We start from the raw sequence: 144179 nt of genomic DNA, 5'->3' as shown, positions 1-144179 counted from the left end.
TTATGTGTGAATAAGTATACAACAAACACTGTGTAGTTCCACAAAGTGGTATTTGGGAGGACGAAATGTGTACGTTATACCCGCTATTTTTGTGGGGTAAAATTGTGTAATTTAATTATTAGTGTAATTTAATTCGTATATAGCAAGTTCTAACTCTATTTTCCAATTGTACCGTAGTAGCGTAAAGTAAAATTTATACTATCAATATATGTAACACGAACCAATTTGATACATATGATAATATAAAAAATTACACTGAAAACTCTGATATACTTATAGATGAGAAATTTGACAGGAGATGCTAAAATTTAGGCACACGGTATCTCTAACCATGCGTCACTGCTTCGAAGAGCTTCTAGCAAGTGGCTCATTTTATTGCATACTACTTGCAGCTAGCACTAATTATGGACCACAAATATGGTATAATATACATAGTGCAGCAGATAGCTAATTACAAAGAAGACAAATCTAAAATGCTCAAATTAATATGTGTAGACCTTTGTATGGCATATTGCCGTACCTAAGTGACTTCTCTTGAGAGTGAGGAAGTTTTAGGTCTTTGTTTTCCCAAAAGTGAATACTCCAATTTGACAAACAAACACACACTCTTCCAAGTAAAGTTCGGTTAATCAGCTCCCTGTCTCCTTCAGTTCCATGCCTTGAATACCCATTATTTACTCTAAGATAAGATGCATATGCCCCTTATTTTGTCTTTATGTTCTCTCAGTGCTTCTATCCTAATTTATGTCCTTTATCGGACTGAGATGGAATTAAATTTAACTTTAAATATTATTTATTCTAAAATAACGATCTTAGATATTAATAACTAAGCTTTTTAACTTAATTATTTTACATATTTGAAAAAAGATTTAAAATTATTGAATTTTGCAGAACCCATATATTTAAGGCTAAGTCCGCCGCGAGCCTTAAGCACGCTTCCACTAGGGGAGGGGGCATTCATGAATTAATTGGTATTAGAATTGGATAAGCTAATTTTGATGTAGACAACCTCAGACATAATTATATTAACGTATTTACAAGGTTAAAAAGTTTTCCCTTCTCCTTTTATTTAATTGTGGTAATCTTTCTTCTTCAATAATGATACAAAGTTATTAATTAATTGTACATACTATTCAAAGAAAGATCACTTTTACCTCAAATCAAATTAAGATCTATCAAGTGTGACTTGTTGCTCACAAGTGAAATGAGTCTTGATATAACTCAAATCCTCAGCTGAATAAGGTGATATGACAAAACAAAAGGAAAGTCCCATGAAATAACTGAATTTATGCCGTGGGACCTGCGGACCGTTTCATTTGAGAATTTTTCACTTTTCGCTGGTTTTTTTGTCTTCATTTGAAAAATGAATATTCAATATACAACTTCAATTGTATTTAGAACGAAAGGGCTAAAATTACCTGAACTTTGAAAAATAGTTCATTAAATACTGCCCGTTATCTTTAGGCCAATTATAATCTTATGGGATCAATTATCATTGCACTATGGCATCATCCCTCATCTTCAAAATCATTTTACCCTCAAATAATTTTTTTACCCACTAAAATAACTCAATCCGACCCAAAAAAAAAAAAATTCAGCAAAAATAATATGGATAATTTTTCCAGCAAAAAATAAATAATGATTTCGTATTAGTTTGAAATTTGAAAAAAAATAATTTCGTATTAGTGGGTAAAAAATTATTTGAGGGTAAAATAATTTTAATGATGCCACGTGCGTGCTTACATAGTTATGGTATAATTGACCCCATAGTAGAATCGTGGTGGTATAATTTATCTCAAGAAAGTATAACGAAGGGTATGGATGAACTATTTTTCAAAGTTCAGGGGTAATTTTGGCCCTTTTCCGTATTTAGAATTTGAAAAACACCTAAAATCATATTTTCACTTTCAGTACATCCAAACAACCTAATATTCTTTGTAAAAACTATAACCAAACACAATTCTATCTTCAACTCCAACTTCAAAATTCTAAATAAAAGTTAAAAAAAAATTGATTTACATGGCCAAATGCCTACCACGTCTTTTGGATGATTCATGCATGTAATATTTGAAGAGTTGGTTGGGGTTAAGCACTCTGCCACTACTAAGAGCCGTTTGGATGAAATTATGGCTTTTGATTTATGTGCCATGTTAGGAATTCTAACTTATGGTATGACTTTTGCGAATTGCCCTCTTCTTTTCAGGGTTTTTAAATTTTGCCCTCATATTTAAATCTTTAAAATTTGTGGCTTAACACCCATAGGTTCCGTGTTCGAACCCACACTTAAATTTTTAAAATTTTAAAAAAAAATCGCAAGGCAAGTTTAAATTTCGCTATACGGATCTAAGATACTTTTGTTAAGGAATTACCAAAGTTATAACAACAAGATACTTATGCCTTGGGCGACTTTCATACATAAGTATGCGGTGTTCGATAACTTGATATTCCTTTAACAAAGCTACGGTCCGTATAAAAGTTTGTTTATTAAAAGTATGTTTCACCGCGCTTTGCGAGGAACATCGTTATGGAATTATCAGATACTTTTGGGCGCATTCTGGCATAAGTATGTGGTCCGCAAGATAACTTTGATAATTCCTTCACAAAGTTATGCCGGTCCAAGAGATAAAAGTTTGCCCATTAAAAGTATGCCCCCACCGGCATAATTCGCGGAAGGAATTTTATCAAAGTTATACGGGACCTGTGATTACGAGTACCGCATAAAATTTGTAATATATATGCCGGTCCAGATACACGCGTTCATTTTTTTTAAAAGCGGGGGTTCGAACTACCGCGAAAGCTCAAAGTTGCAATGCGAAGGGCAAAAATTAAATACCAAAGAATATGGGGGCATAATTTGCGCAAAATTTAAAGACCCGAAAAAGGCACTCGTTAAAAAAAAATGGACTTTTGATTAGCGGCGATTGCCCTTATTTCGGTGGTCTTTAATTTTTGCCCTTCAAATTAGGATCTTTAATTTGAAACCCATGCAAAAAAAAAAAAAAAATCGCAAGGCAGAATTTGGCAAATCTACCCATGCAAATTCTGCCTTTAAGGCCCAAATTCTGCTTGAAGGGCAAAAGTTAATGACCACCATTTTGAGGAGCAAAATTAAAGATCACTCCCAGCTAAGGGCAATCCTGCAAATTGCCCCTTTTGATTTATAAGTCAAAAGCCATAAGTTAGAAATTCTAATTTATGATTTTTGGCTTATTTTTGTTATTTTGGCTTAAAAGCACTTGTTTTATCTTATTCAAACACTACAAAAATGCTTAAAAACTATTTTGGCTTAAAACCATCCAAAATAAACTCAAACACTACAAAAATGCTTAAAAACTATTTCAGCTTAAAACCACCCAAAATAAGTCAATCCAAACAGGCTCTAAGTAGATTATGGAACCCTTTTCTCTTTATATCTAACAGACGTGTGTGTGCTAGGACCAAATATTATTTTTTATTTTGTATGACATGTTAATAGCTTTTTCATGTGTATGCAATGACCTCTTTCTCCTTCTAGTATTAGTTTAATTGATCACGAGATTCTACTATTATTTGGCTTATAATGGAAGTGAGTCAGAGAGTAAGTTTTCTAATCAACAGCAATGTAATTACATAGCAATATTTACCCATAAACTTACTCAAAATTTCATTAGGCAAGTTTAATTTTTCACGGTGATTAATTAGCGACCTGCCTTGATAATTAGCTAGTGAAGCAATTCTAATTAGTGATTGAGTCAAGTGCGACAAGGACATATAGCACCTTAGATCTGTGTAACAAAAATAGGCCACCCTCTTTTAGCCTTTTATTTTATGTCCTTGAATTTGGTGGATAATTAGTTGCAGCCGTTTATTCTATATTCCTGACAGGCCACAGCAGTTAAATTTTAGGGAAAGCACCTGCCAAGTGACTTGCTAAATAAATGAGAATAATTCTTGTTTATGGAGCCACCTGTTAAATGATTGGAGCATAGAATAAAAAATACCGGACGGGAGGCTTTGGTTCTGATTCTCTGGGTGAATGACTTGCAATTTTGCAAATCGTTGGCCTACGGCACAAATTGTCAAGTCAACGAAAAAGATCACACAGAATGGATCAGGAGAGAATATTATAACAAGGGGGACTGACTCTCAGTAAATGTCCTGGAATATATTGGACCACGGAAGAAGTGATAGCAATTTTTAAACCATATCCCAGTAAGACAATATATTAGTAGTTACTATAGTTTATACAGCAATTCTGATTCTCTCTTCATCATTAATTAAGAGAATCTCTCTCTCACACACGCATAAATGTGAACAATTACTCAACTTGGTTCACACTTACAGAAACAAATTTATGATTGTCTATGGTTATACAAAAGAATAATCAACATTTGGCACATATCACAATTTGAAAGATTTCTTTTTCCATTTCTTGAAATATGGCTCAACTCGGCCATAGTTATACTTTACATATAAATCAATCCTAAGTCCTATCTCAAAACAGCTTCCTACAGACAGCCGAAAGCAAGGTCGAAAATCTCAAATTTCTGATGTTACAATAGGAAACAATGGCAATTAAACAGTTTGATTAAAGCCACCAAAATCAGCTAATGTAACACCCCTGTGCATAATCATTTCTTACATGCTTTCTCCTTCCACCATTAACAATATACAAGTAAAAATGGACTCTACTATCCGCAAGAAGCATTCCAAGGATTATCCAACTGCAAAAAACCCGGTATCATATGCAACAGGTGGGTGAATATGTCAACGCTTGCTTAAACTATGACCATCTCTGTTCTTGGAACTCCAGGCTCCATCTCCAAACACTTCCTCAATCACAGTGCAGGTTGGTAACAAGTCAACTTCATTTTTAGCACAGCTTAAGTAACCAATGTCCCATTCCTTACCATTAGATGGCTCCATCACAAAATCACGCCCACTGCCACTGCCAACACCAGCAAAATGACTTGCCCATTGTTTACAATTTTCAGTGTTCCCCTGTGGTGGTTGTGAAGCGACCCCAGCTGCACCAGTGGTACAAGAGTTATCTTGTACCTCATGGTCACCCACTTCATTTGAGTGGTGTCTGTCTAAAGGCCAAATATTGTGTCCAGAACTGCTGTTATTATCAATCAATTTATCAGGACATGCTTCTGACACATCACTCGAGACCTTCCTCCTGCAAAAGTCTGTATTCCGATAATCCTTCAAGGTTTCACCACCAGCCTCCTCATCATATACTTGTTTTTCATCCGTGTATATCTCATTACAACCAGGATAATTTTGATATACTGGTGACTCAACCACAGAATCCTCATCTTCATCCGTCATTTTAGCTTCGGCAGCTACAACATCATCATCAATCTCTTGCCATTCATCATTATCACTGTCTATATTTAAAGGGTCAAACCTGTTCTGCTTGGCACGTTTCCTCAACATAAAGACATTAAAATAATAGCTAACGAGTTCTCTCATGCTCCGTGAAGGAAATTCAACAGCAAGGTAGTTCCAGAAATTCCTGCCTAGTGCTGCAGGATTGGAAAATACAACCTCATGAAATAATTCCTCTTCCTCTTCACTCCATTTCTCTGCCACTACCTCTCCGACATCACAAAAACCCAACCTAACGAATGTTTCCTCTCCCAGGGCTTCCTTAAGTTTCTCCCTTGCTTCCAAGATGTGCCCTAGAACACATCCGAAGGAACCAGCTTCTTCACAGGAGCACCCACTTTTTCCTGCTCCACCATTCTCCTCATGGTCTGCAGGTAGCTCCAATTTAGGCATTGGAATGATACATGTCCCAGTAAGTTTATTTTCTTCATCAGGATGATCCGCACAATCTGATTCTAGAGCTTGAGATGGAAGATTCAAGCTTTCATGAGTGCTCTCCTTGATGGATTTATTTTTACTATCCCATGCACCCCATTCTGGTAATTCAGCTTGGAAATCTGGTCCAATGGGGACCAACTTTCGAGGAGGATTGCTCAAAAGAGAAGCATAAACCTCCCTTGGATTAATAACAACTCTGAATGGAGGAGGATCACTATTGTAATATTCAGAAGCCGTCAATATGTGAAAAGGTGCCTCGGACCTGATGTCTTCTTCGCTGGTGCTACTCGTCGCCCAGGACGAGTTCGAAGCAGAGCCATGAATGCTCGGCTCAACTGCTTTCTCAGAAGAAACAGGAACTTCGGCCGCATTGCCACTATCAGGTCTCTTGTCAGTGGCAGCTTTGACTTTTGAAAAATTCTCCTCATCTCCACCTATCACAGACCATAGATTAAGATCATCCAAAGGGTTAAGGAACCCAAAAATTCACATCCAAGCGTGTTGCTAAAAGAGAAACCTTATAATGACAAGCCAGAGAAGCTGCTCGCATAGAGTATCTAAACTTTGTGTAAATAAAAGCATTCTAACCATTATTCACAAAGCAGCTAAAACAATGCAAAGCATTCAGGAACTTGATAGAATAATCTCTTCCTAACCTGAGGTGTAAGACTTTGGAGCCACCGATTCACACGGAAACTCCAAAGAGGAAACTAGCTGACTACTTGGTTCTACATGTCTCGGTTGCTTAGAGGAAACCTCATACAACTCTTCTTCACCATATGGTCTTTTTTGCTCCATATTTAACTGCAAAATGAAGTCGAAAAAACGGTGTTAAAAAAGATTCAGAAAGGGGAAGTGAAGGAGAATTAAGTTCCACACGTTCTAAAACACATAATATGCACACAATTCCATAAACACAAAAGATATCAAGACCATTCTTCACAAAAAGAAGATGGGCTTCAGATAATTTTCTAACAGTATATTTATGAACAATAAAAATGAGATCTTTCAAGTCATAGCTAAACACAGCATTGAGAATTTCAAGTTAAAGATAATAACTGCAATACTACCAAATCAAAAAAAGAATGACACTAACAATACACTGAATTGCACAGTAAAAATTAACTTCACAACAACAAATATTAAACTATCAATCACATAGTAGTAAAGAACAAGAGAAAAATAAAGAGAGAATGTTGGAGGAAGTAGCAAACTCATAATAAGAACAAATAAAAAAAGAAGACATTAATGTCTTAAAACAGTTAAGAATCTACTATAGTAGTTGAAAAGGTTGTCACCCAAAGGTAAAGGACGCAGTAATCATTTGTCTATGTTTCTAATTGTGACACGTGCCACATGTACAGTGAAAAATGGAGTGGTACAGAAAGTTTTAGTATTATTATTATATTATATATTATAGTTTGACAACAATAAAAATCTAAATATTTAAAAAAAAAAAAATTCCTACTTACATGTGCTGAATTAAAAATTAATTAATAAAGCCACAATTATCGGAAAAAATGATGTTCCTGTACCTCGAAAAAATCTTCGTAAAATCGAGCAACAAAATCTTTTGATTTGAGCTAATTACAATCAAATTCGAAACTCGGATGAACTATTTTTGCTTTTAATTACAATTTAATTTTACAAACCCTAACCCTAGATCCCCAATTTAAATTACACGCTATAGAATTTCTCAAAAGATCAAATCGACCAAAAATTGATGCGAATTGAGAAATTTTAAAAGAACTATAAGGGTATAAAAATAATTGCAAATTTTAATCTTGAATTTCTGAAGTGATAATTATTTCTGGATAATTTTTTTTTTTAATCTAAAATGACAGTTAATTTGAGACGGGTGGAATATTGATTAAAGGATAATTTGACTAAATTACCTTATATATTCTTTGCTCTCAATTATTTTTTATTCTTCTCTTTTTGCCTTTCTGTATTTTTTCCCTTTCTCTTTTTCCCAATTTCCAACTTTAGAGGGAAAAAAAAAATTACTTTTTCTTTCACCACATTAATCTCTCTGTATCTATCAAAAAAAATGTAAAAGTGAAAAAAAAATTAATTCTATCATGATTTTTTAAAATAACAAGCATCTTAGATCAATTATTTTTAACAACCATTAACAAGTAAAATAGACCAAAATAATTTTTAAATAGGAACCTAGGATATTCATTCATTATGTGTGAATAAGTATACAACAACACTCAGTGTAGTTCCACAAGTGGTATTTGGGGAGGACAGGATGTGTACGTTACCCTCGTACCCCCTATTTTTGTGGGGTAAAATTGTGTAATTTAATTATTAGTGTAATTTAATTTATATATAGCAAGTTATAACTCTATTTTCCAATTGTACCATAGTAGCGTAAAGTAAAATTTATACTATCAATATATGTAACACGAACCAATTTGATACATATGATAATATAAAAAATATAAAAAATTACACTGAAAACTCTGATATACTTATAGATGAGAAATTTGACAGGAGATGCTAAAATTTAGGCACACGGTATCCCTAACCATGCGTCACTGCTTCGAAGAGCTTCTAGCAAGTGGCTCATTTTATTGCATACTACTTGCAGCTAGCACTAACTAAGGACCACAAATATGGTATAATATACATAGTGCAGCAAGATAGCTAATTACAAAGAAGACAAATCTAAAATGCTCAAATTAATACGTGTAGACCTTTGTATGGCATATTGCCGTACCTAAGTGACTTCTCTTGAGAGTGAGGTAGTTTTAGGTCTTTGTTTTCCCAAAAGTGAATACTCCAATTTGACAAACAAACACACACTCTTCCAAGTAAAGTTCGGTTAATCAGCTCCCTGTCTCCTTCAGTTCCATGCCTTGAATACCCATTATTTACTCTAAGATAAGATGCATATGCCCCCTATTTTGTCTTTATGTTCTCTCAGTGCTTCTATCCTAATTTATGTCCTTTATCGGATTGAGATGGAATTAGAATTTGAACTTTAAATATTATTTATTCTAAAATAACGATCTTAGATATTAATAACTAAGCTTTTAACTTAATTATTTTACATATTTGAAAAAAGATTTAAAATTATTGAATTTTGCAGAACCCATATATTTAAGGCTAAGTCCGCCGCGAGCCTTAAGCACGCTGGCATTCATGAATTAATTGGTATTAGAATTGCATAAGCTAATTTTGATGTAGACAACCTCAGACATAATTATATTAACGTATTTACAAGGTTAAAAAGTTTTCCCTTCTCCTTTTATTTAATTGTGGTAATCTTTCTTCTTCAATAATGATGTAAAGTTATTAATTAATTGTACATACTATTCAAAGAAAGATCACTTTTACCTCAAATCAAATTAAGATCTATCAAGTGTGACTTGTTGCTCACAAGTGAAATGAGTCTTGATATAACTCAAATCCTCAGCTGACTAAGGGGATATGACAAAACAAAAAGGAAAATCCCATGAAATAACTGAATTTATGCTGTGGGACCTGCGGACCCGTTTGGCCATGAGAATTTTTCAAATTTTCCTCATTTTTTTTTGTACTTTATTTAAAAATTGGCATTTGGCTATGAATATTCAATATACAACTTCAAGTTGTATTTAGAATTTGAAAACACTTAAAATCATATTTTCACTTTCAGTGCATCCAAACAACCAAACATTCTTTGTAAAAACTATAACCAAACACAATTCTATCTTCAACTCCAACTTCAAAATTCCAAATAAAAGTTAAAAAAAAAAAATGGTTTTCATGGCCAAATGCCCACCACGTCTTTTGGATGATTCATGCATGTAATATTTGAAGAGTTAGTTGGGGTTAAGCACTCTGCCACTACTAAGAGCCGTTTGGATGAAATTATAGCTTTTGATTTATAAGTCAAAAGCCATAAGTTAGGAATTCTAACTTATGGTATGGCTTTTGACTCTCTTTTTTTTTTTTTTTTTTTGCGCGGATTGCCCTGCATTTGGGGTGGTGTTTAATTTTTGCCATTCAAATTGGTGGTGTTTTAAGTTTTGTCCTTCGCTTAATCTGCCCGAGGTTGTGGGTCCTAAACCAAATTCGCTTAAAAAAAAAAAAAAAAAAATCGTAATTTTGGCAAATCTACCCGCGTTGTTCTGCCTTAAAGACAAATTACAAATTCTGTCCATGTGCAAAGTAAGCCTTGGGGCTCAAATTTAACGAGAAGCGTTAAAAGTTAATGACCACCATTTTGAGGAGCAAAATTAAAGATCACTCCCAGCTAAGGGCAATCCTGCAAATTGCCCCTTTTGATTTATAAGTCAAAAGCCATAAGTTAGGAATTCTAATTTATGATTTTTAGCTTATTTTTGTTATTTTAGCTTAAAAGCACTTGTTTTATCTTACTCAAATACTATAAAAATGCTTTAAAACTATTTTTGCTTAAAACCACCCAAAATAAACTCAAACACTACAAAAATGCTTAAAAACTATTTCAGCTTAAAACCACCCAAAATAAGTCAATCCAAACAGGCTCTAAGTAGATTATATGTAACACTTTTCTCTTTATATCTAACAGACGTGTGTGTGCTAGGACCAAATATTATTTTTTATTTTGTATGACATGTTAATAGCTTTTTCATGTCTATGCAATGACCTCTTTCTCCTTCTAGTATTAGTTTAATTGATCACGAGATTCTACTATTATTTGGCTTATAATGGAAGTGAGTCAGAGAGTAAGTTTTCTAATCAACAGCAATGTAATTACATAGCAATATTTACCCATAAACTTACTCAAAATTTCATTAGGCAAGTTTAATTTTTCACGGTGATTAATTAGTGACCTGCCTTGAGAATTAGCTAGTGAAACAATTCTAATTAGTGATTGAGTCAAGTGCGACAAGGACATATAGCACCTTAGATCTGTGTAATAAAAATGGGCCACCCTCTTTTAGCCTTTTATTTTATGTCCTTGAATTTGGTGGATAATTAGTTGCAGCCGTTTATTCTATATTCCTGACTGGCCACAGCAGTTAAATTTTAGGGAAAGCACCTGCCAAATGACTTGCTAAATAAATGAGAAGACTCCTTGTTTATGGAGCCACCTGTTAAATGATTGGAGCATAGAATAAAAAATACCGGACGGGAGGCTTTGGCTCTGATTCTCTGGGTGAATGACTTGCAATTTTGCAAATCGTTGGCCTACGGCACAAATTGTCAAGTCAACGAAAAAGATCACACAGAATGGATCAGGATAGAATATTATAACAAGGGGGACTGACTCTCAGTAAATGTCCTGGAACATATTGGACAACGGAAGAAGTGATTGCAATTTTTAAACCATATCCCAGTAAGACAATATATTAGTAGTTACTATAGTTTATACAGCAATTCTGATTCTCTCTTCATCCTTAATTAAGAGAATCTCTCTCACACACAAGCATAAATGTGAACAATTACTCAACTTGGTTCACACTTACAGAAACAAATTTATGATTGTCTCTGGTTATACAAAAGAATAATCAACATTTGGCACATATCACAATTTGAAAGATTTCTTTTTCCATTTCTTGAAATATGGCTCGACTCGGCCATAGTTATACTTTACATATAAATCAATCCTAAGTCCTATCTCAAAACAGCTTCCTACAGACAGCCGAAAGCAAGGTCGAAAATCTCAAATTTCTGATGTTACAATAGGAAACAATGGCAATTAAACAGTTTGATTAAAGCCACCAAAATCAGCTAATGTAACACCCCTATGCATAATCATTTCTTACATGCTTTCTCCTTCCACCATTAACAATATACAAGTAAAAATGGACTCTACTATCCGCAAGAAGCATTCCAAGGATTATCCAACTGCAAAAAAACCGGTATCATATGCAACAGGTGGGTGAATATGTCAACGCTTGCTTAAACTATGACCATCTCTGTTCTTGGAACTCCAGGCTCCATCTCCAAACACTTCCTCAATCACAGTGCAGGTTGGTAACAAGTCAACTTCATTTTTAGCACAGCTTAAGTAACCAATGTCCCATTCCTTACCATTAGATGGCTCCATCACAAAATCACGCCCACTGCCACTGCCAACACCAGCAAAATGACTTGCCCATTGTTTACAATTTTCAGTGTTCCCCTGTGGTGGTTGTGAAGCGACCTTCAGTTGCACCAGTGGTACAAGAGTCATCTTGTACCTCATGGTCACCCACTTCATTTGAGTGGTGTCTGTCTAAAGGCCAAATATTGTGTCCAGAACTGCTGTTATTATCAATCAATTTATCAGGACATGCTTCTGACACATCACTGAGACCTTCCTCCTGCAAAAGTCTGTATTCCGATAATCCTTCAAGGTTTCACCACCAGCCTCCTCATCATATACTTGTTTTTCATCCGTGTATATCTCATTACAACCAGGATAATTTTGATATACTGGTGACTCAACCACAGAATCCTCATCTTCATCCGTCATTTTAGCTTCGGCAGCTACAACATCATCATCAATCTCTTGCCATTCATCATTATCACTGTCTATATTTAAAGGGTCAAACCTGTTCTGCTTGGCACGTTTCCTCAACATAAAGACATTAAAATAATAGCTAACGAGTTCTCTCATGCTCCGTGAAGGAAATTCAACAGCGAGGTAGTTCCAGAAATTCCTGCCTAGTGCTGCAGGATTGGAAAATACAACCTCATGAAATAATTCCTCTTCCTCTTCACTCCATTTCTCTGCCACTCCCTCTCCGACATCATAAAAACCCAACCTAACGAATGTTTCCTCTCCCAGGGCTTCCTTAAGTTTCTCCCTTGCTTCCAAGATGTGCACTCGAACACATCCGAAGGAACCAGCTTCTTCACAGGAGCACCCACTTTTTCCTGCTCCACCATTCTCCTCATGGTCTGCAGGTAGCTCCAATTTAGGCATTGGAATGATACATGTCCCAGTAAGTTTATTTTCTTCATCAGGATGATCCGCACAATCTGATTCTAGAGCTTGAGATGGAAGATTCAAGCTTTCATTAGTGCTCTCCTTGATGGATTTATTTTTACTATCCCATGCACCCCATTCTGGTAATTCAGCTTGGAAATCTGGTCCGATGGGGACCAACTTTCGAGGAGGATTGCTCAAAAGAGAAGCATAAACCTCCCTTGGATTAATAACAACTCTGAATGGAGGAGGATCACTATTGTAATATTCAGAAGCCGTCAATATGTGAAAAGGTGCCTCGGACCTGATGTCTTCTTCACTGGTGCTACTCGTCGCCCAGGACGAGTTCGAAGCAGAGCCATGAATGCTCGGCTCAACTGCTTTCTCAGAAGAAACAGGAACTTCGGCCGCATTGCCACTATCAGGTCTCTTGTCAGTGGCAGCTTTGACTTTTGAAAAATTCTCCTCATCTCCACCTATCACAGACCATAGATTAAGATCATCCAAAGGGTTAAGGAACCCAAAAATTCACATCCAAACGTATTGCTAAAAGAGAAACCTTATAATGACAAGCCAGAGAAGCTGCTCGCATAGAGTATCTAAACTTTGTGTAAATAAAAGCACTCTAACCATTATTCACAAAGCAGCTAAAACAATGCAAAGCATTTAGGAACTTGATAGAATAATCTCTTCCTAACCTGAGGTGTAAGACTTTGGAGCCACCGATTCACACAGAAACTCCAAAGAGGAAACTAGCTGACTACTTGGTTCTACATGTCTCGGTTGCTTAGAGGAAACCTCATACAACTCTTCTTCACCATATGGTCTTTTTTGCACCATATTTAACTGCAAAATGAAGTCGAAAAAACGGTGTTAAAAAAGATTCAGAAAGGGGAAGTGAAGGAGAATTAAGTTCCACACATTCTAAAACACATAATATGCACACAATTCCATAAACACAAAAGATATCAAGACCATTCTTCACAAAAAGAAGATGGGCTCCAGATAATTTTCTAATAGTATATTTATGAACAATAAAAATGAGATCTTTCAAGTCATAGCTAAACACAGCATTGAGAATTTCAAGTTAAAGATAATAACTTCCATACTACCAAATCAAAAAAAAAAAGAATGACACTAACAATACACTGAATTGCACAGTAAAAATTAACTTCACAACAACAAATATTAAACTATCAATCACATAGTAGTAAAGAACAAGAGAAAAATAAAGAGAGAATGTTGGAGGAAGTATCAAACTCATAACAAGAACAAATAAAAAAGAAGACATTAATGTCTTAAAACAGTTAAGAATCTACTATATTAGTTGAAAAGGTTGTCACCCAAAGGTAAAGGACGCAGTAATCATTTGTCTATGTTTCTAATTGTGACACGTGTCACATGTACAGTGAAAATGGAGTGGTACAGAAAGTTTTAGTATTATTATTATATTATATATTATAGTTTGACAACAATAAAAATCTAAATATTAAAAAAATTAATTTTTTTTCCTACTTACATGTGCTGAATTAAAAATTAATTAATAAAGCCACAATTATCGGAAAAAATGATGTTCCTGTACCTCGAAAAAATCTTCGTAAAATCGAGCAAAAAAATCTTTTGATTTGAGCTAATTACAATCAAATTAGAAACTCGGATGAATTATTTTTGGTTTTAATTACAATTTAATTTTACAGACCATAACCCTAGATCCCCAATTTAAATTACATGCTATAGAATTTCTCAAAAAATCAAATCGACCAAAAATTGATGCGAATTGAGCACGAAGAACGACTGATTTTAATTTAAAAAAATAAAAAATCCCAAAACCACAAATTATTTATATAAAAAATAAAAATCGATCCTTTTTCCTTTACAAAAACAATAAAATCAAGGGGAAATAACGAAAATAAAACTATAAAAGGGATTAATTTCATGAAACAATAGCAAAATCAAACAGATCTGATGAAAAAAACTACAGATCTGAAACCCTAACCTCGGAATTCAATTTCCTTACGGCTAGAGACAAAAGAGGTATCAATCGATAGAGAATGAAACGAATTTGAAGAATTTAAGGTTGATTTGATTGTTGAGAAGAGAAATTGAGGTTGATTTGAGGAGAAATTAGAAATTTGGGGGAAAATTTTGTTGACGAAAAAATAGAGGGGTAAAGGTGGGTCAAGGGGAATCTGTTATTGGGGCGGGGTGCCCAAAATAGTAATGTTGGTTAGTCAAAAAAGGGCTCCGTAATTAGAGGTAATTACGACAAATGCCATTAGGATTGGGAATAATGGGTGCATTTTCATATACTAGGTGACTTTATGTGGCCAATCTGTGGGCTAAAAGCTGGAAACTGATCACTTGGTCCATGGTGAGGTGATGTGACACGTGACCATGTGCTTAAAAATTGTCAACAAACGTGTTTTTATCATTTCTTTTTAAGTTTAAAAATTTCATGTATTAATTGATACAACAATAACATATCTAGCGTAATTTCACGGAGTAGAATCTGAGGGTAGGTGCGGCAGATTTTACAGACCTTGGAACATGCGGCAGATTTTACAGACCTTGGAACATGTACTAATTGATTATAATTATAAATATTTCTCCCTCAGTCTCATATTAGTTGTCCACATTACTATAAATATTCGTCCCAAAATATTTATCCATTTATAAAAGTAAGATAAAATTAATTAAGTTTTCTCCACTTTGCCCTTAACATTAATTGTTTTTAAAGTAGTCAATATCGATTAGAGTGCAATTAATTGGAGAGAGATAAGAATAATGCTTCAAATATATTTACTATAATTGACTTATGTAATTGTAAACTCTTTTCTTTTTATATGTCCAAAAAGAATATTACTATATTTTTATATTTAGTACTAATTATTAACTTTAAACTTATTATTTTACTCTTAATTAGATTATTTATAACCACACAAATATCTACGATCAATTTGTTTTAGATCACGAGTTTTTAAGGTTCTTCTTTCAGTTTTAAACTCTGTGGTCAGTTAAACACCACCACATGAAATGGGACAAAGAAAGTAACATAGTATTAGTAATTATCTACTATACTAAGTACTCCCTCCGTTCACTTTTGACTTTACACGCTATTTAAGATTAATAAATGAAATATATATTTTACTATAATACCCATATTAATTGGTGTATAATTGTATTGGAGTTGGGAAAATGACTTGGGATGAGTAATAAATGCTAAGGGTAAAATAGAAAAAATAAATTATTTTTCTCTTGATATGCGAAAGTAGACAAGTAAAAAAGAAAATCTGTTTTTGAAATAGTGGACAAGGAAAAGTAAACGGAGAGAGTATTTGTTTTCATGAAGTCAATGTATCTGTTTTCATGAAGTCAACGTAATTAATTATACGTGGTACAAAGTCAATGTATTTAAGATATGGCAGATACTAAGATATGTTTAAATACATGTCATCCTTTTGTTTTATAAACTCACTAGCTTGAGCGACATTATTATTTAGTAAATAAACTCATAATACAAGATGAGTATGGAAATTGAAGTCGATATACAGTTTAACTAGATTGCTCAAAACATGAATATAACGTTTTAAACTTTAGTTTTTCTTTCCTAAATAAACTTTGTTCATGCTAGGATCTAGGTTATATTGGTTCCAAACATATATAAAACGGTTGCAACAACCTCATTTCTTGTAGTATATTTTAAAAGACCTCACATGAATAAAATCTTGTTTACTATCACAAAGTAGAAGGACAAATAATGTGAAGATATCACTCAGTCGCTTCCATCGTGTTGTTTCGAATGTTTGTTTATACTCTTTTCAGAAGAATTTTTTTAAATATTGTTAAAATGAAAATTCCTTAATTAGCTCGGTGCACTTTTATGATACTTACTGTTGTTGTTTAAACACTTTCAGATTTTCATAAACCATAAAGTAATTGATCAACGCAAATAGAAAGTGAAATTCTTAAGCGCTCGTTCCTTTTAAATGGACATATTTCCTAAGCTATAAATTATTCCGGCCAACAAATAATTGCATTAGAAATTCATATATGTTTATATTTTTGGTCGAATAGACAACTGACTCTTGTTATGAAAAATATAAGGAAAATATATACCAAGGTAATCGCATGTCATGTAAGATAAAGAATAGTACTATCATGGAAGAGTTAGAGAATATAGGGAATAGCACTATAGTATTCTCATGAAAATATTTTGTAAGATTTTTCATATTTAGGCCAGAATTCTTCATGTTGTCATGAGGAGGAGAGTAATTTTTTTTAGGATAAAATGTTAAATTTTCATTATTATTATCTTTATTGGAACTAGTAGTATTTTATTAGACAAACGTACTCATTATTTGGTAGTTCTTCCCACACCGCAAGCTGAGAGTTAAAGTGAGCAAATGCAGTGATATACAAGATGGGCTGGGCACGCATGAAAACATACTTACCTGGACGGGGTCAATGGGCGATCATGAAGGCCCATGGCCTAGGCTGGTGACCTCCGTTGCACTTTGGAGGGGTGCCCACCTAAGGTCGGTCCAAGTGGTCGAGCCTACGTCATAATTTGTGGCAGCGGGGGCCTGCGTTCGCGCAGCCCCTACCCTAATTTAAGTCTAACATTTGCTATCTTTCTGGCACAGTTGCTTCACTAGCCTAAATCATTGCTGGTGTTAGGGTCTCTCCATCCCAATACTTTACCATTCTGGGTCCTGTTTTGTAAGTTTGCTCAATTGTTTCTTTAAGTTTTGCATTTCGAAAATTGAAAACTTGTGGCACAGCAAAATATAGTTATTTTTGGTGTTTGAAGGATATATTGTTGTAAAACTAATGTAAATGTAATTGGGGGAAAGTACATTAAAAAGTTTGTGAAAAATCAGCAGCATTTTTGCTTTGTTTACAGCATGTTTCAGAACTTGTCCTAAGTCCTAACAAATAGAAGTTTGGGATGTGACACAAATTTGGAACTAGTGAAGGGTGGAAGTGCAACAAAAACGTCATGTCTAATGTCTAAATGTGTGTGTATTTTATGTGTGGGACGAACATAGTTAGGCACTTTAGCCAAAACTTGTCTAAGATGTTCGAGTCATGTAGCCAAAACTTGCCTCACAATGTACCCAAATAAAAAAGGACATGCCTAACTTAATTCAGTTCAACCTTTCTGAAAGGTGAAGTTAGAGAGGGCCCAAGTATTGATCGTGTTGGTACTATTGGGACTAAGTGTACAACAGATCTAAAAGAAAAAAAGGTCTACCATTTCCACTGGAGGTTGGTTTGGCTATTGACGTTCTGATACCATATAATATAGCCACCTCAAAAGTCATAATTGACATGATGCATCTATCTCTATGGATCTAAATTGACTTTAAGAAGTTGGAATTGTTTGCTTTTGTTCCAAAGTAAAAAAGCTACTATCTTAGTTCTTACAACAATTCTTGAAAAGGGCAATAGTAAAGATTTCGGAGTTTTGAAACATATGGAGTATAACAACAACTACTACGACTCGGTCCTAAACAGTGTTGGTCGACTATATGAATTATCACTGAACATATTTTTTTATCAGGGAAAAATATGGAGTATCAAGAAGAAAATGGTCAACCTGATCAAAACAAGCCAGATTTAATTATTATGATATAAAGTGATCATAATACCATTAAATGGGTCATTGAAGTTTATACTGACAAAACAAGATATAAAGAGATGCATTTTTAACCATGGTACTAGGAAACAGCAGCTCTAAGTCTGAAGAGAAAAGATAAAGAATTGAATAAAAACTGGATTTTGCTCTCATGTTTAGTGCTAATTCCAGGTGAAGGGAACATTAACTTCCTTTTATGCCACAGCAGGCATATCCTTGAGCCATCCATCTAAAGGTTTCCCAATGGAGTAGACGATGAACCCGATTTCTCTGAGCTTCTGCACATCAGCAATGTTTCTTCCATCAAACAGAAATGCAGGTTTTTGCATGTTATCATAAATCTTCTTGAAATCAAGAGTTTTGAACTCGTCCCACTCGGTCAGAAGACACAGCCCGTGGGCGCTTTTTGTGGCCTCATAAGCATCCCAAACTACATTTAGTTGCTTCATCACACCAGGGCTCATTGGCTGGAGGCAAATTGGATGATCCCAATCAAATTTATTCATTGACAAATCCTTTTGGATTTGATCCTCAGTGACCTGTGGATCATATATGCTTAAGTGAGCATTGTCTCCCAATAGGCCTCTGCACACATCAATTGCCGGTGTCTCCCTAGTGTCACCTGTGTCTTTCTTGAAAGCAAATCCAAGTATAGCAATCTTCTTGCCTGAAACTGTGTTGAACATAGAGGAAACAACTCGGTTAACAAACCGACTCTTCTGGTAGTCGTTCACCTTAATCACTTGTTTCCAGTAGTCAGCAACTTCTTTGAGACCATTGCACTCACAGATATAAACCAAGTTCAGAATATCCTTCTGGAAACAAGAACCACCAAAACCAACACTGGCATTTAGGAATTTTCGTCCTATTCTTGTGTCCTTACCAACAGCATGGGACACTTGTGTAACATCAGCACCAGTGGCTTCACAGAGAGCTGACATCGCGTTAACGGACGATATCCTCTGAGCCAAGAAGGCGTTGGCAGCGAGCTTCGACAGCTCAGCTGACCAAAGATTGGTGCAGATGATATTGTCTTCAGGCACCCAATGAGCGTAAACTTCCTTCAGAGCCTGAATTGCCTTTTGCCCCTCGGGGATATCTCGTCCTCCAATTAGTACGCGATCAGGATTAAAAAGGTCCTGAATTGCAGTCCCCTCAGCAAGAAATTCAGGATTTGAGAGAATTTGATACTTGATTCCTTTGCTGTTATGTGTGAGTATTTTCTCAATTGCCTCAGCTGTTTTCACCGGAACAGTTGACTTCTCAACGACAATCTTGTCGTTCTTGGACACATCAGCTATCATTCGGGCAGCACTTTCCCAGTATGTAAGATCTGCTGCTTTCCCAGCTCCAAGTCCTCGAGTTTTTGTTGGGGTGTTAACAGAAACAAAAATGATGTCTGCTTCAGATACATGTTTCTCAACCTCAGTGCTGAAGAAAAGGTTCTTTCCTCGGCATTGTTTCACAACATCGTCAAGTCCTGGCTCATAAATAGGCAGCTGATCACTGTTCCAGGCCGCGATACGAGCAACAGATATATCAACAACAGCCACTTCAATTGCAGGACACTTTAGGGCTATGACTGCCATAGTTGGTCCACCAACATATCCAGCTCCAATGCAACAAATCTTCACCATTTTTTCTGCAACATGAAACCAGATCAAAGCAACAGTTAAAGTTCCAACATAACAATAAGACTAATCAAAGAAGTGGTATTTTAAGCCTCTGCATTGAATCTGATTAAAATGTTTAAAGAACTTATAAATTTTCGGGGAACGCTGTCTAGAGGTATGGATGAGCCTAAGTAAAGTCGATCCCGATTTGTATGGAATTAAGGTGTAGTTGATAGTGTTACTATTGTAAAAATGAGAACCAATATATATTCCAGAGAATATTTCTTTTCTATTTGTCTGATTAGAAAACACCACCTTCTCCAATTGTCCTAATCAATCTCTTTAAGTGAATTTTCTGACTACACTGACATATAGACTTTGGTCAAAACTTTATTAGATATTTTCTTCCCTTTCTAATCCAGACCAGAGGGTTACATCTTAAATATAAATACACAGAGAATTTATTCAACATCAATTGACAAGGGTAATTTCAACCAGGCATATGTCGCAGACAGGAATTTCACAACAAAATAATGGGAAAAAAAATATAAAACGAAATAAAACAATCCAAATGACAGCACCAACTCATTATCAATGTACTTGACACAACAGTTAACAATAGAAAATGAGGAAAAAGAGAACAAGACTAAGAACTTTTTAGCCAACTTTCATAAAAGTTACCTCAAGGATTTCTCTTCTTGAAAAGGAAAGAAAAGATGGTTTTGATTCTCTGATGGAATGTTGTTATATAAAGGAGCCAAAAGATCTTGTGTAAGGTTGCAAAGACTTCCACATACCAACTAAGCCAATGGACTCTCCAAAACTAAGTAAAGTGCCAAAAAGTCAGATTTAAAGTCTGGTGTGGAACCTTCAACACGTTTACAAGTACCTTTCTGTAACAAACAAGGGAAAGGAATTCAACTACATGTATCCTCCTTTTCCCTCTACAGTATACCAATTTCTAGTTCCATTTTGGTAGAATGATTAAAATAAAACTTTCCATTACCACTTCTCTTTGAAACTTTAATTAAATCAGAGAAAATTAGAAAGGGGATAAACAATAGTTTCATAAGGGAAAAAGGTCTACGTTTGCCTAGAACTATGCGAAACGATCCAAATTCGTCCACTTTAATAGTTGGTGTCATATTACATCTATGTTGTTACAAGATCTGTCCAAATATACCTTTATTCACTAACGGCGGACGTTTTTCAACACTGAGCCTTTTTTTCAAGGATAGAAGACCAATTTTGCCCCTTGAACTATGCAAAAAGTTCCACATTTACCACTACACTTTGCGACATTTGAATCATAATAAGAGCAAATTTGGATCTTTTCACTTTTCATAATTTGTTTTCTAAAAGACATGATTACTCTATGTTGGGTTAAGCCAACCCAAAATTCTGACCATTTTGGGCTAGGTCACAAGGTTTTTACAAAAAGTCTCACATAATTAAAAGTTACTGCTAATCATCTCTTTAGCTTCTTTTTATTATCAATTTCTAATCTAGGACTTCATTTGCACCCAATTTTCAAGATTGAGTTTTCTTCAAACCTCAAGTGTAAAAGGGTATCAAATATATTTTTTTAGTGTTTTTTCTAACAGATGAACCAATTTAATTAACCAGAGGAAAATAAAAAAGTGAAAAGGTAGAGGGTGCAGTTTCATGTGAAACTAAATCAAGAAAATTGTTTTTGACTGATACAGTTATGGAATGAAAAAGGAAGCTTGAAGCTTCAGAAAGAACGTGATCATATGGTTGGTCTGAACATGCATTGAGTAAGATCAAAGAAAAAGTTTAATTATAGCTAGCACCACGTATTAAGTATGGTTGAGACAAAATAATAAACAAAATTATTGTTAGAGAGCTTGATTTAAAGGAAACACACACTTGAGGTTAACGTGTTGTTACCTGATTAAATGGCCTTCTTTTAGCAACAATTGTGGTGGTGCACTACAAGAGTGAATTTCACTATATTTATTTTTGTATCTCCTTTCATATGGGGGTGAATTGAAAATGAAGAATACTTTAATTTATAGATGTGATTGAGAAGAAGGTCTTATGGTAGAAAAATAAAGTACTTTCTATAATCTTAAAGGTCGTAGAAGTACTAACCAAAAATACTTTCAACATTCAATAAGATTTTAACAATCAAATTATTCCAATTGAAGTAACTGATTAATGATGATGTATAAAAGATTCTGCTATAAGACAAACTTCTAAGGTAACTAGTTAATTGCGCATATTTTCAACTTTCCCGAAGCATTTAGCCAATTATGTACTACGTCCTTCCTCGTTTCAGGGTGCTTAGGTATCTCCCCGTCTAAATCTCACCCTTTACTTTTAAGGCTATGCCATCCGAAGGTTGCTGAATGGATGGATTTTATCAACGCCATGAATGATAAGTCATAAATCGAGTCACACAGTACATTATGTTGTAAGCTATATTTGGGCGAGAGTTATTGTCTATCATTGTCCTATGGTGGAATCAGTCGGGGGACCTGAGATGTGATGGTTTACCGTGCGACAAATGTCAACAGTTAATTTGACTATTCATGATGACAATATCTCATAGACGAATTTTAAGGACTTTAATCGACATGAATGACTATACGGTCCTTTTAATCCGTTTCAATTAAGATGATTACGAGATACAAAAATTGTTATGTGAAGATTAAATAATAGGTAGACTATTATACAAATAAATAAATAATATATAGAAAGTTCTAACACTACCAAAAAACTAGAGTTATACTTTATTGTAAAGCAAATAATGAAATTTAGACGAAATTTCATAGTTTGGTGAGATTTGAATTTAGACTTTTTGCCACTTTGTACTTAGCTATATGAGGCTTAAGCCTCGTGGCATAGGGCAGTGGTTCTTGAAATCCGAAAAAATTACACTTGCAACTGTTTCTACATTCTTTTTGCTTAACTACAGAAAAGATAAAAAATAAAAATTTAAAAAAAAAAAAAAAAAAATCTATTATACTAGGTATATTAGACTATTATATTAATTGGTATTAGGTAGTGATGCCGACTCAGTGAGTTCTTCCTTCGGTGATGAATTGTTGGCACCAGCTCTACATTTTGTTTCGGTAGAGTCTTTCAGTGGCATGTTTCAGTCCTCTTTCCATTACTTTGAAAAAATGAGTCACTGGTTCAGGTACAAGATACTATCATTACCGCCTAGACAATTAACCCGTAATCACAACGACCCAATTGCAAGTATGGAGCTCTACCAACTGAGTTATACCTCCCTGAGTCAAGTGGAGCATGCATGAAGTAGTCAGATGTTTCCTCTATTCTTTTCCTTGGCACAGCTGGGCCATCCTGGACTTGAACCATAGACCTCGCCTGTGAAGTAAATCGCACCTATGGTCCAACCAATTGAGAGAGAATCAATAGATTCCTTTTCGGGAGCAATTCATTCTTCCTAAACGCAGCATACAATTCTCCGTTATACTGTGAATCACCAAGTGTGCGTGTTTCCTCCTTCTTACACGCCCTGGAAAATCTTTGTCAAATAACACCAATGAAAAGAAGAAAAAAAGGGGCGTTAAGAGACCCTCCTGTCCAACCTTAGACACTCTAAGATCCTTTTTCAAACCTGCTCCCATTTTGAGTCAAGAAAAAACAAATTGACCATTTGGGGCAAAAGAAAAATTACCCACATTGAACATATATACACCGAGTTTACCACTCTTGATATTTTGCACGACCTTATAACACAAGAATGGGTGTATTGGGTAATGCCTGATTTTTGCCTCAGTGATGACTAAGGTTACTTTATTTGTTTCTTAAGACTAATTAGCAAACTAACAGTAAAGTACACAATATTTTTACTTGGAAAGCACCTAGCTCACAAGGGTGAAAAATCACTACCTACACCTCTACAGGATTTGCCCAAAACTTCACTAAAACTGTGAGCCTTAACAAAATTCAGATTACAAGAGATGCAACTCAGGAACTACCTCCAATCCCTCGTACAATAATTTACACAGATTGCTGAGTGCCCTCCGAGCTGCCCTCAACTTAGAGCTGAATTTAACTAAGGGTTTACCTTAAATAACGCTTCTAAGAAAGCTGAAATTAGGTATAACTCAATCGAAATCCTAATAAAAGTTATCTGGAATTGAAGATTGTAAAACATTTGACTATGAAACAAGTTCTTTAATATGGTCCTTTGCATCAGGTAGCACTTCAATAGCTAGTGACAACTCTCCCAAATATGCTCTTGCTTATTTTCTTGACTTCTGCTTTTACTCTCAATGGAAGTGCGTGAGTCTCTCCAATGAAAGACCCGCATATATATAACACTATTGGATAAGGACTTTAAGAGTGATAGTGTTTGAGATGGCGGCAACTCTTTTGCTGTCACACAACTATGGATATTTTTTAAGAGACTTCAAAGCTTATCCAAGATAAGCACACCCTAGACTCCAAGATCTTGTACACGATATCAATATCACGTGAGACTCCTTCATTCCAAGAGTCCTATCATAACTGAATTCTGGAATGAAACTTGAAATTAAACTACTTAATTGGTACATTTAGCATAGCCTACTTGTTTCATGTTTATGCATTTGATCCAACCCACTTATTTGGCTCAAATCATTTTGTCAATCATCAAAACGTACCAAGTCCGACAACTTCAAGATGCGCATATCAGTTATAGTTTGAGATTAGTAATGTTTGTATTTTATTCTTTCCTCGTTTATGAATCTCTGCTATGAATTTTAAAGTGTTCTATTAATATTTGGTATTGTTTGTCATAATTTACCAATCTGACGTGATATTACGATACTTACATGAAGTATAAAAAATTATTACTAGTAAATAAGCATGCAAATATTGTTTTTTCATCTAACTTTTTTTTTTTTAATATACTTCCAATCATATATTTAGGGGGATATCTTATCTTTTAGATTTTCATTTTAGAAAGTGAGTTATGTATCCAATCGCATCACCTACTGAAAGGCAACGAAAAAAAAAAAACAGTGACGAAGAAGGAAAATAACAAAATGATCACATTCTGTGTTTAGCAGTGTATATGGTCCACTGATTAAGAGTACATTAACAAAATGAAGATCATAACACCGTCTTCGTTCGGGTAGTAACAAAAAATATTTCAATATCATCATATTCTTTTCGGAAAAGGGCCAAAATTACCCCTGAACTTTGGGAAATAGTTCATCCATACCCTTCGTTATACTTTAGGGCCAATTATACCCTACTGCTATATCTTATGGGGTCAATTATACCCTTATGTCTAACAAATACGGCATCATATCATCTGACCCCTTCAAAATTATTTTTCCCTCAAATAATTTTTTATCCACTAAAATAACCCAACCCGACCCGAATTTTTTTTTTTTTCCAGCCAAAGTGATACGGACCCAACCCATTACCCCTTGGTTGGAAAAAAAAAATATATCGGGTCGGGTTGGGTTATTTTAGTGGATAAAAAATTATTTGAGGGAAAAATAATTTTGAAGGGTCAGAGATGGATCGGCATAATGTTAGACATAAGTATAATTGACCCCATCAAGATAATTAAGTAAGGGTATTATTGGCCTTAAAGTATATGAAAATTATGGATACTTTAACTATTTCCCAAAAGTAGTAATTTTGGCCCTTTTCCGTATTCTTTTTAAAATTACAAACGTTTAGAGCTTCATTTTTTTTTCTTTTTTGTGCTATACTACACTACCGTACATGTTTGGGGTACCTAGGGTACGCCACATAGGCCATGTCTGCGAGAAGTAGTTGGTGCAAGGAATGTGGCGGACGATGTAGAGCCTGTTTGGATGGGCTTAAAAAAAGCAGCTTATAAGCTAAGTTGGGGTAGTCCAACTTATTTTTTTTTTAACTTATAAAATTTTTTAAACTTATAAGGCTTTTAGATAAAAAATTTAAGCCAAACGGGACTAATTAATTTTTGGGCTTATTTTAAGCACAAAATGGCTTTAAGGTTTGCCCAAACACTCAAAAAAAGCCGAAAACGAACTTTATAGGCAACTTATAAGTCAATCCAAACGGGCTCGTAGTATTACCAAGTCTTCTTGCTGCAGTCTTCCCATTTTCGATAGGTGATCTGCACAATTATTTCCTTGCCTCAGAGTATGCATTATGGAGATCCCAAGATCGGATAGGAGACGTCGACACTCCTCTATCACGGCGCAATCGAGGTGATTGTCGACAACATCTCCCACACTCAGTAGCATCAAAGCATCACTTGAGTCAGTCTCGATGATGACCTTTTTCAGGCCGTACTTTTTCGCTAGGGTCAAACCACGATGTATGGCCCATAGTTCGGCCGTAAAACTCGACGTTGCTACCATACCGAGTCGCCCGAAGAATTCGCCTACCCACCTACCCTTATCATCCCGTGCAACACCCCCGAATCCCACCAACCCCGAGTTCGGCATGAAACTCCCGTCCGTGTTGATTTTGATGAACCCCAACGGAGGGAACGACCAACTTATATAGATAGGGACATCACGATGTCGGGATGCTGATCGAACCAGACTAATTTCAGGGTCATTTTCGATAATGGAGAAATGATTAATCCTCTGCCAGTTAGTAAATGGAACGAAAATCAATGCCATTGTCTCGGCTACCAAAATGAGACGTGGAATGAAAATATATAATATGTAAGCAAACGAGATGGAATGAAGTTCTTTTAAGAAGTGAAGGTAGTAGTTAGTACGTAGCTTATTTATAAGTAGCTCGTAAGCCTAGACCACCCTGATTTAGGATTTCATTTTTCTTTAGTATAAACCTTTGTGATTTAGGATTGTATCTCTCCTAAGTGAAGTATTGTTGTATTGGTCCAGTAATAATTCCATTTCCCATACAGATTCGGACTATTACTATTAACTATCAACAATTTTTTTAGCATCCAACATTTGAGTTTCTAATTTCATTTAACTCTGTAGTCAAGTAAATTTTATATATTAATTTTAACCTATGTCATGTGTTCCTAATCCAAATTAGAACTAGGGAAATATGGAGAGAAGAAAATATATATATATATATATATATATATATATATATATAGACACACACACTATATATTAAGCGAAGCCCTTAAACCGAAATGTTGAATTACCTAAAAGCCCTTCTTTCTAACCTAAATACCCTATCAAAAAAAAAAAAAAAATAACCAACGCTTACAAAGAAAGAGACGTAACGCTTCATGGCCTGTTCGAAGTCCGAACAAACGGAAAAGCTAACGCCCATCCTTCAATTAAGTTATTGTCAACAGTAGGAAGATCAAAATTAATTTTTATAATAGCAAATCTTACAAGTTTTGATTTATCCCCGACAGGTATGTCTAGGGGTGTCAAATGGGCGGGTTGGGCTGAAATTGACCCAATCAAAATGGGCTGAGATAATAAATGGGTTGGGCTAACATTGGCTCAAAAGTTACTTGGGCTGAAATGGATTGGGCTGAAATGGGCTAAAAATGGGTTGGGTCATGACCCGCCCAACTTGACCCAGTTTTTTTGAAGGGTCACTTTTCTAGGTGAAAAATATTTTCTAGAAATATGTTTTTCGCGAAAAGATATTTTTCCTAAAAAATATTTTAGCGGATTTTTCGTGGAAAATATTTTTGAGGAAAACATTTTTCGTGGAAAATATTTTTGAAAAAAACTTTTTTCATGAAAAATATTTTCCTTCATGTCAAACACACTACAAATTTATAAACTATATGATACAAGAAAAGAAAATACATAGAAAAAAATAAATTAAATCTCAAGCAATAAACTCAAATTTAAGTAAATCTTAATAACTACTTTCAGTAGACTAAAGCCTGGAGATCATGGAGATTCAAGCTTACAATCAAGCAAAATAAAATTTCAATGCACAATTATCTTGAGCCCAACCCATAAAATTTTGAGCGGGCCATTATCTTTTGGGCTATATTTGACACCCCTAGGTACATCGTATATCTTTGTTTTCCAACAGGTAAATAGAGTTTGATTGAGCAACTTATTTGTTCTTCGTTTCGTTCCAACGGATACATTTTTCACTTAAATATTTGGTTGGTTATCTTGGGTCTTTAACAAATGCTCTTAAAGTGTTGTTTTCACCCAATGATCACTGCAGAATTCCTTTTTGGTCAACCAGACTACCCGATTTAGATTGAATTTTTTCATGCCTTCAAGGTACCATATTGGTTTAAACATTCTTTTATGTATTTTATTAATTCCATTGTCAAGTGCTTGGTGTCTCAGGCTATTTCGTGCAAATCACTATTTCCCCCTCCCTACTTCAAATATGTTTTGTTTTTCCATTTTAGTCTTGTGTATTTGATTGTTACAATTTCACTAGCGACTATTCTCTGTTTTTTTTGTCAGACAAAATTAACTTATAATACACTTTAATATGATTCTTCAATCTATGTTTATCCTTTTCTGATTCATTGATGATGTTTTTAAAAATTACTATCATAATAAAATGTCGCTCAGCGTAGCCTTAAGATAGTTTTGTAAACAACACAGCCTTTGTTAAAGGCTTAAATTTCTGGATAGGGTTAAAATTTTGAGGGAAAAAACATGATTTTCATATCTATCACTTAATGTTCGTCTTATGAGGATACATATTTTTAATTTTCTAATTGCCGCGAAAACTAATGTCTTTGCAATTTAATACGGTTATCTCATCAATTGTATACCTTGAGAGTTTCTCTGCTTGTAGTTGGTCAAAATTTCTAAAATAAATTAGTTTCATAATGTCATTAGCTTGTGATTTTCATGTCAAGTTTTTATCTAAAACCAATTTCATATGTTTGTCGTAACTTAGAAGGAATGGTCTAACTCTATTGATCTACTTATCATTCAAAAGATTATTGGGTACTCTCAACACTTTGACTTCGTTAAATGTTTTTGGCGTGTATGATATTGCTTAGTAATTCTGATTATTATATAGGGACAAGGACACTGTGTGTCCAATGGACCAAAGTAATGCCACATTTGGCCAATGTTTGAGCCTAATACCCTCAGGAGTCTGGTCGACCCAAAAATAATGCCAAAAAATAGTCGGTCGGCCCAAAATAATGCTAAGTCAAGCCGTGATAATGAAAGTCACACATAAAGAAATATACATATATTGGAATTATATATACACTTTATATACAAAAATGATACGCCTTTATATACATATGCTGGAATTAATCATTCATTTATTATACGTTAATTGTACCTTTATTATACGCATATTATGCAGTAATGATATGATATTTTTTTTTTTTACATATAAAATAGTGATACATATTATATACCACAATAATACGGTTTCTATAATACATTTTTTATACGTATGATACACTTTCTATACAAGACTGATACAGTTTATATACACATGTTGGAATTATATATACACTTTCTATACAAGAATGATACAGTTTATATATGTATGATACATTTTATATACATATACAACAGGGGTACATATTATATACACATATGATACAGTTTCTATACATATATATGATATACACATATACAGCAGGGACACATATTATATACAAATATGATACAGTTTCTATACACCAAACACTAGTTTAAAAAAACTATTACAGTTGAGAAATGATAATTTTTGTACTCATAAAAGCCTGAACTAAAGAAACATCAACACAAACGAACAACAAGGCCACTCCATGAAAAGGATAATTCATGGCTCTATAAGACCCAATGGCTGCTGCAAGCACAGAAAGAAGGGAAGAATTAAGTGCAAAGCTGATGTAACCCATACCACCTAAGAAATCACTAGAAAAGATGCGCGAGACAAGATTCAAAAACCCCCTTTTATCGAAGCAAGACAATATCCAAATTGTAGTGCAATCACCAATCTTTGAAATCTCCATTTCCAAATCTAATCCCTTTTAACTGTCACCACACACCCATTCAACAAACAAAATCAAGCTTGCGTGATACACACCATTTTCGTAACCTGCAACTCACAAATAAAATTGGAGAAGAAGGTGGAAGAGGAAAGAGGAGGAGAAGATGGAGAAGAAGGTGGAAGAGGAAGAAGAAAAATGGAGAAGGCAGAAAAAGAAGGGAAAGTGGAATTAGTTTAGTGGTTATAATTTGGGTTTAAAAGAATTGTGACCATCGGGTGGGATAATTTTTGACCGACCTGCCATTTATGTCCTTTCCCCTATTATATATTAGTTCTTGGCCCATTCATATCAAAGTAGAATTTTCTCAATTTGGAAGTGTCAAACTTGCTAATTTGGGTGATCAATTTCATACAGTGAAAGTTTTGATGCAGATTTTGTAAGAAATAGCCGTTGATAAAAGTGTTGGTCAGAAACAAGGTATAATATTCAGATGCTCACTAATATCACATTTTAATCTGGTCTCTAAATTTCTTTATTTTATGAAACGTTGCACTTCCATTGATTTACATTGAAAAAGAGATAATGTGAAGTTATTGAGGATATCCATTAGAGATGATTCAACCATGTATTAAAATAAACTAAATAATAATGAAATAGATAAATGATAATAATATCGAAAAAATTACAATTGGGTGTAATATTTATCGTTTAGTGTGAGTGTAATTATGATGGATCATTTTATCATGAGATATTCTTCATTGTTTCATTTAAGGAAATTCAACTCCTTTCGTCCACATCATGTATATGGGGAGGTTTTCAGTTTTAAGAAAATGGTTTGCTTATAAAGTTTGTTGTTTGCTTAGAACGAATTTTCAAGGTTTTGTATTTGTTTTAAACAAACATTTATTTGATTTTCTTTTGTACAGATTTAATATTACATCGGGTGTAAATTATTGTGAACAGATGTGCCAGTCCGCATCTTCAGAAAAGTAAAATCGATAACTTAATTATTATCCCTCTACACTAATTTTCTGTACATTCCTTTTGTTTCCTGCAACCTATCGTACCCGTGCAAAAATGCTTTATGTTACCTCCAAAGACACGTTTAAAACAGAGTTTGAAGCGCAAATATGATTTTCATTATGTAATTTAGAGTGCTGATCATTCCATAGAAATTGATGCTAAAGTGCTGAATGACCGTGCTCATTAAGCTTATATAAATTAAGAGAATTAGTGAGCCTTATCATCATACTGATTAGTGCCTATAGGTCAGCTTTAACCCAATTCTCACACAATAAAATTATTGGAAGGTTAATTAATCTACAGTTATGCATTTACGTTGGTGTAGATATGTTAGTTTGTTTTGCTTTATCTCAGATGTTTAAACATTTAAGAAGTGCATATTGATATAAGTGTTTCTCAAGCAAACGATGCCCATTTTTCATTTTTGATGCATTAATGGAATATTTAGCTCTTTGCATCATTTTACATTTTGTACTAGGCCTTATAAGTATTATTTTTATTCAAAGCTTTATTTTAATAATCTTAATGTTATTTTACAAAATTATGCACACTACGTAACTTGGCGAACACGTGCAACGCACGTGCCGAAAAACTAGTATGTATATATATATAATGCTGATCATTATGTGGTTTGATGATGATGATACTGTTATATATGAACTACTTATTTTAAAAGAACACTTTTTTGTCTTTAAATATCTTAATCTCTACTTTACTAATATACTTATTTTTATTTCAAATTTTATCTTACATAAAATATTATATAGATTGTCACATATTTAGAGTCGATATTATTTAATATTATCAATCAAACATTGTATTAGTTATGTTATACAAAATTTTATTCTGAAGCTACTTATTTCTACACCATTAATCAAATGACCCCTAATTAACTCCAATAGGTGCATTCGAGACTCATATTCTTAACTTGAAAAGTGTGTAAAAGGAACTCCTTTGTGTTTGGTATGGAGGAAAATATTTTTCATTTTTTTTTCCATATTTAGTTGGTCAAAATATTTTTCGTTTACTTACCGAACACTAAAAAAATAAATCACTTAAACACACCCTAAATGTCAAAAGGAAGATAAACAATGAAAATCCACTACAAATGAAAAATACACTATTTTCTTTATGAAATTAGCAGAACTTAGAGACAAAGCGGGGATAGCTCAGTTGGGAGAGCGTCAGACTGAAGATCTGAAGGTCACGTGTTCGATCCACGTTCACCGCAATTACATTATTATCCATTTTTTGTAGGTCGCATTACCTTGTGATTTGTGAGTTAGATGCAGTCACTAATTCGAACCTTGGTGCAATGAATCCCTTAAATACTGCAAGTTCGTAATGGTAGGAATTTTCTTTTCTTTTCTTGTCATCCTTGACAAAAAATTATTTCCCAATTGATTCTGAAAAGACAAATTAAATTATTTCCCAATTGATTCTGGAAACTATGTGAAATACTATTTCTAGTAGAATACTACATAGAACATTTCAAAATGTTATCAATGGACCCAAAAAAACTCTGCCTAAATTACTTAAGTAAGTAGTATCAGTTTTGCAAACATTAACGCGTCTCAAGAACAAGCAGATCTAGTTGTTGTAGGTGACAACCTAAAATAGTCTGATTAATGAATCTATAGTGTCATTTCCGGCAGCTCCACGAAAAAATTAGGTGCGTTATTCTATATATACGTAAATAATAGTACTATTCTTTTTCAAAAAATGTCGTGTGTATACAATAAGCTATTTGTGTGAAAAACAATGCAAAGTAAAAATCACTTTTGATAGAAAGTAAAATTTTAAAATCCCCGTCTTAAACCTAAACCTAAGTCAAACTGACACAACTAGTTAGTGAGGAAGCCAAAAATTTTAAGAGGAGTCAAATATAAAGAGAATAGGATTTAACATTTGCTATACATACATAAATTTATTTCAACTTTGTATGTACAATATAATTTTATGTTGAAAATTGGCCTAGTTCCACCCCTAAGACTCGTACTAAATCATGTACATCACAAACTAAGATGAATTCATATAGTAGACCCAATTACTAATTCGTTGAGATTAACGTTTGGTTGATAATGTATTATCCCAATTCCCAAAGGCTAGATTATTAGCAACTAATGGAAGTGTCAAAATAAAGCGTGAAAATCAATGAAGTATTTCTTTGTGAAGTCCGTTATTTATTACTCCCTATATATAAAAATCCCTATAGTTGGTGAAGATCATGTCAACAAAGAAACAAATGAAATATGGCAACGGCTACTCCGGCATGTATTCTTAGCCCACTGTTCAGATTTAGCCATCAACACAATGGCAGTGATCTCTACGATTCCTTTGAGCTTCAAGCTGTTGCCAAACAACTAAATCGCGCCCTCGTCGAAGCATCGGCTGAGTCATCTTCTCCCACTACTTCAGCTATTCTGAATTCTCCTTTTTATAGTAAGTGCTTGGGAGGTGTGTACAAACAAAATGCTAGAGCTTCTAGGAAAATTTCTTGCTCACAAATTAGGAATGGAGAAGTTGAGAACGGAGTAGATTGTGGAAGCACAAGGATTAATGTATTTCAACGATTTTGGAACATGATAAAACAGGGAGGCAGACAAAATTCCTGCAGAATTATTTGACTAGTTGAATCCAAAGGCGAATTGCGATTTTAAATTTTTATGTGGAATATCATTGCGATCGCTGCTATTTTCTACTAGCATGTACAAACTAATTAGTATAATTATATATGTAGTTCAAGCCTAGGGTGTGGTGCACCCGCACCTGCTAGCTACCCCAATACTACATCCCGACGTCCATTGCTGGTTTAATGTATGAACATGTGCTTTAATAAAACGGAAAGGGGTTAAATATGCAACTTAATTGTGGGAAATAAAATAAATTTGTCACGGTTTGAAGTTGGTCTCAGATATATCCTTATGTTGATTGATTGGATCACATTTGAACTTCAATTTTGAGAAATAGAACAAATTTGGTATCAAATATGCCCTTAGCGTTAATTGACTGGCTTAACTTTGCCCATCTAAACTAAACGATGTCACTTTTTCTCAATCGCTCTTTTTTATTTTATATACTGCCAATTTTATTTTATTTTTGCAAAATGGAATTGGTGATCCAGATCCATCATACGTCCAAGCAGAAATCATATGCACAATTCTTCTAGCAACTTGATGATCCTGATCCAGCTTGCAATTGGATATGATTCTGTTTCCACTAGGTAAAAGGAAAAAACAAGAACGTGCTACACAAAGTGATCTCGTGGAGGAAGTTGACAATGAAGGCTTTTAGAAACAATTCATTTTTATTTTTTTTTGCGCGGATTTTCCTTCTTTTGGGGTGGTCTTTAATTTTTTCCCCCTCAATTGCTGGTCTTTAATTTATGTCCTTCGCTTAAAAGTGGCCGAAAATACCCCGAGATTCTGGGTTCGAACCCCCGCTCAGTTAATTAAAAAAAAAAATCGCAAGGCAAGGCTTTGGGAAAAGTCTGCCTTATGCGACATAACTTTGCGTTAAGGCATGACTAAAAATCTGCCTTATAAAACAACTTATGCCGGATCCGGCATAATTTTAGTTATACCTTAAGACAACCTATGTCGTCTTCGGCAGAGGTTGCCTTGGCATAACTAAAAGTCTGCCTTATAAGACAACCTCTGCCGGATCCGGCAGAACTTTAGTTATGCCTTAAGACAACCTATGCCGCATAAGGCAGACTTTTTCAAAAGCCTTGCCTTGTGAATTTTTTTTTTTTTTTTTATGCGGCGAAGTTCGAGCAAAACTCAGGGTATTCTAGGCGAAGGACAAAAAAAGCCCGGATTTGAGGGCCAAAAATTAAAGACCACCCCGAATAAGGGCCATTCCTGCGAATTGCACGAAAGAATTTAAGACAGAAAGTTGTTGGACATTGGGCTGTATTTGTTTGTTTCTCATCAGCCTGTTACAAGGAATTTGGGCTTAGCTAAAGTTCTTGAGATTACCCGGGAAAGTTACATAAATACAAGTAAATAAGTAAAATATTTTATAATTTACAATTATTAATTAAATTACATAATCTACAATATATACTCTATATTTAGGGTATATGTACAATTTTATACCATAGATAAAAAAATGTTGCTATGAATAAAAGGCTAATAATAAGGAGTTTCCTATATTAGTGATAACCAAATTAAATACATATCAAAACACATTAATTACTTTTCTAAACATCCCAATATACTCAGCTAGCATTAATCCATAAAATAGTATAATACTGTTTATATGATATATATTATACAATTCTTTGAACAAGTATATATATATTTGTACTTATATATACGTATATTTCACTATTATATAAAATATATAATATTATTTTTTATGTATATTAACTAATATATACTATATATAAAATATTTTCTTATGTATATTAAACAAAAAGTATATATATATATATATCTTTGACCACATACATTATTGTATATGTTAGGCATATATTGTTTATTATATTAAATATATACAAATATAAATTTAATTGAGTTAATTTTCCTATTTGATGGAAGAGAGAGAAAAAAATTGAATAGTAAATATGTGATGGCAGAAAGGAAGCCTTGTTTAATGGGATGGGGTGTCAATTATTAATTAAGATCCTATTTTAGTGATAATCCATAAGTAATTATATTATTTTATCTATATATTGTATATTGTATACTTTATATGTTATTGTAGAGTACAATTAATTGGCACATAAAGTAATATATTCATATATTAGGTATATCGTAATATTATATACTATATACACAAATAATATTATTATATTATTTACTATATATAATATACAAACTTAAATATACTAAACTATTATATTCACAAATATTTTGTTACCATCTTTTGAGTTTAATATACCAATTTGAATATACCATATATTTTCTAAGGTATATTTTCATGTACATTTCTTATACCATATTTCCATATATCATATCTTTTCATGTACTTTTCTTAATATTAATATATTCAAATAATTTCTTTTAGTCACAAAAAAATAATTGACTCATCATCAAGTGAAATTAAAAAAGAAGAATAAAAAGGAGGAAACAAAAGAAAAAAAAAAGTCTTTTTAAAAGGGTAGATAGAATATGGTATTTGAAGTTGATTTTGTTATGTTTATTTGAAAAATTACATTCTAATGATTTTGAAAGAAAGAGAAAGTAAAAGGTGGATATGCATTAATGGTAGTAACTCCTAAAGTTAAGTATTATTGATATTTTAGGAATGTAAAAAGTTGTATTTTTGTAATTAAGAAGTTAAAATTTTGAATAAATTGTATTTATGTGATTTTTTGAAAGTAGTTATAATCTTTTTAATTACCATTTGAAAATGTTGTATTTGTGTGACTTTTCCTTTTTACCCTTTAGATCAGTTAATAAAAAGGGAAGTTACATAAATACAAGTAAATAAGTAAAAAAATTCATAATCTACAACTATTAACTAAACTACATAATCTACAATATATACTCTATATTTAGGGTATATGTATAATTTTATACCATAAATAAAATAAAAAATTGCGATGAATAAAAGGCTAATAATAAGGAGTTTCCTATATTAGCGATAACCAAATTAAATACATATCAAAACACATTAATTACTTTTCTAAACATCCCAATATACTCTGCTATCATTAATCCATAAAATAGTATACTACTGTTTATATGATATATATTATACAATTCCTTGAACAAGTATATATATTCTTGTACTTATATATACGTATATTTCACTATTATATACTATATATAATATTATTTTTTTATGTATATTAACTAGTATATACTATATATAAAATAATTTTTTATGTATATTAAACTAAAAGTATTATATATATATATATATATATATATATCTTTGACCACATACATTATTGTATATATTAGGCATATATTTTTTATTATATTAATAATATATACAAGTATAAATTTAATTGATTTAATTTTCCTATTTCATGGAAGAGAGAGAAAAAGATTGAATAGTAAATATGTGATGGCAGAAAGGAAGCCTTTAATGGGATGGGGTGTCAATTATTAATTAAGATCCTATTTTAGTGGTAATCCATAAGTAATTATATTATTCTATCTATATATTGTATATTGTATACTTTATATATTATTGTAGAGTACAATTGGTTGGCACATAGAGTAATATATTCATATATTAGATATATAGTAATATTATATACTATATACACAAATAATATTATTATATTATGTACTATATATAATATACAAACTTAAATATACTAATTTCTACTATTATATTCACAAACATTTTATTATCATCTTTTCAGTTTAATATACCAATTTGAATATACCATATACTTTCTAAGGTATATTTTCAAGTACATTTCTATCATATCTTTTCATGTACTTTTCTTAATATTAATATATTCAAATAATTTCTTTTAGTCACAAAAAAATAATTGAATCATCATCAAGTGAAATTAAAAAAAAAAGAAGAAGGAGGAAACGAAGAAAAAAAGGTCTTTTTAAAACGGTAGATAGAATTTGGTATTTAAAGTTGATTTTGTTATGTTTATTTGAAAAATTACATTCTAATGATTTTGAAAGAAAGAGAAAATAAAAAGTGGATATGCATTAATGGTAGTAACTCCTAAAATTAAGTATTATTGATATTTAAAAAGTTGTATTTTTGTAATTAAGAAGTTAAAATTTTGAATAAGTTGTATTTATGTAATTTTTTAAAAGTAGTTGTAATCTTTTTAATTACCATTTGAAAAAGTTGTATTTGTGTGACTTTCCCTCAATAAAAGTTATATACAAAAATAACATATCTTTTTAAATGTAACAATGGTGTAGATTTTATAACAAATATATCATTTTGAATGGGAAAAAAAAAAAAGTACCATAGTAAACCCAATTTAAACGTTTAGTAAACCTCATTCATTTCCATCAATACACCTTTTAATGCGTTTCCTATTTTGTCTTTCTTCCATAAATAAGCAGTTATTCAAATTTCTCAAAAATTATGAAAAGAAAATATCTCAAAGATTTTCCTCCTCTTTAATGAGGTCCACCGAGGGAATTTTTTGATAATTAATTTTCTTCATATTTCATTTTTATGCTGGACAATTTTTTTTATACATTTACCTTTATATTTCAAGTATATTATTATCGTGACAGTTTTATATAATGTAAATATTCTACATTATATATATATACACACACACACACAATACAAGACATGTAAATAAACAAAATATATTATAATATATGTGCAGTATATTTGTATACCGCAAATATATGATATCCCATATACCATTTAAATAGAAAAAAGATAAGCACCAAAAATTAAATTTGTAAAATGTCAAAATAATATGTGCAATATCCAAATTTAACTCCAAAAAAGGAAACAATTTTTTTGTCTATAAATAAAAAAATAAAAATAAAAACTAGAAAAAGGTAAGGACAAAAATAATTTCGTTGAGATAAATAGAAAATTAAAGAGGAATAATCTGGAAATAAAAAGGAACTTTTCTTAGACAATGATTTCAAGCGTTTTTTGAGTAATTGATTTGAGAAAAAAGAGAAATCTATTTATCTTATATTGTGGAGGATCTTTTTATGTCTTTAATACGAATTATGTTAATATGATAAGTATTATTTGGCTATAATTGATACAATCAATCGTATGCTAAAAATTAGCAATATATATTTTAAGATTGCTTACTTACATAACTTCCTCAAACTTCTTCCATTCAAATGGGTCCGAGAAGTATCTTTTGCCTAGTAAAATATATCACATTAAAATATATTAATTTTATAGTTTTTTAAAAACTGATTTAACAAAACAAATTAAACATAGATGTCCAATGTCAACTGCTATGATCCTCACTGGTTGGTTTAAATAGTTGACATCTAATACTCAAACCTTTATCCAAAGTTTTCTTAGCATCTAATACTTAGATGTTTGATCCTACTTTTTCTAACAACCACGAATATTAAAAGGTTAGTATCCTTCAAATTAAGTCTAACTATTTGGAAAAAAAGATGTGTAGTGAAATGTGAGATTTACATTTCTTCTAATTACCTCACCAATAATTATCGTATTTTTAGAGTATCACTACATTTTTACTTGTAGGGAACAAATCAAACCAGAGATCAAACGATATACAAGCACTCAAGAATACCAATAAATACCAATGATCCACTTTTGTTTCTATTCCAGATTACAGATAGACTGAAATGTTACAATGTCAAACATACACTTATAGCATACCACAGTTAAAACTAAAATTAGGCGACAAAAAGTACCAGAATAATGAACAAATCTGCAATGAGTTCTGAGGCTTTCTCAATTGCCTTGGATTCACTTATGATCTCTATTTTGAGATTAGGTTGTTGCCTCTTCACCGAAACGACTACTTGATTATACATGTGTGTTGCATAACTAATGGAGGATTTGAAAGTAGGATTAGATGCGGCCCGCTTTTTGATTGCTTTAGCAAACTATTGTGTCGATGATTCATAAAGGTGCTTTGAGATCTGAGCTAACACCATAGTGAAGATGAATGATGAAGAAGAGAGAGAAGGGTTTGGGGTTTATAATTGCAGGGCGGGAAAGAGAGAGCGAACGAGGTGAGAAAATTTTTTGGATGGGGTTTAATCTTTGGTAAAAAGGTTAAAAATACCCCTCTACCTTCATAAATTAGCTACTTTTACTCTCCGTTACAAGTTGAGGCCAAATCTACCCTTCGTGTTACAAGTTCGAGCCAAATATACCCCTACGTTAGCAAAGTATTCAAAAATACCCCTCATTTCTAACATATTCCCACATAAGTAAGACTAGTCATTGGAGTTGGCTGACATGGACGCCACATAACATTTAACTTATTATATATGGTGCCTAAGTGGCAATTTTTTTAAAAACAATCTGAAAAATTATTTTTTCTAAAATCAAATCTGGAAAAAATTGCTTTTATTAAAAATCTGATTTTTTTTTTTAATAAAACATGTTTCTTAAAAAAAAATTTGGAAAATTGGATTTTTTTATTAGAAACCTGGAAAACTTTTTTTTTTAAAATCAGTTTTTTCAGATTTTTTATAAAATTAATTCAGCTTAAAAAAAAAAAATCCAGAACACTTTTTTTCAAAAAAAAAAAGAAGCACTTTACAGTTTTCCAGATTAAAAAAAATCATTTTCCAGATTTTTAAATTAAAAAATCAGGAAAAGGGTCAAATATACTCCTCTACTTTAGTTTATTAGTAAACTTTGCCCTCCGTTAGCGAAAGTGGTCAAATATACCCTCCCGTTAATAAAGTGTACACTTGTAACCTTATGTGGACGGAAATCCCCAATTCAACTTAAATTAACCATCTATCTATATATTATTTTAAAAGCATGAATATAAATATTGGTTGACCAAAATATCCTTCAAATATTAAACGACTTTTATACCCTTTTAAATTAAAATATGTCATCACAAAAAGAATAGAATATTGGATAAAGTTGTAATATTCAGTGCTTACAATAAAGGAGTTTGAAACCAACCAAAAAAATGATGAGATGTTGGATAATAAAATTCTAAAACGTTACTGCCTAAAAAAAGAATTTGATGTCAACTCAAATAAATAATAGAATTCCTATAAAATTATGCCTAAAATAAAAAAAAATTAAAATTGTTTTTATTACATAGGGAGTAGGGGAAGAGGAAATGGGAGAGAGGCATGGGCGGAGCCACCTTCGGCGAAGGGTGGTCAGGTGCACACCCTTCGTCGGAAAATTACGCGGTGTACATAGGCTAAATGTTAGCTACAATGCGTATATATTTAATTTTGCACACCCTTAACACAAGTAAGAAGAAAATTTGCACACACCCTTCACTAAATTCTAGAAACGCCCTTTGGAGAGGATTACAAGATGGGGATTCGAACCCTCACCAATAAGGTGAAAGTTCAGGTAGCCAACCAACAGAGCTACTAAGTCCCTACATTACTACCACTCTAAGGGCACTTTTGGTCCTTCTATCTTTCTTTGTTTTTGTTGTTTATCAAGGTTTACATGATGGGAATTTTAAAAAAAATAAAAAAATAAATAAAGTTACCCTATTGGAAACCTTTAGTAAGTATTAATTGCTACTCTGTAAAAATGAAATACAAGTGTACACCATTATATTGAACTCGGAATACTAGTACGTGCGTATTCTGCATGCATAGCCTCTTATAAATAGTCATTGGGTGAATCTTATTTTTTTAATCTCCTAACGAAAAAAAAATTCATTCCCACCCAAAGCAAAACTTGAGCGATTCCAGTGAAAGCGTAAATAGTAGCATCCTTGCGAACTCTGATGGCGGGTAGGCGTAAGACCATATTGGAAACTAGTAGCTTGTCGCAGATGACCTCGACTAAAATTAGAGGTGTAAGAGGAATATTTGATTGAATTGTTGTTGATACCTAGTGTATTGAGCCTCATATTATGTATTACGATTCCCATAAGAATTAGCATCTTGATAGGGTGCATAAATGAAATCCTACAATTCGCGTCTAGAACCATGGATGCAAAGCTCATGGTTCATCATAATAGTTGTACAGGGAGAAGAACCGATCCATCTCCATTGTAATAAAGGTCAGAGAATCGATGCTTTAATACCACTGATACAAAATAAGAATTTTATCAAGAAGAAGAAAGGAAATGAAGCTAAGGAAAACTACAACTAGTGTAAACTACATTGATAGCCTTAAAATGACTACAAAATAAGGTGGCAAAGAATCCTATTCCGCAACACTGATGTGGTTGCCCAAGAAACTGATGAGTACGGATTGACTGACAAAGAAATTGATTATCATGATATTGACATGGATGGAGCCAGGTGGTGCCAAGGGGATTCGTTCGTATCTCGCTTCTACGATAAATTATTTCGCTTATCGTAGTTGGTGGGAAAATTAAATGACCCAATGATTGTGAAATTAATTGGGTAGCGTTGTGTGGGATGTTGGTGAACGAGGTGACCATTTCACATTCTCTTCTTTTATTTGCAAACAAATACTTCATCCGTACCAAAATAAGTGTTTTATTACCAAAAAAGAAAATTGTCTGAAAATAAATATCGAATTCAAAATATAAATTGATAAGTGTTTTCAATTACACTCTTAATATTAAAAAAGTGGTCCTCTTTGATATTTCAATCTTCAAAAAACATCTAATTAACAGGGGTATTTTAGTGAACTTCATATTGTATTTATTGATTTTTTAATAAACATGATATTTGCTAAGATGCCACTTATTTTGGGACATAAGGAGTAACTCCAATAATTTGATGCACATTTTATAGGTGTCTATTTACTTTATTCACTTCCGCAAGTAATGGGCTTTATTCTTTTCTCTCCCCTTCATACCTCATGCATATCTGACTGGTCTGATAAGTCAGCAAATTAACAGCTTCCTCGGTCCCACTAACCGAAACTGACACGTAGATAAGTTATGCCAGAGTTGTGACGTAGATCGATTACTAATATAATTATTGGCAAAATACATCAAAACACCCCTGAACTATACCCGAAAAGTCAATATCACACCTAAACTATACGAGCAACCTATTACACACCTAATATATTTAAAAGTGATATTTTTGCTCGCGATACATTATGACCCAGTTGCATTAGGGAAGTGTACACACTCTCTCCCGTCGATCCGCAATCGATCTAACGATCGGTCCACGTCAATGCCACGTCAAAAAATCCTCTAATTTTTATTTATTTTATTTATTCTTTCACAATTTTACTTTTTTTTACTTTATTAACAAAATTAAAAATTTTAAAAACTAATTTTCCCTCTTTCATTTCACCACCCCCGCCCTTCCCTTCCACCTTCCACCCCCACCCCCAAATCCTTCGCACCACCAATACCACCGTCACGCCGCCCCCAAATTCTTCCACTCTTCACTTCGAAGTACCCAACCCATCTCTAAAACATATCTCGAAACCCGACATTGTGGTTTATTGCTCCTAAAATCAAAGAAAACGTTATTATTTTCTTTTCTCTCGTTTACCTACAACCCAATTGCGGAAGAACTCATTTTGCTTAGCCACTAGAATCGGTCCAAGACCATCAATTCTTTCTCATAATAATGTCAAAACACTAAATTGAAACCAATATCTAAAAATTGAATTCAACAATTTTTTTAAGAAAAAAGACCTTTGATTGTGCGGGAAGACGCCTAAGTTGCTATGAAGAAGAAGAAGGCATGTTGTGTTATGACAAGTTTTTAGAAGTAAATTTAAGGTAAAACTACGCCTCTTTGCAAAACCCGAGCATTGAATTCCTCAATCCAACGGATCCAACATTTGGTTCTATTGAACCCGCCCCTTTTGGCTACCGTTTGTGCTCACAAATTTGTACCCATTGTCACAGAAAAAATTTAATATATGAACCAGAAGTGGAAGAAAAAAACAAGAGGAATTAGAGGAGGAAACAAGAGGAAGACAGAGTGGAAAAGGGACGGGTGGCAGTGGATTTAGAGGAGGAAACAGTAATCCCTTCATCCCATATATTTCGTTACTATTTAGGTGGCAGTGGATTTAGAGGAGTAAACAAGAGGAAGACGGAGTGGAAAAGAGACGGGTGGGGGTTGGAAGGAAGGGATGCGTGGGGAAATGAAGAAGAAAGGTATGGGTGGGGGTGGGATTAAAAAAAATATAAATTAAGTATTAAAAAAAAAGAAAAAATGAATTAATTTTAAATAAAACGCGCCTATTTTTTAATTATTTTTATATTTTATGCCACATCAGCTCTCAGGGAGTAAAAAATATCACTTTTGAATATATTAGGTGTGTAATAGGTCGCTCGTATAGTTTAGGTGTGATATCGACTTTTCGAGTATAGTTCAGGGGTATTTTGATGTAATAAACCAATTATTTTTTATGTATATATAATATATGTTGAACTCCTTTTAGCTTCTTCGTGTGTTACTTCTTTATATTTTAAAATGACTTAACGATCAGAACATATATGGATAGAACAACTTATAATGGGTTCTTGAAGTAATTTTTATTTGGCCTTTATCCTTTTTTTTTTTTAGGTTCATTAGGCTTCTTATTAGTTGGAACTTTCAGTTATCTTGGTATACTAAAAAAAAAAAGGGTAATTTGCGGAGCTTGAAAGTTGCAATTCGCGGTGGTTTTAGTCTCCGCGAATTGCTTGAGGAGGCTAAAACCCCCACAAATTGTAACTTTCATCTCCGCAAATTACCCTTTTTTTTTGTAGTTAGAAATTTGATATTTTTTCCTGCCTCAACAAATCATTTTTTTTTTCCACAAGAAATCGTGATGTTTTTCTATGGAATTGCAGGTCTCTTTAATAGCTCTTATTTGTGGTGCACAATTTTCTGAAATGTAGGTAGTGGTTACGATCGATTCGATAGAAAGGAGATTCATAGTTGCATTACTTTTAGTTTTCTTGTTCGTAGACAAAGCGGATTCAAAATTGTCTTTCATGCCAATGCATAACTTGTATCGATGCGCTTCATATTCGTCCGAAGTGGATGCTCCTAATAACCAACAAATGGCAAGTGCTTGTCTTTGTGTGGACCCTATTTCAATGGAAACTTGATGAGTCGATCCATCTACACGTCTTGCTTTTACTGTTATTCGAGAGTTACTCCTCTTCACATGCCCGAACCATCTCAGTCGACCAAATTTATTGTTTACTTTTCTTAGCCGGCATACAAAGATTATAAATTAGGGAAAAGGGTCAAATATAACCCTCTACTTTGTTTTATTAGTTAAATATACCCTTTGTTAGTGAAAGTTAACAAAAATACCCCTGCCGTCTTCAAACTTCATACTTATTTGAAAATCCCCAAATCCTCTCAAATTACCCAATTTCAAAAAAATTACCCACTTCTTTGTTGACCCGCCCTGCCCGACCCGCCTATCATCATCATTAAGCTCTAGCTTCATCTTCTTTCATGGAGAAAAAAAAAAAAAAGCAAGAACACACCCAAATAAGAAAATTCCAAAACTCGCCCTCAAATTTAATCTTTAAATCCAACTCTAAATGTTGGTGTAGCCAGTACTTGGGGGCGGTGCATGCAGTCGCTTGTTGTTATGATATTGTTGTGAAGTGACAAACAAAAATGTTGGTGACATCATTAGAACATCAATCATATATCGGTAGATTGAGTAAAATATTTCATTGTGTTCATATTATCAGGATAATTTCTGCATATCGGGTAAAGTATGCATTATCCAGATCTATTTGGTACCATTTGTATTGTAGCTTCACGAATCCTAGGTTAAGAAGTCTCTTGGGTGTGTCTGTGTAGCTATATTTCTTGATTTATGCTTCATTTGTGATGATACAACATCTTATGGCCTTCCTGTCATGGATTTTCAATAATGTTTTCAACTTGTTGTTTACTTTCCTATGTGTCCTAGACATCAGCAGGAAAATTGAAGCTTCTACATAGCAGAATTTGTGTCTACAGGATTTTGTAAACCTTTTTACCTTATCTATTAAGAAAGAAAAAGAAAAATACTTGAACTGGATTTTTAAAGATCTGAATCTTTAAAGAACACAATTCAGTTTCAACTTGTCCTTGATAGACTCCAAGTATTGGCTGCACCAAGATTTAGAGTTGGATTTAAAGATGAAATTGGAGGTGAGTTTTGGGATTTTATCGGCAGGTGTTTCGCTTTTTTCTTTTTTCTCCATTGAAAGAAACGAGTTCATTGATGATGATGATAGGCGGGTCGGGTCAACAAAAAATTGAATATTTTTTTGAAATTGGGTAATTTGAGAGGACTTAGGGATTTTGCATCCAAATACGGGCATAAGTGTGAAGTTTGAAGATGTCAGGGATATTTTTATTAACTTTCACTAACGAAGGACATATTTAACTAATAAAATAAAGTAGAAGGGTATATTTGACCCTTTTCCCTATAAATTATATATATACATACATTATATTATCGAATACTTTAATTTTAACGGTTGGATAGATGACTATTTAGGTAAACTATTCTTGATTGTTGTTGATTGTGATTTGATTTGATCCAATCATCGGCCCAAAAGTTCCCAATAAAATAGGGAAACAAGTCTAAACAACGAAACCAAAATTTTCACATAATTAAGTAAATGGGACCTACTATTTCTGTTCCATATATTTAGTCTTTAAATTCTTAACCCCTTTCTCCACTCATCCCATCTGCCACTGCCAGCTTAAAACGCATCGTCCTCTTTTCCCTCGTATGTATCGCCTCCCTTTTTCTCCAAATTTCGGATTTTCCACAGCTTAAATCTCATCAATTTCACCGTCAAATTCATTTCTACAAAAACCCCATTTCCCCATTCTCCAATAATCACAAACTTTCTTGAAAAACTTTTCAAAAAAAAAAAAAAAAAACAATCTTTCTTGAAAATCTCTCCTATTTTCCTGATTTGGCAATGGCTTCTTTCAGTGTCCCTTGTCCCAAGATTTCTGTCCTTTCTGTTGGTTCTTCATCTCATTCCAACCCGACCCATCAACCCCATGTCTCTGTTTCATTCAGATCCGGTCCTGCATTGGTCCCTCGTCTTCAGGTTTGTTTTCCCTTTGCGATGTAAATTGTAAAGGTTGAAACTTTACCATGATTGAGCTTAGTGTGTTTTGTTTTGTCCTTCAGGGTTCCAGTAGGCTCCAATCTCAGGTGTTTAAGGTGAATGCCCAGCTCAATGAGGTAATTTTCTGTCTGTTTTTTGGTATTCCAGGTTGTTTGTTGAAATTTTGAGCTCAGGAAAGAGAAGTTCTGTGTTAATTTTATTAGTCTAATGTGTAAATTAATAGAGGAGGTTGTCGTAGGATAGAACAAGGTGATCACCACAAGGAATTAATGAATAACTCAGAAAGATAGATATTACTGCTATGGATGGAAGATTCATCTACTGGAATCTGATTTTATTTCCATTATGCTTATTTCCATATTATTTAGTTAGCAGAATTTCTCACTATATGTTACTCTTATACAAATCAGTGGCGGAGCGTGATTTTCACTAAGGAGGTTAAAAATATAAAGGAGCAAACACACAAAGAAGCCAAGGGGATTCAACATCTATTTTATATACATAAAAACTACTGTAATTTTAACCTTATACATACAATGTAATTTTTCGCCAAAGGGGGTTCAGGTAAACCTCCTTGCCACCACCTGGCTCCACCCCTGATACAAAGTCTCTTGTTTCTCTATAGCTGCTAATTAAAAATAGGTAAGCTATCATGAATCATTATATGTTCTGATTTCTCAGTAGGAAAAGAAAAGAGACAGAAGATTCATATAGTGGACCCCAATTGATTTGGGACAGAAGCTTACTTGATTGATCAAATTTTGTAAATTTTTAAGGTTGCTATTGACAAGTCGGCCAATTCAAAGCCAGTTTCTGAGAAAAGCTCTGAGGAAGTCTCAAAGACTGAATACACAATTCCAGATGCTTCATCCATTCAAGCATTCATGTCTCAAGCAGCCGATCTTGTTGAGTGCGTTAAGCTCTCATCACCTATTTTGTTCGTTTTCTGGTAAAGTTCAGTTTTTAAAAGTTTGTGGCTTTTTTTGCTTAGGCTTGTGGACTCGAGAGACATTGTGGAGCTGCAGCTAAAGCAGAACGATTGTGAAATTCTTATAAGGAAGAAGGCGGCATTGCCCCAGCCACCTGTTGTTATGGCCCCACCATCTGCTCCACAGGCCTATGTTCAACAACAGTTCCAGCAGCCTCCTGCAAGTGCCCCTGCTCCTGCAGCTCCAGCGGCCCCTGCGCTTCCACCACCTGCACCTTCAAAGCCTAAGTCTTCACATCCTCCAATGAAATGTCCCATGGCTGGAACATTCTACCGATCGCCTGCCCCAGGGGCACCGCCTTTTATAAAGGTAAATACACATTGCTTTCACCTGTGTTTTTGTAGCGATTGGACCAAGAGGGCGGTATTGTGATATTTTTGCAACATTTATGAAGTGGGGTAAGGAGTATCTTGTGTTTAATCACTCCATATATTTAGTAAATCAGCAATTAAAGAAAACGGGGAAAAGAAGAATGGAGCAATTATTGACAATTGTTAAGCAATTAAACTTGCATCATTTAAACTTATAACTTGGAGATGGAGTAAAACTGTCAGAGCACAACTTCCCACTTTGTGTCGGTAAATTGCACATTTTGGCAGTCAGATATTGTGATGTATCGTTAAAGTTGTTCGTTATTTCTTGTTTTGCTGTTGGTGTTGACTGTTATTTCTTGTTTTTCCCCCTTTTACCTTTCTTTCCTTTATTCAACTTTTGGGAGGGAAGAGACTGGAGTGAGCTGTTCGTTTTTGGTCTATATGTAGAGTTCTATAGGCAAAACGTACATCGTTAAAGTTTTCTAAAAAGAGAACAAGAGAAGGAAACTAAAAGCGGATTAATTTTCATGTCACACTATATCGTGTCTAAATTCCTTAATTTTATGCGAAATTTGGAATTAAATGTTTGGATTAGTCCGGAAACCAGAGAAATATTTAATTAAGGGCAAATTCACTATTACACATTTCACGTATTCTAGCGACCAAAAGTGAGAACGTTTTCCACTATGTGCTTGCTTGCCGCTTCTCTTTAACCTTTACCTCCATATATTGTCTTGTTGTTTTCTCGTGACCCTGACTAAACTGGTGAATTTCCAGGTAGGAGACAAGGTCCAGAAAGGGCAAGTAGTTTGCATCATTGAGGCTATGAAATTGATGAATGAAATTGAGGTAAGCGATGTATTAAATATTTCAGTTCCTTAATTACAAACTCAGTTCTATAGTTGCTGCAATATAGATATTCCTAAAAAGATGAATAGGATAGGTAGAAACATATATAATCAGATAATTCCTAATGCGGAACATGCTTATGTGTTGCATTTTCAGTTTTCCTTTTCTTTTGCATCCATTCAAATGGTAATTAGAGGCCTATAGGAACGGCGTAAATAGGCAAGTGATTTGTCATAAAGAGGAGCTCCTCTCAACATTTCCCATTTTGGTGAAGTTGGTTGCAAAATTACCTGAAATCATTATGTTGTTGAATGTTTAGAATTGAATGGCATCATCAGTTCTGACTTGTGAAAGCTGTTGAGTTAACCCCACCTGAATTGCTCGGGCCACTCTGTCTGCTCTATGGCGACTCTTAAGTTCCTTTTTTACCTACTGCGTTCATCTTTTGGATCTTTATCAGGCTGATTCAGCTGGAACCATAGTTGACATAATTGCAGATGATGGTAAGCCCGTTAGTGTGGACACGGTACGTCGCTCTCTTCTCTGCTATATATCTTTAGACAATGTTGGGTCTACTTGTGCTTTATGTGATTTCCAATCTCTTCTTGCAGCCTCTATTTGTCATTGAACCATGATAGAAAGAAGTTATCTTGGTGTGCAACATAGGTGGATGAAGCAGAGTGAGAGTCAATAGGTATAGAGAGAAAATCTGTCTTTAGCTCAAGGCAGATCTGCTCAGAAGATTGGTTCACCATATTGGTCTTGTTCAAATCTATGATCATATTTATAGCTTGTATTCGTCATTTTCCTTATGCTGCTCATAAATTTTGGAACAATGTTTTCTTTATAAAGTTGTGACTTATTGATATCTCTAGTCTATTGTCACCCTCCTATCTCTCGTTGCTAGTCTTTTTAAGTACTTAAATGCTTTGAACCTCCCGATGCTTTGGTTCACTCCCACTGCAAAGTGATGTGTGTAGTTAGGCGCACGTTATGAGTTAGAACATGCAATGACAAAAAATTAATATTTAAGTAGAGAAGTGTAACGGGGCGAGTCTACGATCCACCTAGTTTTGAACCTTACACAATTGGCCTTCAGGGTTTTCTCAGTTCTTAAATGCTGTGAGTTGACATATGATGGCTATAACCTAATCTAATTGCCATTCAAATGTGGTGCAGCCTAAGATCTTTGCCTATGAGCTTTGTTATTTCCATTATAGGCAATCAAAGTTATTTGCAGTTCTTAAATGTTCTGAGCTGAGATATGATGGCTGCGAGCTGCAACTTAATCTATCCACGTTTTTAATGCATCAGTTTACCGCAAAATTTGTTTATTCTCTTCACGAAGTATCAAGCAGAATTTGTTAGAACTTCCGAGGAGATGAAGTTTTAAAACTGACATATATATACCGACATTGGTACACTTGCCTAGTTAAAGTACATATTATTTCAGTTGATGAAGTATTTCAAGTATGCGAAAACTGGCTGCCCTTATAAAGTCCACATAGGATGTGCAGAGAGAACATAACTGAAATCCACCAATACACCGCTTTTGGCATATCATTTTAGACTCGACAATCAAAAGAATAATGAACAATTTAATCAGAAAGGTTGATAATCATGGGAGATGAAGAGATTATGTAATTATTAGAAGCTTTAAGTAATTTCCTAAACTACTTGTAAAATCTATGATAAATTCACAAAACATAAAGTTCATTTATGATTCCATATACATATATTGTAAGGAATCGTGAAGAAAGCAGATGTATCACTGAGTAACCGATAAAGCAAATATAATGAAATTCTGAAAACTCCTTCGTCTTATTTATACTCTTCTTCAAAATATATGTGGTACCAGGGTATATCAACTGAGTGATTGAAAGAGTGAATCTAATCCATTAAAATTAATTAAGTGGCAATAGTTAAAAGTCTAAGGGCTCGTTTGGTTGGAAACAACTTATCCCGGGATAAGTTATCCCGAGATTAGTTATTCCACCCTCAAGGTGGGATAAAAAAACTCTCCCGGGATTAGTTATCCGGAGTTTTTTTCCCAACCAAACTTGAGATAAGGCGGTACTAATTTTTATCCCAGGACTATTTTTCTCTATCCATCATACCAAACGAGCCCTAAGGGCCGTTTGGTGTGAACGATAAGCAAAAATAGTCCCGGGATAAAATTTTAGTGCCTCCTTATCTCATGTTTGATTGGAATAAATATCCGGAATAACTAATCCTGGGATTAGTTATCCCGGGATTGTAGCCTTATTTTATCCCACCTTGAGGGTGGAATAACTAATCCCGGGATAAGTTGTTTCCATGAGTTGTTTCCAACCAAACGAGCTGTCTGAAATGGAGGTAGAATAATGGAGAGGAGCCAATCTTTTAGTCCTTCCTACATTAATATTACAGCGGAAGTTAGACGGATAGAGAAATAGGAAACAAATATTGGTCTTGCCTAACGGAACTTTTTTACCCTTGGCATATGCTAACATAATGTTATATCACGAAAGTAATAATTTTGTTTAGTTTTTGCCAAGAGCAATTAGAAGTTAGAACAGAATAGCCCTATAAAAAGAGCTCAAAATTACAAAATCATCAAAACAATCCAAAAGTTTCCGGAAGACATGCGCACGTTCGACATCAATGTCCTTATAAATGAGCTTGTGCCTTAAACAATTCCATCAAGTTTTCTTGCTTCCCCGGGGACCAACACCCAAGTAGTTTGTCATTAGACCCATAATACCAAACCTGAGTCAACAAAAATAACAAGTTCTGATTAGACATGCAATCAAGCATAGGAATGAAACTGTGATAACTAATAGCAGAACAATCAGTTTGCTCTGGGTTCTCTTGGCTTCATGTATACTCTCTTTCCAATTCGTTTGATCTAATAACTCTTTTTTTTTTTTTTTTACGAAATAATTGTTACCTTTGATCTAATAACTGTTCAGATAGTCAAACAAATTATTATTTGACAAGGCTTCTTTTATCATTTGCAACTCCAAGATTGATAGTTGATAATATCTTGTTGTTTAGTTGCCAGATCTATAACACTAACTTACTGATAATTGAGAATCCAATCTACTTCACTACCTTGCTCATAACAAACATATAGTATAAACTAGGCTACTATACATTGGGAACAACCATTCTGGAATCTGGACATGGAAGCAGAGGCAGGTGGCAAGGGGAGTGAAGACAATGCCTTACTACTAAATTGTTTTTGAGACGTTAAAATAACACATGGGCATACAAAGGCTCATAGGTACTATTTGGCTGCAGGAGAAGGGAAACGAGTAAGGCACAATTAACTTCCTGCAATTTCTGTTCATTTGGACTGCAAAAAGGTAAAAGGGGGCACAATTACCTTCCTGCAATTTCTGTTCATTTGGACCGCAAAAAGGTAAAAGGGACAACACTCCAGGAAGTACCTCATTACCAATTAAGTCCTATAAGAGTTGCAATCACCCACACGCGTGAACATTGTCTTGTTACTTCACTTTTCTGAGATGATACATTTTCCTCCTCCCAAAATTTGTTGACTAGTTGGGCTTTAGTAATTTTGGAGCAGAGTGGAACTATAAGGAGCACAGTGGCAGCTCAACTCATCTTAGCTCATTCAATAGGTACTTAGGGTTCCTAATTTTACTTTTCTTTTATTTTTTTTTCTTTGATATTCTTGAAAAGCAAATTCCTCCTTTTTGTTAATGAAGGAAAATGATTCCTCGTTACTGTCTTTCCATCTCATTCCATATAAACCACGTACCAAATGAAATATTCTATTTTTTTTATGTGTATAAGCCAGCCACATTACATGCCAATTTTTTATGAAGATCAAATGAAATGTTGCAATTAAAAAGTTCTTCCTCTTCAATGGATGCCAAATAATTGTGTTTTGGGGCAATATCATAGAATAAAATGCATTCCAGAGTTCAACAACTTAAGGTTAAAATCCATAGACAAATAAATAACCATCCCCAACTAGCAATTTGTAAATTTTAGCTAAATTTGCTTCAAATTGATGCCCTGAATGCACGGCAGAGCGCAATTACACGGAAGGCAAAACATAATCCCAATCCAGGAAAAACTCCACCAACCATTCAAAACAAACTACAGACATGATGACCACTTCATGACATTTTGAAATTAAAATTACTTCCAGGTTCAATACCTCCTTGTAAATATAAATGCAGGAGCAGCAAACAACTACACTGAAAAATTGCATTTAGCAAGCTCTAATTTCAGTGCAATAATAAGAGCAAGTATTAACTGTTATTGAAGCAAGTTCATATTATTCTAAAGAAACTTGGACACTAATAGTACTTCCGGTGAGTTCTCTTAGATGTTTTTTCCCTTTATACCTTTCAATACATATCATTATCAGCCAACCAATATTTGTTTATTTCATAATCAGGGACAGGTTCAATCCAAAGACCGTAACTTTCAAAACAGCAGAATCGAAATTTAGGCATTTGTATACCATTTCACAAACTAGGAGAACAAGCTCGGAACAATACCTGTAAAAATACATCTAACATACACCAACAACACGTATAGCTCTTAATACAGTTAATCAAACAGCTGAACTTACATCATGGCCATTGAGATCTGCTTAAGATCATTTTCCATATTCCTCATGTTAGCAAGGGATTGAGCACTGAATATTATAGCAAGCCACGAGCAAACCTTGTACTACAAAACAGATCATCAGAGTAAATAATGTTTAAGCATACAACTATGTAAATGAACATTCAACCTAAAAAAGTCCACCCATGCACATTAAATCTAGAGTTAATGGTCAAAAACATACCTGAATTATCACTTCGCGAGTTTCATACACTTCGCGAGTTTCATACCTCAACTATCCATTGTTTCATTTACCTACCTAAACTATCGCTCTCTTTGTATTAAAACACACCTCGATGCTGCTTTGGCCAAATATTTGTTCCCAATCCACCACAGGTGCATGGTTGGCCAACTCTCATAGAGGTTTGGCCAATTTAGAGTTAGTATTTGAATCTCTAATTTTATAGATACAAAACCTAAAATATAACTATGTAAATGAACACTCAACGTAAAAAAGTCTACTTATGTACATTAAATCTAGAGTTAATGGTCAAAAACACACCTGAACTAACACTTTTTCACGAGTTCCGTACCTCAACTATCTATTGTTCCCTTTACCTACCTAAACTATCAATCCCTTTGTATTGAAACGCACCTCTACGCTGAGTTGGCCTCATTTTCCCCATAAATTTAGCTAGGGCTTGGCCATAGATTTTGGATCAGATTTTGAAAATTTATCTTCAAAAGATTTTCAAGTTTCAAAAACTGGCTCAGACCATTTTTTGGGAGAAAACTCACTTCTACTCACATAACTTCAAAAAAAAAAAAATCATGTAAAATGCACAACTTTAAAAACTCAAATTTTCAAGTTCAAAATCTATGGCTAAACAGGAGCTTATAAATACAGGATTCTCTTCTGGATCTGGATGGAGAATTTAGAGATTGTATTCAAACCTAATTTTATAGATAAGAAACCTAAGATATAAGTAGACAAGGACAAAATTCATCAAGTATAGGTACAAAGTCAAAATATTTGTGTAATTTTGCCAAAAGTAGATAAGTCCATGATTTTCCTCTGGAGAGTTTAGATCAGGTATTCGAATGTAATTTGATCGATAAGAAACCTAAAATAAAACTAAACTAGGAAAAATCCATCGCGTAAATGTAGGGTAGTTCTACGTGTAAATGTACGTACCCTAAACATGGCACCAAAGACACCGAAAATGACGGCGATGAAACCGGAATAATCAATAGGAAGATCTTGTGGAGCTACCGGCGGTTGCTTATACGGCTTCGCCGTTGACGGTTGACGTGGATCGTTCGTTTGTGAAGACATGCCTTGATCTAGTCTAGTTTAGTTTCTGCTCTCCGATTGTGATTTTGGATCCCAACTAGAAAACGGCTTTAGAAAGAGTTTCTGAATGAACCCCCTTGCATCTGGAAAATATTGCACTTGGCCCAAAAAGATTGAACAACTTGCACTTTGACCCCTGCGTTTGAATGTCAAAATCTTTTTCTGTTTAGTCACAGAAAAATGTACTACTAATGCCCTCTGTTTCAAACGGTTTGTCTTAGTTACTAAATTTGGACAGCTTCCCTTCGATGTTTTAGATTTGGGTACATGAATTAAAAGATTTCACTTACTATTAAAAATTAAGAGGTACATTGACTAAAAAACTCTTATAAGAACCATTACATTTATTCATTGAATTAAGAATATGTCACGGGTAAATTTGAAAAAAAGAATAAAATATCTTCTTGATAGATTAAAACCTCAATTATTTTGAATTAACTTTTAGAGGTTAAATCCTCAATTATTTTAGATCGGAGGGAGTATCTTCTTTGGCCATAATTTTTTCTAATATCCATTTGAATTATGAACTATTGACCATATATTACTTTTTTATGTTTTGTTTTTAATATATAAATTTTATTTCGAAAAAATTGAAGATACTCCAAACCAAGCCAAACCGATTGAAATTGAGGGAGTACTATTTAAGGAAGATGAGGGAAAATGAATATTCTTACTTATGGGCGTAAGTTATTTTTCATATAACTTTTCCAACTTTTACTATATATCACTTGCTCCAACTAATATTCCCTCTGTTTCAATTTATGTGTGAACCAATTTTTTTATTAGTCTGTGCAAAAAAAAATGACCTCTTTCTATATTTGGAAATAATTTACCTTTATGCAATGATTTATAGCCACACAAAATATATTTACACCACAAATTTAAAAGTCTTCTCTACTTTCTTAAATCTCGCTCACCAAACGTAGCTTCACATAAATCAAATTTATGAGTATTAAGTATTATTTTTAATTTATAATACGTCAAAAAAATATTAATACTGTCAAATTTTCTAATGTTATTAATCAATTTTACTAAATATATATTTTCAAAGACTCGGTTAAATAACCATCCACAACTGGGAACAGGCGACGCACTGATTTGTGATGAAAGAGAACTGGGTTGGGTGACTCAATATAACAGATGAGGGTATTAGACTAAAAGTGCTCAATTTTTGCAAACTTAGAGGAGAAATAGTGCTCAAGGTTATATTTGGAGGACAAAATTAGACCTAACCTAAAGATAAGGGATAATTTTGGCCAAAAACTTCGTCATTGTTCCTTTTCTTCGTTTTTTTTCAGCTACTAGCCGTCAGTAGAAATAACAATGGAGTCCAAAGTCCTCCCACCGGCGCCGTCAATTTCTGGCTTTCCGTCTTACTCCGGCCACTGGAACCTTCAAAGTCCGGCTGCAAAATCACCGGCGCCGGCAACAACGCCGTTATCGGGTCAAGAAATACGGCGATGGAGACCGGCGGCGCAACGAAACTTGAGAAACCAGTGGTCGAAATTGGCTTCCCTAAGGACTCAATGGCTTGACTTATCATCTACTGCTCGATTTTACGCTACCTCAGTAGTAAATTCCTATCTCTCCCAAAGGTAACAACACTTCAAACAAGTGTTTAAGTAGGCGTTTGGCCATAGAAACCTAACATTTTTCACTTTAAATTTGGAATTTTTGAAGTTGGAGTTGTGTTTGGTTATACGAATATTTAGTTGTTTGAATGTACTGAAAGTGAAAAAAGTGAAAATAGGGTACTGAAAGTGAAAAAAGTGAAATTTGGAATTTTTGAAGTTGGAGTTGTGTTTGGTTATACAAATATTTAGTTGTTTGAATGTACTGAAAGTGAAAAAACTGAAAATAGGATTTTTGGTGTTTGCTAAATTCGCTGATTTTCAAATTTTATTTGGAATTTTCATGGCCAACAGCTGATTTTCAAATAAAGTGAAAAAAGATTTCCGTAAAAAAAGTGAATAATTCTCATTGCCAAACGGGTCCGAATAGGTAAACAAAATTACATAAATGTTCTATAAATCACAATCGGTGTAGTTAAAATATTTCTTAAATGCCCAAAAATTTTGTTAAAAAAAACTGTCTTGACTCTACAGATAGTAATAGTGGCATGCGTTTTTAGGACGGAATAGTATTGAAGAGAAATTTTGAATTTGTGTTGTGATCAATGTGATTTCTTTTATGAAATTTGACCTTGGGCCTAACTCAGGTGATTACAAAACTCATAACCTCAACTAATGTAGGATCTAACAATTTCTAATGTTGAATTATATGTGATTCTGAATGTCCTCTATTGGAGATTTGGTGCAGGTATATGGATGCAATGGAGTTGGGTATTTTGAAAGAGATGCCTGATATACGTAAAAAAGCATGTAGAAAATTGTTCAAGCAGCAGGTGATTACAGTAATTTCCCTTTTGCCCGTTTGTTTTTTTGGCTTCAATTTGCCCTGTCCCAGAAGCTGGCTATTTGCACTCTCCATAAAGCCTAAATGTACCGAGAGTATATCAGCACCTTCCAACTGATAAATTTCTAAACGATTTTTGTTGCTAAATTAATGTTGTTTGGTTGCTTGTCATGTGGAGCATCCTAAATCTTGTTTCTGATTGTCCTTATAAAAAGAGAATAAAATATCTTGTTTGTGATTGTTCCACTGTGTTTTGAACCGTGCATAGCTCAGGGATTTCTCGGTTCTCAAGAAAAATCTTGTCTGTGATTGTCGTCCTATAAAGGAAATAGAAAGGGCCTTGTGAATGTAAGTTACTCAGTAGACTTTAGTCTCGAAAAAAGTATATTTCAGATTATGCTGGAAATATTTTCTGATTGCACCTCAGAGGGTTTCCTCATTATTTAATTAGTCAAGTGTGATCGGAAAGGAGTATGTAAAAGTAGAATGGCGAGCCCGTCTCTGTTTAATTACAAAATCAAACAGCACTCTGAGTAACTTCTCACAGCTGTCTTCATTTTTCAGGAGACTAATAGGAGTAAGCTCTTGTCATCTTACAAAGATATGGTATGCACACTACAAATTTGCGGATTCGCTTCATAAATGTGTCTATGATTCGTTTGCTACTTTGAGTAAAGTTGGTAAACAATTTTTTTTATCAAAGATGAATTTTCTACTGTGTTCTTTTCTGCTTATCAGGACCTGAATATCATTTTATGTTATTAAGACATCTGAACCTGTCTGTATCTCCCTCTATCATGCTTAACATCTTCTTTATTAGTTCAGGTTTCTTACATGTTCCATAACTGTGTTATTTTTAAATGCGCCCTATTTTGTTCAACCCTCTCTTATGTTCAGAAGGGGAACATCCCTAAATAAAGTAGAGGAACAAATAGATATGTATCTGTCAACAGTTTGAATGACTAAATAAAAAATACAGGAATAGATAGTTATGTATGCCTCCTCTACAGTTTGAATGACTAATTAGGCACAATTTTACTTTTATAATCCCACGTATTTGGAAGGCCAGTGGTTGTGTTATGTATTTCTAGGTGAACAACGTAGCTGTTGTTTAGTTTAGATCCTGGCTCAAGTTCCTTTGATGCTAATTGTAGTAAAAGCAACAAACGTACATCTCTTCTGGTCTTTTGAAGTTTTTATCTGCATGTGCCTTCCATGCTTATCTGTTCTTGTTTGACATCCAGAACTGCAATTATGTCATACTTAGAACGTCCGACGTCCTTGAGGTCACACTCTCAAAACCTATAGTTGTATGACTTTATCCATTACTTAACCTTATCTGACCAAAAAAACTAATTATTTTACTAATTTGACAAAATTATATAAGTGAATTTTTGTAGGCTCAAAAAGCTTTGACTAATAAGAAAAAATATTTACTGTCTAAGAGTATATGTATAGCTAGGTGTCAGTGTATAAGTTGATGTGGCAAAAGGCTTGGTTGCTTGGGAAGCTGGTTCTATACATTTAGTCAAGGGTGCAAAATCAAGTCTGAATCAGGACATATATACATAGGTCTTAGTTGTTTGCGTGATGTCATTCACTCATTGACAAAACCAATTCACTAGTAATTTACTTCTCTCCTAGACTAGGTTCTTGTATTCTCCTTCTATCACCTCTTGCTTAGGCAGCACCTTATTCCGTACATGTCTGTATTGAAGCTATGACCTTTTAGGAGACAGGGATACTGGACGCGGCATTTTACTTTCTTGGTTCAAGTGACTTCTATGGAATTGCCATGACCTTTTATTGCCTGACTATTTAGCTGTCTACAGGTGGCTGTTGTAACTCAGATGGTCAATATTTCGAAATCTATGAGGTGTTATCTCAAAGGAACAACTGGCACTCCACTTACTGAGTTTTCTTGCTTCCCTGGAAATCAGAATGATGCTGGTGATTGTGATGGGATTCCTGTTTTCACCTTTTGGTCAATCTTTGATTTCGGTATGCTTTTCCTTTTCAAGTTTCTGACTATCCCCACTAGTGGAATGTTTTGTTTAAAGGTTATCATATGCTAATTCATACTGTGAGTATGACTATTCAATTTATTATCTGCTTAGTTAGTAGTACAAGGTTATCACAGAGCTTTCATTAAAATTTTTGCTCCAGTATACTACAACTGGTTTAATGAAAATAAGGACGTGCACTGGGACAAGAGAGGATTGGTCAAGTGGAAAGCACCCTCCGCTCCAATATTGAGGTTGGGGGTCCAACCGTTCAAGTCACCAAGAGAGCAAAGTGGGGAAGGGCCAGTATTACTCCTGGGAGGGTTGTTTGGGGACGGTAGACGTAGGTTAAAATATCCCCAGAGAAGGGGGGGGGGGGGGGATCCTCTGCTGGCTGTACATTTTTCTGCAATGTACACATGCTACTCCATCTAATAACTGCCTACAACTTTGAACTAATGCAACAGAGATGCCTAGCTTTGGGATGATTAACGGAGGATTGGCTGGATGCCTTATGGATATTGTTTAGAGAAATATGATCTAGTTAGTGATAGAGTGACAATGATTTCATTTAGACGATGCAACAATCAATTTTAATTGTATAACCCTATTTGACCAAGGGAAGAAGGGGACTTGGTGACTGCACAACAGTAGCTTGCTCACCAGTCAACCCGCCCTTTCCATACATCACCCTATACAGACTAGCGAATTCTTGAATGCATCACTAGGCTTCTGCATTAGTTAGATTATCAATCTAACAGTTGAATCAAACAAAAATGGATTATTACAGTTTGCTATAATAGAGGTAATCATATAAAACCTATTTACGAAAAGAAGTCATAAAACCTAAGCAAGTAGCCCTCAGTTGTTCCTTATAAAAGAAGTCAATGTGGTATAAGATGCTAGACGTAAAATTTTATGCCTGAATGGTCAGGAGTTTTGATCGTCTTCCTGTCCTGGTTTTAGGATTTTGAACATGCTTTTTGAGAAGGTTCGGCGGTCACCCTTAATCTCCTTGGTTAACTAAATAAATATTGCTTCATGAGAGGCAAATCTACATAGACTTGAGCTTTCACGATCGGATACATGATTTATGTCACATTAAACTAAAAGGAGTTCAACATTGGGTTTCTATTGTTCTGATACCGATAAATAACTACTCTTTTTATCTACGTATTTAAAAAATTACAATTTTTCCTCTCTAATGACTTCAGAGAAACTAGCAGAGGAGCTGCTCCAGATGTTTGTGTCAGAAACAAATATAAAGGTGCTTTTCTCATCTTATCAGCCACAGTGGGGCATTTTTCACCTTATTGGTACAAAGCTTCTATCCATTTGTATTGCCTTCTTGAAAGTTGAGTGAATTGCAGCGGTTGCTAGTGATGGAAATATGCTCCATTGGTTCCGAGGATTTTTCACAAGTCGACAGGCTGAAATGGAGTGATGAGTTCTATGTGGGAGAGTTTGATGATCTACGCATATGTAATTCAAACTCAACTGAGGTTCTTAAGCAACTCGTGCCCAGGGTAGAGAACTGCAATTCTCAGTCTACCACTATGCAATCAAGTAGCCAATTGGAGAGGAACGTTCTCCAGGTATTGTGTCACCTGTTGTATATGAAGTTATGCTTTTAGGAATAGATTTGTGTGCCTACTCCTATTTGTGTCTGTAGCTGTTAGAATTATTGCAGACTGAGTTACATCCCTAGTGCTTCAAAAGACCCAAGGCTTGATGGTGAGATATGTCATTGTTACTTTGGGAAAAACCCCTCAACCAGCACATTGAGTAGCATATCTTAGTTATGATTGAACCTGGACCAACTTTAGTGCTACTTTTAGCACTCAATCTTGTACAGATGCATAATATATAAATAAAATTCACGCTTTTTTAACCCAAAAAGGAGCAATATATCATAATTGCTCTAATGGTAGTGGTGTTTCCACATCCTTTTTATGTCTGTACTGATCAAATATTTGAATCGTAGGTTTACTTAACAACCTGGCTTGCAGAAGTCAATGTTGATAGATTCAGGTAAAGTGATTCTGTGGGACTTTAGAATTTATCAATCTTTGATACTGAATCAACTTCTGCATTTCTTGGCTTCTATTGATATTGGAGTCAACAAGTCATATAATGTATCGCTTTGTCTTGAATGAGTTTTTTATTCTTGTAAATCATTTTATAACTGTGTGTTTCCCTTGACAGGATAGGTGAATTATTTGCTATGGTAAGTGAGGAGATGCATGTTACCATATCATGAAGCCTCAACTACATAGCATTGGGGCTCGCTTTGGACTTTGGTACAAACAAATTATAGCAGCCGTGAAATTTTTAGACAAATGCTGCCATTGTAGAGAGGGTTGACCGTATCATGTGGGCTTTGAAGATAAAGTTAATAGAAATAACATCAAAAAGTATTGGAAGCAGTAAGTTATGGAACTGCAGTTCTTCCAGCGGAAAGTCGAGTAGAACTGCTCAAGTCAAAATAAGGCTTCAATACACAACAAAAATGAATTTTACAGAGATGCCAATTTCTTGATTTCATGCATAAAATTTTTTAACTCAATAGGTGATTTTTTTTTCAAATGTTTGGGCATTGACAATTGGCCATAGACTAATTCAGTGGCGGATTCAGGATTTTCACTCAGAGTGTTCGGAAAAATAATTGAACCTAAATATACACTGTAATATATGTTCAGGGTGTTCAAAAGTTAATATATGTACATAAACACATAAAATTTACCCTAAATATACACTGTAATTTTTTGTCCAGGGTGTCCGGCTAAACACCCTGGGCTCCTGGTACATCCGCCCCTGGACTAATTTAAAGAAATTTGAATAATGTTGCTTACGATATGAATTGCACAAACGTATTTGAAAAAATTCATTGTCACTTAATCTGTATTACTCTTGCTTTAACTCGTCTATGGGTTCTTTTACACATGATAAGACGCATGCAATTCTTAAAAAAGGGTATATTATCAGCCTATGATGAAGTAGATTAAACAGTACATTGCCCGGCATCTCCTATGACATTCCATTAGGCTTTGATTGCTTAGTAACACCCTCATGCTGGGCATTCATGTATTTTTTGGTTACATTGTATAACTTAAGACTTAATCTCTTTGTAGTTTCTATGCGCATTTCCACATTCTCTAACTAAGCAAGCAGATCAACAGCTCAAACATTTGATGAACCAACTAACCAAAGCTTCTTCCCAATCCGAGTATCAACCTCTTTACTGGGCCGTCAACGCTATGCTGAAGGAAAGTTACTATTGAAGAAACACATCTCAAACCGAGCAGCTGTTTGCTCATTCCAAACAAGACAAAACAACACTGACGAGAACATATGGCCCTCCGAGAAAGGTTACGAGGCACTTTTCTCTTTTGTTTCCTAGAATGTTGTTGGGTGGCAAGAGGAAGGAGGGTACGAGATGGAGCCCTCAGAGAATAAGGTATGTTTCTACAGAATAACCGGAGAACATATCAACATTTTAGACTATAAGAAGTACCAAAACAAGTTATAAACATCTGGCCAGCAGTTGGACATTAAAAACCATACAAGGAAAAGTACAGGCATGAGCTAAACCTCTGTACAAAGGGATAATTAAATATCAAACCATTCGAAAAGCACCTTTTTCATCTAAACTATGTTCTGAACAAGCTAGGCTTAGCCTGTTTCCAGCTGTTAACTCTAAAAACTACAAATGGTTGAGGGATCCATCAGGAGAAAGTTTAACCTTCATCAAAAAATAAAAAATAAAGAGGCATCAACAGAATAAATTATGAGCCTAGGCATCATGATGCCAATACAAATACCCTGGACCTGCCTAAAGCAATTATAGCAACCTTCACAATTCTGCAAGGAGAGGTTTGACCAACTACATATCAACAGCTTAGAAGCACAGGGTTTGTATTCTCCCCACTTATGGCAAAAAATGATGGGGCACCCTAGTCTCTCCCCCCTCCCCCCTTGACTAACTTTGAAGAGATGTACATGAAATGAATTATATTTTCTTGATAATGACATAAATGACCTACATGCAAAAGATTGGACAGCCTCCGTTGCATCTGAGGTGACAGCTGGGTCTGTTCAGCAATACTGATTGTGTGGTTCTATTTTCTTCTTGCTAGCACTAGTACATGACTAGGACAAAATTTCTACCGGAAATTGAGGTAATTGATGACAGAGCACAGGGAAAATTCAACTCATTTGTGATCATAGAGAAAGACAGTGCACCCCACTGGGGAGATTTTTTGGCATTGGAAGCGCAGTGACGTATCTCTGAGGAATACCATCAGATTGTCCCCGACCAAGAAACTTCGCATACCGATTGATAACAGCAAACTTCTCTTGGTCTTGCCCTTCCACCATCGCGTCTAATACTGATGCTCTCTTGTCCAGTCTGATCAGAGGAACAACAAATTAGAAAACAAACAGGCTAATCATGCAGAATTAACATAACTTTTTTTCAGATAGAAACTGAAATTAGTAAAGCAGACAATTGTATAATATTAACAGAAAAACAAGGCATCAAAAGATAGAATGAATTGCCAAGAACTAATAGCAAGTCAAATGACAGTAGACGTTAAAGAATTCAGAAGGGTGGATTTCCTAATAAGAAGTCCATTTGTATACGTAACCAACCAATAAGTGCAGTTAGCACTTTGCTCTCATTTTCTAATGGAGTAGGAAATCATGGTTATAGACCTACCACCAGCTTTATATGTTTTAAGATGTGCTAGATCAGAAAGCAAAAAGCCATCGCAGTACAAAGTACACCCTTGAATTTCTGAAATTGTTCATTGGAAATCTGAGATTGCAAATCCATCGTTAAAATTTAGCATTACATGTAGTTTCTACATAATTAGCAAATCGACCTTTATTTAGCAATTACATGTAGCTCCTAATATACTAACTAGCGAGCCAAAGACAGCAGTCAACAGAAATGACAAATAACTTGTAAAAAGAGACGTGATTCAAGATTATATTCTAGAACGGAAGGAGAAGAAATATCAGCAGGACGGAAATGTCTGAAGCAACAGAAGAGCTCATGAGCTCTATAAATTGAGGAAATGTGATTACCTCCCTATAACAAGAAATTCTCTTAATAGTGATATTGACAGCAGAAACTCAAACCTATTCGACAACTTCATGGCAAGAGACTCCAATTTCCTTCAAGAGGAATTTTTTTTTACCTCCAACAAATCTTTCCCCTACCACCACCAATAGTCCCTCTGGAGCCAACGAATAATATTAAATAAACACATCTGCTATAGCCGTGCAGAGTAAACAATTGTCGGGAAAAACATTACTACCGGAGCAAAATATAGAACCTGAAAATGAAACATCAAGCATTACCTCAAAAAGTCACTTTCTAATCTCCTCGCTCTTCCCATTAACTCTTCTACAGCTTTGGCAAAATAATGTTTATTAATCCTCTGCGATGTATTGCACTTTTCAGGAAGTCTACAAAGTGCATTAGAATATCATTAGGATCAGAAGAACAATGTTATAGACATGATTGAATAGTTTCATGCAACTAGAGAACTCACTCTTCTTTGTCATCACGAGGCATATTCAGATCACCATTTGAGCAACAGACCGTGCTGCATGCATCCCCCAATGCCGATCTAGAGATGGAGTAAGCCACACTCTCATACGCCGAATTAGCTTCTGCAGAAAGAATTGCAGCAGGTGGAGGGGGGAGTAGTTGCTGCATAAGCTGAGTGGTCAATATAGCCCTTCGTTTGGCTTTAACCCGTGGTGCCCCTTCCTCATTAAAATCAATGCCTTCTTTAACCTGACAATAGAAAAATACAGGCTGTTAGAAATGTAAGGCAACCAAATTTTGAAAGCGAGGGGATTATAGTAGTCAGTTCATTATACCTTTTCAGTAAGCCTATTAGCAGCTCTAGCCCACGCTTTTTCTGCCAGGCTGCAAAGCGAAAGTTAAAACACATCAGCATGAAGCTGGAACTAATAGAGCAACCAAAATGAAGACAACAACAGACTACAAGGAGGTATCGAGAAGCAGCTAAGTAGCATGAAAGCAAGAAGATTTATTAAAGAAGTTGTTATACATAATACGAACCTGATTGTATGACTGCTCCGTGAATCCACTGAAACTTCTTTATGCCAAGGAGTATGTTCAGATGTAGCACGTTTCCGCTTCATGGGTTTCAAAATTAGGTGCTGATGACCAACATTCACTGGAAATGTCGGGGAAGAAAAATGCTCAATTGCAGCAGAGCTGGGGACAGAATTTGGCCCTAGATTCCCAATTGGACTTCTATCAGAAGTTGCAGGTATTACTTGCAGCACAGGACTAAGTGCATGCAAACTACTGGAAGACTTCCCAATAGTGAAAGGTTGTTCCACTGTCTTCATTGCAGCAGCTCTACGTGCATCATACATATGTAACATTTGCCCGTTTTTTAAGGTTCTGCGCTGATTAAACCAGGAAGGCTCCAACTGAGGACCATTTTGAGTTTGTTCGGGCTTAACAGAATTTGTATTATTGCTGTGACCGCTGCTCTGAGAATCATCCTGACGAAGTGCAAGTACATCCTGAGGAGTCATTTTCCTTCCTTGTTGAGATGAAATGCTTCTTTGCAAATCCTCTGGCCCAGAGAATCCTAACATTCCAGTGTCCCCAGGAGGAACTTGAGGAGCACCTGCACTGCTCTGTGCTCCTTTCATTCTTTTGAAGGCCCTATTACTTGGATCGATCTCCACATGTTTGATGGCCTGCATTTGGTTTAATAGGGAATAGTTCTGATTTGAAAGGTTGTTAGGCTTCAAAGATCGGCCAAAGGCTTCAATATCTCTCTGCACAGATGCAGAATTCGCAGGAGATCCTCCCAAGGTATGCTTGACAATAGATTCTCTACCCTGTGAATCATTCATCTTCTGGATGAGGTCAACATTTAGTGGTATTTGCTGAGAAGGGGTTTCCTTTACTCGCAGTTCTTCCCCTTCAGAAGAAACCAAGGAATTCACTGAGCTTATACTCATCTGGGATGCGAAATTCCCTCCTCTATTAGAGTATTGATCGATTTGCCTCTCTGGAGCAGATAATGATGACTCCACAATATTCAATTGATGTGATTGAGAAATATGGGAAGGATCCTTGCCATACTGAGCACCAAAAGGTTGCTTTGGTGGTGGAAAAGTAGCCCACATACTGGAGAACGTTTTTGAAGACATACCCTCCTGACCAATGCCAGACGCTAATGCCTGAGAAACTGACACAGGCTCTTGGGATGAAACTTGATTGGTAAAGATACTTTCCACTGTACCATTGGTGTTACTTAATTGAGACCTGCCTGCGGCGAGGATAGGCTTATCTTGTGTATCAGCCCCATCCGGCAAGGCCTCCACAGATTGACCATTTGCCGATCCTCTGCACGAGTCGCCTTTCTCTGTACGACAGGAAGCATGTTTATCAAATGATACACTCATGGACTGGTTTGTTGAGACTTGTGCAGTAGTCCTAGCCACACTTGGAATTTTAAGCTGACCTCCCATATAAGGAAAACCAGAATGAGAATCAAATGCTGGAGAAGTTACATTGTTGGTACTTCCTGGAATACCAAATCTATTATTCTTCAATCCTTCCGGGGCTAGATCAGAAGGTGAAAGTACGGATTGAGCCTGATGAGGGGGGCGCATCGGTCCTTGATTCTTCTCACCAGTTTCAACAGCAGCATGACTTGAATGTGAATAACTAACTGCTTGGATAGGGCTCTGAGATGTCAAAGAATGCTTTCGGACTGGTGCAAGTCGGGATGGAGGGCCAAGTTGTAGACCAAAGCCTTGAGAAGCAGCAGACTGACTTCTCAGGTGACGACCAACAGACTCATCAGAATCCTCTGCTTCAGGCATCTCAGATGATGTTTTGATTTCAGAATTACCGAACTGTGCCACGGAACCACACTCTCTCGACTGGTCCACCTTCTGAATAAGCTGTAGCATGTTTCGACTGCAAGAACAGAAACAGTCTAAATATTGAAGCCAAGAAAAAAAAAAACAAAAAAAAAAAAAAAGAAAAAAAAAAAAAAGGCATCGGAAAGTAGTTTATACAGCTCAACTTGACAGTCAACAAGGTTTTAAGATACATGGGAAAGATATGTACAAAAGAACATCTAAATCGTAGAGGATCTATTAAAATTTGTACCCATGACCACTGCTAATAAGTTCCGAGGATCAGGAAATTAACTACCTAGATTCCGCAACTTTATTAGGTGAATGTAAGTCAAGAGATCTGTTGAAGAGCCCGGGAGTATTAGAGACACCACCAGGAAACCTGCTTTGACAATACACCTCACTGGAGCCTATGCCATCCATCAAAACATTAGACAACTGCCCCTGTAGATCAAAGAACATTCACCTCTTATTGTTGTTCAAGGATATATAAACTGAGGGCTCTTCAAAAGTATACTACATTAAGCACATATATCACCTTTTCCAGTTCGGTCTGACTATGAGAAACCTGATCAAAAACTTTTGATTGGCCATGCTGGGGATTGTGCAGCACTATAGACTGAGAATGAGTAGATTGTTTCATGCTACGAGGATCAGCATCCTCATCCAAGTTTCCCAGGGGATGATACTGAAACTTCAGAGGCCAAGAATTTTTCTGACCACCCTGATCAGACAACTTCTGCTTCCCCATGAGAAGACACCTTGAATCACTGGCGCCTGATGATGCATTTTCCCTAACCCCACCAGCAGAAGAATGAGGATGTAAGTTAGATTGATGGCTGTCGTTTAAATTATCCTTCTTATCACTGTTCTCCATCTCATGCATTCTAAACTCTTTTGTTGGTGACGAGTGCAAAACCTGGTTGTCTTTCATAACATGATGCTGTAAAAAACCCAAACCTTCACTTACATTAGATTTAATCAAATCAGCCTTCTTCCAGTAATTAGATTGATTATTTTGAAAAGACCGGCTGGTTTCTTCACCACCCTTCGTTGTACTTGAGCTTGGAATTGTGGCAGAATGATACGAGCTAAAAACCTCTGAATTCCCCTGCGGACTAGCCATAGATGATCCCACATGCTCCATATCCACTGCAGAATCACGGCGTGGACTAGATTTCAATGCCACACCACCAAAAAAGACTTCGTCTTCGAGGAATTTCTTCTGATTGTTGTCCTGCAAACGTTTTGATGAGTTCTCACTCAAAATACTTAAAGCTGCATCTCCAGAGGGTACTGCTGACCCAAGAACACCCCAACTAGCTGGCTTCATCCATAGTTGTCTAGCTCCACCAAGCTCAGGTGTCAAAGTACTAGAACCCCTTCTTGAAATCATTTCTGTGTCAAGAGGATGTGAAGTATTGCTAAATATCTGGCTTGCTTCAGCAACTGACATCTGCAGTGGACCGAAATCTGACCACTTGCTTCCTCCATCTGATGACTGGACAGGTCTTTGAGAATTTGCTTGCAGATTCTGACCTCGCTCATATGGAAACCTGTGCCCCTGGACGTTGTGACAGCTGTTATTCATATTGGTGCTATCAGAGGGCCGAGCAGAAAAAGAATTCAAGGATGGTGCTAGGGGCAACTTGTCTTCAGCAGAAGATGCTTTATGTTTCCCACTGTTATACATTAGATTCTGATTCCCTGAAGGAATTTCAGCACTGTGAAAATTCAAACCACTCCATTCCTCCTGCGGTCCAGCATCACTGGTTGAACTTACTGCAACAGCAGACTGCATAAGAGCACTCCAACTACCACCTTGGAGTCCTGCACTATCAAACAGATTACCACCTTCCTCGTTCCTATTAGGGCTCTTGGAAAAGGCACCCCATATATTATCATCTGAACCAAACAGAATTTTTTCTTCTGTAGGATCTAAACCAACTTCACTCTGTGGTGAAAAAGCTTGAGCCGCAGCTTTCTCCTGTGAGGTCTCTGCGGGAATGGTTAGATCCAGTCTGCCACACAAATCCTGGAGAGCTGAACCTTTTTGCATATTATTTGCTTGCTGAAGGTTCTCAGCATTTATTACATTAGATAGAGCTTGACTAACAGAGTGACTAAAAAAGCTTTCACCTTGCAAACTCTGTCTATGTATGGAAGTCCCATCCTGCCCACTGACTTGATCTGACAATTCAGCACATTCATTAACCTGAAAGGAAGCACTAAAGGTTGGTATTGGCTGTACTGCAGGCTTCTCTGTTCCCACCTGTGGAAGTTGGCCCATACTTCCTCTTGAATTGGCAACAGGAATTCCATATAGAGACTGATCAATGTGTTGAGGAATCAAACCCATCAAACGTTGTGCTTGTCCATAATTGGTCGGATTGAATCCATTTGCGGATCCTTGAAGGCCTGGAGAACCACGCTGCAACCAATTTGTGTTGCCAAGCTCAGTTGCCAGTGCAAAATTTACTCCACCGGGATTTGTGGTGCCATTAATTGAAGCAGGAGAATGGTTACCAGATGCCACCTTAGGAACGGGAGGAACCTGATTTAATAGACTTTGTGGACCAGCATCTAGTTGCGGAAGTTGCTGCTGCCTCTGAAGTTCTTGCATCTTCATGAACATGACTTGCTGTTGCAGTTGCTGCATTTCGTTAAGCCCCGGCTGCTGCCGTTGCAAAGATTGCAGCAAGTTTGCTTGCTGACAGTTCATTTGCTGACCACCAAAAAGATCAAAACTAACAGGACTCCCAGAAGGTTCTGACCTAACTGGTCCTCTTGCCTGCTGCTCAGGACCCGCCCCTCGCTGCAATTCAAGAAAAGATGAGCCCCCTGAAGCTAGATTACATTGATTAGAACCAGTATTCACGGCCAAAAAGCTTGATTCATCCTGCCTTGTCTGGTAATACTGATTACCATACATGTTGCCATTCACGTTTGGCTGCTGACTTCTAGAAAACTCAGCCCATGAAGTTGATTGTGCAGAATCCAAGCCACGTTGCAAATTAAGTGGATAACTGCTACGACCCCTCGTAGTATCTGCAAACAAAGGAAAGTAAGAAAATCGTCCAACAAGCTACTTGGCTACCAAATAAAGTTTAGAAAACATATCAAATTACCAGAGTTCTGTAAATTGTAAGTGTTGGAACTCAGTCCACCTATCTGTCTCTGGCTTCCAACCCCCAAAATGTTACCTGGAGCTGGCAAATTCCCATCCACTACAGGGGAATGATGCTGTCCTTGTGACAAACTATCTTGTGCAAAAAAGTTGTGAACCCTATCTCTGACTTCATTGCCAGGCATAGATAATTTAAGTCCAAAACCTTTGATTGCTAACTGTTGCTATGCAGTTACTAACATAGCAAGATATCACTAACATAGCAAGATATCAATAGACTCAACTTATTTGCTATCTGGCTTTGCAATGTAACATTCAGAACTTAAACATAGTCACTTGGGATTAATATTCTTAGAAGCTAAGAATCAGCTGCCTCCTCGAAGACCTGCAAGACATTCATCCAAGTTCAGTTAGGTGAAAGTAGAGACATATACTGTTAAGTGGCAACAGATATTACCTGAGATGACAAAGAAGGCATACAGTAATACTTGAAGATTCATACCTAGTTTGATGGAACTACTTCAAAACACAACTAGAATTTATATAAACATGGAGATATAGAGAATCCGTACAATGAATAGTCAATGCCTAATACATGTTGATTATCAACGGCATCAAGCTCTCACTTTTTCCTCAGTCAATAATCACATAAGACAGCCTGTAGTGGACCAAGTTGACATGACATAGACAAAAGAAAGACCAGCAATGGCCATAAAGAGTATGAACAAAAACAATTAATAACAAGTGTTGGATACAATCGCCAAGACATTGGGGCAATTCAAAATTGCAGACCATATTAAAGATTGGTGCATACCACACTTGTTTCCATCGGGTAAAAGAAGGGGGGATACATGCAACTACACTGGATCTGCAAATTTTCTCAAGAATGAAAAGCATCGGAATAGCTAGTGCTTTGACTTAAGCAAGACTTTCCTCTGACTTGCAAGACTCAAGGAGAAACTTCTGGTATAGTCTCATATTGTCCTTATGCAATCTACATTATCAGAATCAGGACATGTGCTGAATATTCATAGATTATGATCAAATTAAAAAGCTATCCCGCTAGTTAATAATTAAAATCTTATTAGTCATGCTGTTTTCTTATTTACCAAGGGCAAGTAATCTCACCAACTCAATAACATAGAACTGTATAAGTTGACCAATATACTGCATTTATTGCAGTTCTGTTTGGCATTTCAATCAGTATTCAGAATCCTCATATTACACAATATATCCTTCCTACTACATGGAACTACCACCTCATCCAAAACCCAAAAATTCATTCTGTGGCTATCCTCAACTATCATCACACCTTTGGCCCACTCATGCTTAATCTGCAAGAGTTTGAACATTACCATAGCATGTATTCCTTGCCAACCTAAGTTATGTCCCTGTTATCCTTACCAGCAAAGATCAAAAAGACATTGGATCAGCTAAGAAGAAACTTTCTATGGCAGGGAAACAAAGAGAAAAGAACTTTCCACCTAGTCAAATGGACCAAACTCACTCAGGCAGAAAAGATGGGAGGAGGGGGAATCAAGAACGTAAGGCAAACAACAAAAGCTTACTAACTAAATGGTTGTGGAGGTTCAACCATGAAACTGAAGCGCTATGGAGGAACGTCATCCACAATAAGTATGGAGCTGACATTATGTGGTGTATCAGTAATGCAACTACTCCATATGGAGCATCCAGATGGAAAAGCATCAGAGCAATTGGTCTTCCTTTGCAGAGAATACTGGCTTTAAAGTTGTCAATGGTGAAAACTGTATTTTTGAAGTGACAATTTGATCAGTCATTGCCCTTTAAAGGACCAATTCCTTGTATAGATTGGCTACCCATCCTGATACTTCACTGGTTAGCTACAGAAAACAAGGCACTTTTTTACTGTTCTACAGAGAACAAGGCTCCTGGAATTTCACACTTCGAAGAAATCTTAATGACGGGAAGTTGGAAGAGTTGTTGCTTTACTGCTTGTCTTAGAACCACCTCAAAGCTTCAATGACAGTGAGGATATCTTAGTCCGGAAGCCACACAACCAAGGAATTTTCCCTGTAAAATCTTTCTAGAACAACTTTACTAAGTCGCCACCAAAGTCATTGGCTGTGGTCTCAAATTTGGAAAACAAAAGTTCCATTTAAAGTAGCCTACTTATCTGGGTTGGTATCCCAAAAGGCGCACCTAACACATGATAATCTTCATAAAGTAGCATCTTTTTGTGCAGCAGATGCCTAATATGTGGAGCGGAAGCAGAACTATAAACCATCTTTAGATTCATAGCCAGGTAAGATAAAAACTTCGGGACACCATACCATTACTACATTGCTGGAATAGAAGCATGAAGAGGACCAAGAAGGTATTGTGGTGGAATATGATCCCAGCATGCATATGGTGGTCTGTATGGAAAGCAAGGAACAACAAATTTTTGAAGATAAAACTAACTCACTCCGACGGATCATGTTTAACTGTATACTTTTGTTCTCTTTTTGGTGTAGGGAGGATCCATACTTAGCCTCTTAGAATTCCCAGACCCCCACTTTGTGGGATTCAACTGGGTATGTTGTTGTTGTACCCATTAAAGGGCTCACTCCTGGATCGTTGATTCCTTTGTTGATGAAATGAATGGAATCTTGTTGAGAATAAAGAGAAGACCGGATCTTCCTATTAACAAATAAGAGACCTAAAATCCACTGACAGGGTAAACTGATAAGGAACACAAAAAAATTGACAAACATCAGTTCTCCTTCTAGAATAAAGCATTCAGATATATCAATCCGAACTAGACTACTTTCCAAACTCCTAGTCAGTTTCTAAACCTAAAAGCACGTACTGGTTATAATAACTACCAAGAATTAATTTTTATGTTGTTTACTATCCGCATGCAACAGGTTTGGATGGAAATAAAGCTTGGACCTTTGAGTCCAACGTAGCGAGAATTTATAAGTAACGGTAATCGGTCAAAAGAACAAGAACTACCTCAATCCCCAACTAGTTGGGGCTTGGCTAAAGGAATCTTCAATGTCCATTTCTCTCCATTTGGGCCGGTTTGATACTGAAACTACTATAACTCCTATTTTTCTGCTTTAAGAGAGGCCTTCTAGCTTGTTTTAAAGCGTTGAACAGAGAGAGATATAGCTGCTCCGACATCCGCACTACAACCAATAAAAATGCTCTCCAGAGCGATATATTATGCTAAACCGAGACCAAGATATAGAAAGGGCCGTCCTTTTGTTTTGTTTTCTCGAAGAGACAAAAGCACTCATATGAATGGTGCTAATTCCCCTGTTCTTTTCGAGATTCAACTAAATATAAAAACGGTATCAATTTCTGAGCATGAGAAAAGCACTCAATTGTGAAAAAGCACCATTTTTTACAATTCCCAATACCATCTGAATACAAATTACAGAGATTGAATGCAAAAATCAATGACAAAAGTATAATTCAAGCTGTATACTCACTGTAAATCTAAAACCCCAAATCCAAAGAAGGCAAAATAGTGTTGTAAACAGAGAGATTAGGGTTCGTGATAACACAGGGAAGTTGAAAAATAGACTTACGCAAATCCAGAAGCTGCACCGACTTGGAATGGATCCTTGGGTATGTGTGATTGTAGGCCTTTTGAATCGCCGATAGAAATGACAATTACTTAGAGAGGGAAGATAGGGAGAAAATAACAGTGAGAGAAGCTGAAAAGAGAGAAAAAGGAGACAAATAAAGGGTGTGTTTGGCAGGAAGGAAAATGTGTTTTTAAATGGTAGGATTATTTTTTTTTTTTTTTTTTTTTTTTTTTGGGGGAAATTAGGAGATTTGTTACTTATTTTTTTAGTGTTCGGTAAGGAAGCATATTGGAGAAAAAAAATTCTTGGAAAATTAATAGATTTGTTACTTATTTTTTATTGTTTGGTAAGTAAGCATAATGGGTGTGTTCATTAGGGAGGACAATGTATATCTTGTTCTTGTAATCTCATGTTCTGTTGGTTAGTGAAAAACATTTTTTGAAAAATACCCACTCACCCTGACCTCACCCAACTACAACATCATCCACCCCAGACCGCACCACCCACCTGTGGGGTGGTGAGGGTCGAAGTTTGGTTGGGGGTGGGTTTCAACGGCACAGTAATTGGGTGGGGGTAGGGGATGAGTTCAAGGGTGAGAGGATGAAATAATTAGTGGGCGTTTGGCCATAAAAATTAGGGAAAAGGGCCTGATTTACCCCTCTACTTTCAAAAAAGGTTCATATTTACCCCTCGTTATACTATCGTGCCATTTATACCCCTACGTTACAATAGTTGAAATATTTGCCCCTATTTTTAACGGAGGGGTAAATATGAACCTTTTCCAAAGTAGAGGGTAAATCGCCCTAAAAATAAAACACCCTAAAGTTTCCAAACAAAACTTACTTCGGGTACCTTTTCAACCCCTAAAATGACTATCCGAACGTCTACATATCCTTGATGTATTGAGCCTACATTATTGTACGCAGCTTAAAAAATATCAGGTTCTATATAAAATATTGACGTTTCGGAGTCTTGACACACCACTAATCATTGGTCAAAGTATGAAAAAAAAACTAAATTTTTTCAACCAAAACTTACTTCGGGTACCTTTTCAACCCCTAAAATGACGATCCGAATGTCTACGAATCCTTGATGTATTGAGCCTACATTATTGTACGCAGAAAAAAATATCAGGTTCTATATAAAATATTGACGTTTCGGAGTCTTGACACAACACAAATAAATTGTCAAAGTATGAATAAAAAAAAAAAATTGGCCAACTTTATTTTTGCAACACTTAGTGTTATTTTCCATACTTTGACCAATGATTAGTGGTGTGTCAAGATCCAAAACGTCAATATTTTATATAGAACCCGATATTTTTTCTCAAGGCACAATAATGTAGGCTCAATACATCAAGGATTCGTAGACGTTCTGGATCGTCATTTTGTCGGGTTGAAAGGTACCCGAAGTAAGTTTTGCTGAAAAATTTAGTTTTTTTATTCATACTTTGACCAATGATTAGTGGTGTGTCAATCTCCAAACGTCAATATTTTATATAGTAACCCGATATTTTTTCTCGCGTACAATAATGTGCTCAATACATCAAGGATATGTAGACGTTCTGATAGTCATTTTAGTGGGTCAAAAGGTACCCGAAGTAAGTTTTGTTTGGAAACTTTAGGGTGTTTTATTTTTTGTAGCCCGATTTACCCTCTACTTTCGAAAAGGTTCATATTTACCCCTCCGTTAAAAATAGGAGAAAATATTTCAACTATTGTAACGGTAGGGGTATAAATGGCCTGATAGTATAACGAGGGGTAAATATGAACCTTTTTTGAAAGTAGAGGGGTAAATCAGGCCCTTTTCCCTAAAAATTATTCACTTTTTTCGGAAAAAATTTTCACTTTTTTTCTTTTAGCGTTTGGCCATAAAAATTATTCACTTTTTTCCGTAGTTGTATTCCGGAATACTAAAAATAAGAAAAACTTATTTTTCAAAAAATTTCAACTTTTTTCACTTTTTTACATTACATTTCACCAAAAACTACAATTTCAAAAACTATAGCCAAACACAACTCCAACTTCAAAAATTCCAAAAAAAGTGAAAAAGTTTTTGGTATTTATGGCCAAACGGGCCTTAATTAATATGGAATGGTGTTTGTGATTTGTTTTTTCTATTAAAAAAGTTATTTTTAAGGAACTTGTTTTTCTAAAGAAAATACTTTTTAGAAATTTTGACCAAGCAAGTATGGAAAAATTAGAAAATATTTTCCTCCATGCCGAAAACACTAAGGGCTCATTTTCCTCTACGTTTGGTTGGGATACAATCGCAGTATAAATAATTTCGGGATTAGTTATATTGAGATTGTAGTGTTATATTATCCCTGTGGAAGGGTGGAATAACTAATCCCGGGATACCCAATCCCAGGGTAAATTATTCTGGGATAACTTGTTTCCAACGAAACGACCCCTAAGTAAGTCGTTTTTGCTCATTTTAATAAACTTATTTTCCTAAACAAAATGCTTTTCAGAAATTTTGACCAATCCAACATGAAAAAAATGAAGAAAAAAAAAAATCCTTCCTGCCAAACACACCCAAAGTGAGTGCGTAATTTTCAACGAACCGTGGAGCGGTGTTAGGCTCGGGTCGAGGATGAGATCCGGATCCAATCAAATCTATCCAAAAATCGAATCCGGGTCTCGGGTCGCGTAGTCAAAATTTTGCCAAAATAGGTAACATGTATGTGGGGCCCACCTGCATTATTTGTTTCCTTTTCCCGAATAATCCGATTGAAAGTATCTTTCTTAAGGAATAATTCAATGTAAAATTTTGGTCTTAAATTTTCCCTCCAAAAAGAGTCTACACGTGATCCTAATTCCTAACTGATCTGGCTGGCTATATACGAAAAAAATTCAATAAAAATCGACCACCTTTATTCCAAGTTTAATAATTGGATATTATTTTGGTAATGAGAATATATACTCCCTCCGTTTCAATTTATGTGAACCTATTTCCTTATTAGTCCGTGCCAAAAAGATTGACCCCTTTCTATATTTGGAAACAATTTACCTTTATGTAATGATTTATTACCACACAAAATTTATGTGACTCATTTAACATCACAAGTTTAAAAGTTTTCTCTTCTTTTTTAAATTACGTGCTCAATCAAATGGGTTCACATAAATTGAAACGGATGGAGCATAAGTTAACACGTGTATGTAACTAATGGATAAAGAAAATAGTTATAATAGTTTTATGTCAATGTTTTGCTATACTAATATAGCAACTTACCAAATACGTCAGTAACACTCGAGATTGTACATTAATGTATTTTTTGGAACATCAATAAAGTATATTACTATATTCTGTCTTTCATATTTTTACTTGTTTTGTCCGAAGTGCATTTTAATCTATGTATATATGTGCACATGTGCGTGTATGAAATAATGAAATACTTTAATTTGTTCAAACACTTGCTTTATGCCAATTCATTCTGATGTATTGGGTGAAAATCAATAGGCAAATAACAACAAAATCAATTGATTGTTATTCCTAGGTTGATTATTTTTTATGGATCGACGTGGATAAGAATTTCATATTTGGAAATAAACAGGCAGCAAGATACCTTGTATTGGAATTAGATATTTGAAAGTGGATAAATTGTTCTTATCTCATTTGTGGTCTAAGTAGAAATGTGGCAATAATTTACACAGTGCTCAAAATTGAAAGTAGTTGCTGTAATTTTTAAGTGGAAGGATTCGAAGTATTAGTATACACAAGTTTTGAAAGTGCCAGTTAGTACCTATTTATTTTATGTGTTGAGCTAACAACGTTTACTGATTTTTTTTTTCTATTATAGTTGATTACTGATCAAGGGTGTGCCCTAATAGTCATTAGTGTCACACCCCGACGAGGAGCATGACGGGCATTGACCTATAGGCCGGATACCACCTGGTATAACAGTTACCATGATTATCATATAATATGACTCAAACATGACTCGAGGACACCTGCACACAAAAAAGGCCCAAATACAGAAATATGCAATAATTCAACATATATATATACACACACACACAAGCGAGCCGACAAGGCCGTAACATGAACATCATAAAATATCATATAGCCGCCCAGGCTATAACATGTGTATCATAAGTATAATAAAAACATGCATGACTCTGACACCCACTACACTGTCTATGAGCCTCTAAGAGTACATACATCTGAACATATATCATAATAACATAAATATACCGAAAGATAGCAAATCCGGAGTAGTAGCACTTGCTAACACCCGCTGAAGCTGATAATCCTACTGAAGAGGTCCTCCGCTCCGTCCGTCGGGACTCGCACGAAACGAAATGCGCTCGTCTCGGGATGGGACATCGTATTATATATATATATATATATATATATATATATATATATATATATATAACTTACCCCAGCAGCGGGACTCGATGTGAAGCGTACCCGGCCCTAGTGGGACTCGATGTGAAGCGTACCCGATCCTTTCGGGACTCGATGTGTATATTATCATCCTCCTCGCATCTGGGAAAACATCTTTATATCATAACGTACCCGGCCCTAATGGGACTCGATATAAATACCCAACTGATCAGTGGTTGCACATCTACGTGCCGTACCCGGCCGACTATAGCGCGGCTCGGTGTGAGTAAAATAGTGCATACATATATATATATATATATATATATAATGCATGAGGAGTCAAAGAAGTGATATTGGGCCTTTCGGAGTGACGTAAAGTCGTTATACCTCCGAATATATTACGGGACACATATCGAGGCCGAGGAATGACTCAAATGATAATACTCACATTAACATCATACGGATCTTTCATAAAGTGTACGGACGGTCTAATAGGAGTCAATGAACGATTTAGCTGGGGACGTTTACTTAATTTCGTAAAATATCGGGAATTTTGTAAAAATAGAGATTTTCCGAAAGATATGCATCTTTCATAAAATATATGTTCATCTCATAAAATACGTATTTTTCGTAAAATATATATATTTTGTAAAATGTAGGAAATCCGGAATAGACTCGAATGGATTTATAATGCACGCTAGAGGTTCTATTGATTCGTGCCAAGGAAAGCGATAGCGAAAACCTTACATACCTTATTCGTCAAGCTGCCACTCGAAAGAATCCTTTATTCCGATGTTTGTCCTTCACCCGAACCTATATTGAAAAATATATCCTTAATCATTTTCCATGATGTCCATACATCAACTTAGATAAGTTATATATCGAAGGGTGATTCGGGTTACGAGAATTCGAGCAGCATTTCCCCTATATCATCTACTTCCTCCAAATTCCAAAACAACTCCCAAACATCACTAACAACATCAACAACAACATAATCAAGATACTACATGACAAACATATACAAATCCGTCCGAAACTTCCTTCGAAAATCAGTCCATAAGCCAACAACATTAACATATCAAATTACGACCTTTATGCCGTGTTTTCCTTTACTTTAAACCATTAAAATCCTCCAAAAATAACTCAATATCAAAGTCAAGATGAAGAACACACCTTATACTTGAAAAACTTCAACTCACACAACTTGCTTCAAGACCAATCTCACCACAACATCAAGTAGAAGCAAGAACAATCACTTTTCACGAACTAGTTTAGCATAATCTTGTTGAATTCTTGATCAATATGGATATAAGTGCTTAGGGGATGTGTTGAGAGGTTTCTAGAGCTCTTGAAAGTGTTGAATGATGAAAAAATAGGGTTGATGGGGGTATTTATACCCCTTTAAAGTTGGTTCCACTGACTCCAAGTTTGGCCTTTGCGTTTGCGAGGCCTTTGGCTCGCGTTCGTGAAGAGCCTCTGCCAGCCCATCTTGAAACGCCCATAACTTTCTACTCCGATGTCTATCGACGAACGGTTTGTTGCATTGGAAACTATACTCAATGAACTTCAAGTTACATAGGTTATGCATTCAATAACTCCTCATATTCTAGGAGATACACCTCCCTCAACTTGGACAAAAAATTCTGTCCGGAATTCTGCCAAGTTTTTCCAAAATTTTGACAAACTTAATTCCTTCATTTCACTTGATCCCGAAACCTTTAGACACTTGCTTAGCACTTATTAAAAGTATTTCTTAACCTCATAAGGGTTCCATGGCCTCTCCGAGCTTCCGTTAGTTTACTTATGACGCGAACGACACGAAAATTTTTGAGATGTAACAATTAGCGTGGGACTTAGATCCCAATTAAGCAAATAACAACACAAGCATACGATTACAAGCAATCAATAAACATAAGCAATCAAATCTTAAAGAGAGAAAAATAAAAGAACATGTTAAATCTTTTGTACCCTTATTTAATTGTTAGTTGGGAAGGAAAATCTTGTACTTTACGTATTTTTAATACCTCTTTTTATTTATTAGTTTTAATGTCCAAGGAAATGTCGTAACATAAAATATAAGCTAGCTAGCATCAAGTACCTCAATCCTCATGCCTATATTTGCAAATTGTCTAACATTCCTCTACGTCGAGATTGACAAGTAAAAAATGTTTTGAATTTGGTCTGAGAACAATTAATGAATCCATCTCTTCGATGTTAATTGTGTGATTTGACAGCAAGAAACTAAAACAGATCTACCCTAAACTTTTCATTACAAAAATAATAAACCAAAAAAAGATGGATTATTTTGTGAGAGAATTTTTGGTCATGTAAAAGGCAGAAATTTTCGTGAGCTCCTCCTGTACCCTTTCACAACAACTTAGATTTCCTATCGGGCTTTCCAATCTAATCCAGGGTCCAGCCATTATAGTACACACTAGAGTTTACCAAGGAACCATGCATAGCACTGAATAGGGAGCCGCCGAATACACCAGCTATGCCTAACATGTCAAACGAGTGCATAAAGATGCTGTGCTCAGCCTGAATTTTTTCAATTCTAATCGATTAGGCGTCTCGTGCCGGTTCTTTTGAGTAATATATCTGGAAATACCTCTTGATACCTTATCAACATTGTTTTGGACAAAACATGAGTTCTCTGTTTGTTTACTGGCTTCATATAATTCAGAAAACACTAATTTTCTCTAAGCTCTTTGTTCATATCTCTCATCAAAATGTGTTATTTGATGATGTCTGTCTAGCAGACTAGATCCTTATGGATTAACGGGAAAAGTACAACATGTAAATCAAGCGTGGGGCGTGAAAGATTTTGATCCTTTTGTTTGGATTTAATAAGCTTTTGACTGGATTATACTACTAACATACAAATGGACATAGGCTAATCAGTAAATCTTATAGTTGAAGTTTTAGTGAACTTTCGGCTTGTTTAGTTAGCCGTCCGTAGTATGACATCATTTTTTAAAGATACCGAAGTTGTCAAGGAACAATGAATTCGTTTTCAAAAAGAAATTCTATACCAAGTTTTTCTAATTGATTTACTAGCCTACAATGTGAAATGGGTCCATCAAAACTGGTTATTCATAATATAAAAAATAAATCACTTTTATCTTCGGTATAATTCATTAGAGACAATTGTCAAACTAGTTCACCTATTTTTGAGTACTTAGTAGATGTTTCGACATCAATTGGGTAACATTTGAAAAATAATACTATTTGAATTTCAAGTTAAAAAATATAAAATTGTGTTTTGGACATTATTTCACTTGAAAAAAAATGAAAATTTTGTAAATGAAACAAAAAACTTGAAAAACTTGGTTACCCTTAAAATCGGTTCAGTTGAGTATGTATACGTGGTCAAGGACACGTGGATCAATATCATTAAAATAATGAGATAAATAGCAATAGAACTTAATATGAGCGAAATGTAACTGAAAATAAGGAGTTAGAATAGCTTGAGCCTTGGAGAAGCTTTTGAGCTAAAATCTCCGGGCAAGTGAACAATCAGAACTTTGCTTAATTGAACAAGAGCAGTTAGGAACTAAGAGCAAGTCATTTCTTGTATGTATTTTCAGATGCCCCTTACAATGAAATGGAAGCTCTATTTATACTTGAGCTATGAGGTACAAGTTCCATGAATCGTGCCCCCATTAACATTAGAAATTAATGTCGTAGTAATGATGGACAATAAAGATGACAATAATGCCTATTAAAATCCCATGGGAGATGCAAAGTCTTCTTGTAACGGCCGCATTGAATGACGTATGACTAGTGAGTTGGCATGATTCTCCGGTCCTTTTATAGTTTACCTCCATGCAACGTGATTCAAATTACTTCTTCTAACATCGTATGTTTTTGAGCCCGTCGTTGTCGACTCGAATCGGCCGTCACCATCGCCATGTGTCATCTTCTGATACGTCCACTTGGTGTCCACGGATTTTGCAATATACAAAACTCATCATAAAAAACTAATCAAAACTTTATTATAATATATAATCAAATATTATTTGGAAAATATTTTTTAAATAAAGGAACTTTTTATGTCCAAAGGAAAGTTTAATATTTTTGAGCGTCCAGAGATTTGATCATTTTTGTTGATTTCTCTGGCAATGTCTTGTCGTTGTTAATAAGCTTAGGAATATTACTAGTGGAATTGATTCTGGAATTGACAGAATCGAAAATCATCACGTTTCGGGAAGTTTCTTCAATTAGTCACAGAAGCTAAATAAGTGATTCCTCCGTCTCAAATTATTTATCGTGGTTACAGAAAATGATTGTCTCAAATTTGACGTATAGTAAATATTTAATAGAGAAAAATGATTATAATTCAAACATAAATAAGGGTAAAGTAATCAAATACCCCCTCATTAATATTTCACGTGTAAAAAAAACGATAAATAATTTGAAAAGGGATGGAGTAACTGCTGAAGGGAAGTCCAACGAGTTCCACTAAAAGCACGTGAATGTAAAATACACTGATTACTTTCACCACAAACTGCCACGTGTCCCCATATCCACACGTCATTCTTTTGTCTTTATCTTCACTCCACGTCAACCTTCCCATCCAAATAATACCAAAATTTCCGATTTCACCCTCCATCAATCATCACCGACACAACTAACCCTTAGGTTTCCGATGATCTCAAAATCAAGTATTCAATGCCCTTAATGTCAAATTTTAGCGGAACCGGGACCGGAACCGCCGGTTTAGATCACTTGATATTCCGGTTTGCCAGCTCAGCAGCCACGTGTCATGGGTTCTGGCGTGATGTGGCACTTGTATTGCCGTCGGCTTTGTTTGTAGTGTACTTAGGGTTTCATGGTAGGAGCAATGTTAAGAAGCTTAGTCATCGTCGGTCGTATGTTATGATTGGATACTATGGTGTTTTATGGTTTGCTGCTCTTTTAAATCTTGCTTGGTGCTTTCTTCAGGTACTTAATTGTTTTTTCACTTTAATTTATTGTGTTGTGGAGTACTCCCTCTGTTTCAATTTGTTTGTTTGTTTGTCTGGTTTTGAATTGGCACGGAGTTTAAGAAAGTAAAGAAATACTTTTGAATCTTGTGGTCTAGATGGATAGAATGTGCCAAAATATCCTTTAATTTTGTGGTATGAAACATGACATTTGGAGAGTTGGAACTAAAGAGTTGCCAAAAAAGGAAAGAGACAATCTTTTTTTAAATGGACTAAAAAGGAAAGTAAGACGAACAAATTGAAGAAAGGGAGTAGTATTTTTTATGTAGTTTCTAGATACGTGAATCTTATTTACTACAAAAAGAGAGGTAAATCCATGTTGGAAGTGAGAACTAAAGTTAGATGCTTTAACAGAACTAAGGTAATATTGTGAAAGTTGAGATTGCTTGTCCTGCTCGAGCCATTAAGGGGAGCTGAGGTAGAGAGTGGCTTCTTAAGCTGGGATCCCTTTGCTCTAGTTATTGGCTGGCAGATGGTGCTTGGGATGATCACTGTATTTCAAAACTAGGAAGGAGGGCGGTTTTCTTTTTTGATAGGTCCCTTGGTGGTCGATATTGTATTTGCTTGTCACGATTGATCTTCTTTTCGTTCTCCTTTTCTGGATTGTTGGTTGGAAGCAAGCTGAGGAAGATGTTACCCAAAATGAAATCACTTTGTGATTGTTCTTGTTATTATTTTTGGGTTAATGAGCTGAGTTGTGGTTGTAACCTGACACATTTATTCGATTCTCATCCCAAAATAATGAGAAGGAAGTATTACGCATTTGACTCTAGATTTCCGATTCAATCAACTCAGATTTTGCTACTGACTTGCACACTCATTACAGTTGGTGAAGACCATGAAAGATCAGGGTTCTAATGTCAGTTGAGGCAAAAAAAGTTCCCTGTGCGGGAAGAGTTACCATGTAACTGTACTGGCAGAAGGATGCAACTACACGGTGATAGTCGAGGTGTGCAAAAGGTTGCAGACTACTGTTATAAAAGAGAATGGTGCTAGTGCCTTGCAAACATAGTAGTATTACCATTATCTTTGCTGAAGATAGAGTGGAAATGAGAATTAGGAAAGAATATGGATATCTAGAAAAGCAAGGTGATCGAATCCTAACTTAATATATCCTTTGCACTATTTTTGTAATAAAAGACTCGAAATTAGTATAAAATTGATTCTGATTAGCATCATATGATTCTTTGGTCATTGATTCTGAAATTATAACTGTCCTTAAACAGAATCCAGCAGAAAAAGAATTGCGCTTGATTATTGTGGTCAATCTTTTCTTCGATTTCTATGTTACAGAATGTTATTGGAAGTTTGTCGTCTCTTGGATGGTTGTTTGGGCTTGTTTTTTGTTAAAATTGCTAGAAAAAAAAGGGGCTGTATCCAAGTTTGGAACCTGTCTTACCTTATGTGGTAACACTGTTATGGTCTACGTATTCTTAATGTTATTGAAGTTGTAAACTATAAAATCTTTGTATGTACTGCTGTTCCTCAAGTGTTATTGCTTCACCCATCCAAATTTTGGCAAAGCAGGTATGGCAGTGCACTCCAGGGAAGCAGGTGGCTTGGATTGTTCTGTCAATGTTTGCAACGTCTTCAATGTTATTTCTGGAGATTAGCATAGTGGCGTTCTTACTTAGGGAGAACTATGCGAGCTGTTTGGAGACTTTAGCACGTACATTCATGGTTTCAGGTCTTTTTGTTGGCGTGGATTTACTGTTAAAGGTGAAGATTTCTTCATTTTATTTCTTTCTTTCTTTTGACTAATAAAGAAAGTTTATTCAGTGCATGCACTGACAGATTGCAGCCCATTTACAAAGGCTTGTTTTCCAGCCAGGGCATATACTATATCACAAAATTGGCCCTTATTGAACCAATTAAAGGAATCCATTAAACTAAGTTCGCCTAACTGAAATCTATGCAAAAGGAAGACCCAGAATTCAGCACCAGAAATGTGGTTAACTTTTATTTGAGTGTATTTGCGGGTGAAACTTTTGCGCAGCTATTTATTTCCGTTAAAATATTCATTTCTTGCAACCATGTTCTCCTTTCTCCTGTGTGTGAAGCGCCCATGACTGAATTTCCATGAATATTTCTTTTGTACGGAAGCTCAGATGAAGTAAATATCAGTTTGCTTGAGGTGATTTCTGCAACTCTGGATATTTCTTTGGTTGCAGAAATAGTGTAGTTCTCCATCAGTTGTCCTCCTTGTTTTCTCTTGAGCTTAATTGAAAGAACGTGGGCAAACCCTCACAATATTGGGCGACACAGTGTCCAGTTTTAAATTCCAAACAACCAATAGTGAGAAGGAAAATTAAATAGTCTGTTCCCAAAAAAAAAAAAAATTAAATAGTACATGGTAAACAAACACTCAGGGAGAAAACTCTTAATAGTGTAGTGAGAAGGTTGTTGAGTCTGCTGTTCTTGTTGCATCTTTAAGAGCTTGATTGGTTGGCTGAGTTTCTTACACTTGCAACCAGAACACGATCAAGATGTTGTGTTTTATCGAGTCATGCTAAATCTTTAATTGCATTTCATTGGAAGCCTTTGGTGTTCCGACGAGACACTAGAGTTATATATCTCAATGTGATGTGTTCCGCTCTATTTTCGATTCCCTGGAATTTGAAGAAGGCGTCGTTTTGTCAGTTGCTGCAAAATTTCTCTTGAAACAATAGAAATCACTCTTTGTAGCAAGTTTACTTTCTTATCATATGTGTACTGGCGTCAATCCAGTGACACATAATTTTTAGTCCATCATGATTGATGAAGGGTGGATAGATACATATTTCCAGAAATTGGTGAGTTTGATGTGTTGTGCTTTTGCAACATACTAGTAGAACTTCCTGCAATAATCGGGAACGAAAGGGTGGGACCAGTAATTCATGTGTGCCTGGCTTGGATATTTGTTGAGACTACTTAGTATATTGTTTGCTAATAATCACTCCGGTATGTTCCATAACACACAAGTCAAGGGGAAAACAAACAAGTACTATGCAAAAGATGTTGTAGATAGTTTCTTCAATTTAATGGGAAGCAAGAAGCAAGAAATGCTGGTGCCCCAGAGTTTTTGCTAATTCTCAGAACCCATTATTAAAATAAAGCTTCACTAGTTGTTGTATAAACTGCATTTTTGGTGCCCTCATGTACCTTCCCCTGTCTTTTCATTTCGTCAGGTAATTTTCATATTTGGATTTGGTGTTCCGCTTTTCCTTGACGTGGAAATAGCTGATAGGGGGAAGTGGGGCGTCTGGTTCACCCACAAGCTGCTTCTTGTTACAGCTTATGGCTACATATTATTTGTGCATTTCTCTAAGTGGAGAGATAAGCTGCCCCGTAAGTCAGATTTTTTTATTTCCTCCACTTCCAATTCTTCGTAATAGGTCTAACATATAGTTGCTGACTTGCTTCCATTATATGCAGCACGACCAGCCTTCTACAATTATGTCATTGTCATGTTTGCAGCAACTGCTGTGATGTTATTTGCCTGTGGGCTTGCAGGCATTGGGGCTCACTTTGGACTTTGGTACAAACAACTTTTTCCAACACCTATATTCTTCCTTTTGAACTCAATTGACATATGTGAATCGTTTAACTTTGCAGGTTGTATAATTTGGCAGTAGTTTGTTATCACTCCCTTTATCTTCCTTTTCTTTATGTAACTTTCCTGGCTGATTTTTTCAAGGTAATTTACTCAAGCTAGGTCTTGGACTAATTAGTTATTTGTTGTGCACAAATGCAAGCATTTTCTCATTTCTCTCCTCACAATTGCAGGAGGAAGATTGGCTTCTGGACAGTGCATACTACTCAGAGATGAAGGATGCAGGATTTTTTGATGCAGACTGGGAGTAAGCTTGTAAAACTGGTAGAAAAATAAGCCATTCGACTGTGTAATTGTAAATATTAACTGGCAGGTATTGTGACAAATAAAACCAATATTTGTTTAAGTCGTTGCACCGGTTAGCTTATTTGCTGGCTGAAACTGATCCACTTGGTGGAGAAAAAGAAGACGAAATAGATATGTTAATAGTACGTTATTTTGAACAGCAGCTATAACTAAATATTTGGTTTTAGCTCTTTCCTTTAGCTTATCGTTCATTGCAGTAATAATCCTAAAATTGCTTACTACCTATCTCAGCTACAAAAATGCACCTTCACAGATTATAAGGTGTAGGGTAAATTTATCCTCCAAATGAAAAAAGTTACTGCAACTCTGTATAATATCGAGAGACTTTGGAGGATAATGATAATAGCAGTGTTTGGAATTAACGTTCAGTCTTTATAACTAATCTGGAAAGAGAAACGTCCTATCCCGACATTTACAAGCAAATTTTGGCAACTCATATGAAGCACTGTGCAGGCCTACCAAAATGCGTTCTGTGGTTTAAATTTTGAATGCATGAACGACTTGCAAGCATGACAGTTTTGTAGCACAAAGATGTTAAATTAGCACTCAACATACATCTGCCTGTCAAAATTCTAGCATATATCGGTATGGCGATGAGTTCTAGACCTCTGCCCTACAAAACTGTTACTTAGGACTGGGAACTCGTTTGTGTACTTTGTTACAAAACTCTTTTAAGCGGTAATCAGTTAAAAGAGAAAAAAGATGATTGCTAGGAAATGTTCTTGAAAACTAAGCGAACTTGTATTGATAAGAATGCTACAGGACTTCCAAAAGTACGCTGATCCATATATCTAACTGGATATACATGACAAACAGAAATGAAGGATGACGATCAACTAGTCCAAAAGGATTACAAAGCAATACCTCAACAATGTCTCATTACTAAAGTAGACATTTAACGTAACTTCTATAACTGACTGGAAAAAAGAAAAAAAGAAAAGAAAAGCCTCTTGTGCTATACAAACTCAAATTCTAATTTGGGAGCACTGCATTTCGATCTGGAGTCGCCAAAGTTAGCTCCAGATTAAGCCAATCTTTCAATCGAGTGTTCTTGTTCAAACCCAATATATGAATCCGATACTAGAATGAGCTTTATCCCCTGAAATTGAAAAATCTCAACTTTTCAGTAACAGAGGAGGTATTACATCTCCTATTTGCACAGGAAAAAAGGAACATGTTTTTTCCCCTTTTCTGGGAGTGGGTCGGTGGGAGGGCTGAATCTTGACTCCCAAGATACAGAAGACAAAAATGTCATCCTCAATCTCCTAATAGCTGAGCTGCTATTTATTTTTTATTTTTTGGGTGAAGAGCAGATGTTTAATTTCTCTGACCATCATAGCAAGGAAATGACTGCTACTGGGACATTGATTCTACTAAACCAAAAGAGGGGAAAACACCAGCCAGCTCACTGGTGTACCGAAAGCTGGCAGGTTAATTTAATACCAAAAACAAGTATATACTATATCATCAGATATCAACCTGGAAATTGGTCAGAGCGGATGGCAAATTCATGTGTGTCTGCAAACGACCAGAGAAAGACACTCTCTTCAGAGCATACAGTTCACTCGCGGAAGTATTACAAAGGACTAACCACCAAGCTTCATCTTTTACCTGCAAAGAGCAAAATGTTTAAGTGTTTGGCATACTCCAGTTCACAAAACTAAACGAACTCAATACCTTTGGATATCGTGGGATAAAAGCTTTTGCTGTTTTCCGATGAGTGTTCGCATCTTCCAATCTAATGTTCAAGGTAGAAATCTTGCCACCATCAGATTCCTTTTTCTGAATTTTTAATTGAACTCGAATCCTAGGGAAACGCAGCATATCCTGTCCAAAAAGTACAAGTGCGTGAATCAGATCTACAATTAGTATACGTGTTACCACAAGCAGAGATTTCCCAATACTCACCATACATAGTACAAAAGCGGATCTTGACAAACAAAACACATATATATTTAGTACATACAATGTTAAGAGTATCATCGCATTGTCTACTTGGCATAGATCAAGAGATCCCTCGATTTCCGAGGGGAAACAACGGGAGGAGGGCCCAAAAACATGGAACAATACCCCGGATTGACGTGAGAGGTAGGAAGGAAATTAGAACTCATAACAAGTATGTCCAAAAGTTGGTCTTTCGGCATCAACCTGGGACAACACGTCGGGAAGGCTACTTCAACAAGATTCTGCCGAAAACCAATCCATTCTATTGAAGATATAAAAGTTATTATTATTTTTTTTTTTTGATAAGGTAAATAATTTTATTAACAATTGGGGGAAGAAGACCCCGTATACCAAAAAGAGAACCTACATCAAAACATGATTCTCAAAAAAGGAGACCCAAGCTTCTATACAAACAGGGGACTCATGAGAAACTAGAAACAAAAGACTATTTTGCAACTTTGCAATCTAGTTCAACCCCTTCAAACGGTCTCCGCTTTCTCTCTTTCCAAATTACCCACACCAGTGCTAGCGGGCCAACCTTCCGAGCCCTAGGACTCCTCTTCTCCCTCCTGTAACCCCAATATAATCAAGTAAACATAAATGTGCTCTCTCTAACATCTTAAGCTTTTAGAAGAGATGGTCATACAATTCAACATGGCATCAGACCAGACACAGGTTTTGGGTTTGAGTCTCACTGTCACTCATTATCAGAAAAGAACTTCAGTATGTTTGACCAATAAAAAAGAATTAGAACCTCATTAGGGGAGCGTGTTGAAGAGATAATTAAGTAAATAAAAATGTACTTTCTAATAGTTTAAACTTTAGAAGAGATGGTCACAGACTTTAAGAATATCCCTCCATATGCTTGTCGACGTTTCCTGTATATCATTATACAACTTAATTTACAAAGAGGCCACATGTGATTTATAGCTTAGGGCCGACAAAATAGGAAGCTACTGGTACGCATGCATTATGCAATATTTTTTTATAACAGAACCAATTCATACTAAGATATGAACTAAATTAAGTTGCCTGATCAAAGAAAACTGTAGAAGCAAAGAACTAAATGGACTAAGAATTAGAGCAACTCGCATGCAGATAGTCCCTCTTGCAACTTCCTAAAATTAATTACTGTTCAAAATAGATCAAGTGATTTGTCAAAAAAACTCCTGGGAGGAGGTTAAGGGGTTCAGTAAGGACCAGAATGCTCCCCTCCTGTTTTTCTATTTAAGGATGTTTCATAGTCTGATCATGATCATGAGATGCTGAGTTCCAGTGTTTTGAGTCTTTTTCCAATTAACCAAATATGTCAATGCTTGCCTTGATCAAAATGAGATAGGTTAATGAAGCTTGAATTTTTTTTCCAGGTTTGCTTCATTAGTTTTTCCTTTGGAACAAATCACAGCTGTTAACTGTCCTGCTACCTCATATTGGACAAACTTCAGCATGTCCTTTCAACACACATACCCCAGAAGTAAATCCATAAGGTTTAAAACAGAGAGATCGATAGAAAAGGCCTTTTTACTTCTAATTTTTCTTAAGCTTATGCCTAGACGTATCAAACAGCTATATCTGCAGTCCAAGGTTGAAAACTATACAAGAAGTTGTGTTGAAGTTAATTTTTGAAACATGCCTTCTAACAGTGTGGAGTAAGTTCTGCCATAGATGATTGAAGCATGTTCAAAACAAACATTCTTAGGATGCAATAAATCAACAAATTTTTCAGTGGGACAGGAGAATGACTTTGCCAAAACACCATCAACTACTAGAACTAATTAGAACAAACCTGATAGAGTCTCGAGGCAGCTGAACTCCCAGTGATAGCTCGCAAAGATTCTGAAGGACAATCCAACAGCTGCTGGATACTAGCAATTCCTTTTTTATGCAATGAGCTGAGTAGATCCTCAGTCATGCATGGTAACATCCAAAGAGGAGAGTCCCTATCAAACCACAAGCCCTGTCGATTAAACAAAGACAAATAATCAAATGATGCTCTAGGACAAAGTCTAGTTGCTAATGACCAAGGGCAAAATTTTGTAAGAATACTAAGAACTTGTTCAAAATCACCATTTGAAAGATTTCTAAATGATCAACCAATCAACCAACTCTCCCTCAATCCCAAACTAGTTGGACCGGTATAAAATCATCTGCATCTTTTCATCTCTATTTGGGTCAATTTCGTTCCAATACTAGAACATTTGTCATCTAAAACAGAATAGAGGTTTTCAAATAACAAAGATTCTCTAAATGTTAAACTTAATCCTATGTTGACAAATAAGTCCTTGCCCTAATAATATACTCCTTGGAAACGCTAGACCTTATGTAAGTTAAAAAACAATGAACTTTTAACCCTAACAAGCTGGGATCACACACACACACACACACACACACACACAGATCATTTATTTCCGTTCTGTTCTCATCTAAGTTGCCATTGATTTCGAGAAAAAATAAATCATGTGAGACAACTTCCCTTCATGTAATTTTAGGCCACCTTTTTTTTCATAACGTAACAATACTTTATTGAAATGTAAGGACAAAAAACACCTGCATAAAAGTCACCAGATCATCTATACAAAGATGAATCTCATGGGTACACCCAAAGGAAACAAGGGACGAGGCTACTCATAAACTATATAAAATTATTCTCTACCCCTTCAAAAGCGCTCATATTTCTTTACTTCCAAACTACCCACATCAATGCTAAAGGAGCTACATTCCACGCCCTGTGTCTACTCTTCCATCTTCCACAATTCCATGTGAATAGCAAATCTTTCACAGTGCCAGCCATCACCCATTCCATATCAAACCCTCTAAAAAATTCCCACCATAACCTAGAAGCTACCTTGACAATGTAAAAGGAGATGATTCACATCTTCACTCGCAACCTAGCACATAAAACACCACCTTCATTAAGTATTTCAATCACTCAATAACCTGCAAGTCTTTGAAATTCCTCAGACTCAAATCCCAAAAATTTCCTCTATATTATAGTCTCCGGACTTTTTGGAACTCTCTTTGGCATGCAATTCTATAAATCTTTAGATAGGTACGTCTTAAAATACTGTCCCTGCACCACCTGTGTCCCCAAAAACTAATCTTCCATCTCCTATCCTAAATGATACGTTATCACTGAACTCGACCCGCCTTCCAAAATATTCTCCACATACAGCACCTGTAAGGTAAAACAACATTGTTTGTTCTCCAATCCCCTCTTGAGATCCGTTATTTCTCTGCTATTACCTCCCTTCAAAAAGCTTGCACCTCTACCCTAAACCTCCATAGCCATTTCTCCAACAAAGCCTCATTATACACCCTTAAATATTTAACCCCAAGCCACCCAACATTAGGAGACGTCACAGTCCCCCACCGTACCAGATGGAATTTCCCTGCCCTGTCTGTTGCACTGCTTTGGGGTCTTCCCAACTTTTTTGTGATGCTAGCTGGTGCTTGAAGCAAAAAACATGAAATAGGTAGAGTTGCAATAATACTTGTGCTAGCATGTTAATGTCCTGCACCTCTCTAACGGGGTTGATTTCATATTTTCAGAGGTTGACCTTAAGACCTACAACACTTGGAAACATGTTAGCACCCATCCTAGAAGTTCTAACTGGATACTCTTATAAGATTTATTTTTAACAGGAAAAGTAAAGGTAAAAATGTAACGGAAATATGTGATGCTGCTATGTGCGACATAGCTCAACTCTATCTCTCCATTCATTGGAGTTGACGATAAAAAGACCCAAAAAACATTAGAATATTCAACAAGTTTGGAATTTGGTTAGTTATTTTTCTTTGCGCTCTCTCTCACGTTATGATGTGAGTTTTTCTTCCGAAGAAGGTAACTTTGTATTCCTCAGCATTAAGGACATGCTGACAACCCCAAAAAAGAGGAAAAGAAAAGAAAAACACAGGAAAAGAGAACTCCTAAGATAAAAAGGAAAAAAGAAAGCAAGGAAGGAAGACCGATATAACAATATATAAAAGAGCTGATAAAAGCAGTATAGTAGTCCATTTTACAGTGAATGGATAAAGGAAGCTTTGGAAGCAGTAGCAAGACCTGCATGACCATTTGCAACAGATGCATACAGGTAATGGTACTGGAAAGCCATCCACTGTTAGCACAGATATCTATCATAGCCTGGATAATACGTATACTTTGATCCAGCACAGACTTCAAGTCTGTGATATAATCGCTGATTGGTAGCTCTGATTGGGAAAAATGAGCCTGCAAAACAGTGACATGTGTAAGGAAAGAGGAAAAAAAAAAATTATTGTAGCCCCCCAGGGCTTAGTTCAAGTAGCAATGGTTGAGGGACTTGTGACTTGGGTCAAAGGTTCGGTAAACTAAGTCTAGTATTTAAGTGGACAAGGGCAGAAGGGTCAGACCATTATCCCCGAGCTTCGAAGGCTGCGGTTGGCCCCTGGAGAGAGAGAGAGAGAGAGAGGAAAATATGTTGACATAAACAGAACCTAGCAGCCAAAGCCAAAACCCTTACCTGAAAGAGCAGATTTGCTTTCACATGAGGATCATCCAGGCGATTGTGGTCGACAGCGTATGGAACTTTCTCAGCTAATTTTTCATTGTAGTTTTCCTGGAATAGGAGAACAATAAGCAGATGATGTGTACAATAGACGAATAAAGAAGCAGCTGATGTATAGTTTTAAATTTTTAAATCCACAGGCAATTTCTTAGCGGAATATACGTACTACTTCAGATTTGCAGATCAAATAATTCACAAGTGTATGCAACAACTGGCTTCAAATATATATTGCCTAGCCGAGAAAATTACCTCATTATGCCTCACCGGGAGCTCATCGTATTCAGAAGCACCAGACAGTATTTGTAGGAAAACCTGAAGTAAAAGATAAACAGGAAGAAATGCCAAGAAAATATAATTTAAAAACATTTAATATGGAGAAATAAGGTTTGAACATCCATGTTAGGTGTTCTACGGACCTCAAGCGATGTATCAGGTCCTATTTTTGAGCCAAACATTGATACAGTGGTATACTTGAGATAATACTGAGATGCTATCGAGCCCAACATCAGTGGTTCGACACTATCCTCAGTAATCTTGATACATCCGCTGTCTTCTAGATCCTCAAATGTGCTTTGCACCAAGCTGTTTATAAATAAGGTGAGCACAAACAGAAATATCCAAGAAAAGCTATTTCAGGAGTATGCAATGCTTTCATTTTACCTAGACAAATAAGAATTTAGAATCCCAGGTTCTGCATGCTCTAGGCCATAATAAGCTGGGTTAACCATCTGCCAGAAAAGACTTCTGTGATTGGCAAACATAATAACTAGCAGGGAAAGAACAGTACATCATTTTTGATAATTCTACAAAAATAGAAGAATTGCTTGATAACATCATTGATCCATAGAAATGCATTAGTAGACTGAGGTGAAACTGTACTTTCTTCTAATTCTTTTCATTCAAGTGTCATGTCATCTCTCCTTTATATTTTTTGATTTGGTAACATCCTTTTTTTAAACCCCATTTCCCTTTCTGAGGGGCAACAGTGATCTCCTACTTTTCCCTCTTGAGTGTCCCGAACCACAAATCTAATGATTGGAGGTGGAGGGGCCAAGCCAGTAGAGCAAGACTTCCTCTTGAACCACGGAATAACCAATATGCCCTATGGTGACTCACCCATAAATCAAGTGAATTTCTATTTCAATATAACAAACAACAACATACCCAGTTTAATACCACAAGTGGGGTCCGGGAAGGGTAGGATGTACTCAGCCTTACCCCTATCTTTATGGGGTAGAGAGGTTGTTTCCGATAGACCCTCAACTCAAAAGAAGTGTAATCAAAGCAGGATTAAAAGGAAATAACGGCAAAATAGCAAAATAAACAAAGCAAAAGAAGCAACAGGTAATAGTAAAAATGAAGAATGAGATACTATGCGAATACTAAATAATACTCCCTCTGTCCCAATTTATGCGGCACAACTCAGATTTCGAGAGTCAAACCTGTTAATTTTGACCGTGTATTCAGACAAAGAATTTTCAAGTTTTTTGACGTAAAATTTACATATTTGGAAACTACGTAGAGAGTACTATAAGTCACAATAATTGACAACTCAAAATATTTAAAAGACATGAAAAAATTGTGGTCAAAGAAAAACCTGTTTGAATCTCGAAATGTGCCACATAAATTGGACGGAGGTAGTACTACTAAATAAGGAGAAGATGTGAAGAGGAGACTAGCCCCTTGCTTCTCCCACGTAAAGTACGACAACACTCGGCTATCTACTACCCTTTAACCCTAATCTTCGACCTCAATACCTTCCTATCAAGGGTCATATCCTCAGTAAGCTAAAGATGTCTCTTGTCCTGTCTAATCATCTCCCCCCAGTTCTTCTTTGGCCTACCTCTTTTACAACCTGATATAGCCAACCTCTCACACCTCCTTGCTAGTGCATCCGAGCACCTCCTCTTCACATGCCTGAACCATCTCGCCCCCTGCCTACCTCATTTTGTCCGCCCCGGAGGCCACACTCGCCTTGTCTTACATAACTTCGTTCCTGATCCTATCCCTCCTAATATGCTCATCTCCGCTACCTTCATCTTCGGGCCAACACTCTGCCCCATAACAATGTAGGTCTAACTACCACTTTGTAGAACTTACCTTTAAACCCTTGGTAAACATTCTTATCATGCTCCAATACAATGTGCGATATTATTGTCAATCTCCCCGTTTTCTTGGATTATAGACCCAAGATACTTGAAACTACTTCTCTTGGGTATGACTTGTGTATTGATCTTCACTTCCAACTCCGCTGCATGTGTTGCGTCACTAAACTTGCACTCCAGGCACTCGACTTTAGTCTTGCTTAACCTGAAAACCTTTAGATTCTGGGGTCTTGTCTCCAAACTTCCAGCCTATTGTTAATTTTTGTTAATTCCACCGCGTTTCGTTGATCAATACTATGTCATGTGCAAATAATATACACTCACCTTGAATAAGTCGCGTCAATCTGTGGCACCTCCCATTATTCTAACTCGGACAACAGGCAGTACACAGAAAATGTAACTTTTGTCTAGTCCTTTTGCATGAGGTGGAACATACTACACACACGCAACATCGACGCCCCTACGATTGGCACTGCATTTGTCGAGAGGCGGAACGATGCAAAGAGTAGCAACAAGGAAGCCATTGTTTCACCACTCAATGCTGGTTTTTCTATTCCTTTAAAGTTAGTGCTTTAATTTTGAATCTAAAATGACCTTATGTTAAAAAACTAATAAATTTTGCCACAACCTAACACTAGGGGTGCCAAATGGGCCATTTGAGCTAAAGTTGGATGGGTCAAGATGGGTTGAATCAATAGATGGATCAATGCCCAACCCTGCCCAAAGCTTGCTTGGGCTAAATGATGGGTCCTAACCCAACCCGCCCAACTCAACCCACTTTTAAAACATTTTGAGAAACTAAAAATATTGATATTCTTTGATTGCAAATATTCTCTCGCTCATGCTTTTCCAAATAAATGGCGTTTTGAAAATCAAATCTAAATACTTTTTGGAAATAGAGAAATAAAAAAAATAAATTATATTGTTCTTAAAAAAAATAAAAAATTATTTGAAAAATTAAATAATGATTAAAACAAAGTTAATCATGTTTTGCAGCTTTTATACTTTTGAACACAGTGCAGTTGATGGGTCAGTTTGGGCTGATGATTTGTGATGGGTCAACTTGGGCTAGCCCAAATCAGCCCATCTTCAAAATCACTCTAGCCCAAACCCATTAAAGCCTGGGTGGGTTGGATGGGTCAAATGGTTTGGGCTAGTTTTGCCACCCCTACCTAAAACGCAAGGTCTGTCTAGTTAAATAATTAATATACAGAATTTGCAGATTAGCTATTCCTGTCCCTCGGGGTCTGGTTAAAGATGGGCAGGAGCTGTTTCAACTTGCACTTTGACAATACCTGGCTACGTGGAGTAGACCTCACTTTCTCCTGACTTTTCTTTTGTCGTAAACGCTTTGATGGCATCTAGAAGCAGTAAGCTTGTAAACCACATCAAACAGGCACGTGTTTTTCTTGTGCAACTATAGCTGTGACCAGGTGTATTCCCTTTGTCTGCGTGTTGATTAAATTTAATTTAGATTTTAAAATCCGCCAGAGTCTGAAACAGATCCTCTTAGTATGAGGATCACCAAGAAGTAGATATTATATCAGATAACAACTGCTGCTTGATACAACTGAAATCAAACTTTTCTTTAATAGTTAAGTGAACATTATATTAAAAAATAGAGCACCCTAGCAGAAAGATATTAGCCCTTTGCCCACTACTTTTTTTTCCCAATTTCAATTGTCACATGTTTGCACTTGTAAATTAGCAAATAAAACTTTGCCTTCCGAAATAGACAGCATAAGCAAGATAAAATGGCAACAAGGTCACCCTATTGCGTCCTCCCTCATCTTTCCTTTTTGCCAGCTAAACTAATCAACTCTTAAAGCTCTCGGGTTACATTAAGTCTACCTCATTTCAAAAGACTCATTTCATTTACTGGATTTCTATTTATATGGTTCTCCCCTGTAGGAGACACAACTTAGTTCACTACATAGAAATTTTATATTAATATGTTTACCTTAATGAGTAACCCATATCGATTTGCAACTAAGTAGCCTACTCATAATTACTTGCTGAAAGACAACATGCATCAAGCAGAGTATCAATTAACGATGGTGGTTCCTAACTTAGCACTGCCATTGGTGGAAGATTAATTTTTTTCCTTGATTGGTAATGCAAGTTTGAAAATTTGGAGCAACAGAAAGTAAATTGTCTGCCCTAGGATCACGAAACCGTACCAATCTACGAAACAAGTAGGTCCAAGTGAGATAATGCACTGCGTCCTCTTTATGAGAGATTGTTCCCGTAACAATCTCAGCGTTGAAGTGGTCATGCAATTGCTCTCTCAGGCTACTTTCTACTGGGAATGGTTCATATAGAAACTGCAAAAGGAGAGTATAATATGTTGGGCAATAAAATACAATAGACTAGTCACTTAAATAATTGAAAGAAAGGAAAAAGCAACAGTATAGTCAAGATGAAGTGTTCAAGGAAAAGAAATATAGATCACCTTCTTATAAAAGCTCTTCTTGGGTTCATGAACAAGAATAACAGCTTTCCCATGTTGATCATATTGTGGACGACCAGCTCGACCCATCATTTGTAATATATCAGTGATTGGGAAATCAACATATCTTTTTGCCTTCCCATCATAATACTCTGTTCCCTGCAGAAGGATCTATATATTTTAAACACCAAAGATGATGTGTATCCTGAGGACGCATGATGAAGTTTGACAGACATCAAGAAACATAAAAACACAGTATCTGCTATGATGAGCAGATTAAACTCATCGAAGGAACACAAGGCGAAGAAATATATGTATTTAGTTTAGTTTTTGAGAGAAATGAAGAATTGAAAATTTACCTACGGCAACAAAACGACAAATAGAAGAGTTTTACAAAAGAATACCCCAAATGATCCGCATAAATCAGAGAGATAAACCACTTGAGTTTTAACGACATCACACTAAAGAAAAGCAAAAGAAAGAGCACTCCTGAAGAAGATTTGGGGGCAAAGTTGATTTTGGAGTATTTTCCAAACATAAATAATAAACGGGGAAAACGATATAGGAACTTCAAATAATCTTCAAAATTTAGTTAGAATAATAACATCAAAGGGACTCAATTTGTTAGTAAGAAATGGCCTAAAGCAAATTTTAAAACCAGTAAAATGTCATGTGATCCAGTTATATGGTAAGAGTGATGAAATAAAGCTGAAAAACGAAGATGACAACAAGCCCATGATATGTGTGCATTCCAACGGGAGATGATATTATGCCATTCCTGTATTTGACCCAATTCTGGAAAGTGGATAAGACGACATACAGACACGTACCTTAATAATAACCAAATGTGCAGGAAGGTTCACACCCCATGCTAACGTACTTGTACAAACCAACACCTAAAAGATGCAACCAAAATGACTCAGAATAATTTCCAATTTCAGCATATTATTGCTCCTATAGATCTATAAACTTGAGGATGATATAGTTACCTGGATCTTGTTGTTTGCAAACAGTTCCTCAACCAATGATCTGTCTTTATCATTCAGCCCGGCGTGATGTAACCCAATTCCAAATTGTAAGGTGTGCTTCAAGTTCTGGTCCGTGACTTGAGAAAGAACCATCTGAAGTGAATCTTCTGGCATGCTTATGAACTGCCTCGAGTACTCATCTGAAGCTGCAAACTTTGAGATCAGGAAAAAACGTGACAGATTAGTTACCATCACTATGAGATAGAAATATTTAGATCGACACAGTTTGATTTTTTATCTCACCTGAATAAGGTCCAGTGCTGTAAGCCTTGTTTGGCGACGAGACGAGACAAAGATCAGAACAGGTTTTGTTGGTGAATGGGTACATATAGCAGCATATGCGGGCTTGTTCATACTATTCATCCTCGGGCAGTAAAACTTCCCAGGATATCCCTGTTAAAGGAAATAATTTATAAATCAAGATAATAGCATAATACTATAGGTATTTATATTTTAGTCAACTTTGATGATGATGGCACTTGGGCAGCTTATAATCAACAGCTTCACTTACCTGAATATGAACTTCAAGAGGAACAGGCCTCACACTTGGCTTGAAATTGAAGAGGCCAGTTTCATCGACACCCAACCAATCAGCCAAATTACTGGGTTCAAAGATGAATGTAAGAATGTTATTTAAAAATTAACAACATCAAAGTTTGTAATCTTGCCTACAGAGCAAAAACTCCACAAAACCAAGTAGCATGTTTGCACACAAGACAAGAGCAAGAAATATAGATCCAATGAAACACATACTGTGCATTTGCTAATGCTGTCGACAGACCAACAAACCGAACTGGACGCTCTGTTTGAGAAGATATGTATCTCATCCTTGAGACAATAACCTATAATCAGAAAATATAGCATTAGAGATGATCAAGAGATTACGATATAATCAATGAATCAAGGACCATGCAAGGGTGAAGAGAATGGGAGATATTCAGTGACAACTGTGTACCTCAAGTATGGGTCCTCGATCAGCTCCAAGTAAATGAATCTCATCCAAAATCATAAGTCCAACCTATAGATGTAGGTTTTAACATTTGATTGTAATTTTGATATTACGTACAAATAGCTAAAAAATAAAAGCAAAAGAATAAAAAATGAATGAGATATTGCACCTTAGTGACATAGCTTCGACTGTGCCAATTGCGACTGATACCATCCCACTTTTCGGGAGTGGAGATTATGATGTCTGCTGACAAGAGAGCCATTAGATCCGGGGTGTAGTCACCAGTCATTTCAACCTGCTCAAGATATTTGAATCAGCAGTGATAGCACATCTATGTGACATAAAAATAAAGCCCAAACAAAAGAAACTTCACACACCATCTTCTTTCCAAGTTTGGAAACAAGACCCTTTCTCCAGTCCGTCATTCTCTCCCGTACAATAGCCTTTAAAGGTGCTATATAGATAACCTGCAGAAGGAAAATCCTTAAAATATCATAAGCAATTACGAAGTCGAGATACACGTATAATGATGGGGAATCTTAAAAAGACAAAACTAAATACGTAATTTCCCAATAATCTGAATCAGCACATAATATTGTCTTCTTCTTTTTTTATAAATTCAACAAAAAGTCTTTTTTTTTTTTTTTTGGATAAGGTAACAAAAAGATAAAGCAATTAACTGGTCAGAATCAGGAATTAAAATCCCAAAACGTTACCAAGGGGATAATAAAGTGCCTAATATCCCCTATGGGATAAATTTGGTATCTTTACATCCTAACCAAGGAGGATAAAGTTTGTAAAGAAATGGATTGTGGGCCTAACTCAACCCCAAAAGCTAGCTTAAGAGGTGAGGATTGCCCAAGCCTTATTAAAAGACCACTCATCCATTGAAGGACCAATGTGGGACTCTTCACACCACCACCACCACCACCCTGCTCCAGCATGGGCAATTCTCCAACATAGGGAAACAAGAATTGAAACGGGTCCTGCTCTAATACCATGTAAAGAAATGGATCTTGGGCCTAACTCAACCCTAAAAGCTAGCTCAAGGGATGAGGACCGCCTAAGCCATATTAAAGAGACCACCCATCCCTTGAAAGACAGATGTGGCACTCTTCACGAAGTTGATCCACATTTTTTGCCGTACCTCCCATCTGAGTACATCTAAAGCATGAGAGAGACATCTCTCTGGAGTTACTTGTGAAATTGAAATAGTTAAAAGGTCTTGGGCTGTACGGTCACCTAAATCTCATCAACCACTAACATCCTATACCAACTAGACATAGGAGGAGGCGATATCCTTCTTTTGTCTGTATTTACAGCTCATGTAACCATTACAGTATGGGGCAGTGTAGGCTCGCAAGTCAAAGTTCTTACAATTAATCAATGCAAGACTCTTCTTATTCTTAAAACCCCTAATGGTTTTTCCCAGAACAGAAAACTCAACACTAATTGCTCAACCCACAAAAAAAACTTATCTAAAAGGGCATTAAAAAAATGTCAAGATCTGATCTAGTGAAGTAGATTGCAGCAAAAACACAGTGACACGAGAAAAAAGACTGACATCAAATTTGCACAGAAAAAGCACACCTAAAATCACCTCTGGTTCCATATCCAAGAACCCAGATCTCATCCAGATCATAATGAATTGAAGAGCATAAGGCATGGCACGTGAGTATCATTTTGAAGATCTGATAGTAAGTATTAAATCTATCCCCTCAATAAGTTTAGCTTTAAAATGAACTGGAGGAATAAATACATCCTCACACAATTTGAGAAGTGTCATTGCTTCTAACACTTTCTTATTGAAAAATGTAAAGGACTATTCAAGGTCGGTTAAAAAGTGAAATCTATATCCCGAGGGAAATTGGATGTGGGAAAAACATACTAAAATAAAAAAACTGATAAAACAAGTGACTATCCATGTGGAAGCATTTAGAAAAACAAATTGCAACAAAGTACCTTCATATCGGGCTGTGTATTAAATAAATGGAGCATAGCAAGCTCAGCTGATATCGTCTTCCCACTTCCAGTCGGAGCTCCTAAGAGGATATTTTTGTCTGTGTGATACAGCACATGAAAAGCCTGCCAAAATTGATTTAAGCTACTGCTGATATTGAGCTATAATCGAATTTAAGAAAACAAAAGAACTAGACATCCACCTGTGTTTGTATAGGATTGAAGTGTGAAAATTTATACAAGGCCTCAAAAGTTCCATTGCCGAGTGCAGTCACAGGAAGGGGTTTTAAATCTAGAAGCTCAGTGTGGGATGTTCGAGCCTGAAGAATCATTCATTCAAGTCAAAGAAAACCAACACTCAAAATTCAAACTTTAGGACGTATTGCAGATATTCAACAATATAGAGATGAATTCAACTTGATAAAACAACCTCTGGAAGAGTAAGATTGTGGAGAGTTATAGTGTACAAAGCGCCTGCATGTAGCCACGAATCAGAAACAGCACGAATGTAGTACTGCGGAGGATGTGGCTCAAAGATTGGCAAAGTAAAGGATAGTTTCTGTGGATCCGCTCTGGCCATCTTCTTTGTGAGGGTGAAGAGCTCTGAATGGTAAATGTGGTCATTTTCAGAATCCTAAGGCAGATATTTTAGACAAATGTGTTAGTAAGATAAACTAGTAAAATATTGACCGACAATTTCCTAGCTATCTCATAAGATCAAAATGGCTTAAAGTGAGAATTCCTTCCCACTAAGAGTTTCACTTGGTACGTTTGTCGTATATTCAAGAAAAAACAAGACTTACATGTGCCAACTTGATGTGATGGAAACAGTTACAATGAAGGTTTAAAAATTCAAAGGCAAACATTGAGCATAATCTACAATATTAGGTTTTGATTACCATGTCAATTGAAGAGGCATTAATCTGGACATCAATTGCTCAACACCTATATCCATCAAAGCATAAGATAAGTGAACAAGTGGGTACCTCAACCAGAATCCACCAGCGCAGTGCAGTGCCATGAATTCGATCCTTCCAAACAAACTGAGGAGCTATCACCAAATCAACCTAATAAAGGAGCTTCATGATAATCTCCCTTTGCATTTGATAAATATAGAAGGAAAAGATAGATGATTTTTCCATCTCATTCTGAGTTTTTCTTCTTTGACCGGCCAGTGGCCGCAGGTGTTAATAGTATAGTTGCATAAGTAGAAGTGGCCCCAAAGGTAGGAGTTTTTAAGTATTGAGGAATTTGCACTGTTTAGTTTTTTTTTTTTTTTTTTTTTTTTTTTTTTTACCCTATTGCTCATATGGTATTGACAAGTACTAAAATGTGGCAGGGAAAAGTTTCTTTTAGTAAAATGGATACCTCTATTTAGATTGTCCAAGAAGGAAATTGGAAGTTAAATTGGGATAAAGGGAGTAAATTTCAGGTAAAACAAGAGGGAAAAAGCGAGTGCAGAAATGTACGCACCTTCAGAACCGTTCTAGTGATTGGACTTACTGTAGCAGCCAACTGGACTGATGGGAAATACCCCAGACATTGCTTAATAACCTGGAATTTTGAAAACATTTCTTAAACTGAAGGTCAAAAGGTAAGCCTCAGAACCAAAAACCTGTAAAAAATTATTTACCTTTCCTCCAGGTGCATAACGAATCAAAGCTCCGATATCTTTCTCTTGTAACTCTTGTAAATGATCCAAATCCGCCTCCTTGTCTTCAAGCTTCCTCAATATCTGAAACACCAGTTCTTAATTAACACACATAAACTAGTTGAAATTTAATTTAACAGAAAGTCATTTATAGAGAACTAACTTCTGAAGAAATGTCTCTGTCAAACTGTCTAAGAGGATGTAGATGGGGCCATATTTTGCGATCTACAGCCTTGCAATAGTCTAACATAAGAGCAGACATCTCACACCACCCTCTACGCAGACAAATCTCAAAAAGGGCCCGCATGATACGAGCCAAGCTTGCACTTATATAAGCCGCATCAGAGATCAGTGAAAACGTGTCAATTGATCCTCGAGAGATGTACAACTGCAAGATACAATCAACGTGTTAAAACACTATATGTTGAGAAGCCACACAGTTTCTAATGGACAAAAAGAGTAAACCAAGACCTGAATAAGAATTGAAACTTTTCCATGTTTGTTAGATGGGCCACCCTTGACTTCCAATGGACAATATGTGCGAGCCAACGTCTCAAGCTCATTTTGTTCCTCGTCTCGGACCACAATATTTTCAAATTCCGAAGAATGAGCTACCATATTTATCAACTAATATCCAGAGAAAAAAAATAGATGTCAGAGAAAGCACAACAAAAAACAATGGACAGCAAAGCTTAGCACACATATGCATGGAAGTCATGACTATTAAATGAAAGTATTTTGTGACACAGACACAGACAATCAAAAAACATAACAAAGAGGACCATAACTTAGAAGATGGAAAACTCAAATAGTTGGCAACTTACACTACATAAGTGTAATACGCAACCAGTAAAGTTATGCTTTAGCTAGAGATAAGTGAACAATCGCTTCCGTCCTATTTACAGGAGATAGGTTAGTGTTTAGTACACTAAGAAGAAACTTCACTTACTTTTAAGGTTAATTGCCCTTAGAACAGAAGTTCTTCTAAATATTCAAGTTCATTATGGATTTTCTTCATCAGATGTGACAGATGATGCAACGAATTTAAGTTGGACATTGTGCTGATGCATGGATTATACTAGTAAACTAGTAAATAGAATGTGCAAAACAATCTGAAACAACCAAAAAAGAGGAAAAGTGTCACATAAAATGTAATAGAGGATCATTGTCTATCTGACAAGCAGCAATGTTCTGTATCTTTTTGAATAATTTCCTCAATATTCCCGGGCTTTATCGTATCAGTTTGGGAATGATTTACATTATCACTTCCAAAACAGAACTGACTCAAAATTACTCCGATATCCCTAAGAATTTATCAGTTATAAAAGACAAAAGTTTCAATGACAATTATTATGTTCAGATCAGCTCCTTTTCTATCTTCAAAGACCACTAGTTCCAATTTTTGGAGCACATTTAATACAATAGATACAAGGAATTAACTATATGTGGTAAAACGGTTCTCCAGTACTGAGAAATTGTTGTACAAACAAAGAGTCAGCAGTGGTCTTAAGAACAATTTGTAGCTGACATTTTTCCCTGTAGACAAGTCCATTCTCACTAACATAGGATCATAAACAAAAAGTGGCAAAAAAGTAACTGAACAAAGCAAATTGTGTGATCCATTAAGTGAAAGAGATGGCAAACAAAACAAAATACCTCGCTTTCATTCATATGGCGTGACAACATTTCATTGTAAGTTTCAACACTAGTATAATGGATATAAAAGTGGCTTGCAATACGCCCAAGCTCAGTGCAGTAGAAGTTCCCACTTTTCTCATCAAAACGCATCATTTTTGCTTTGTCAAGTGCACGAGCAGCATCACTTATAAGATCTCTTTGTTTTAAGCTTAATGATGGATCTGCCATTACCTGCAAAAGAGAAAAGACAGCTTCAGCTGAAGTTTGAGCACAATATTGTTTAACTGCTTCCCGGAACCTCTTGCAAAAAAAAGTACCTCAAACTGACTTTATCTTGAAATATTAACAATATATGATTTACACACTTATCAATGCCATTTAGTGACAATTGAAGCTGTATTCAAGAAAAGACAACAAGAGAACCTCGGGGGTAATCTTGACACCCAACGGTGCATCACCTATATACTAAAGAGCTAAAGATCTTTGGCGGTCAAGCAAGACTTGTTCATCTGCGATACTTCTTCAAACCAACAGATATATCGATCAAGCTCCCATTTCCTCAAAATTACAAATGCACGTATCTAATAATCCTCCATCCCATTTATCTTTATACAGCACATTAAATCCACCTACATAGAAATTTCATTTCCCAAGCATTCAACTCCTCAATCTCCCTCCATCCCCATAAAGAAAAGGAATTAAAATTAAACAAGAGAAGTTTCATACTATTCAATGTTCAAATGAACAAAATGAATGTAATGCAAGGCCTTGCACCTGGACAACACATGATTTAGCACAAAATAATCTATTGGCTTTTCGTCCACTAGTCCCCAAAAGGATTTATAGTAGTACATGACAACTTTGAATCCATTAGTTTATCGTTTTCTTGTTGGTCTCGTACTTTTTTAACTATGAAAGGGAAGGAATACATGGATTACAGTGTCCTGATAACAATAAACAAATCAAACGTTTATGTTTAAGATGATGTACGACCAAGATAAAAGAAAATATACCTCATCCCATCCGATACCATAGGCCAAAGGATTCATCTTCATCCTAATGAAAAGGTAAGTGTAACCAAGCCAAGCACAAGCTTCCTTAACATTTGTTACAGTACCTAGTACCACCTCAGCATTTAGATTATCTTTCAAGGAATTGATGAACTGCAAGATAACAAGTTCAGAAAGAGAGTCAATGAACAGAATCCTTAAAGAATGTTTAATACAGAGATTAAAAATTGCAAAGAACTGTGAATTTCCAATACCCTCTTTTTTCAAGTGAAGCTGATCGGTTACAAAAAAAAAAAAAAAAAAAAAAATTGTCCAAAGGGACTTGGATATCTTATATGGGCAGAATATCATTCAAACTGATGGCAATTTACAAAAGACAGAAATGAATAACCTCATTTTATTTTTTTACTAGAGAAGTAAAATGAGTAACATCTACTAATTGTCTATGAGAGCTTCAAAGAAATCGTGTGGATGGTAGAAAAGCTTCAACATTTTACATAGCATGCTTTCTTTTAAGATGTAACTTTTTTTACATAACCATGCTATTGTCTACAACAGTTAAAGGAGGAATGTATTCAGAAAAATATTTAAAGCTAGCCCTGCATATAGGAAACAAATAGACAACTAGAGGTCTAATATTGGCATAGAATAAGCATTCTACCTGACTTTCTATAGGAAGTTGACTTGTCAATAGACGTAAATAATAAGCCAACTTGTCATGTGAAGTGATTATAATGCCTTCACCACTTTTATCAAACTGAGGTCTTCCAGCACGTCCGAAGATCTACCAGGGAAGAACATTACACAACAGCTCAATAAATGAGAGCCGATCAACATTACTAACTGAATAAAAGTAACAACACGAAGAAGATCAAGTCTCACTTGCATAACATCTAGCATACCCAGATCTCGCCATCCACCAGCCTTTGGATCATATATTTGAGTTCCCTGGAGAGATGAAATGTTAAAGCATTACTCAAAACACGACAGGTTTACCATGCAAAAGAATATATCATGTGAAAAAGCTGCAAACTAACTTACAAATAAAATGAAAAGCCTCAATGAATAGAGTTGCATTCAACTAAGTTTAGCACACGAGTTACATATATAGTACATGTTTCAGACCAAACTAGGGGCCAAGCACCATGAGTTTTTGTTAGCAAGAGGTTTTCTGTGAAATTTCAGACAATTAACGATTAAAGCATAACGGAAAATACGATTTGAAGGATAACACTCTCAATGGAGTGCCTAGTTATTCCAGAATGTTGCATCACATTTCTACCATGAGCTGGGTTCTATCAGATGCAAAGTCCAAGGCCTTAAAAGACACGATTCAAATGGAAACATTAACAATATGGTTGAGCTCAGTTAGCATAACACCAATATCATATTAGAATCATCAGAAAATGATCAACATCTTTCCTTTGATCAGTTCACATGAAGGTGGCCTTTTTCAATACCAAGATTACGCTATTTTATAGTGAACCATGCAATGAAGCAAGGGCAAAACATGGGAGGTTAGGAATGAAATCGATTCAAGTTAAAAATATATCTGTTAGTTTCAAATTGAACTGGTAAGGCCGTAATGTTTGAACAAAAAACTTTTGGACAAGTTCTCAAGCCCAACCTCAGCCCTGATTAAAGACACACAAAGACGCAAAAAGAAAATGAAACAAAACCAAGAAAACCAGAAAAGGTACCAAAAGATCTTCATGGACATTGAAATACTAAGTTTCAAATTAGGACAACAAAGTCTCTAAACAGAAGTAATCAACTTGATTTTCGTTATCCTATAATTAACTGCCGGCTTATTTCACCATATATGGTTAGAATTTGATTCTTCCAATGTGCTATATATTAGAGCTCAGCTTAAACAGTAAATGCATGTTCATGGAATTGTAATAAAGGTATAGATAATTCTTCATACTTGATAACTAAATTCTACAGAAACGTAATGCAGAATGATCCAGTTCAGCTCAATCTAAATCAAACCCAAATCAGGTACCAGACTCGAGCTCAAACTATTCATTTAACGCTTGGATACATGGCAGTCAAGTCAAAAGGAAAATGCAATGCATACAATTAAAACTGCTGCAAGCTTCCCCTAATTTTATTTCTTAACATGCTTCAAGTTACACCTAAGAATCCCTTAAAGAATACACATGAATCAGGAACAAGCATTTCACAAACCTTAATCACAACTGTGTGAGCAGGCAAATTGACTCCCCATGCCAAAGTTGCTGTGCAAACAAGGACCTAGAATGACCAGAGTTTTTTAAAGTTAAAAGAAAAACCATAAAAAGATTGAAAAAATGTCAGCGAATAACTGGAAAAGCAAACAACCCAACCTTCAAAAGTCCCTGAGAGAAAAGTCTTTCTGTTAGGTTTCTGTCAGCACGTAACATTCCAGCATGATGAATGCCAATCCCATGTTCAAACAGTTGGACGACCTCCTTATTTCTGGACTTGAGAACTTCCCTCTGAAATGCATAAATGGAATGACCTAAGAAAAAGATGTCATAATAAGGATGTCAAGAAAATATAAAATTACAGGACAATAGAATTGCTTGCCTTTAAAATCTCATATTGAGGATGCTCGTCATTTGCGAACAGATCAGACTCTGTACTTTTACCAGACAATTCAACCTGTTGATATGAATATAAAATCTTTTAAGTGCAACTTTATAATATAATATATACTTCTACTCATGTTTCTAAGTCAGCTTGATATATATGGAGAAAGAGAATGTTTACGTTAAGTCATATTATGAGAAGTTGTCGACAATGGAGAAGGTGCCCTTCCCACATAACTCTATTGGAATCCTTAAGGTACCCAGAAAAATGTGTTTTTCACAAAACAAATGGCTAGCAATGGACGGCCGAGAATTTAAGGGAGAGGAAGCTCATTTCTGTCAGTTGGAGTTTTTATGTGCAAGGACGCGAAGATGTCGACCATCTCCTTCTATATTGCCGGTAGTATCGAGGTTATGTCGACCATCTTCCTTTATATCATTCTTTATAATTTCTAACTCTACCAAGCCCACCACCCTCTCCGTTGCCGGCATGATATAGTTACTAAAGCTCTCGACTGCGGGATCCTAATTAGTTACCAGTAGAGCTAAAGAAAGTTTTAAGCCATTCCGGGGTCTTTTAACCAAGCCACTGTGCAGTCCTAAATGCAAATTTAGGCCAACATTTATCACCTATCTTTAGCAGAGAACCACAGGAAGGATTTCACAGAACATCCATGATTTATTAAGACAAGGATTGACTCTGCAAGGATCTGAAAATGCCTCGTGGCAGCAGTATGCTTTAGTCCAGGGATCATTACTTTGACATAGCATTGCTTCGAACTAGGCAAAATGCTGTTAGCATCTTCAAAGATACTTTTCCAGCTTCTATCATGTCAGAGAGTAGTTATCCCCTCGCTGGAGGATCACCCATTTAAATTGACACTTGCAACTCATAGCATTTCTTCAACAAAGATGTTGCACATTTTATTGCCTTTGTTTGACTAGTGATGCAGGACGAATCTAATCTATAAATGAGAGGGGAGGGGGGGTTATCCTGCACGAAGTTACAGATTTATGCAAGTTAAAGTTCACAACACAGAAAGTTGTAGAAGGACTTGAATGCTGAATTTCCATGTTCCTTGTGGATTCATCAAAATTAACCTCCACTATCATAAAGGAAAGATTGAGCATACTACGGAAGTTATGGAAACAACCATATATTCAAGGTTCTTTCTTAATAATAAACACGATAACAAAAAATGCAAGATATGCAATAGAGACTAATGAAGTTGTAAGCAAATAAAAATAGGCGCAAGATCAGAATAAAGGATTGCTTTTTAGACAAGTTTGATTTTTTTATGGATTTAAACAAGTACAACATAGATTTTATAAGGAATAAATAGTGAAGAAAATTTATATAGATACCGAATCATATAATATTCAGAAAGTAATGAATACTGAAGAAGATTTCAGTAAATTGAAGTGAAAAAAGAAAATTGAGTTGGACTAAGAGGAAAGCAAGACAAACAAAATGCAACAAAGACAGTGGAACTATCAAGTAGAACGATTAACTGTGCGCTAAACCATAGCCTGATAAAAACCTACCAGCTTATCAGCAGTTTTCACTGTGTCCTTACGCGAATGAACAAAAACCATAGCCTGATGCCCTTGTTTTAAGGAATCAACAACCTGCATAAGTGAAGAGTCAGACCAGAAATTTATCGGGAAAGTGCAAAATAGCAAGGAGAAAGGTTTTGGAAAAAGATACCTTATTGTAGCATATCTCATTAAGCAGTGCATTGCGGGCTAAAAAATTATGCTCAGTAATACCAATATACTGCTGTGCAAGAGGCACTGGACGGTAGCTCGAATCAAAGAAAAATAAGCCTGTCTCTGAATTCACCCTTAGAAACTGTGCAACCTGGATTTCATAAAAGAAATAGCCATAAACAAAAAGCTGAATCCAAGAGGATGTAACACAATATTGGAGCTTCATCACTCTGTATAGCCCAAATGCCCAACATGGAGGTGAAGACTTCTAAACCAAAATTTGTAACTCGAGAACCAACCTCCAAATAGTTGGGTAAAGTGGCTGAAAGGCCCACTATCCTTATCATAGACTGTGTGGACTCCACCTGTCAAAGCACCAGAATCAAATTTCAAACCTAATCATGCACACATGAAAATGGAGTCATCTCCACCTTAGCACTAGATGAGATGATATCATAATTAAGTCCATAACCTAATACTCATAGTAAGTCAATAGGTCTTGCTGCCAAGTTCATATTTCCAAGTTAAACTCATGACTTAAACGTCTGTCTCGCAGCATTTTCATAACCTTAAAGCACTCATATTTCTTTGGTTTTAAAAATGAAAAGCTCTAAAATATATTTTCCGAACATTGTATTATTTTGCTCTAAATGCCAACAACATAATTCATCTTTCAATTGTGCCCAAATTTTAATAGAATTATTACTTTATCAAAAAAAAATAAAAAAAATGCTTCATCTTTCAATTTTAGGCATTTATTGGAGAAGTGGAACAGTAGCAGAGGATTGCGGCAGCAATTCGTGCACAGAGGCAACATCGTCATATATAAACAAATACTGAAATTTCTACAGTAGACACTAGATCAAGTAAAACAGCATTTGCTAACCTGACGAAGTGTACGGGCTACTAATGCTTCTATCACAGGGCCTCTATCATCATTTAGCAAATGAACTTCATCAATGATAAGTAGCTTCACCAGCATTGAGAGTGACATGTCACTGCTTTTACGAGTAATAACATCCCACTTTTCAGGCGTTGTCACTATCATCTGAAGTAATATAACCAGACACCATCAGAGTGAAGCCAATCAATCAACCTCAACGAGGCCAGAATCCAAACAGAAAGCCAATAATTAAATAATCAACAACTTTACAAGAACTGAAGTTTGACAGAACCTGTGTTTCCTCAAGCTCATTCTTAGAAAGTTGCATGTCTCCAGTAAGTTCCCTCACAGTTACATTAAGCGGAGACAACCGGTGACTGAAAGTTGATGTGACCTCTGCAGCTAATGCCTAGAGAAGAAATTACCTTATATTGCCAATTATCAGAAAGAAATTGAAGGACACAAGTACACAATGCTCAAACTATACCTTCATAGGAGCAACGTAGACTATTTTGAATTCATCTTTATGCAAGTAACCATCTCTAAAGTGATGTTTAATCTGCGCAAGAGATGAAGGTTACATAACTTCATCAAAGTGCCAATAGTCCCAGCATGGAACATGCTCTAAAAGAAGGATAGAACATACCTCATGTAGAATAGCAATCATCGCTATGTTTGTTTTCCCAGCCCCAGTGGGAGCACATACCTGGCAATAAATGAAATGAAAGCTATCAAAGGCGGATCAAAATTAATTTCTATAGGAAAGTAGCATACGTTATAACTGAAAAAAGGGTGTTAACATACACTACCAAAGGAGAAAGTTACTCACTAGTATGTTTTCGTTGCTATTATAAGTAGTATGGTAAATTCTGCTCTGAATACGGTTGAGACTCTTGTAGCCATGGAAAGCTGTTTGAGCAAAGTCGTCTAGCTCCTTTATCTCAATCTGATAAGAAAAACAATCAAGCAAAACTATCAGTTAATATAAGAAAGTTTTGGTGAAAACAATGAAGATCCATCAGAAAAGCATGTTTTCATAACATTGTCACTTGAGAAACAGCAAAGATATGGTTGCCTCTCCAGTAAGAAAGAGAGATAAAGAATTGTCCCCGCATGCATCTGGTGGACAGGTTGGAGAGAAAGAAATCTTAGATGTTCTGAAGACAAGAGCAACTTTACTCAGAAGATCAAGATGAACCGTCTTGTTTTGTTTTACTTTTGGTGTAAACAGCAGTATATGGAAGATCTAGAGTCATTTATGGATGTTATAGGATCCTTGTAAGTTTATGCCATAGGTTTGAAGATCTTCCAGGTTTGAAGATCTTCCTGAAACACTAAATAAGTTAAAGAATTCTGTAGGAAATATGTTTTATTGGAGAGAGAAAGACTACAAAGAGGAGGATGAGCTCCCGTTCAGGCAAAATAACTACATGAGAAGGAACAGTGCATTTTAGTATCTACATCGGAATAAGGTTGACGAGTTTTATGCCATTTCATAATATCAATGATAAAAAAGCCTAAAGGTATTTGATTTGATATTGAGTTGTGTCTGTACATGAATTTTAATCTGAGAAACAATTGAAATTTAGTGAGTGAAAATCACTATTTCAAAATACTCCTCAAACAAGTTCTTCAACTTCCCTACTTCCAAATTGAAGTTGACATAATGGACAAAATAATAACATAAACACTGATTTGCTAAATACTATTATTTGCAAATATTTTTTGGTTAGAATTTGTGTCCAAGCGCCTACTAAATGGTTCGTGTTTCAAGGAAATTAGGGGTTAGCTAAAATTAAAGGTTCTCCAACTCTTAGAGATACCCATGCATGGATATACAAGTTTCTAACCAAGGAAAAAAAAAAAAGGAACTCTTGGCAAACACCAGACCTAATTAGGTGTCCGCGACGACTAATCTTAGTCCAGAATAGTTGATATTCCCTATATGAAATTATGAATTGGTTCTTACATTTTATCCAGTTGGCATGTATTTTAGGTCTATCTCGTCTATTGCATAAGGAGGTCTGCAAAAAGACATGACAAACCATCTCAGGCAATCATTTTTCTTATAAGTAGGCAATCGTTTCCATTTAATCGACTCTGTCTTACTTGCATTGTCTGTCAGATGTAATCATTTTTTATCTAGTAAAATCTTATACAACAAGACATTCATCTTTTTGAAACTTGTAACTTGCATGTATATATAAATCGACAAAACAGTACATAGGTTGTGTTGAAACCATATTTACCAATGTCCCTCTAAGAATCTAAAACTGTTCTGACAATCTAAAGGGAATCTAAAACATCAAGAATATCAACAGTTTCTTCTGAGTAAGACTGTTTAAAGCAAAAGACTGTTCCATTTGATCTTCTGAACAGATACATGTGAAAAGAACTAAGGCAATTAATCATTCATCTTATCTACTTCCTGTACATTTTCATTTTTACATGTGAAAAGATAAAGTGCTCCTAGCATCAAGTATTGAATCATAGATAAGATAGAAGCATTTTGAAGATTAATATACAAACAGGTTTTGTAACCAACTCTAGCAACACTTCATTCAAACCAAACTTTACCTCAGTGTCTCCAATATTAAAACAGAGAAGATAAGTGCAGCAATAAACAAAGAAAAAACATAGTGGAAGAACAGGGAATACCAGTCTCTCCCCAGGTTTCATAGATGCAGTTGGTGTTGGAGGTATAATGACTTCTTCATATCCTTTCAAGTGCTTTCTGATAGTTCCTTGAGGAAGGGCTGTAGGACCTAAGCTGTTTGGCCCTTCACCATGACCAATGAGGTCCTCAAATATGTTTTTCTTCTCACTTGCATGAAGTAAAGAACTAAAACTCATGGTAGACAAATCACCCTCAACCCCGTTATTTGTTCCTCGTCTATGCTTCCTTTCTTCCTTGCGACGAAGTTTATCAATTTGCCGTTCAGACTCGGTTTGAACAGTTACCTGTTTAACTAGTAACAAGTAAATTCAAATGCCAAGTGTGGAATTGCATGTATGACACTATCATGGTTGTCTATCAATTACTTACCTGGACAGCATAACTAGGAGCGCGTGATTGCCCGCCCGTAGACGTCTTGTCAGCTTTCAGTTCAAGTATTCCATGATGGATTGCATCAACAATTTCCTTTCTGTGCTGAGATAGGAGAAACAAAATTCAGGGGAAAAAACAGAAATGAAGAAAAATTATACTTTAAACAATACCAAATTGCAAATGAACAATTCTCTACCTATATACCATAATTCTAGAATTTTGGAGAACTCAACTCGTATTTACTATGAGCCCGCACTCGCATTTATAATCTCCCAACCAATCCTAAAACATATAATCAGACTCAGAGTACTTTACACCCTAGATACGGTACATACTTTTTACTGCAATGCATCAAAAGTTTTTCCCCAGAAAAGTAGGGGTAAGGTCTGCGTACATCCTACCCTCCCAAGACCCCACTTGTGGGACTACACTGGGTATGTTTTTGTTGTTGCATCATAAGTTTAACAAACAATTTCATGATATGTCCAATGAAGATCCGCAATGATTAGAGGATCAGCTCAAATTGTTACCATGACAAGATCTTGAACGGTTTCAAATGCACCATCACCAACAAGGTCAAGCAAATCGCCAGCTATCTACAAAAGAACAAAAAGAAGAACAACAAAAAATATTATATGCTTACAGAACTGATGTGCCAGAAGATGTGGTTAAAGCATACAGTAGAACTATGAAGTGACAGTGACATATTGTTACCTCATCCCCTGGTTTCTCAGAATCAAGCACGCGGCATATGGCCATTGCCAGTTCATCTCGAGGAAGTTGTGAAGTACTTCCTCTAACTATGTTATCACAGGCATCTCTTAACCAGATTAAATCAAATTTTCCACCAGTTACAGATTCTTTAAAATTTGTGATGGGGCCATGATCATACTGAGTTTCATGAATTGAAGAAGGTGCACTATCCTGCTCAACAAAAAAATCAGAATCTTCCAAAGAAACATCAATTAAAAAACGGGCTGGCAGTCTGAACACAAGGTCCGAGCCAAATTCCACTTCATCAGTGGTTCCATTAGACATTTGTAAAGAAGCAGTCTCAATTCCAGGGTGATTATTCTGCAATTCATACAATCTTTGTGCTAAAGAGGCAACTCTTGATAGTAATGAGTCTGAAACTGCGTAGCCAACAAGTTTTTGCAAATCTAACCTGCATTCAAAATAAAAAGATTTTACTTTGCAGAATAGCAGTTCCAAAGAAACTTTCTCAATATACAGACATTCACAAAGTATTCAAAGGAAATAAAAAAATTACAGGGATGAGGGTTTCTTCACCAATCCCAGGGGTATGCGAAACACCAAAATGGAAAGGTCTGAATGAATTAAAGGGATTGATCTTTGACATGAAGTTCAAGACCAATGGGGATAGAAGTAGAGGGAGATTACTGATAGAAGGTGGATCATGAAGATCAATATCATCTCATGGAATGTTAGGGGTATTAATAGAATAAGCACGAGGGCTACTTTAAAGAGTTTAATCCATAAATGGGGAGCAGACATATATTGTTTGCAGGAAACCAAGGTGGAAGGGAATGTCGGCAATTATGTAAAGGATATTTGGGAAAACAGATGGGTTCAATTCGAATGTCTGGAGGCCAGTGGTACGAGAGGGGGGATCATAATCATGTGGGATAGTAGGATATGGAAGGGGGAGCTCGCTTGCACTGGAGTACATTCTTTAACGTGTAATTTCCAGTCAATGAACCAAGATTTTTCATGGCATCTTACTGGTGTTTATGGCCCAAACACTAGGAAGGAAAGGCTTGATTTATGGGAGGAAATTGGGGATTCTAGAGGTCTATGTGATGAACTCTGGGTGACATGTGGAGATTTCAACACTCCCAGGTTCACCTCTGAAAAGAAGAATGCTACTTCAGTTTCCAGAAGCATGACAGATTTTTCAAATTTCATTGAGGATTTAGAGCTAGTGGATTTGCCTCTTAATGGTGGGCAATATACATGGGCATGGGGAGGAAACCGGGATGTTTTTTCCAGAATAGACAGATTCCTCATCTCTCCCAAATGGGATGAGGAATTCAGAAACATCAAACAATCATTGTTGCCAAAAGTTGTCTCAGACCACTGGCCTCTGTCTTTGAGGTGTGGGAATTGGGAAAATACTAAGTCCTATTTCAAGTTTGAAAACTGGTGGTTGGGTGTAGTGGGTTTTAAGGAACTAGTTAAAGGTTGGTGGGACTCTTTTGAAGCAGAAGGCAGGGCAGATTTCATTTTGACTTACAAGTTGAAGGCTCTAAAGCAAAAACTAAAAGAATGGAACCTGAGCTCTCAAGGGAATTTAGCTATGAAGAAGAATTCCATCCTTAACCAAATTTCAGCATTAGACTTGATACATCAACAAAGAAATCTAAACAATGAGGAATTGGCCAAAAAAGCCAAGCTATCAGCAGATTTGAGGAAGCAGCACTCAATGAAGAAATCCACTGGAAACAAAGATCTAGAATCCAATGGTTGAAGCATGGAGATAAGAACACAAGATTTTTTCAGAGAGCAACAAATGCACACAAGAGAAACAATAATATTGATCAGCTTTTGGTTAATGGAGCAGTCCTAGAGGAACCTGGAGACATTAAGAATGAGATAATCAGCTTTTACAAACATTTATACACAGAAAGTGAGACTTGGAGGCCTGATTTCAATCCAGGAGGGGGACCTGAAATCACTGACCAGGAAAAGATCTGGCTCCAAAGGCCTTTTGAAGACCAGGAAGTTCTAGACAGCATCAAACTCTGTGCACCTGACAAAGCTCCAGGCCCAGATGGTTTTAGCATGGGGTTCTACATACATTGCTGGGATGTCATTAAAAAGATATCATGCTTGCCATTCAGAATTTCCATAACCAAGAGTTCTTTGAAAAAAGTCTAAATGCCACCTACATTGCTTTAATCCCAAAAAAGAATGATGCTAAGGAGTTGAGAGATTACAGACCTATCAGTCTAATTGGTAGTGTTTACAAGATTTTCTCCAAACTCCTAACAGAAAGGCTCAAAACAGTTATGCACAATCTGGTGGATTCACATCAAATGGCCTTCATCAAAGGAAGACAAATAATGGATGCTGCCCTCATAGCTAATGAATGTTTGGATTCTAGATTAAAGGAGGGAAAAACAGGAATTCATTGCAAGCTTGACATAGAAAAGGCTTTTGACCATGTTAATTGGGGCTTTCTACTAAATACTTTGAGGAGAATGGGTTTTGGCACCAAATGGATCAACTGGATCAGGTTTTGCATATCTACAGTTAGGTTCTCTATATTAATCAATGGCTCACCCGAGGGTTTCTTTCCTTCAATCCTTCCCATAGAGGTCTGAGGCAAGGAGATCCACTATCTCCCTTCCTTTTTGTATTAGCTATGGAGAGGCTAAACAACATGTTATTAACAGCTCAAAGAAACAATTGGCTCAGAGGTTTCCAAGTCAACAACAGACGAAGAGAGAACATGGAAATCACTCACTTACTATATGATCATTCTATGTGATGCAGAAGAAGATCAAATAATAATGTTGAGAACTATTCTGGTTCTTTTTGAAGGAGTTTCTGGGCTACACATCAACTAGAGGAAGAGTGTCTTGTATCCCATTAATGAGCCCCAACAGTTTCAACATTGTGCTGAGATTTTGGGAGGGGAGATAGGTACACTGCCTACTGTTTATCTTGGTATGGCACTTGGGGCAAATAGCAGATCTCAAGACATCTGGAATGGGGTACTGGAGAAATGTGAGAAAAGACTCTCTAGATGGAAGAGTCAATATCTTTCTTTGGGTGGCAGACTAGTCCTTATCAATAGTGTTTTGGATGCCCTCCCCAACATATATGATGTCACTCTTTCCAATCCCTGCAAAGGTTGAAAAGAGAATTGATGCACTGAGAAGAAACTTTTTATGGCAAGGGAACAAGGTGAAGACGGGTTTCAACCTGGTCAAATGGACAATTCTCACCCTCAGTAAGAAGCAAGGAGGTTTAGGCATCAGGAATCTCAGAAAACAAAATCAAAGTTTGCTCATGAAATGGCTATGGAGATACTCAAATGAAGACCAATCCCTATGGAAGAATGTAATCCGAAGTAAATATAATCAGGAAGGCCCATGGAAGACAAAGAAGGTGAATGCAGTGTATGGGGTCAGTGTTTGGAAGACCATCAGAAACCTCTGGCAAGTTTTCAGTCACAGAATAAGCTTCAAGGTTGGTGATGGGCAGAAAATCTCTTTTTGGGAAGATAGATGGCTAGGAAATGCCACCTTATAGTCTCTATTTCCTGATATTTATATCTTTAATCAGCAGAAAAAGGCTAACATCAGGGAAGTTTGGGGAAATCATGGCCAGGATTTAAGCTACAGAAGACCTTTGAATGATTGGGAGATAGACAGATATGCAGAATTCCTCAACACTATAGCTCAATTCACTGGAATTACTCAGATCCAAGACAGAATCCGGTGGAGTGGCCACAGTCTTGGAGTTTTCTCAGTACAAACAGCATACCACATGCTAAATTTTGTTAACAATTTGAATTCTCAATGGCCATGGAGAAAAATATTTTTTTTTGGTAAAGTAAACAAATTTCATTAGAAAAGGCATCAAGTAGATGCAAAGTTACAGAGAGAAACCTAAGCTTCAAGCATAGAGCTGAATGAAGCTAGATTGGTGAGCAAAAACATGTGCAAACAGTCTAAACCTATGCTGCCTTAGAAACTCTGCTAAATAAGAGTCAAGGAGCCAACAAAATCCAAAAAGTTATCAACACTATTTACAGGAGTATGGAAATGCCAACTAAACAAACTAACTAAGCAGATTCCTTTCAAAGAACTGGTGGGAGTTGATTTTCCATCAAAGCAGCTATTGTTTCTTTCTTTCCAAATACACCAGAAGATGGCTGCTGAGATCATTCTCCAGATCCTTTTGATGGATTTGTCAACTCTCCATAATGGCCATGGAGACAAATATGGAAGGCTAACTTTCCATACAAGGTGGCCTGTTTTGTCTGGTTAGTAGCAAGGCAGAAATGCTTGACACAGGACAAGTTGCAGAAAAGGGGAATGCAACTATGTTCCATCTGCTCACTTTGTGGGAGAACTGCAGAAACAAATACTCATCTGTTTATGCATTGTAGAGAGCCTACACAACTATGGGATATTTTTCTTGCTATGATAGGCTTGAACTGGACAATGCCAATGAACCCACTGGATTTGCTCTCCAGTTGGAACAGAAGAGGGGGATCAAAGGAGCAAAAAAGAAGATGGAGCTTAATCCCTGGCTGCATTTGGTGGATTGTTTGGAAGGAAAGGAATTCAAGATGTTTTGAAAACAAAAGCAATCCAATTCAAAAGATGAAACTCAGTTGCATTGTGCTTTTTTATTTTTGGTGTAAACAAGAGTACGTAGAAGACACAGAGTCTCTACTACAAGTTTTAGAGTCTCTTTAGACTAGTAGACAGTTTTTTTTTCCTAGCTTACTAGTCTTCATGTTTCTTTCCCTCTGTAATTATGGCTTAACGGCCCTTTTTGTGAATCAATACAAACTTGTTACCATTTCAAAAAAAAAAAAAAAAAATATTACACGTAATGTCTGGTCTTCAGGTTCTTAACTATTCAACATTTATTTCGCATGTCTATCAGTATTACTCTAGATTCTTTTTCAACCTATGCAATTATTGTGTTGATAAGAAACTTCGACACTTTGCGCATAAGAAATGTTAGTCATGCATTCTTTACTAACAATTACCTCAGTAAGTAGAAGAAGCAAGCTGGGTTGTACGATGCATTTTTCAACTCGGTAAGATACATATTTCAAGGAATAACTAACATTTCAGCAATCAAGGCCCAAAAAACTTTTGACTGCTCGGTACGAAATACATTAACACCGCTATCAAGAACGTTCCACTACTGGCTGATCTTCTTGTCTAACAATTAAAAAGGTCTAACATGGAGAATCTAACAATTAAAAAGGTCTCTTCAGCCCAAAAAAAAAAAAAAAAACAATTGAAAAGGTCTAACATAGCGAATCAAACAATTAAAAAGGTCTAACATAGAGAATCTAACAATTAAAAAGGTCTAACATAGAGAATATTCTGTAAGGTATCAAGCACTCAATGGAATAGAATGCGATGAAGTTGACTCTTTGCTTTGGACGACTTATAGCTCTGATGGAAGATTCTATTTAGATCCTTCTGCAAAAAACTAAATGCTCACAGTGCTTCCGGACCCAGCAGAAGCCTATATAGGTGGACCTAGTATGAGAACTCCTTTAGCCTGATACCAGCATCAGCAATTATCTTTTTCTCCTTTATTTTTGGCGAATAGGTTTGCAAATAAGAAGTATCAAAAGGAACACAAACCAACTGCAAGTGGATTAAGTTATACTGCAATAAGAGAGGGAGAGAGCAAGCAATCAGCACGAATTTTTTATCATAGCTTACAAAACTTTACGTACTTGGGAAAAGGGATGAAGAAGGGACCAACAGACCCTGCTAAGCAGCTAATGCATAGTTGACCATGCACCTATCCTTTTACTAGTAGACAGTCTCCTTTTATTTCCTGATAAGTGTTAAAAGCATGTCAACGCGACACACTGGTTCATCCATCCCACCCCCCAACTGATCCTCATTTATTCTAAAGATTAGTAAATACCATAAATGCATAAATACAAACAGAGACAAAATAAGGAGATAAATGTTATCTTCAAGCAATACATCTAGAAACTGTGTGCTTACTTCTTCTCAGCAATAATCCTGTGTTCCTCATCCTCCACCACTGGTCCGCTGAAAAGCTTATATACACTGAATGCCACCTCTCTAAACTCCTCGGACACAATCTCACCCTTCATCAACTCAACTACCGTGGCAACAAACTGCTTATATGCTTGCCGCAACTCCGGAGAAGCTGCACCAATTATAGATGAAAAAGGGTCATAAAAAAAGTTCCAACATATTTCCATTAACTAACATGACTATATGAATCCTCTAAAAGAACAACAGCATCATAATTTGACTACTTTAATGACCACATGAATCCACTAAAGAAATCAAACGTATTTCCATGTATCTCGAATATTCTTGAAGTATTTTCGAACGACAAAAGGGAGAACGGAATTCTTGAAATCAATAATACCTCATCCCATTGGCATAAAAGAATTTCAACATATTTCCATTCAATAACAACCCTTCAATCATAAACTAGTTGGGATGAGACTACATGAATCTTTAAAAGATTAACAACATCATAATTTGACTACTTATGCCCACATGAATCCACTAAAAGAATTCAAACATATTCCCATGTAACTCATATATTCTTGAGGTATATTCAGACGGAAAAAAAAAAAAAAGAATGGAATGGAAGAAAAATTTCAACATATTTCCATTCACTAACATGACTATATGAATCCTCTAAAAGAAAAACATCATGATAATTTGACTACTTTTATGCCCTCAAGAATCCACTAAAAGAATTCAAACATATTTCCATGTAACTCATTTATTCTTGAAGTATATTCAGATGGAAAAAAAAAAAAAAAACAGGAACTTAATTCTTGAAATGAATAGTACCTTCATCCCATTTATGTAAAATCTTTCGAGCAAGTTCAACATATTTCCATTCAATCACAAACTAGTTGGGATGAGACTATATGAATCCTCTAAAAGATTAACAACATCACAATTTAACTACTTTTACGCCCGCATGAAAAAGAATTCAAACATATTTCCATGTATCTCAAATATTCTTGACGTATATTCAGACGGAAAAAGAAAACAAGAAGGGGAATTCTTGAAATAAATAGTACCTTGGTCCCATTTAAGTACAATCTTTCGAGCAAGTTCTGATTCTTCAAGTGAAGTTGCAGTACTGAAAAACAACAAAAACATACACTTTTTATCAGCTGAACGCTTGGGAAATTTGATTAATCAAGAACGAAAAAAATGGTTAATTTTATTATTATTATTTTCACAAAAAGATGGGTAATTTGAAGTTGCAGTACTGAAAAAACAAGAAAATTACATGCTTTTTAACAACTGAACACTTGGAAGATTTAATTAATGTTGAGATTTTTTTTTTTACCTTTTGCGAGAGTTGAGGTTTTGGAGAATGGATTTGCGGTGAAGGTAAGCTTGATCAGCATCGAATGGTTCTCTAAGCGCATTCGTCAAACGAGGAACTTGAAACAACATTCTTGGACACGATTGATCTTCTTTTCCGATGTTTTTACAGTGATGGTCTCAACTCTCAAGTGTTCTGGTTTTTATGTTCTTGATTTCTTGCGCCCAAAGGTGTAATCAAGGAACCGACCCTTTTTTTTTTTTTTTTTTTTTTTTTTTTGTAGTCCCACAAGCGAGTAGTTATATAAAAGCAAAATTTTCATTCCACTCCTTTAATATTTTAACTTCCATTTTGATGAAATTATTTAATTCAAATCAAATTTGGAACCAGAATTTGATATTATAACTTATGTATCCTAATTTTCTGAAGTTATTTAGTTCTAAATAAATAATCTATACATAATTAATAAACTTTTAAGACAAATACATAATTTAACTTGTGCAGCAGATGGAGCTGCTCCTCTCTTAATTAGGCATTAGGGGTTCGAACATGGATATGGAAAAAAATTTTAGAGGAAGCGCTCCCCGAATAAAGGCGCGATGCATCATAATTATCCGGATTAATTGGGTTCAAATGCGGATATCGAGCACCAATCGAAAATCAAAGAACGTGAAAAATGAGGTAGGAGGTTCGATAGCTTTTGAAAAGTAGACTTTAAAAACAAAAACAAAAAAATTGACATAAATAAATAAGATTAGGACCTAAAAGTAATTAATTAAAAGTTTTAAAAAATTTGAAAATTATTGTAAGGACTACAAAAGTCCCAGTGCTCGATACTTTTGAAAAGTAGACTTTAAAAAACAAAAAACAAAAAAATTGACTTAAATAAATAAAATTAGGACATAAAAGTAATTAATGAAAAAGTTTTTAAAAATTTGGGAAATTATTGTGAGGTTGAAGTTATTTAGTTCTAAATAAATAATCTATACATAGTTAATGAACTTTTAAGACAAATACATAATTTAACTTATGCAGCGTTGATGGAAATTCTTCCTCTCTCTTAATTAGGCATTAGGGTTCGAACATGGATATGGAAAAAAAAATTTGGAGGAAGCGCTCCCCCGAATAGAGCGCGATGCAAATATGCGAATTATCTGATTAATTGGGCTCAAATGCGGATATCGAGCACCAATCGAAAATCAAAGAACGTGAAAAATGAGGTAGGAGGTTCGATAAACTTTGAAAAGTAGACTTTAAAAACAAAAACAAAAAAATTGACATAAATAAATAAGATTAGGACCTAAAAGTAATTAATTAAAAGTTTTAAAAAAATTTGAAAATTATTGTAAAGGACTACAAAAAGTCCCAGCTTGATATTTTAAAAGTAGACTTTAAAAACAAAAAACAAAAAAATTGAATTAAATAAATAAAATTAGAACATAAAAGTAATTAATGAAAAAGTTTTTAAAAATTTGGAAAATTATTGTGAGGACTACAAAAGTCCTCACATTCCCTCTTATATATAATAGTAATGTATTATCAGTAGTATTAGAATACTCACTCGTTATTATTTATATTTATTTATATGGGGTAATTGGAATAATTATTGAAAAAAGAAAAAAGGTAATTGAACAATTGTATACTCTCTAACGATTTATACGTGCCACGCGTGGAATTTCTAGAGTCAACCAAATTTTACTTTCATTTTGATTTCTTTATACTGTTATCCCAATTTATGTGATACAATTTAAATTTTGAGAGTCTAAATTTTTTATTTTGATCGGAAATTAGGACATATAATCTTTATATAATCTTTAAGTTTTTTTTTTGAAAAATAATTTACATAGTTAGTACTACAAAAAAAAAGTACTATAAATTACAATAATCAACAATTTAAAATATCTAAAGGGCATACGAATAAATTCCGATCAAAGATTTTCTTGCTTGGCTCTCGAAAAACGAAAAGTATCACATAAATTAGGACAGAGGAGTATGTCTTCTAAATATTTTATTTAAGTTGTTAATTATTGTGATTTATATTACTTTTTTTACGTAGTTTTCAAATATATAAATCTTATTTCAAAACACTTAAAGCTTCTATGTCTAAATTCATGGTCAAAGTTTAAAATTTTGAATCATGAAAGTCCAATGGTGCAACATAAACTGGGACGGTATTTACCGGGAAAACAGTTTAGTTAAATTTGTGTTTCTAGTCAAGGACATATGGATTAAAATGACTAGTAAATCAATATAATATGCAAGTAAATCGAATGTAAACGAAATAAAGCAAAATGGGGAATAGCCTGAGCCTTGATTGACCCCGGTGCAAGTTCCTCCGGCTAAGCTGGTGATTAAGCACTTAATAAAACGATAAAGAACTTTAAGAAATGAAGCAATTGCGCATAAGTGTAGTGTATTCCTCTTAAATTTCGTGTGTTTCCAATGGGAATGATAATCTCTATTTATACTAGGAACTAGGGGCACACATTCCATGTATGACACCCTGCTCAGAATGAGTATTAATTGAGCAATAATAATGAGCAATAAAGAGGACCATTAAGCCTAATAAAACCAGTATATAACGTTCAACTTGATCCGTAACGGCAGCTCGTTGAGCTCTCTTCCAGCACTACTCTAACAGTCTACCGAACCAAATGGTTCTTCCGGTGCAATGACATTTCCTCTAGTGGCACTCAATGCTGACTCATCTTTAGCTTATCCCTTGAGCCATGCGGCATAACGATATCGGTCCAGCTGCATTATCCGAATTTAGCCCAATACAGACAGAAAGAGTAATTAATTTCTTAGTAATTAGTAAATTGATCTTTGTGATAGATGTCTTAACACGATCCAATTCAAAAATTATGTTTCACAGTTTCTTAATATAATGTTACAATGTCTACATGACCCTTGAGTACAAATCACGAGAATGTGTGCTTGTTCTCGAATCGACGCACTTAACCTTTCAGCTAATTTAATTTGTTAAGTTGACTTTTCGATATGATAGTTATACATCAAAGTTTTTTTTTTAAAGTACTTTAACATTTTCTTCTATTATTACTGTATATGTTTTAATACATCAATGATGTATGTACTAACTTGCATGTATTTTTACTAATTCGTCAAGCGGCATATAAATCTAACGAGTACAAGTAGCCAACATAATTATGTCCACCAATGTTAAAGTACACATGTACAGAGAAGTCCATCGATTTTGTTATTTCATCGGTAGTAAAATTAAGCAAATTTTATAAGAAAGTTTTTCAAGGGAAGTCCATCGCAAATATGTGATTTCTAACGAAAAATTCGTTGAAAAAGCTTCTGACCGATCTCCCTAGGAAAAATATTGTCGAAAATTCGGTTATTCTTAATAGTGAATATTGCAATCACTAGATTAGTAAGTTACCCTATCTCGTTACTTGATATGTAGAGTTAATTATTGTTATAGTTCCACTTAATTCAATAACGTAAATTTTTATACATTATTACATAAAACTTAAACTTGTATAATAATAAATTAAATTAACCTCTTAAATTGCTTTTCGATCAAGTACCACTCATAAAACAAAATAAAATAATACTTCTTCAGGTTCGATCTCAAAAACCTCATATTGTTTATATTAGTTTTTCGATGACCGTTCTAAATTAGCTCAATAGGATACTACTACAATTTTAACAAAATGAGGAAGATGATACAATTCCATGTGTCCCAGTGTATAGGATGCACTTTCTGGTTAGAGATTTTATGCCCAAGACAATTGTCAAACATAATTTAGCATTCAATGCAATCTCAGTTCTAAGAAATGGAAGCACATGAAAGGTAATTGTATAAAAAAACCAAGCTCTTGAAATTTATGTATATACAATACACTATAATGCAAATAATTGATCCATATAAGCACACTAATAGTCAGGCAGGTTTAACTGATGAAACTTTCGTGGAATAAGATACAAATACTGATACCAACCACTTCAACAATGAAACATATGCAAATTATGCATGTTAATTGACATCTGTTTTTTCTTTTCCTTATTACTACATCTTTTTGTAAAAGAATGCTAAAGGAAGATGTTACAACCCAAGAAGCAAGTAAGCAGAAATGTAATGTTGCCTGCTAAAGGGACAATAATATGTAAAGAAGTTTGGCAAAAGTACACCGCAAATGACACCAAAGAAGCACAGGAAACAAAAAAAATCCACAAAATGGCAAATTTCTTGTATAGAACAATAGCATAGGAGATAGGTTGAGAAGGTCCAAATGCTTCAAGAGTGTTTTTGCACCAGTTACAATATATTGAAACCCGTTTTTATTTTCGTAAATATAAATGGGAAAGCCGATGATATATACAGACCAATGAATAGCATTGCCTTGATAAGACAATGTTAAATACAATTTATCTCAGGTGAAGTATTTGAACTTGGAAAGCATCAATTCAATCTTATGCAGAAGCCTAGTTGCTTCTTTTTCTCCAGATGCAAATGGGTTGGTCCACTCTTGATACTGGTGAAGGCTGCCTGTGAAGTCTGTGAAGAGTCCATCAACTCCTATCTTGTTTATCCAGTAATCATACTCATTATATGGATCTTCACTGAAGTTGAAGTGTAAGAATTTGTTCTCATTCCGGAAAGTGTATGGATGGACCTGGATTTGTTATTGAAATTCAGAGGATGAATGTGTACAAAATTAAGATGAATTGCACGAAAGAAAAGAGAAGAGAGAAAGCCCATTTCTATCCATGAGATATATATAAGTACATAGCATGCATTCGAATTCAAAACACTTTATATGATAAATAGGTATTTTCTTTCCCTTCATTTAAAAGTAATCTAATCTTAGTGCACAATCAAATTAATAACTGCGGAACAGAGATCAGCGGAAGGCGATAGCATATCACCAATTAACTCCACATGTAAACGATATCCCAGAAAAAATATTTGATCACGTACCTGTAGATTACGCGCATGTGCTCTTGCAACGAGATCAGAAGGTGTTTCCAGATAATTGCTGGAAACAGGAACTATGGTGTCCTTCCAAGGCCCAATCCCCACCACATATTCCTTGATATAGTCAAGATAACCGTCTGAAGTAATCTCCCAATATGACTGAAATGCAAAAAGGATCACTAATTTTCTTCGCAATAGCAAAACGGTGTGACAAACATATTTCTCTAGGAGATATTTTCAACACGCCATATCCAAGAAAGAGAATACATGTTAGAATATAGGTTCATTTGTTAATCAGCAAAGAGTCAATTTCTATTTTTTTATCAAGCCTGTAAAATGTACTGGTTAATCCTGTAAACTTTTAAACAAGAATCTTAATATTACATGCTTTTTGCAAATCTTTATCACGTCTGCATATAGACTGCAGATGTAGTTGGCACTTCTATCAAAGTCCTAAAAGTTTGGGTTTCCTGTTTGTATATGCTTCTAAATTGTGGGAAAAATCTTCCCTTTTTCCTTTTTGGAATTTAGCGTCTCCCGCATAAAGATAGTCAACTTCTTCTTTGTCACATATAGTGAGGGGAATGAAAACCTGATTAGTGTCTTGAGTTGGCGTAGTCGTGTCATCAATGAGGAAGATCTTAGGCAGGTCTGTTTGATTTGATATGTAGACTAGTGATGTTGGCGCAAAAGATTGAATAAATGCAGGCTGCTTTAGCCATTGCTTTGACATATATGAACCTTTGTATCCATACTTCTTCAGTGTCTCAACAAACTTGTCCTCAAATTTCTTACCACCTGGCCATTTGACCTGTTGGAACCAGCAGTTAGTGCATAGATAACTGAAAGTCACACATAAGGAACAACAACAACATACAATGTAATCACACATAAGGAAAGCTGAGAATAATACATAAGAGTCAAACATACTCTGCTAAAATTCAGTTTTCCCTATTTTGTAGCAGAAAGGGAAAGAACTCACGTGTTGGTTGATAAGGACTGGATTTTTTATCTCTGGATATATTCCAACAACTCTGTGGGAATCCAATGCAATTGAGATGAACTCCTCAAAAGTAATAATAGAAAATTCTCCTGCATGTTAATTAATTGAAAATAAAAACAGTGAGAAATATAGGAAGCAATGGGATGCGTTTTTCTGAAGAAACTATCATCGTATAGAATAAAAGCAGGAGCATGCATATCTTGTTGCTGGGCAAAGTTAATCAAAAGCAACATTTTTGGTTCATGTTACATTTCACATAGCATAAATTTCCCTATCTTGTTTTTTATTTACAGGAACCTTTAGAAAACTAACCATTATATTGCTGATCTCTGAAAGGATATCTCTGCTTTACATGCAGAAGCTTCAATTCTTCAAGGGTGAAATCAACTGCATATTGGTACAAAAGAAATAGAATAACACTCAGAAGCACGTAATTATTTACGTTTGCTAATACACATGGGTAAAATGAAGAAAATGAAGCTAACACAAAATAACAGCAGAAGGACACAATCTGTTATTGACCGGAAAAAATGGAAGTTAGCACAAGTGAAATTATAACATCCATACCAAGAAAATATCCAGTAGTGTTAACACCTTGAACATCATAGGTCCTCTTTCGATCAGCAAACTCCTTGTGATTTGCTATATCAGTTGTATCATCGAGGATGCAATCATGGAAGCATATAAGAGCGCCATCTTTAGACGCTAAAATATCTGTTTCGATGAAATCAGCACCCTCTTCAATAGCTCTCTGCATAACACTAGAGTTTCAGGAGCATGTTTTGCAGTTTATCTAAAGAAACAGCCTGTTTGCTTCTATTTCAGCATCAGTTATTGCAAGCAGAAAGGTCCTATTACAAACAGCCAAAAGAATTGTCTGTATAATTTTCGTGGTATTACTAATTTCAGTATCAACCATGTGGCCTTAGTGAAGCCATTTCATTGGAGTAGTGAAGCCATTTCATTGGAGACTAGACCCGATTCCTATTTGCTACTTTAGAAACCAGATTTTTTTGAGACGATTGCAGACATACCATGTATGCTGCTGCAGTTTCTTCAGGAATTTCTCCATTTGAACCTCGGTGTGCGATGTTGTACGCTCGAAATGTTTGTAAAGGCTGTTTATTCCTATCGTTTCTTCTACTAGGAAGTGGATAGAGAGGTCTGGCCGAGCATCCAACAAGAAGTAGCAGAAAGATATAAGGGACAACACCTGTAAAGTACATTGCGAAAGAGGTAATATTCTGTACATGCACACAGACGATTATAAACGTTACCTATGCTTGTCTATCTACAATGTTTTCACACGCGAACACATGGTATATCTATTGGTTCATGTGTGGTTAGAGACCAATATATACACACATGCATGTACTTGATATCAGCAATTGATCTATTCTGATAATCCAGCTTATTGCAGCTTGACAAAAGTTAGAACATACCTTTCGATCTTAAACATGGAAAACCTTTGGAAATTAACAAGCAGTAGTACACACACAACAACCGCTGTGCCTCAGTCCTAAACTAGGATTATTCAACAGCTATGGTCAATTCACATTCTTTAGCAACAGGCAGCAAGATGTGCGGAGAGCGTACTATCAACACTTTTTTCAGCCAAAGCATAAATGAGTAGTGCTTGCAGTGCAGGATATCTGAATATATTTATAACAAGTTCAATCCAATGTTTATATCCTAGTTTGAAATGGGCTATCCTTACAAACTTTGGACAAAGTACTAGATCAGATTTACGTTCAATTCTTATTCTGGAAATCAATAATGGAAAGTAAGATTTACCTGTAATAGGAATTCTCTTGGAGACCCTAATTTGGTTCACTAATTCTATGAATCAACGACTACCTTCAATCCCACGCTAGTTGGGTTGCCTACATTAATCCTTTATATTCCTTCTGTGATATTTGGTTCACTAATTAGATTGAGCTAGCACAATACTACATCATAGCAATTGAAATGAGTAATATCTGGCTGCACTTTCAATTCTATCTAAATAAATAGAACTCCCTCCGTTTCAATTTGTTTGTCTTAGTTTGACTCGGCACGGAGTTTAAGAAAATAAAGAAGACTTTCGAACGTTGTGGTCTTAAACTAAAGATGTGTGTAATGTATCAAAATGCCCTTGGAATCTCGTGGTCTTAAATATGCAATGTAGGATATTGGTGTCAAGACTTACTAAATATAGAAAGTGGCATTCTTTTCTAAACAGACCAAAAGGAAAGTAAGACAAACAAATTGAAACGCAGGGAGTCACTGAGACTGCTCCCTTTTCAATTTAGAGCTAAGATTCCTTTTTTGAGCTGATCCCAAATGTAATTCTATAAGCTAACAACAACAATGCTTCAATTCTAAATCAGTTGGGGTTAGCTACATGAATCCTCAACATCTTTGTTTATATTCTATATTTGGAAACGAAGTGTTTTAACATTTCACATCTCATTGAATATGATACTCAAAAAAGTTAAGCAGGATTTTCCAAATTCAAAAACTAAGTCTCACTTTTCTTCCCAATTAATACTAACTAGTAGTAACTAACATGCATCTCCAAGTTTACCTTTAGAAATCGTGTCATGTCTCAAAGCTCCCTGTCCAGTTAATATCATTTGGGATTCTGTGGTTGGGAAACAAAGGAGACTACAAATTCACCTAACATCATCAGATGATATTAATGAAAACAACGAGCCTACAAAGTTATTAAGAGTGAACGATTACTACTGCAACACTAACATCTTTCTGCGGTAATGTGGGGCCAGATTGACCTACAGAGTGCTGTATGAACCGAATTCAGCAACCCCAACTTTACATTTAAAATATTAAAGTTACATTAGATCTCTTACCATAAAAGGTTACCAACTGATTTCATAGGTGTAAACCTGTCAAGTATTAATGAGATACGAGCAAATTTTAACAAACTTATCTCTTTCTTTTTCTTGTATCTTGTATCAGTACCACTCCTCCCCATAATAATAGATAATGTTAACGGTATCACAACAAGTTACTATCGATGTAAAATAAATCCAAAGACGCTGCATATAATGTATTCTTATCTCGGAAATGCTTTGACAAGAATTGGTAATTATCAGAGTAAAGCACACAGATAAGCTCTTGACAAACTTTTCAACCTTCCCATTTACTCAAAGTGAATTATGCGTCCTGCAACTTATTGCCACAACAGATTACTTAAACCTCCTAATAAATGATTTCATCTGTAACTTCATAAAAGCAACATACTGGATTTGGTCCAATGTTACCGACTTAGTCCCTGCTAATGCGGGATGCTTTGTGTTCAGGATATTCACTAATTCTAGTTCAAAATATTCAAACACACGAAGAAATCAAAGGGTTCAACGTTCTACTATATATACATAAAAATAATTTTCCTTCTGTATAAGTTAACAGTTAATTTTCCCATCATTATATAACCCCTTGGCCCTTCCTCCCTCTGTCCCTGTTTGTGCACCGGGCTGCCTTTTTGGTTATCAACTTAGTGCACATTGGAAACAGGGAGCCCACAAAAAAACAAGCTTTCAAATGAATTCACTTAATGCAGCAGCTAATACGTAAAGGGGTTGTAAATACACAAAATCTAAGCTGAAAAACACAATTTTCAAGAACCAAATGACAATCTTGGAAAAAGTCTACTCCTACCATATACACGTTAATCCAAAACTAGTTGGGCTAGACCATATGAATACTAAATCCATTCCACTCTATTTCATTCCAATACTACAAAACAACAAACAACAAAACAAAATTACAGATACAACAAAAATGTCCAATAATTGCAAAAACTGGTCTTCTCTTCCCAATTAATACTAACATGCATCTCCAAGTGTGCATTTAGAAATCGTGTCATGTCACACCATGGCTTTTGAAGTAGAGAGATAAGTATAATGTTTACCCAGATAGACAGATTTCGAAGGAACCTAATAGCATTCAATGTAACTAACTTAGCGCACTTGGAAACAGAGATTCACTTAATGCAGCAGCTACATACGTAAAGGGCTCGTAGCAGAGGCGGATCCAGGATTTAAATTTTATGGGTTCAATCTATCGATTTTTAGCATTGAACCCATTATATTTTTAAAGTTAGGGGTTCATATCTACTATTTATTACAATTTTAATAATTTTTTACACATAAATTTAGGCTCTGCGTCCAAAGTTTGAGGTTCAGTTGAACCCCAACCTTATAGGCTACATAAGCCTATGGCTCGTAGGTATACAAAATCTAAGCTGGAAAATACAATTTTCAAGTACCAAATGACGAACTCGGAAAAGTTCTACCATATACACATTAATCCCCTACTACTCCCTCCGCCCCATTTTTTGTTTCGTGATTTGACTAGTTACGAAGTTTAAGAAATAAAAAGAGATTTTTATAGTCCTAAATTAAAAATGTGTATAATGTACTAAAATATTCTGGTTATAAACTTGCCACCTTACTAAATAGGAGTATAAAAAGAGACACTTTTTTTGAAATATACCAAAAAGAAAACTAAGACGCTTAAAATGGTATAGAAGGAGTATTTTGGGATATATAGACTATGAGAACTAAATACAACAAAACGAAATTACAGATATACAACAAAATTTTCCAAGAATTGCCATCTGGATTTTGTAATGCTTACTTGGTGAAACCATGGAGATTTGTCCCGTTTTCTCTTACTTGGTGAAACTTTTGAGTCCTACACAAGATTGAATTATATTTGGACATATTGCTGATTCGTTGCCGTGATATCCTTAAAATTGGATTTTCAAATTCCTGACGTGTTAGAGTTAATTGAATATTTCATTTGGAATAATGACAGCGTTATGGCAGACGTAGATGAAAAAATATGATTTAGATCGACGGTTAATATGCTTCCTTCAGGTGACAGGCTCGTCACAGTAAAGGAGATCCGTTTTTTATGGAGGCAACTGAATATGGGAATTCTAAACAAGTGACAACTGACAATTTATCTGATTGGGTGATAATATGTCAACTTATGATTGGCACGGGCAATGTCGATGAAATTCTTTATACTCCAATCAGTTCCAACTTTAATAACTTTCTCAACAAAAAATAATTTAATTAATTAAAGGGTCAATGCATGGAAAAGAACGAAACTACAAAAAGGTGTCAATATTATAGACATTGGTATATAATATAATAAATAAAACTTCGACTACCACGTCTAGACTTTGAAACTATTCTTAAATCCTAACCTACCACCCTCCCCCCCGCCCACTCCCCCCAACTTTTTTATGGACATATGTCATAATACTTAATATTTATTCCCTCTCATATATTGACGTATGCACTTAAATTTTAATTCTCCGACACATTTATTTCCTTCGTGTACTTTTACTTGTTCACTTTTGACTTTTCACGTTCTTGCTGAATATTTATTCTCTTCTCATGTATAGACGTATGCAGTTCAATTTTAATTCTCCGACACAAATTTATTTTCTCCGTGCGCTTTTATTTGTTCACTTTTAACTTTTCACCTTCTTTAAGAATTAATAAATCCCATGTGGATATATGTCATAGTACTGAATAATTATTCTCTTGTCATGTATACACGTATGCACTCAATTTTAATTCTCCGACACATATTTATTTCCTTTGTGCACTTTTAATTGTTCACTTTTGACTTTTCAGGTTCTTGCTGAATATTTATTCTTTTCTCATGTATACATGTATGCACTTCAATTTTAATTCTCCGACACATATTTATTTCCTCCGTGCACTTTTACTTGTTTACTTTTGACTTTTCACGTTATAGACTAACACAACATCACCAACTTGTACCAAAAACTTTACAAACTGTAACACGCAATGAATGCTTGTACCATAAGCTATATAACTTGTACACTTTACCCAACTATTTTTTTATCCCATGTGGACATATGTCATAGTACTTAATATTTATTCCCTTCTCATGTGTAGATGTATGCACTTCAATTTTAATTCTCCGACACATTTATTTCCTCCGTGCACTTTTACTTATTCACTTTTGACTTTTCACGTTCTTGCTGAATATTTATTCTCTTCTCATGTGTACACATATGCCCTTCAATTTTAATTCTCCGACACATATTTATTTTCTCCGTGCACTTTTACTTATTAACTTTTGACTTTTCACGTTCTTGCTGAATTGTATACATGTATGCACTTCAATTTTAATTCTCCGACACATATTTATTTCCTCTGTACACTTTTACTTGTTCACTTTTGACTTTTCACGTTATTTAAGAATTAATAAATGAAGTACTCCCTCCGTCCCATATTACTTAGCCACATTACTTGACTTTTCACGTTCTTTAGGAATTAATGAAAATGAAGTACTCCCTTCGTCTCATATTACTATGCTTGACTTTTCACGTTCTTTAGGAATTAATGAAAATGAAGTACTCCCTTCGTCTCATATTATTATGCTTGACTTTTCACGTTTTTTAGGAATTAATGAAAATGAAGTACTTCCTTCGCCCCATATTACTTGGCTATATTACTAAAAATATATGTTTATTTTTCTATTCTATATTTTTCTTCTTCTTATCTTCTTATATCTTATATATAAAAACGTCCAAGGTGAACGAACACAACAACAATAAGTTGTACAAATAGCAATTGAAATTGTACTCTAAGTAGGGACTAACATGTGTACATTTCAGAAGTTGAACATTAATTCTACCTCTAGTGTGTTTAATTTTTAAGTCCCTACAGGTCCGCAGTTTTTAATTGTCCTATCATTTCCTTCATTCGGCATGTACTCGCTCAGTCTCAATTTAAGTGTCTACGTTTAACTAGACATGGAGTTTAAAAAATAAAGATACAGACATGGAGTTTAAGAAATAAAGATAGACTTTCAAATCTTGTGGTTCTAAATTAAAAAATGTGTAAAATCTAATAAAATATCCTTTAAATCTTGTGATTATAAACTTGACATGTAGGATATTTGAATTGTCAACTTACTAAATATAAAAAGAGGCGGACATAACCAAAATAAGACAAATTTTAACAACAATTGAGAAATTAAGCGGAAAAATAAGACGAAAAGAAAAAAATATAGGCTAAGTTAGAATCGCAGTATCTTTTACAAAATATACAAACCATAAAGACTAACTAAATTGAGTAACCAATTTAATCATGCTGGGCCCCATGCATCTCACGGCCATAGTTTGCTAGTCTTATTTCTATTGCAGAAAGAGGAAGCACGAATGTTTTGTGCAACTTAATCGTCAAAAGAGGTTGAAGATAAAGTCGAAACCGTAATCTTCCTTTGACTATTGGATATTTAATTTGAGAGGAATAAGAAAAAAGAAACTTTTACTATCTCTTTGTTTTGGTGGGTGGTGAGATGGTGCAGTTGGCGTGGGTACGGGATGGTGGGGGGTGGGTCGGGTGAGGTTAGGGTGGGGTCGCGGGTGGGCGTGCATGCGTGGTTATTTTCCAAAAAATATTTCCCACTAACATAAAAAATAAAAAAATAAAAAAATTCATTTATGAACACATTTTCCTCTGAAAACACCCGCTGTGTTTGTCGAAAATAATTGGTCAATATTTGCAACCAATTACCGTACAATTCATCAAAGGCTGTTCGATTTCTACAGCTTTGAAGTTAATATAATGAACACCAAGGTTCAAGGAACTGGAGTCATTTGCTACGACAATTTATCCAAGTTTAATTAACAATGCTCATCTCTTCGAACCGAGCAACAAATCTTACCCTCTGTTTGGATGGTTGTTTCCTGCGGTTCATTAATGTACAGTATGGTATAGTACAATATGGTGTTGTATTATATTGTACTGTATTAATGAACACAATGTTTGGATAGACTGTATCTTTTGTTGTGGTTTAATAACATCTGTATTGTTTGGTTTATTGTATGACATCAGTATAATAACTTGTAAGTTTACTAAAATATCCTTAACTCTTAATTAGAAATTAATTTATATATATTAATAAAACTCAGGTAAAGAATAAAATAGGAACTTTAAAAAATAAGTAGTGGGTGGGGGTGGTGGAGGAGTGGGTAGTGTGAGGTGGGTGGTTGTGGGATAAGAGTGGGGGTAGTGGGTGGTAGGGTGGGGGTGAGTGGTTGTGGGGGTGGGGTTGGGTGGTGGTGAGGGGTAGTGGGTAGGGGTGGTGGAGGGGTGGGTGGTGTGGGATGAGGGTGGGGGTGAGTTGTTGTGGGGTAGGGTTGGGCGGTGGTGAGGGGTAGTGGGTGGTGGTTGGGGTGGTGGGTGTGAGTGGCAGAGGAGTGGGATAGTTGGGGGTGGGGGTGGGTGGTAGGGTAGGGGTGAGTGGCGAGGGGTGGGGTGGGGGTGAGTGGTATGGTGGGGGTGGGGTGGATGGTGGAGTATAACGGAGAAATGAAATACGTAACCACGAAAAAATCACCAAATCCGTGGTTTCAAAAATTGAGACTTTTCATGGTTATATAACCATGAAATGAACCACGGGTTTACAATACCATACCACATAATTTTAAGAACAATGGAAACAAACATGGTTTCATAGAAAACCATACATTAATGAACCACGGGAAACCACTATCCAAACAGAGGGTTAGTAGGCGTTTGGACATGCAATTTCATCTCCTGAGATGAAATCAGCGTTTGGACGTGCGATTTCATCTCATGAGATGAAATCTCAAATCATCCAAAAAGGCATGATTTGGGATTCCAAATCATAATTTCAAACTTTTTAAATGTAAAAGTTGATCAATAAGTTTATATTTTGTAAAAATAGATCCATAAGAATCATGTTTACCAACCATTTATATCAAATATTAAAAGATCTACAAGTTGATAGTATATTTATAACAAATTTACTCTTACTAACCATGGGAGGATTATATTAAAGAGTAGTAGTTATACTACAACTCATGTTTAATTTTTCATTTTATTGAACAAAAGTTTGATCAATTGATGTTATAATTTTTAGAAGCGTATTAATTTTGTTATGAGCTATGACTTGCTCATTTGGTAAGATTGTATAAGAATTGAGAAAGTTTTGATGGTTTTCAACAACTTGTGGGGTTTTTATGTGTATAAAAAAAATACAATTTAAGAAATCCAAATTGCATGTCCAAACATGATTTCATCTCATAATTTCAAATCATGTCCAAACGGCTCCTTAGGGTGCAAGAAGAATACTTAAAATCTCTTCGTCCACGCAGGAAAAACTCAGTAACCAAAACACCATAACTTGAATTGTATATCATGACTTCAAACACTGGTTGATATATCATTCTTCTCGCGTTCCCTTGTTTTTTCTGGATAAGTGATGTTCGAACTATATAGCTTAAACGCTCTAGGGGTATTTACTACCTCCCATAAGCAAGACTTGGACAAAAGAATATCCCTTGTTAAAGAAAAAAGAAGATGTAAACACTTCTACATGAGGAACAAGGATGAAATTGGAATGATATTATAATCCATTTGGTCATAAAAATTATTCACTTTTTTACAAAAGAATTTTTCACTCTATTTGAAAACCAATGTTCGTGAAAATTTCAAATTCAACTTGAAATTGTATTTCAAATTTGAAAAATTCCTTGTTTATGTTATCTTTTTAACTCAAGAAATTACTATTCTTATTGTCATGTAAATTAAAAACAGAAAGAGAAGTCCCCTAAATAGCATTACTGATCATCTCTCGGCTTTGTCCCTAAAAGAATACTGTGATTATTTGTTAATTAAAAAAGCAAAAATAGTTATTTGTGAATTTTACCCGAAATTGGATGTAGGAGTGGAAATTTGCATTTTTTTTTCTTGTGCAAAATAAAAGTAAGCATTATTGAGATTGGGAGCAGACATTTATCATTGACTTCATCACGGCTGCCCTCCTTTTTATTTCCTTGGCTGGGGATGGGGAACCACTGTCAGCACACTTAATGGTGGATTGGGGTATTTATGATGAGAAATACGTGTTTGATCTGATAGTGATACTACATGCATACTACTAGTTCTAAAACCCTACAATTTTCCTAGTTATTTAGTTATTTATTACAATATTATGCGAGTCAGTTTATGCACACCTCAACTATTCCACTGGCTACTTGTTATGATCTACTTTAACTCTGCTCACCAAGACTTAATCAGATGAGAAAACTCACGCAATATTTTTTTTTCTCTGCAGAATTTAAAAATGAGATTTCGTAATTCTCCTTCCACTTTATTAACCACCAGATACTAACCTTGACCGCAAGATTTGGTAGTTTCTTCTACTGTTTATTGCTCCTACTACTATCTCCTTTTCTTTTGGCCGAATAGTCTAATATATAAACATCTCACTAATTATATATATACTAGTTTTCGATCATGCTAATTAATATAGAGTTTTTTGGAATTTCCTTATTTGGATCATTGTTCCGCCAACAAAAGTACATGTTGAGTTCTTTCTTTAGTTTGATCTTTTAAAACTTTTTTGGTCTTTTTTGAACGATCTGATCACTTACAAAGACAAAAAATTATATGTTGTCGATAAAAAAAATAACAGAATAATTGTAATATAAAATCATGGCAGTAAGCCAGTAAGAGACAAAAACATCCTTTGACCACACAAATGGCGGAAATAGTATTACAACATCTGATTAACAACAGAATAGAAACAAATCAATTGAAAAGTCCACGAAGTGTTGTACTCATGAGGAAAAGATCTCCGTTAAATGGAAAAAAAATTACCTGGGTATTGTTGTTGGAGTTGAACAACACGAAATAAAAAGAGCATGCCTTTCACATTTTGGTGTCTACTTTGATACAGTGTAAATTCAGGGGCGGTCGTATGTAGTTTCAAGTGGGTTAATATGAACCCACTTCGTTGAAAAATAACATTGTATATTTAATCTGTTCTTAAAAAATATATATGAATATACAGTGTTATTTATATATTTCTTATATATTGAACCCACTTGGTAAAAATTCGAGGTCCGCCACCGAGTGTAATTGTAATAAATTATGAGTAAAGGCTATGTTGATGGGTATGTTGATGTATGTGTAAAGGCTATGCTGTAAATTTTGTTCTTCATGTAACCGTGGGAGCTTAGAGGACCAAATCAATAATAATAGCTGGAAAAGGAAAACGTCATATTCTAAATAATACTATTATGAAAATATGTAAAGGCGTAGCCTACGGTAATTAGTGGCATTTCAATGTAGCTGATTCTATAGCAGTATTTATTAGTTATTAATAGAAGTTATATATTTGGTTCAAGGGTAAAATTATCACTCAATTTTTAATGAATAAATCTGTAACTTAAGAATTTTAACCATCACAAACATAATGGTTCCTAATACATCTGTCTTCAATGGTTTAAATTAATCATTTAGCTGTTTTGTCGTCTTCTTCTTCTTCAATTAATTGACAATAATTGGGGGACTTATATTGAAGGGCAAAATCGTCAAACCATTTTTCATGGGTTTTTTTGTAATTCAACATTTGACATAGAAGTTTCCCACTTTTAATATAATATGATATATCTCTTCTTAACATTCCGGTCCCCCAAATCCACAAGGTTCCATTAAAATACCTCAACTCGTTTAAAATTAGTAATTCTAAAGCTGTTAAACTCTTGTTACATATTCAAGAAATTGACTTAAAATGATTTCTAACGGATTCAAACTATTTCTAAAGCTGAAAGTACTAGTACTGTTTCTGATCGACTCTTAGAACTGCATACAGTTTCAACTTTTAAGAAGTAACTCCTCAAATATTAGTTGTTACTAATACCATATTAATTTAAAAATATTGCTTAATAATATTATTATTTTCCTTTTTCTTAGCAAAGTACGAAACATAAACTAATCAATGTACAATGATAGTATCACCAATAGCTTACAATAATCGTAAATTTGAAATCATTACTTAAAAGAGGCCACAAACTTAAGAAAAAACCAATATATGTTGAATAAATTCACAGTTCAATCGCACATGATAGAGATGTGTCGAAAATAAATGAAAATGGATGCTCGAATCACTTCTTTGATATCAAAGATTGATGTAAGCTAGGGTTCTTGCAATCCCAAAGATTAAGTAAGCTAGGGTTTTCTACTTCTTTGGTTAGCGAGTATAAAATATTGAGTCCCCTCAAATGAAAATGAATGCTTTTAGTTCTTCTAAAATAACGTGATTATTTGATCTCTGTCAAGTTGAACTTTGCATTTGCCAAGTCGATTTTCATTTTGTAGAAATTAGAGGCTAAGATTGGTTATACTGATGAAGTCCTTGACTAGTCGCTGTTGTAGTGTTGCAAATTAAAAAAAGAACGTGCAAAATCAAATGCAGTACCTGTTTAAGAGTAAAAGGTGTAGTTAATTGACAACTAGCAAATTTTCTTAAATTATCTAATTAAAAGGATAGATGATGACAATTATGGTGGGTTCAAATTTCAGCAAAAACAAAATTTAAGCTTGTTGATTTTCTTCCATTTATTCAAGTTTTATAGGCAAAATTACCCCGTACGTACTTGTACAGTTGTTCTGATTGGAGTTAGGTATCCGATGGAATAGGGGCGGAGCTCGGGGGCGCAAGGGATTCATCAGAACCTCCTTCGTCAGAAAATCACATTGTATACACAAGGTAGATGAACCCCCCTTGCGCTGGAAATTACATTAATGTGTACACCATATCGAAATTGTTTGTTATGTATATATAGTAGATATTAAATCCCCTTACTTTCTTCCTATGTTACTTCTTTACATGTTTGAATCTCCTTAGGGTAAAGGGTCCAATTTGCCCTTAAACTATGCGAAATGGCTATGCGAAATGGAACATATTTATCCTCTGTTAATAGTTGTGGTCAAATATCACTACAAAAAAGGATAATTTCCGGAGGTTGAAAGTTGCTATATATATATATATATATATATTTACGGGGGTTTTAGCCTCCGCTAGTTGCTAGAGGAGGCTAAAACCCCCACGAATTGAAACTTTCAACCTCCACAAATTACCCATTTTTTTATTGTATGTACCCTCGCCATTACTAGTCGGGGTCAAATTTGCCCCCGAACTATATTAAATTGAACAAATATGCTCTTATTTTTAAACGGTAAAAGTGTAGCACCAGATGATGCATACTGCCATGTGTAACGCAACTAAAGATTAATGTTTTATTTAAATGTTGGGTAAATTTGAACATTTCACATAGTTCAGGGGCAAATCTGTTCCATTTCGCATAGTTCAGGGCAAATTTAACCTTTAACCCATCTCCTAAAAGTGAAAAAATCTTGGCTCCTTCACCGAGCTAAAATAGTTGAGATGCGTACGTGTAAACAGATTCAGACACCATCGTCAATGAAAAAAATAAGATGATGAAAGGTCTGGCAGACTGGCAATAGTACATTGCAGAGCTTGAATGAGGTGCAGTTAGCAGTCCATTATGTGTTCTGTTAGTCTGTCGGAAAACAGACTGTCTGGGATTTTTGGGGTCCATTTATGATTGCTTATACTATTTGTTAATAGTGAGTAATGTCTATATCTCCCAACAGTTCAACACACATATATGGCGACAAATTGAACTTTCTTTTCTCGTAATTCCCACCATTTATTTCCCTGCCTTCTTTTGTATACCCAGATAAGCATGCGTCATGCATAATCAATCTCAACAACAAGAACTACAAAGCTATGTCTCAATATATAATACTTTGGTAAGGCAATATGAATCTTTACTGTCCACGTCGTTTCAGTTAAGCCTGTCTAAATACAAGTATTATGAATATATAATCATAAATTGACTAATTTTACGTTGGTAATACACCACAACCTTTCTTCTTTATCCGGATTTGGGATTAACATCGCAAACAAGCATACATTTTTTTGTTGCGAGAAAGACGATAAAATAGACTTATTAAGCTAAGTTTGTACTAGTACATGCTTAAATTGATGCTCTGTAGAGAATCTAAATTGCCCAGACAGACCAAAAGATTGCAAGTACTAGACAATGCAAAGAATTTTAATCAATTATAACATGTTATGTACTTTATTTTCCAGGTTAATTAGTATATACCGGGTTCAATATGAAGAATGTTATCTGATTTGTAGTCTACTTAATCTGATGGTGTAAAATATCCGTGCATTGCGCACTAACCAGAATTTAAACTGTCTCTTTCCTAATTTTTTTTTTTTTTGGCTAGGAATATTATGATTCTTAGAATAAAGTAGACACAACTCTCCCTCTCTCAATATAATTGATATGAAGCATCCTGAGGATTAGGAATTTAGAAATTTTTAAAACTTTACTGATCATTGAATTAGAATTTTTGACCAAAATAAGCTATTATTTAAACCAATTCACCAAAATAATACGTTTTTAATTTTTTTTACAGAACTAGCATAAACGTATTCCTGAGTAACGTATTAGGCATTATTTTATTCAAAAATTCTGACGGGAAAAATAGCTGGGGGTTAACGGTGTTAAAAGCTAATTCGTGACTGTGAGTAACGTATTATGCCTAATACGTATCCCAAGACCACGACTATTAGTTGTCTCTTCATTTAAAATAATCTGACATTGATTGATGTTAAAGTCGTAACTCGGAGTTACGATTTTAGGATAAAACGTGCCCCGAGATTACGTTTCTACTCAAACTAGGCACGCGCAATCGAATCTTGAGAGAATCCTGCAAATTGGGAATCCTTCTGACTGATTTGACTATAAAACGTGATCAATAGTTACGTTTTAATTGTAAAACGTGACACACAATAACGACACACTGCTAAAGTCCCTCTTCCTCATACGTTTTGAACAAACCGCAGATCATTATAAAATATAGTGTATGAAACGAATGTTCAAACACATTCCAACAATTTTCAGCAAAGCTTCTACTTGTGTGGCCTATTGTTGGAACAACATTAAAAAATTCAACAGGTATGAGTTAATTAAGTCAAATATGTTAAAATAATACTATAGTTTTAATTTATTTTTCTGTTTTATTAATAATAATAAGTGTCTTATTTTCGCGTGTAGGAGTAAAGATGGCCAATTTTGAACATAATGTGATGGTTGCTTTGTATTGGGGTGGCGAAATAATTACGAAATGAACGGATTCGGGTATCTTGAAGGTGCCAAAATGATTGTTAGCATGTTTATTTCAACGAACTATCTTTGAATTGGTTGAACTATTGCATGAGAAGATGGGGACAAATAGTGAAAATATTCAAATTGATATTTCTGGAAAATATCCATGCTCATTTCAAGGTAACAATACAAGGTTCATTGAGTTTAAAATTGAGAATGACCAGTCCTTGCTACAATTTTTCACCATACCGCAAAAATTTGCGGATAAGATCGATATAAATATTTTGGAGATTTATGTAAAGACCAAACCAGCAAATCAAAATAATGTATTTCAAATGAGTGGTCAGCATGGTTATCACATGAATTTGTTGGCTCAAAATTATGGATTTGCTATGGCCAGTCAGCCTCATTTTGCAGAACCGATTATTCAACCATCATTCCAAAGAATTACCGATGCATGACAATCAAATTTCTATAATCAATCTCACACCAATGTGTCATCATATAGTGCGACACATGGTTTCGTCAATCATTTGGTGCGAGTCCTAGCACGCATGATCATCGATCATTTGATGAAGGCTCAAGTAGTCAAAGACGTACTAGTAGTAGCCACAGAGAATATGAGGCCAGGTAAGCAACAAATTAGATTTTTTTTGATAGCTTGGGTTTATATATTTTCAACAAATAAATTATTCAAATTATATACTCCCCGAGAAGATATTTGTACCGCCAATTGTTGCACTTTTACATGTTTTTAATTGTTGCTTCAATTATTTAGTGCTAGAACGGGTTTATTAGAAACCTCAAAATTGTTGCATTTTTTAACTTTTAAATGTGTTCGTACTCGTATAAATTTTTACGCTTTAAAAGAAAAAAACTTGCTTATATATCTACAATCTTACTACAATTTACTAAT

General features: G+C 35.4%; 10 protein-coding genes and 2 non-coding genes across 22 annotated transcripts; 5 read left to right on the top strand and 7 right to left on the bottom strand.

Annotated features, from left to right (window-relative positions):
* Positions 1 to 4383: 4383 nt before the first annotated feature.
* Positions 4384 to 7362, bottom strand: LOC132052374 (uncharacterized). Its single transcript, XM_059443885.1, has 3 exons — positions 7347 to 7362; positions 6468 to 6615; positions 4384 to 6245 (listed from the first exon to the last, which is right to left on the bottom strand). The coding sequence occupies exons 2-3, from the start codon at positions 6607 to 6609 to the stop codon at positions 4747 to 4749; spliced, it is 1641 nt and encodes a 546-aa protein (XP_059299868.1). The 5' UTR covers positions 6610 to 6615; positions 7347 to 7362; the 3' UTR covers positions 4384 to 4746.
* A 3955-nt stretch (positions 7363 to 11317) lies between these two features.
* Positions 11318 to 14850, bottom strand: LOC132052372 (uncharacterized). Its single transcript, XM_059443884.1, has 3 exons — positions 14700 to 14850; positions 13402 to 13549; positions 11318 to 13179 (listed from the first exon to the last, which is right to left on the bottom strand). Exons 2-3 carry the CDS (start codon positions 13541 to 13543, stop codon positions 12050 to 12052), a joined length of 1272 nt encoding a protein of 423 aa, XP_059299867.1. The 5' UTR covers positions 13544 to 13549; positions 14700 to 14850; the 3' UTR covers positions 11318 to 12049.
* Positions 14851 to 17146: 2296 nt separating this feature from the next.
* LOC132054953 (U1 spliceosomal RNA) lies at positions 17147 to 17307 on the top strand. The gene has a single exon (XR_009414427.1). It is a non-coding gene; the product is annotated as a U1 spliceosomal RNA (small nuclear RNA).
* A 1001-nt stretch (positions 17308 to 18308) lies between these two features.
* On the bottom strand, positions 18309 to 21960 carry LOC132052371 (UDP-glucose 6-dehydrogenase 1-like). 5 transcript variants are annotated; one of them, XM_059443882.1, is made up of 2 exons: positions 21866 to 21960; positions 18309 to 19983 (listed from the first exon to the last, which is right to left on the bottom strand). In XM_059443882.1, the coding sequence occupies exon 2, from the start codon at positions 19976 to 19978 to the stop codon at positions 18536 to 18538; it is 1443 nt and encodes a 480-aa protein (XP_059299865.1). In that variant the 5' UTR covers positions 19979 to 19983; positions 21866 to 21960; the 3' UTR covers positions 18309 to 18535. The 5 variants fall into 5 exon arrangements, with proteins under 5 accessions (XP_059299865.1, XP_059299863.1, XP_059299864.1 ...); XM_059443880.1 differs by lacking the exon at positions 21866 to 21960 and adding an exon at positions 20844 to 21066; XM_059443881.1 differs by lacking the exon at positions 21866 to 21960 and adding an exon at positions 20880 to 21066.
* Positions 21961 to 31988: 10028 nt separating this feature from the next.
* TRNAF-GAA (transfer RNA phenylalanine (anticodon GAA)) lies at positions 31989 to 32061 on the top strand. The gene has a single exon. It is a non-coding gene; the product is annotated as a tRNA-Phe (tRNA).
* A 13948-nt stretch (positions 32062 to 46009) lies between these two features.
* Positions 46010 to 49451, top strand: LOC132052370 (biotin carboxyl carrier protein of acetyl-CoA carboxylase 1, chloroplastic-like). The gene is made up of 7 exons (XM_059443878.1): positions 46010 to 46404; positions 46488 to 46541; positions 47202 to 47335; positions 47417 to 47723; positions 48506 to 48577; positions 49038 to 49103; positions 49189 to 49451. Exons 1-7 carry the CDS (start codon positions 46270 to 46272, stop codon positions 49210 to 49212), a joined length of 792 nt encoding a protein of 263 aa, XP_059299861.1. The 5' UTR covers positions 46010 to 46269; the 3' UTR covers positions 49213 to 49451.
* Positions 49452 to 51022: 1571 nt separating this feature from the next.
* On the bottom strand, positions 51023 to 54505 carry LOC132052369 (protein Asterix). Its single transcript, XM_059443877.1, has 3 exons — positions 54339 to 54505; positions 53169 to 53269; positions 51023 to 51325 (listed from the first exon to the last, which is right to left on the bottom strand). Exons 1-3 carry the CDS (start codon positions 54477 to 54479, stop codon positions 51259 to 51261), a joined length of 309 nt encoding a protein of 102 aa, XP_059299860.1. The 5' UTR covers positions 54480 to 54505; the 3' UTR covers positions 51023 to 51258.
* A 1072-nt stretch (positions 54506 to 55577) lies between these two features.
* Positions 55578 to 61191, top strand: LOC132052367 (uncharacterized). The gene is made up of 8 exons (XM_059443874.1): positions 55578 to 56092; positions 56817 to 56901; positions 57477 to 57518; positions 58745 to 58913; positions 60130 to 60182; positions 60286 to 60510; positions 60900 to 60946; positions 61121 to 61191. Exons 1-8 carry the CDS (start codon positions 55821 to 55823, stop codon positions 61173 to 61175), a joined length of 948 nt encoding a protein of 315 aa, XP_059299857.1. The 5' UTR covers positions 55578 to 55820; the 3' UTR covers positions 61176 to 61191.
* Positions 61192 to 62403: 1212 nt separating this feature from the next.
* Positions 62404 to 73692, bottom strand: LOC132052364 (uncharacterized). 2 transcript variants are annotated; one of them, XM_059443870.1, is made up of 9 exons: positions 73529 to 73692; positions 69973 to 70356; positions 67383 to 69892; positions 67143 to 67288; positions 65013 to 66902; positions 64808 to 64856; positions 64474 to 64721; positions 64280 to 64387; positions 62404 to 63323 (listed from the first exon to the last, which is right to left on the bottom strand). In XM_059443870.1, exons 2-9 carry the CDS (start codon positions 70154 to 70156, stop codon positions 63137 to 63139), a joined length of 5322 nt encoding a protein of 1773 aa, XP_059299853.1. In that variant the 5' UTR covers positions 70157 to 70356; positions 73529 to 73692; the 3' UTR covers positions 62404 to 63136. The 2 variants fall into 2 exon arrangements, with proteins under 2 accessions (XP_059299853.1, XP_059299854.1); XM_059443871.1 differs by having other exon boundaries at positions 73430 to 73675.
* Positions 73693 to 82442: 8750 nt separating this feature from the next.
* On the top strand, positions 82443 to 132365 carry LOC132052368 (protein CANDIDATE G-PROTEIN COUPLED RECEPTOR 2-like). 2 transcript variants are annotated; one of them, XR_009413981.1, is made up of 7 exons: positions 82443 to 82804; positions 84373 to 84564; positions 86013 to 86172; positions 86260 to 86362; positions 86440 to 86521; positions 86611 to 86750; positions 132272 to 132365. XR_009413981.1 is itself a non-coding variant. In XM_059443875.1 (6 exons), exons 1-6 carry the CDS (start codon positions 82532 to 82534, stop codon positions 86686 to 86688), a joined length of 888 nt encoding a protein of 295 aa, XP_059299858.1. In that variant the 5' UTR covers positions 82443 to 82531; the 3' UTR covers positions 86689 to 86804. The 2 variants fall into 2 exon arrangements, 1 of the variants encoding a protein (XP_059299858.1); XM_059443875.1 differs by lacking the exon at positions 132272 to 132365 and having other exon boundaries at positions 86611 to 86804.
* LOC132052363 (DExH-box ATP-dependent RNA helicase DExH14) lies at positions 87509 to 122550 on the bottom strand. 4 transcript variants are annotated; one of them, XM_059443869.1, is made up of 50 exons: positions 122321 to 122546; positions 122046 to 122107; positions 120976 to 121144; positions 114950 to 115400; positions 114766 to 114831; positions 114233 to 114337; positions 113845 to 114147; positions 112016 to 112132; positions 111833 to 111892; positions 111674 to 111745; positions 111479 to 111595; positions 111190 to 111351; positions 110603 to 110668; positions 110302 to 110454; positions 110139 to 110222; positions 108592 to 108666; positions 108369 to 108500; positions 108211 to 108276; positions 106903 to 106968; positions 106682 to 106804; positions 106024 to 106173; positions 105029 to 105241; positions 103844 to 103999; positions 103536 to 103760; positions 103355 to 103456; positions 103195 to 103275; positions 102708 to 102788; positions 102152 to 102355; positions 101925 to 102041; positions 101725 to 101847; positions 100140 to 100229; positions 99932 to 100057; positions 99769 to 99831; positions 99567 to 99655; positions 99325 to 99415; positions 99057 to 99206; positions 98775 to 98966; positions 98616 to 98681; positions 97789 to 97944; positions 97517 to 97660; positions 93892 to 93959; positions 93648 to 93813; positions 93481 to 93543; positions 93187 to 93282; positions 92748 to 92915; positions 90474 to 90644; positions 88421 to 88570; positions 88223 to 88354; positions 87733 to 87842; positions 87509 to 87701 (listed from the first exon to the last, which is right to left on the bottom strand). In XM_059443869.1, the coding sequence occupies exons 1-49, from the start codon at positions 122428 to 122430 to the stop codon at positions 87768 to 87770; spliced, it is 6267 nt and encodes a 2088-aa protein (XP_059299852.1). In that variant the 5' UTR covers positions 122431 to 122546; the 3' UTR covers positions 87509 to 87701; positions 87733 to 87767. The 4 variants fall into 4 exon arrangements, 2 of the variants coding, with proteins under 2 accessions (XP_059299852.1, XP_059299851.1); XM_059443868.1 differs by having other exon boundaries at positions 87509 to 87842; XR_009413979.1 differs by lacking the exons at positions 87509 to 87701; positions 87733 to 87842; positions 88223 to 88354; ... (3 more) ...; positions 93187 to 93282; positions 93481 to 93543 and adding exons at positions 95332 to 95639; positions 96632 to 96784 and having other exon boundaries at positions 93772 to 93813; positions 122321 to 122550.
* On the bottom strand, positions 126496 to 133036 carry LOC132052365 (glycerophosphodiester phosphodiesterase GDPD6). Of its 2 annotated transcripts, none has more exons than XM_059443873.1 (8): positions 132889 to 133036; positions 129282 to 129460; positions 128815 to 128998; positions 128560 to 128634; positions 128227 to 128336; positions 127837 to 128055; positions 127248 to 127403; positions 126496 to 126942 (listed from the first exon to the last, which is right to left on the bottom strand). In XM_059443873.1, the coding sequence occupies exons 1-8, from the start codon at positions 132899 to 132901 to the stop codon at positions 126700 to 126702; spliced, it is 1179 nt and encodes a 392-aa protein (XP_059299856.1). In that variant the 5' UTR covers positions 132902 to 133036; the 3' UTR covers positions 126496 to 126699. The 2 variants fall into 2 exon arrangements, with proteins under 2 accessions (XP_059299856.1, XP_059299855.1); XM_059443872.1 differs by lacking the exon at positions 132889 to 133036 and adding an exon at positions 130814 to 130877.
* Positions 133037 to 144179: the final 11143 nt, after the last annotated feature.

The sequence above is a fragment of the Lycium ferocissimum genome, chromosome 4 (genome assembly GCF_029784015.1).
Source record: "Lycium ferocissimum isolate CSIRO_LF1 chromosome 4, AGI_CSIRO_Lferr_CH_V1, whole genome shotgun sequence".
Classification (NCBI taxonomy): domain Eukaryota; kingdom Viridiplantae; phylum Streptophyta; class Magnoliopsida; order Solanales; family Solanaceae; genus Lycium; species Lycium ferocissimum.
This window is presented reverse-complemented; position numbering and strand designations above follow the sequence as displayed.

Coding starts and splice junctions, on each gene's coding strand:
- LOC132052365 (XM_059443872.1), bottom strand. CDS start 130,862: ATGATATTAACTGGACAGGGAGCTTTGAGACATGACACGATTTCTAAA. Junction 129,461..130,813: donor ACATGACACGATTTCTAAAG/GTAAACTTGGAG, acceptor TGTACTTTACAG/GTGTTGTCCCTTATATCTTT. Junction 128,056..128,226: donor CAGTCCTTATCAACCAACAC/GTGAGTTCTTTC, acceptor TGGTTCCAACAG/GTCAAATGGCCAGGTGGTAA.
- LOC132052372 (XM_059443884.1), bottom strand. CDS start 13,543: ATGGTGCAAAAAAGACCATATGGTGAAGAAGAGTTGTATGAGGTTTCC. Junction 13,180..13,401: donor TCCAAAGTCTTACACCTCAG/GTTAGGAAGAGA, acceptor GGTCTGTGATAG/GTGGAGATGAGGAGAATTTT.
- LOC132052370 (XM_059443878.1), top strand. CDS start 46,270: ATGGCTTCTTTCAGTGTCCCTTGTCCCAAGATTTCTGTCCTTTCTGTT. Junction 47,336..47,416: donor CAAGCAGCCGATCTTGTTGA/GTGCGTTAAGCT, acceptor TTTTTTGCTTAG/GCTTGTGGACTCGAGAGACA. Junction 48,578..49,037: donor AATTGATGAATGAAATTGAG/GTAAGCGATGTA, acceptor GATCTTTATCAG/GCTGATTCAGCTGGAACCAT.
- LOC132052369 (XM_059443877.1), bottom strand. CDS start 54,479: ATGTCTTCACAAACGAACGATCCACGTCAACCGTCAACGGCGAAGCCG. Junction 53,270..54,338: donor TCTTTGGTGCCATGTTTAGG/GTACGTACATTT, acceptor TCTGTTTTGTAG/TACAAGGTTTGCTCGTGGCT. Junction 51,326..53,168: donor CAGATCTCAATGGCCATGAT/GTAAGTTCAGCT, acceptor TTGTTGACTCAG/GTTTGGTATTATGGGTCTAA.
- LOC132052363 (XM_059443868.1), bottom strand. CDS start 122,430: ATGTTGTTTCAAGTTCCTCGTTTGACGAATGCGCTTAGAGAACCATTC. Junction 110,669..111,189: donor TAGCCCGTACACTTCGTCAG/GTTAGCAAATGC, acceptor GTGCTTTGACAG/GTGGAGTCCACACAGTCTAT. Junction 92,916..93,186: donor AAGCAAATCTGCTCTTTCAG/GTAAGGGTTTTG, acceptor ACTGTTTTGCAG/GCTCATTTTTCCCAATCAGA.
- LOC132052364 (XM_059443870.1), bottom strand. CDS start 70,156: ATGCCTGGCAATGAAGTCAGAGATAGGGTTCACAACTTTTTTGCACAA. Junction 69,893..69,972: donor TTACAATTTACAGAACTCTG/GTAATTTGATAT, acceptor CTTTGTTTGCAG/ATACTACGAGGGGTCGTAGC. Junction 64,388..64,473: donor CCTCGTGATGACAAAGAAGA/GTGAGTTCTCTA, acceptor TGCACTTTGTAG/ACTTCCTGAAAAGTGCAATA.
- LOC132052367 (XM_059443874.1), top strand. CDS start 55,821: ATGGAGTCCAAAGTCCTCCCACCGGCGCCGTCAATTTCTGGCTTTCCG. Junction 56,902..57,476: donor GAAAATTGTTCAAGCAGCAG/GTGATTACAGTA, acceptor TTCATTTTTCAG/GAGACTAATAGGAGTAAGCT. Junction 60,947..61,120: donor GTCAATGTTGATAGATTCAG/GTAAAGTGATTC, acceptor TTCCCTTGACAG/GATAGGTGAATTATTTGCTA.
- LOC132052371 (XM_059443882.1), bottom strand. CDS start 19,978: ATGGTGAAGATTTGTTGCATTGGAGCTGGATATGTTGGTGGACCAACT.
- LOC132052374 (XM_059443885.1), bottom strand. CDS start 6,609: ATGGAGCAAAAAAGACCATATGGTGAAGAAGAGTTGTATGAGGTTTCC. Junction 6,246..6,467: donor TCCAAAGTCTTACACCTCAG/GTTAGGAAGAGA, acceptor GGTCTGTGATAG/GTGGAGATGAGGAGAATTTT.
- LOC132052368 (XM_059443875.1), top strand. CDS start 82,532: ATGCCCTTAATGTCAAATTTTAGCGGAACCGGGACCGGAACCGCCGGT. Junction 84,565..86,012: donor GCGTGGATTTACTGTTAAAG/GTGAAGATTTCT, acceptor TCATTTCGTCAG/GTAATTTTCATATTTGGATT. Junction 86,522..86,610: donor TCCTGGCTGATTTTTTCAAG/GTAATTTACTCA, acceptor TCACAATTGCAG/GAGGAAGATTGGCTTCTGGA.